Source organism: Plectropomus leopardus, chromosome 24 (genome assembly GCF_008729295.1).
Source record: "Plectropomus leopardus isolate mb chromosome 24, YSFRI_Pleo_2.0, whole genome shotgun sequence".
NCBI classification, from domain to species: domain Eukaryota; kingdom Metazoa; phylum Chordata; class Actinopteri; order Perciformes; family Serranidae; genus Plectropomus; species Plectropomus leopardus.
This window is the reverse complement of record NC_056486.1, coordinates 14,847,567-14,989,146: the sequence shown is the minus strand read 5'-3', so window position 1 is coordinate 14,989,146 and position 141,580 is coordinate 14,847,567. Positions and strand designations below refer to the sequence as shown.

Here is a 141,580-nt window from a genome sequence, read left to right as displayed (position 1 = left end):
TTTTCTGCCCTGAGGGGGTCAAGTTTTTCCCCAGAGAAAATGTGTCTGAAGGACTACTGTGCGTTTGAGTAACAAAATTAAAATACACAGTTAGATGTGGACTTCATACAACAATATTCACCGCGTAGGAGTTTTTTTTTTTAATGGAAAACCGTTTTAATGCCTGGGACACAGCTTCAAAGGTAAGGAGTTGGTGCTTTTTCCAGTCTTTGTATCATACTTTGTTGCTCATGGTTTCCCTGAATTAGGTTCAACAGTTGACTTATTGAGAATATAACCGAGCTAATGATGTGTAGCATGTCCTTATTTAGTTTTGGAGAACATTTAGGGTCCATGGATGTAGGCTCACACAGCAGTGACCATGGCCTTTACTGACCGTGCGCAGTCCCGGATGTGACGGTTCCACGTGTGAATTAGCATGCTCGATAACATTCATTGTTAGCTATCATGCTAATAAATGCCATGAAATATAATGTTATTGATAAATTGTAATTTTGTTATTTTCCATGCCTTTCTCTCGACTTACTGGCAGACAGGCAGCATCTCGAGTGAGTGAGTGAATGTGAGGTAATGTTGTATTTTTCAGGTCCAATATCACACAGTTGACCTTTTCACAGCAGATATTTTGACTTGAAAGTGTAGGAAAAGCTCAGCTGTAATTTAATAATAGTAATGATGGCTGCATTCCTGGTTTAGTGCAGGCTGGCTCACTGGAATTGCTTACAGGACACTAAAGAAAGTGTTCATGTGGATTTAAAATAATATAAAAATGTAAATATTTAATATATATATATATATATATATATATATATATATATATATATATATATATATATATATATATATATATTTTTTTTTTTTTTTTTTTTTTTTTTAAATGAGAACAGGGGGATCTGCATTTATTTTTATCACAATCCATGTAGCATCCAACATCACAGTATACTTTTTGGGTGCTTTGATCAAAAGAATTACTTTTTTTTTTCCCAATTTTAGTTTAGAAAAAAGAAAGAAAGAAAAAAAATCAGAATTATTTAAGTAAACAAATGTGTTTTTTAACAATGTTAATTAAATAATAATAATAATAATAATAATAATAATAATAATAATAGGAGCAATAATGGTAATAATAAACTTTATATATATATATTTATTTTGCTGATGCCAGAGAGCAAGGAATTACGGTAGTCTGACCTAGTAGTATGGATAGAAGTTTCTAGATTTTTGGTCGAAAAAAATGGTCACATCTTTAAAAATGTTTCTGACATGATGGAATTACGATAGAATTAATGATTTGACACGTTTTTTTTTAAGGTAAGATTTATGCCATGCTGGGTTATTGAATGGGCAATTAAACCAAGGATGTCTGACATTTGGGCGTTTGAACCCTCTTGACCTATGATCAATATCTCTTTTTTATTAGCAATTAGCTGCAGTGGTCACAAGGGCAATTAAGCAGGCTGACAGTGTTCTTGTAGTTGTTTTTAAGGCCACAGCTCAAAAGGATTATCAACAGCATAAAAATGGAAACTGATATTGCTCTTATGTACAAGGTGGACAAGACGAAGCATGAAAATGGAAAAGAGAATTGGACCCAGCACCGAGCCTTGGGACACCCTACAGTGGCCATCTGTTGCAGCTGACCCGGCATCCAGGATACCCACACAGGAACACTTGGCTTTAAGGTAGGACCTTAACCATGGCAAAGCAGTGCCACCATAACCCACTTTCATTAAGAAGAGTGATAAAGTTATGAAGTATCACCTAAGACCTAATATTGCGATACACAAGTGTATTGATATTTTCTTCAGGGTTCACATGGTCAAAGAAAACCTGGAAAAGTCATAGAATTTTCTAAACACATTCTCCAGGCCTTGAAAAATAATGGAATTAGTAAAAAATATTGAAATTAAAAAAAAAAATCATGGTTTTGTTATTGAAATTGTTACGATAATCTTCTGTGGATAACCTGTCACATCATGTAATGTGACATCAACTTATTTTCTGTAGCTGCTGACGTATGATATCATACGTCATCATACGTATGATGACGTATCATACGTATGTACCTGGTTCTACCTTTGTGCACAAGAACGAAAGTGGAAAAAAAAACTGACAGGAAGTAAACAGGGACCAAAGCTTTTCTGTTATCAACAGAATAGCAATGAAACGGTTAATGCTTGTCCATTGCTTTTTTATCTATTGATAGTTATATTTGTGTGATTGTCTGAGTTGTGTTTCTTTTCTGGTTAATGCTAGTGAGTCTATTGTGAGGAATGTGGTTGTATATTTTTATTGATTTTCAGTTGTGTGCACAGGTTGCAAAGTTTCCTTTTGTAGAAGTGGAACTTATTGTTGGACATAAGGCCTCTTGATGTGATGTTGCTCCACTAGTGTGTATGCTAATGCAACTTATTTTGTCATATATATATGTACACCCTTTTTTGTTCTAAAATAATCTGAATGAAATATGAAGTAGCTGTGAGGATGACATGAGAGCAGATTGTTTTGGCTGTGGGATGCTGTTCATGCTTTCAAGTCCTGATCAGACAGTATAACGCCATGAGTGAATTTTTGTACATAGAAGTACCTCTTTCTAAAGGCAAATAAATGTCCTGAATGACCAAATCATTGCAGTTGTATGAAAGGCAGTGCTTCTCTGCGTGTTTTCTCCCCCCCTCTCCCCCCTAGTCTCCTAGCAATGCCTGATCACGCTCTGTGCATGTGCACTAAATGTGCCCTCACTGAGCAGCGGTGAGGTAGAAGTGCAGATGAGAAGACAGCTGGACTTTACCTGCTATAATTGCTGTCCATGAACATTTCTTTTCATGTCTGCATCCATTAAACTGTGTGAGTTTGTGTTGTGTTGAATGTCAGTGTTTACCTTAGATTTACTGGTTTGGGAGGAGGGAGATCTATTTTATATGAAAAGCGACCTTAGATGACTTGGTGATGATTTGGTGCTGTATATAAAATAAAATTTATTGGACTTTCAAGGGGGCAGCGAGGTATCGTTCGGGGTGGGTGGCAGTATAATGGAAGAGGAAACAGTGAATGTGTTTAGATTACGCTGGTATTAAGAACTGATAGCTCTGTATTCAAACTATACAGTTGCTTGTTGATGTTTATCTGAGTTTCACGTCATGTTGGTAATGCTATTTTTTCATTGGTCTGTACTGTTGTGCTTTAATGTGACAAAACCAAACACGCATACCGTGATTGACCTTTCACATTTGACACTTTAGTTTTTTATTAGGTTAACTCCACACACACCATTATTTTGTACCAGATTTAATCTGCATCTGGATAAACAGTCTAAAATCTAGACCTTGACCCAGTCTCTATACTCTCGACCTGGACCAAACTCACACCTAGACCTGGACCTGCATCTCCTTTTTCCCACACTTTCACCCGATTACAAAAAAGTGCCCTGATCGAACTGACACCATGAAGCAAATGCTGCCACGCTTGTTAATAAACAATATACATACACTCTCTCACACAATGGGCCTTTCCCAAACCACCCACTTCACACTTCCACTCCGTTTCTGCGTTCATGTAGAGTGTCCGCCACATTAAGTGCCTTCCCAAACCCACTAGCAGGGAGTGGAAGTGAGTCATTAAAACCTTAAACAGTGATCCTGCATTGCTGCTGACTTATGCAACACCGTATAGTGTTCCTCATGAATATGCTCCATACATAAAGCTCTGTGAGGCTGCCCTTCGGAATATAAACTGCTCAAACTAATTAAAAACATTTAATATTGTCATATAGACATTAACATTTAAAATTTTACATTGTATTTATGATCAAATACACCCTTCTCAAGCCTCTATAAAATGGTAGTTGTGTTTATTTTATTGTTAAATGTTGTATACTATACGTATATTTACAGGAACTGTTGCGAAAAATAAGCAACTTATACACCTCTGAGTGAAAAAGGTGTTTGCAAAAGAAAAATAAAGGGAGGTCACCAATAAGTCTCAGATATAATTTTTATCCGCTTTTGTGCATAATTTATTTGTTTTTTTAATGGAAAAAGGATAATATAGGCTACCTCAATTCTAGTATACAGCAGCACTGATCAAATAAAAGTGATACAAATACACATGAAGAACATAAATAGGAAAATAAAGAAAATAAATATTTTTAGATCATATTTTTCTGTGGGTTATAAAATATTACAACAGTTCCTTTGTTCTACACCCTGATGGAGGGTGCCTCAACCCGCTGCAAAGGTGACTGTAACGGAGTGACACTCAGAGACGGAGTGGGAGTGTGTGGGGTCCAGTTTTGGAGTGGCTCAGTGTACTGGCTTATGTTGTGTACCCAAACTGGTAGTCAGGTTAAAATGCTCCTTGCAAAACAGCATGTCTTTAGGCACCTGTGGGCCCTGCTAAAGCTAGTATCTCTGATAGGAACACTGTTACACTTCCAAATGGAGACACAAACTAATCAAAACCTACCACAAGGTGGCACCATAGGACCAGTTTAGATCCAAGAGCAGGCACTTCAGCTGGCAACATGGATTTCCCTTTTAGAGCAAAATACACAGAAAAAAATCTAATACAAATAGTTTGATTGTAATATTTTAATATTAAATCCATAGGCAACTGTATAGCATTTAAGAGGATGAAATAAATAACAATAAGTGCATACATATACCACCATATACAGTATGCCTCTCTGTGCTCACATTAAAATAAGAGGGCAGAATGTGTGGACATGATGTATCTACAAGAAAAATAAGTACTCCATAGAGGTGGTACACGCAAATAAATTCCCTTAAAAAATATTGTAAGCAACCCTGGTTTCCTCATTCTCAGACTAGGATGTAAAATTTTGACGAGCATCTAGGGTCATGTAGACACAAAAACCTGTTTCTTTCCTGCTAGTTTACATACTTTCAATTTTTAAATAGTTCCAGTGGCGAGTCTGTCCTATAACGGGTTTAACTGCAATTTCCTTTCCGTGTTAGCAGTTTCCCACAGCAGAGCTTCCACATATCCCACTCGTTTCCTCCCTTTTTCTGCCCTCTGAACCACGTCAGCTGACCTGACATTTGCCAATCTCATAGGCTTTATTTTTTTACTGCTGTCAGCCATTTGAACAGGAGTTGGGAAAAGAGGAGACCTCTTGAACTCTGGAGAAATCAGGAAATTCCTGATTGTGTCTTCAGTGTGAAAGTGCACTCTTTTATGAAGCTTTCTGGGAAGTCCATGTTCACTGATACCATTTGGACATGCCAGAAGTCCACCCTAAAACACATTAATACTATTAAAAACACATGATTGGAATTGATTCATGAATTCTGTTTTTAGTGTTATTTTTAGAGCATGGTTTGCCGTTTTTCACTAATGTCCAGTAATCATACAAGAAAAAAATCCCACATAGAGATTTTTGGACATGCAGCGCATGTGTTAAAATCAAACAGCCCACCACCAATCAACACCGAAAAGCCCAGTCTGTGTTCTTGCTGTCGCACGCTCTAAGTGAATCGGAGATGCCAGCATCCCTCCCACATCTCGTCCTCTTGCTGCCCACTTTCCTCTCTAGTCGGAGTTTATTTATTGAACAAACTGGCATCTAACTCGCCTGAAACGCTTCAGTGATTTGACACCTCAGCTTCTATTGGCCAACACACCATCTATCCGCCGCCCGGGCTCATCTGCATCAAAGGCCGCGCTGCAGCAGCAAGTTGGAGGGGTGACAAAAAAATCCTGGCTGGGTGCATTTGTTGCTGCTGCTGCCTGAGGAAGAACAGCTGGGGTTAATACTGTACATGTGACTATGAGGAGTTCGACAGTTTGACATCTGAGTGAAGAAGATAAATGTGTTTACATGATCTCTTTTGTCTGAGGGTAGTGCAGAGGCAAGGTGCAACACAAACTTATACAACACTACTGAAGTTCAGTGACTCTGCAGTCTTACATCATGCCCTCTGGACACGCATGTCACGTCCCATCTGTCTTGTGCACACTGTCGAACAAGCTCCTGGAGCCATGGCAATTTCAATCTAGAACCAGAGAACAGTGTTAAATTTTAATGCTATAATATGGGTCTCTTCATGCGTGTTGTTGCATTAAAAGCATCGTTTTTTTGGTGTAGTTTCTTACAGGGGGAAATAGTATGGAAGCAAATAAAAGCCCAAATCATTTGTTATTAGCTCACTGAACTGTGGTATTTATCACTACTGACTACCTAATGTCAAAATTTAAATATTGCAGAGGTGGCCTCTAGCTCAGTGAGAAGAGCATGTGCTCCATGTGGGCTCAGTCCTTAGTAGTGGCCTGGGTTCAATTCCAGCTTGTGGCACTTTGATGTGTGTCATCCTCATTTTCTCTCACCCTTTCTTGTCACTCTCTGACTGCACTATAATACTGGCATGAAAAGAAAAAAAAACATAAACATTGCTGAGTTGACTAAAATATTTCACCTTGTTTCTGTAATTCCAGGTTTAAATCCTGGCTATCACACCTGCATCCTAGATTAATATGAAATAGATTAGTAGATTTAATTAATATGACTAAGTATGGTTTAGCGATATGACGTTATACACCAAGCAACAGTAGAAGTTTGTCCATTGGTAGAATTCCAGGGTTTGCCACCCATTTATTTATTTGTGGCATTTTAATTTCTCTTAAATGAATGAGTTTAGTTATAGAAAGATAATTACCAAGTGATCACATGTTGACACATTGTTTACATTGCTGAGCTACATGTGATGCATTAGCCTTGAGCTGCTGCTATCCTTGTTTTTTGTAATGCAGTTGTAAGTAGTCTTGCAGTAGGTAAAGGTCGTGTTGATGAGAAATACACTCATGGCAATGGGGTTTATTTTCAGTGTCGGTTCACAGGTGGCTCAGTTTTGTAGCTGAGCACAAGGGTTTGTAGGAAATATGGGCTGGGGTTAAGTGTTGATGTTGTACAGTATGACCTCCTGGATGTTTTTTTTTTATTTCACAGCATTTATAGAAAAAGACATGGATGTACTCACACTCTAAACTGACTTAAATTAAATCTGGCAAGCTGTAGATGTTCTCTTTTCAATTGTTGGCACAGGCTGCACTCTCTGAATCCCTTGCAGTAAACTGACACTATTTGAGGTGAGCAATGCAGGGACATAAAGTCATCTTTTTTTTCTGTATCCAAGAATCTGTAAAAAGTCACAATTGCCAGATGGCTTGTGAGACGCTCGCGGCTGCACCAGACATGTAACAGATATCAGTCTTTGCGAATCTCCCCCTCAAGCTTCTTTACACATTTTGCCTCTGTATTTTTTAAAAGCCTGTCACTGCATGAATCATTCAGAACAGTATGCCATATAACTGAGCTTTAAGTGAGTGATGGCACCAAAAATGTCACAGGAAAGTTTTCCTTCACAAGTAAGCCTTCTTATTTGCTATCAGTCTCTCCTATTTTCCTCCTCCTTCCTCTCAAAGGTCACCATAGGTTGCCTTAGAGACAACACGACACGCATTGTTCAGCACGGACACCAACACACATCTATGGCTGTTAATCAGTGTAATCCATAGTTCAGGGTGACATTCTGTACACCTAAAAATACTGCCATGGACAAAGAATCAAGCCTTTTGCCATTTTGTCTTATTAAAGCTGATTATCATCATCTTGCTCCGACTTGAGGAAAGCAAATCTCAGCATTAAGAAATAGAGCAGCATAATCACAATCAAGACACTCAGCGACAAACGCATTATAAAGGTCAGTCACAAGGAGTTAGATCGCCTGGCAGACAGAAATGACAGCGTGTACTTCATTTGTTCTGCTGATGAAATTGCAGTCTGACATTTAATTTAATTTTCAGCATGCAGGATATAGTGCTAGGTAGTTAAAAGCCCCACTAACGTGATGTTTGTTCAGAATCCCTGACGAATGTAATTTCCTTTCATTTTCAAGTGGCTGACAGCCATTTAAATGCTCTAAAATTTGTGTCTGTTCAATTGTTTTGTATGTACATGTTTAACTGGCTCAGAATAAAACCCAGCGTCAAGATGAGTGCAAAACATTTAATAGCGGGTTAAAACACAGTGAAGACAATAGTTATTAACAATCTTATTTAACACCTCAAATAGGAAATGTGAATTTGTAGTCATCAACAGTGAGTCAGTGACAGAGTGCTGCAGGGATGATGTTTTTTTGTTAGGCCTCCCTGGAAGTTAACATTGCCCTGGTTCCCTCAACAAAAACCCAGTAGAATTTTCCAGTTGGATATTATTTTGGATTATTGCAAAAAAATAAGCTCTGTGGCAAACAAAAGACTATGATACATGTTCAGCAAGATAATCTTCACACGATTGCCACTTTTATGATTTTTTTTAATGCTTAAATGCAACCACCAGAAGTAAAAAACTAATGTTAGGCTTTAAACGAACTACTCTACTACACTACTGCATGACTTCAGTGTTGCCACCACAGTGAGGCTGTAAAGCTGTGTTTGGTGTGATGACATTCTCTGCTCTGCAACCGCCTTTTTTAAAGAAATGTTAAGGCTTCAGATTTACTGACGCATTTTTGATTTGTAGAGCAAAATGTGAGAGTCTTTATAGGATGTTTTGGGGGGAGTTTTTCCTCAGGCGATGTGAGGTCTAAGGGCAGAGGGATGATGTATGCTGTAAAGCCTTCTGAGACAAATTGTGTTTGTGATGATGGACTTGATAAATTGAATTGAATTGAATTAAAGCTTGTGTTTACCACAACCCTTAATTCAGGCATCTGACAGAAAAACCCACTCAAAAGCCCATTGACTTTGAGACGAGGGAACCGGGAGTCAAACTCATTTCTGGGTGAAAGGACTCGTGACTGCACCACTCTATTTTTTAAGAATAAAGGATAGACTCTTCATATGGTCACAGCCTATGCATTTTTTGATGATGAATGATAGACAGACGATTAGACCAGCAGCTACCATAGTTACAGACCAGGCCCCCAGGAAGTCTTTTGGGTTGAATCCCCCCCGTACACTTACATGACAAAAGAGAGGTATTTTTCAAATCATCTCTACCCAAGTAAAATGACTCATTTCACTGTAAGAATTTGATCCATTCGGTCTTATAACATTCAAAAAGTGTAGAAAAGCCACTCAATTGTATAATTTTATCTCCATTTGAGTTAGCCAAGCACTTAACCGGGAGTATCCAGCTCAAACAGCCCCGCCTCCACCGCTGTATTGAGTTCTCTTTATACATCCTACCGAAACTTATCCTTTCAAACCTATCTGGCCAGTCCCCTACAAGGCTGACATGTTTAATTCTTTTCCTGTCGACTAGCAATGTTTTGTGCTTTTACTCAGTCCCAAAATGTCTTCGGGTCACAATAAAAAGCTATTATGTTTGGAGTTAGCTAAACAATAGCACTCCAGCAGCACTCTAGCTTGTGAACTAGGCATTCAGTACTTGTAAATACTCATTTTACACACTTAATATTCAAACCGAACTGACTAAATCATAATCGAAATATACAGAGATGAGAGGCCAAAAGAGGAAAAACATGAAAGAGATAATAAGTCAGGGCCTCAGCTGAACACACACACACACACACACACACACGGTGCCAGCTACCTTATAGCTGTTCTGTACTGGAGCAAAAATGATCTTATCTCTCTGTCTGATCTTTAAGTCATAAAGTCCCTCACTGGTGATGAAGAGCACAGTTGTCAGCTCAGCTGAGATACACAGTATGTTACTGCCTTGTCAAAAAGCATATGAACAGACAGCAACAGCCACAGAAACAATTTCGATGTGACGACTGGGATTGACACCTTCAGTGTGGAAAAATAAGGGACACCTTACCAGTAGCACAGCGCTCGGGGGAAACAAATCAAGTGGGGTGACTAGGGGTTCTCCCGTCAGAGATTTTGAGCTTCACTTGATCTCCCGCATCCTGATAAATAAAGTTCTCTGCTACTCTCAACATTAAAGTTAAGAGAATAAAGCATCAATAAAAGTAAGGCATGGTTGAATCAATAATTAAAATGTTTGGTCTGTCCAACTAAACTATTTAGTATATGTGGAAAAAGCAAGAACCCACTGATAATAAGAGAGAGGGAAAACAAATCAATACAACATAGTATTGCCATACTTTTGTGTGGCAATATTGCATCAATCAATCTTTAAAAAATAGATCTAATTTTTAAAATTAAGTCCAATTCCTCTGTTGAGTGTAATTTGCACCTCTCCTTTCTGTGTCCTCTGCCCCCTGTGCTGCTCAGACGTCCCCTGCTGAATGTTTCTTCTGGTGTGACAGTCCACCATGGGTGATATAAGAAAAGTTTATGCCTCTATACCCTTGTGCTCATTCTCAGTGACAGGACTGAGCTTCTGGTAGTCCATCTGCCATTCAGATCTGAGTCTTGGATAGGCCCTTTCTTTTGATTAGCAGACTTGAGGTGGAGGTATTCGCCTACATTTAAAAAACAACAACAAGCATCTGAGTCTTTGTAACAACGATGTTGAGTGACAGGCCTGTCATTTTAGGCGTCATTCTCTTGTGCAAATCCTTATTTAATATATCGCTGCTTTGGCTTGTGAAACTTTTGGTTTTATTGTTTTACATGTCATTCCAAGCATGTAAAAACATTGTGTTCACACTGGGAATTGTTATACATAAGATGTCAGAGTACATAAAACAGCAACAAACTTGTTGAGCTTGTTTACCACAAAAAAAAAGAAGAGGTGGATCCCCCGCATCCCCTGACAGAGATCCCGACTGAGCCCCTAATGGCATAAAATCCCAAAAAATGTCATGAAATCATAAAAATGTCTTAAAATTCTAGAAACCTCTTAAAATCCTATAAATGTTCGAAACTCCTTGAAATGTCTTAAAATTCTAGAAACCTCTTAAAATCCTATAAATGTCCTAAAATCCTATAAATGTCCTGTAATCCTAGAAACGTCACAACATCCCAGAGACGTCATAAAATCCTAGAAATTACATCCTGCTTGAAAAAGAGACATTTAAAATCGCAACTGATTTAGAGAAAGCTTGAGACATGAGGAAGGGAGCATTTTTTTCAGTTGGTGTATAATGTGTATTTTAGGTATTTTAATTTGTCTATTCATTTTTTGAATATATTTTTTTTTCAGCTTTGACCAGCAATACTGGAAGCTATTTTCATGTAATGAAATCTTTGTTGTAAAGGTTTCATATAATTTCCAGGGGGGCGAGCCACTGGGCGGATTGACACTAAAACAAAAGAATGAAGGAATTAATTAATTTCTTTCATTCATTAATTTCTATAAATGTCCCATAATCCTTGAAATCTCCTAAAATCCTCGAAACATTCTGAAAATCCCAGCAACATGCTAAAATCCTAGAAACATGTATGGAGCTGCTTTAACTGGCCCCTGGCCACCTGTCATTTTGCAATAGTGGCCCGCAAGCAAAGCAAGTTGAGTATCCCTTGGCGTAGCATGTGCATGCAGAGATTAGTGTGCACAAATTACGGGGCACATCCCCCGAGCTAACTTGTTAGCAAGGAATTTTAGAATTGGTAGGTAGATTTTGTTGCTATTTCACAGAACCACGTTAGTTTTTTCTCCCTGTTTTTCGTCTTTGTGCTATGTTAAGCCAACCAGCTGCTGGCTGTAGCCTTAAATTTAACAAACAGACACACATTCCGTCTTCTCATCTAACTCTCTGACATTTTTGGAAATGTGCTTCTTCACTTTCTGGCAAACTGTAGTTTTGCCAATATTTGGTGCTGTCTAGGGATACCATTATTGAGACTCCACAATGATCCGAGTCCTCATCAATATTCCTATTAATACTATTTGGTGAAAAGACGAGGCGACGATATGTTTTTAGCAGAACTTGTTTTGCTTGTTATTGCTTAACAAGTGACTTTCTTTTATATTGCTGGGAAAACAAAACGGTACTTTTTATTTTTCTTGATGTTAATTTTGAACGCATCATGTTGACGTTTTATTTACCTTCGCCTTATGGTCATTTTACTGAGCCGACCTTGAACAGATCACTATGAAACCTCATGCAGTCTTGTTTATTTAGCTAACTCTACTACTACTACTACTACTACTACTACTACTATTTTTAACTGACGGGACTTGCTACAAAGTTTGGGTGTGCTAATGACCGCTGCCTTGAGTGGATGATGTGGCTTAAGATTGCTGGCTGTTCGGCTGTGCTGCAGCAGCTGACAGAGCTGGAGTTTTTTTTTTAATCCGATGACTACTAGGTACGACATTTAGCTTTAATTGGATGTACAATTGATGTATGTGGAGCAGTGATTGGATTTTAATGGCAGGACTCGACTCGAGATGTAATGTTACATTATAGGACCTTTGGGTGTCGATAGCAGTATCGATGAGCTCAAACGTTATTGATTTTGGGATTTTGAAAAAAGCAGAACTGGGTTCTCAAAAGAACCGTGTTTCGATCACCATCCCTAGTGCTGTCACTGGCACAAAGAATACAGTAAATCAACAAAAATATCCCTCTGTCTCCATACACATAATCACAACATCTCACAAATTCAAGACCAGACCACCAGTCAGTCAGTTATACCCCAGTTTCAAGTCAGCTGTCTCTCTGAAAAGTTCAGCGTCTAAAGGCTGTCTATTTCTGTCAAATCTGTAACATCCACACTGACTTCCAGGTGAAGTTCAGTCAAATGATGTGAGAATGAAAAGGAAGCTGAGAGGAGCACCTGAAGTAGTTCCCATTAACTCGCATTGATTTCAAACATGAAATCTATCAAGTTGAAATTGGGTTATAATGAGTTGCTTCAAATGTTCACATTCAGGCTTCAGGGGAGTTGGCTTTTACTCAGGGGCAATTACAGCTATTATATTCATGCAGGTCCTCAGAGGGAGCTGGAGAAAAAGCTTCCACTAAGGGAAAATGTCTTCGAAGTGGCTCATGGATGTTTCTGTGATTATGCTGTACCCACTAACACAAAAACACACACGCTGGCTGTTTCAAATCAATGCACTCCTCCCACACAGCGAGAGCGTTGGCATGCAGGACAACGCGGAGTGCGATGCCCGGGGAGACCCGAGGCTGACGGCTACCTGATTACCTCGAGGGGACAGAGAAATAAGGAGGTGCAAACACTTAAAAACCCACATCACCCACACACATTGATTGGAATCAGGGAAGGGCTGAAGAGCGAAGGGCAGAGGGGATGTGTTTGTTGTGGAGAGACAAGCAGAACAAAGCCCCGGACTGCGTTTAAAAACAAAGCTCCTTTCTATTTCTGTGAGTCAAGTAGCTCTTGTGCCTCGCCACTGTTTCTACGGTCGAAAAGATACAGTACAGTATGAGTTTAACAATGAGAGCGTGTACTTAAATCACCCCCCTCTTTGCAACCATTACATCTTCTCCAGATAACTGCTGGTGGTAAATTAGCCATTAATCTTGAAATCATTTGAATTTCCTACCAGTGCAAAAATGAATTCCAATCCAAATCAATCACTGAGCTTTTTGGCCTTGGGGCAGATGGAGGAGATTTGTCTTAAACCGCAAAATAATCACTGCACCCTTTTGTGGTGCTGTCAAATGGGTCCTAGTTTCGCTTTAATAGCAGTAATACAGTAGAGAATACATTAGATATTTTATCACTAAATTTTTATCACTAATTCAGCCATTGCCTTGGGGTACAAAAAGAATCTGATAATAATGAGCTCTAAGTTTCTTTTACCTATAAATTTGGGAAATCCACTTTTTCACTTTTTTGCTGAGTTATATGACTTGATTGATACCACTAATGCAAAGATGTATTATGTTACGGCTATTGTGCTTGTTCCTACATGATTGTGGCATTTAACAGAGCTGTTTATTTATGTAGGCTTTTTATTAGACCTAAAGACCTTAAAGAGTTTGAGGGACAAAGTTAACTTTCTGTTCACACAGTACTACACAGTTCCAGGTCCTTTCACATGTTTTCAACAAGTATTTTCTGACATGTATCACATGTTGAGAAAGAAATCACTGATTTTGCTCTACCCGGACATTAACGAGGGCATTTTCAGCCAGACTGTATTTCCTGCCCAAATTATATTGTTAGTTTGAAGAAATTTAGAAGGTTTAAAATTAAGGATATGTCTTTTGTGTTTCAGAAAGAGAATTCTTTATTTTGTTTACTCTTGTTTAATGGTTCTTTATTTGTTTATAACTACAATACCGCATTTTTCAGTTCATTAAGGACTCGTTGTGACCCATTTAACTTCCTCCTTACAAGATCACGCTGAACTGCTGTACTCATGTCAGCGTGTTGGTTACGTGTTTGCAGCCTTGTACAAATTTAGAAGTATTGCTTTTTATAGGAAAACATATGCTCTGTTTGTGAGAACAGCCTCAGTAGTAAACTTCCTCGTTAGCCCTATGCTATATTGAGTGGAAATGCAAATAATTTCACAATGCAGTTCTATTAGATTTTCGAAATGATAACAAATTGAATGGATCAAATCCCAATAGTCAAACAAGTCATGTTGTGTGTGACAGGAGGAGACATCTCTTTGTGCAATACAAGTCTATGAAAAAACTCTCTTTGGGCCCCATGGCATCACTTGACGGACCTGGAACTTGTCGTGATGCGGTTTGGCCTCTGTAAGGCTTCAAAGACTTGCATAGCTCCGTCTGCCCACAAGCATCTCTAAAGATAACTAATTCACAAGTTCATGTGTTTAATTCATACACAGATAACATACAGGAAGTAAATATTACTCCTTGTCTATATGCTAAACTCAGCTGATTGTCTGCACTGGCTCTAGCTTTGAACCTTTAAACCTCGACATGAGAGCAGTATCAACCTTCTCAACTTACTTGCTGCAAGAAAGCAAAGAGTATGTCAAACAATTCTGACAAGAAAATAAGACTTGAAAGACGACGCTTTCAAGATAAGTAATGTTTAAGGATTAGCCTGCCTGCGCTAACGCGTTGTTTAAAACATCTCTGGTGAAAGTTTCAGTAAATGTTAGGAACAAAGTGGGAAAGTGGCTCACTCAAAGTTAAGAGCTCAGGATGTCCCCTTCACAGTCTGGTTGGTTGGAAGTACTCTTGCTTTTGCACAGCTTAAAAAGGTTGGAAGAAAGGCAGGTAACACAGGGTGAAACACATATTTGGCATCAGTATCATTACATGTACAACACTCTTACTTTACTTATATTAATTTATTTCACACGCACCTCAGACTGATTTCGTTTCCAGCACAGTGATCAGTGGGAAGCTATTGGCAGTGCTGCAGGCAGGCAGGCGCAGAAAGATTCTTTCCAAAGAAACCCTCATAAATAAATCAGCGTCTAAAGACAGATAGGAATGGGATTAAATCATCACTCAGCAGTCCCGCACTGGGAGTTACTGTTTTCTGAAGCTCTCTGTGAATGACAGAATGAAAATCCTTTGAGTATAAGGCACCTTTATGTCAAACATACAATGAATAATAAAGAATAAAAACAGATTTAATAGCATGGGAAGAGTCAGTTTACAGGATGAAAGAATTGTAATCAGTCTCCTTATATGAACTGAGCAATCAGACTGTGAACTTTGTCACTGAGACGTCTGAATTCTGCATTCTTGAAATAGGAAGATGAATAATGCAAGCCGCCTGGCAGACAGACAGTTAAACAGGCAAACAAAGCTGATAGAGTCATAAGGCTTAAGAAAGTTTGTGTTGAAAGTATTTTCTCCAAGCAGACTATAATTCATTCACGCTCGGCTCTCAGACCAGAATCTTTCACGGTTAGGTGGAGTGATGGAGGAAAAAACTCTACTTTGCCTCATTTCCATAAATGGGCTATTCTTTAGAGCCACGCAGAGTGAATACATTCCAGAAAAAGCACTCTTCGAATAGCCTGTACCTTTTTGAAGGATTGAACTTTTGTTGCGTCTGTGTTGTAGCAGCAGTGATTTCCAAAAAGCTCTGTTGAAGGCCAAAGATATTTCTCAGCAACACGCAGGAAAGTAAACAGCCATTATTGGCATCAAAGCCAAGAAGGCAAGAGATCTGACAGTGAGAGAATCAACTTGATTCATGACTTTGGAAAAGGCTCGAATCTCAAGGACAGACAATTCCACTAATAGAGATGAAATTGCAGGTGAAATGGTGCCTGACATAGCAGCTATTATTATGATGGTGATGCTGTTTGAAGGGAATTAGCACAGCGCAAAACTGGCAGCCCTTAATAGGTGTAAGCATTGAAGATATTTGCATCTGTCCTTTCCTGTTTGGGTATTTTTGCTTTATTCCAGGTGCTGTTGCAAGACAAGCTAACCAATAGGGTAATTCACTTGGTCAAGCGTGCAAAAAATAAAAACATCAAGTACAGACAATCCAAAAACAACAGGTCAGATTGTAATTTAAATCTCTTCCAATTAATATTTAACATTTGATCAACTTTTAAGGACTAATTTTTAGCTACATCATCACCACGTGTCTTTTCCTAAACCTAACCTACGCAACTTTACTTTCCTAAACCTAACCTGTGTAGCTTTACGTTAAGTCTTTAACTTTATGTTAAGCACATAATTTGACGATGCCCATTTTTGCATTTTAGTAAGATTATACGAAACGTTGTATGAGGATAAGTTGAATCAACTGGTGTTACTTGGGTGTAAAAATAGGAAAGTTAACCCACACACACTTATACATCCTTTGTACACACACAAGATAGAGTCGTAGTGTAGAACTGAAATTAAAGGAAAAATAAGAATATATGACAATAACACGTTTAACGTATGGGACAGCTACACATAATGCTAGTAGCCATAGTAACATGGAACCGATTTACTGTGATTAAAACTCATGTCCTCTTTGTGTGTCTTTGTCACGAAATTCATAACCCGATGGTTACAGATAGTTAGTTAGGTGTTAAAGTTGCGTGTTATAAAGTTATAAAAGGAAGTCCACGTAGGTTGATAAAAAAGAAACGAGCATACAGTCCTGTTTGTTTCTGATCTTCAGCAGTAATGGTGGAGTTAGTGTGATAATTGGCCAAAGGGTGTTTTGTGACGTTGGCAACCTATATCAAAAGGGTCTATCATATTTCAGGCCATGAAAATGTGACATTATTGCAGGGTTTATTTATATACATAGAAAGGTCAACATCATAAATCACTTGTGAGATTTTATGATATCCCATCTAGTGTTGGCTGAGCAAGGATAGGAAAACTGAGCTTGAGAGTATTATCAGATCAGCCTGAATATAAGACTGATCGTAAAGCCCAGCTGTTTTTTTGGAAATGACTTTTTTAAGATACAAACAACCTTTCGACTAGTGTTCCCGAGGTGTTAACCTTCAGAGAAGAGAGTCCTTATCTCTGAAGCCTTTTCTCTTGTAAAAAGAGAAAACATTTTTTGTGTATCAGTCACTCACTCTCCCCTACCAGCCTCTTTGAAGTTCTCAGATTTATTTTCTCTGGCTGTTAACATTTTTCAACAACCCGGTTGCCAGAATAAAATATTGGCATTGCACATTTCGGCAAACCATGTACATGTTACACTTGTACTTATCACACGTATCATGTAAATTGGAAATTATCCACCAGCCAAATGCTGGTCAGGTATCAAAGTGGCTGCTAGATTTGCTTTAGTCAGGCCATTTCAAGTTGTGTTTGTAGCAACAAAACGGAATATCTTTTAACAACACTTTAGGCCGTTTCCAGCTGTGTTTGTGGTGACAAATCCAGGTATTTTTAAGGATAGTTTTTATTTGTTCTCTACCTTTATTATGATAGGACAGCTTAGGACATAGCCTTTGTACACGGGGTGCCTGCTCTACCAGGTGAGCTCATGGGCACCCTAAAACTTGGTATTTTTAATGACACATCCGGGCCTTTCCTGCCTGCTGTATTTTCTAACAGCACTTGGCACTTTTCCAGCAGCGTTTGTGGCAACAAACAATGTATTTTTTATTGACGCTTTGGGACATTCCCAGTTGTGCTTGTGGCTGTTGTGTTTTTAGCTGTGTTTTCGACAAAAAACTTATTTTCCTAACCCAAACTAAGATTTTCTTGCTTAAACCTAGACTGTATGGTACTAACATAAAGTGGGCCTGTCTGTAAAGGGGAGATACATGGGTACCCATCGAACGTATTTTCATTCAAATATCTTGAGGTCAGAGGTCAAGGAATCCCTCTGAAATGACGATGCCATTTTTCCATTGCAAATAAATTAGCTGAAATTTGGAGCATTATTCAGCCCCATTCCTGACATAGTTGGTACAACTCGATTCCTCAGTTCCACTAGCTCCATCTTACCTTAAAACTCAGCCCAGGGGGCGCCTGGTGGCTCAGTGGATAGAGCGGGCACCCCATGTGTAGCATTATTTATGGACCCTAATTGCATTGCGATTAATGCGTTAACGCTGACAGCCCAAAAAGAAATGTTAAGTTTCAACATATCCGCAACACATGTAATTGTAATATTGCAAATTGCAATGTAATACATATTTAACATATCCGGGATGAGACCTTCAATGCCAACATTAAGTCTTGTGGTTGTTTGTAGACCTTTGAACTCGTCACAATGACAATGATGGCAACATTTCTCTGCTGTTTGTCAGATATTCTGTTTGTGGTCTGTTTCTACAGTAAAGACTATTTCAACTTGTCAGGAAAGTCACTCTAAAACTGAGTGAAACTGTACCAACTGACTGGGGTTTAGCTATACTGGAAAAGAACTGCCTGGTACGATGATGGCGAAGAGGTCATTACATAAATATTGGAATAATTCACACATTTTTACGCTCTTTTTTGGAAGACATTCATAGTGTTCGCTTGTTCACTTCAAACAAATAGAGGCATATTTTTTTTTATTCTTCCTGTCATATTTCTTCCCTTTTATTGTGTTCAACCACACTGATTACACAAACTAGACCTCATATAAAAGAATCCTGATATTTTCATTCATTTATTTCCAGAAAAAAAAACAGTGTTTTAAATTAGTCAACATGATCAAGTAGGCTATATCTAGAATCAGGAGTACTTATTGGTCTCTAGTTTTTACCCAGCATCCCCTTTACTGTGTTATGTCTGTGGTTGTGTCATTCTAAAAGTCCTGCACTAAAAGTAATGAAGCCTACAAGTGATGTCAGCTCTCAGGAATTAATTTCCTAAAGGGTAGAAAAAGAATCAGAAAAAAAGATGTGAATAATAAAAGATTTTTTTAAAAAAAAGGGTTTTTATTCAAATGAGACTTCTTAAAAAGAGTGTGGCTTAGCTTGGTAACTAATTGACAGTAAAACAAGGCTTCTCCCTTCACCAGTTTCTGCTTTGTTTAAGCTCACTGGGTGATTATAATCCCTTTCATCAAAGATGCACAGAAAACAAGCCAAGCTGACAGCGAAATGCTTTACAGTAGAAGAAAAATAAAAAGAAAGCAGCAGAATGCAGGAGCTTTAAATTATTTTATGACCACTTAATTCTAGAGACTGTTTGTGGATGCTCATTTATGAGGCTGAGAAAAGGCCCTTACAGCCTGTTTATCTGTCTGTCTTCGCTTTTTCCAGGAAAACTGAGTAAACATTTCAAACAGAGCCATTATCTTCCCTTTGAAATTTGCGAAAATTATCATATTTCTTTGAACGTTGAAAGGGATGAGTCATTTTTGGGCATTTTACTTCCATGGCTCTGAAATTAGGATGTTGTGAGTGTTCTGAGTTTGACCGAAGAGACGTCATATCTACAGTCGTTCCTGTACATATGGCGCTTCCATCTGGACTTTTGATCTTGTGAACCGCCGCTGATGCACATATAGAATACAGATCTGAACATAGTGTACGTGGCAACATGATGATGGATAACAAAGGCCACGCATGCATTTATCCTGAAGATGCCTGAAAAGATGCTGAAAAAAAAAAATCCAATTACAATGATTGTGTATTTTACATGTATCTTAATAGTCCTCATTATTATTTCTGTGACACTGCTGTTATTTAGAACAGCCTGCACACACTTGCTGTAATTGTCCATTATGTATTTTTAATACACTAATTTTTCTTCATCATATTCTATATTTCCTTGCCATATTCAATCCCTGAAAACCCAATTTCCCCACAGGGAACACTGAGTCTTTCTCTACAGTTTTTGGACAAAATGTAGTATGCATGAGAGGTGCAGATGAAGGTAGTTACACACACAAAAAAAAAGCATTACAGCCCTTATTCCATGCTTTGTTATCGCCTGACTGATCTCCCTCTGTAGGAGTACAGTCTGCCTCTAAGAAGCCATCAGACCACAATTCATCCAAATCCACTAAAGAGCTAATTATGAAGCATGAGCTCATTTTAAATCTGACCTTCACTTCACTAGAGACCTTTGGTTTAGCCCGAACGTTTTAAAGTAATGAAAGCAAACCATATTTTGCTCATCAGGTTTAAAGACGTACCGCCGCTTGTTTGGACTTTGCAAATTGGGCAGAAATGAAAAAGCGCAGATCAAGGGTCAATATTTGCATTAAGTGTCTTTATCTTCAAGTAGATTAGAATTAAAAGTGAGCAGGAACTAGAAGTAAGTCAGTAGTCAGGTCTCTTCTTTCTCCAACTTCTCCCACCAATGCAAAACTATTTTTGGCCTTTCAGTATGGACTGCATTGGTAACACCTGCTGGGTTAACAGCTGACGGATAAACAGCGTGACACATTGTAACCTGCCATGCTTGTTTTAGAAATAGCACTTTGAGAATAACACCCCACCAAAGATGAGCAAATCTTTTAAGCACACCAGGCTTATTGACTTAAGGCATTTAGTGACAGGACTTGCTGAATAATAAAGTAAGTCAAATGTTTGTATGTTCACCTCACCTTTTGCATGTTACTCCTTAAAGGTAAAGGGCACAAAAACATTTGCACAGTGAAATAAGAGCTCCAGGATGTGACTTGTCAGGTGGCAAGTGCTAACACTGTTGTTGATCAGGAGTTCTGAGAGATATACTCAATACCAGGCAACTTAAACCCCTTTTCCACCAAATTTAGTGCATGTATACAGGTTTTTTTTAAACAAAAAACCCTTGAAAAATAGGTAGGAACAATGTTTGAGCATGGATGGAGACAGAGAGTAATTAGTGGCGACATGTCATTGCATCTAACTGTTAAAGGGGCTAGAATTACCCCATTTACCCGGGTGTTGTATTTCCATTGCTGTCAGTCAGAGCCGGAGCTGATAAATACCAGTGACTACTGCAGAGTCATTTGACCTGGGTGTACATGCTGATTTTAAACTTTCTCATTACAGTGAAAAGCCAGATGTTAGCAGTTGTTATTGGGTTTTTGTGCATTGGGAAAGGGATTTAAGAGTAGTCTTTAAAGGAAGAGTTTGACATTTTGAAAAAAAATGGGAGGGGGGTGCAGTTTTCTTAAAAGTGTTGTGTGTGTTCTTTTTTTTTTATTAATTCTGTGTTTTCTGTGTGTGTGTTTGCGAGCCTGTGACCACAGCGCAGGTGGAGCTCTCCACATGTGTTCTTTGTTTTCATATCAGATCAATAGAGGAAAGCAGTTGCTATAGAGGAGTGAAAGCAAACTTTCAGTCCTAGTTCAATAAAGTCATTCTGCCCTGTCTCTGCCCAGAGGATGCTCTGTGCTCTGACAGTGTGGTGCTATAAATAACCAAATGGTATTTATATGTAATTTAGAGACACACAGTGCAGTAACAGATGTAAAGTGTACAGAGTACCCCAGTAATGAGTCCTAAAACCCTGAAATCCATTAGCATTTCAGCGCATTTTTTCGGTGCACCTCTGTTTTTTGAATTGGTTTTTGGTCAGAAGCTTCAAATTAGGTCTTTGGTTAACACAAGCGGAGGAGACTCTGACGTTCTGTTCTACAACATAAAATAGTAAAACTAAATACCCCACTGTGAACTTTGAAGCTTTCATGTGACTAAAAAAGAAAATTGATAACAAGTGACTATATAACAAGTGACTAAATGAAACTACATGATGTCAATTGCTGGGAAAATAAAGCTTAAAGGTTCATTCTTGACCTTGCAAACTGTAGTTTGGTAAAAAGTAAAAGTCTAATGATTCACTATTTTTTTTTGCCAAACTAGCCTTGGAATGTTTCATAAATTTGGTCTGGCATGTCTCAATGGGTGGAAGCTACTGTAAACTTTGCTGGCAAATGAAAGTCTGAGCTGTAAATTTCAGTTTTATACACACAAGTGCTGAGCATCTAAATCACACTCTGTTGGTTGATGATTGCATTTGGCCTCCAGGAGCTGAGCTTTGTTGATTGTCTGTAGAAGTTACAAAAACTGAGATTTAGCTGACCTGTACTGACTGACTCCAGCCTACAGTAAATAAACTCCACTGTCTTCTGTCACGCACTCTCTCAGTGTGGGTGGAGGACTTTGACCGATACCTTTAATGAAAAGAACAAATGGGACGAGAGGGATACTGTACATTAAGTTGTCGGATTATATAACTGCATGCTATTTCTTTTAAATAACTATAAAAAAGAAGATAGGTGAACGTCAGAGTGCTTTACCTTCAGCCTCTTGTTTATATGGATGTCTCAAGCGCCATGAACCCAGCATACACACTCTACCTTTTGCCCATGTGACTCCTTACTTCAGTCCCTTGGCGCCTTTGCCTGTCAGGATGATTGACAGCATCCCGCCAGGCAATTCACGTCAACACTTCTCTGCTGGATCAGTCACAGAATGATGTTTCTCTCAGGAGACTTAAATTACGTTTCATATTTCATGTGCCACTCTAAGGAAACTGACAAAATCTCAGTTAGACTTACTGCCATATTTGTGACATTTTACATCAGCAGTGAGCAATGGTGGGTAAAAATACTGAGTTATTGAAAAGACTCATCTTTCCCATCTCATCTTTCCCAAAGCTCAAGACACCATGGTCAATAAAAATGAATTGCAGTATGCAAAATGTGCAAGTCGAAATAATAAATAATAAATAATAAACTTTATTTGTACAGCACCTTTCATAAAATGAATGCAGCCCAATATGATTTACAGCAAATGAATTACATGCACCAAGTGCTTCACATGACAAGACACAGAGGACATTAAGACATAATAATATCTGCATGTAAAAATAAGAGAAGATCAGAATAGAATACAAAGAGTGCATCTTCACATGGAGAATACGTGATATTAATAGTACAAGTAAGACAAAAATAAGGATAAATATGGAATGAACAGAATGCATAACACTGGATGGAAAATAAACACACATAGAGATTATATTATTTAAAAAAAAACCTTAAAATTTGGCTGTATACAATGCATACAATTAAGGAAAATACAGCATTTTAAAGAGGTGTAGTGGTATAAACAAAGATGTGACAATTTCCAACAGTTGTTCTAATAAACTTATACAAAACTAAAAAGAGTTCAAGACTTTTACAAATGCAATGTCTTATTATTTGGTTGTTTAAATATGTCTTGTTTAGGACTTAAAACATTTGGGTTTGGTGGTCTCGACTTGGGACTTGACTCAGGACTTGTCAGTCTTGACTTGAGTGCAAAGACTGGAGACTTATTTGTGACTTGTGAGTTGCCACAAAGAAAAGAAACTGTATTGAATTTCATTTAAAATTCCTGTTTTTTTCCCCCACAAGAATGTATTGTTTCAATAACCTATTTTGTGTATTTAACGGTGCTTTACTCTGTCACAGTGAGTCATGGTGAAAGTCTCTTCCTCATCTCACCTCAGCTCCACAAAACATTGAAAATGGTCTCTAATACATTAAACTTGTTTACAGTGTCAGAGGTGGACAGTTCATTAGCTAAAGTGGTTACACTGGGTGACATATGTGCCTCTCCTGTTCACTCTCATTTGCATTTGTTGATTGAAATTTCTGGAAGTGAAGTCCAGAAATGAATGTTGTTATTGACTAGTGATCTAATGTAAACCTTCAGCCATGTACATTCGCTTAATTTAAGCTGCAACAGCTTGTTTCTGCTCAACCAAAATGAAAAAGATTACAGTGCTGACAAAAGTATAATGTCATATCTCAGATGAGTGACCACTGATGGTTTTGACATTTTCAGTAAGTTATTGCCTGGCTACTTTTATTGAATCCAAAACACAAAGCATGGCCTTAGTTTCCTAGTTTATGTTCCATCTCGACTTGAGAACCTTCCACGTGAGACTATGGCGCTTTCATAAACGTCATCTTCTGAGTTAAACTGCTAAGCAATAAAAACATTAAGTACTTTTGCTGCTGTTGTTTTCTTAGCTAATGTTAGCTTTCTTTAGGTAGATTTTGCCATATCATAGCAAGGTTGCCAACTCTCAAGCTTTTAAAATGAGACATTCACTGCCCCGACGCTCAAGCAAATCTCATGCCAAATAAGAGGAATCCTCTCCTGCAGTAAAAAATATGGTAATAGAGGTTAAATACTGTTCTGCACACAAGGCAAAGTCTGGCCTTAAGGCTTTTTTCCACATTACTCAAAAGACAAAGTTTGCCTGCCTTTGGTTAACAGAGGTGCACACACAAGAGCCTTTCTGAAACCCCCTTCATGCAAGTTTTGCCTTGTTCATTTTTCTCTACAACTTTACTTCTATTACAAATTAAGATATCCTGAAAATACAACTTTAATGCAATTAAGATAGTCTTCAACAGATTATATGCATGAAGTTAATCTGTAAAGGTGGAATAATTTTCTACCATTAGCCACCATAAGCGACTCAACATACAGGGACTGCCCATTGCTCCAAAGTCCAGTTTTTCTAAAAAAAATACACACATCCTGGTCCAGAAAAAAATGTTGAGCAGCGTCAGAGGGTTTATAACATCCTAGCATCCAATTTTTTTCAGGTACTTGCAAATCTGTGATTTTGTGCGGAAAAATCTGCCTTATTTTAGGATATATGATCCCATGATTCTCTTAAGAGTATCAACAATGTCAATCCATGCAGTAAAAAGGCAGTTTCCAACTTTTATCACACTATACAAAGTCATATTGATGTCAGCACAAATACATTAAAGCAGAAAAGTGAGTTAGGCGAAGAGATAGACAATGAGATCTGGAAGGAGAGTCTTGAGAGTGTGTATAAGTGTTCACTTAGCTCCAAGCATAATTTAATACAATACATTTATTACTCTAAAGACAGATTGCATGAAATCCTCCCTGATGTTTCCCCCTGTTGCAGCAGGTGTAAAGAGGCAGATGGGACAGTAACACATCCTCTTTGGACATGTCATAAATTGTTGACCTATTGGAAGTGTCTATTTGAATGTCTCTTTGATGAGAAGAACTGATAACCTTATCCACTGGTCCTAGGTGCCATGAGTGTGTTTCCTTTGGTAGACAAGTATGAAACTCAGGGTCTTTCAGGGAAACTTATTCTACTTATGTGGAAGTCAGACTGATATGTAGATAAGAGAGCTGATAAATGCATTGTACTTGGGAGTATCTCAAGAGTAGTAGATTGTGATGAACTGACACTGTAACTGTAAACCCTCTATTGCTGTGTACATATATTTTATTTTATTGTTAATGCCAGAATTCGAGGACTTTTTAAAAATCTATTTGTAAAGGATTTCTTGGCTGAGAGGTTTAAGTGACGTATTGAGCATGTTAAAATTCCTAACATAAAGGTTTAAAAGAAATGTTCACATTGTAGGGTACATTTTTGTCAACCACGGATATGTTGCATTTGTCAGCAACACTGTAGTAAATGTGTGGTTAGGTAAGGCACAATAACAACTTGGTTGTGGTTGGAAAAAAGATATATTTTTCTTTTCGAAAGCCCACATTCGGTGACACAAAATTGGCAGGGAAGGTGTTGGTGAAAAATACCTGGGTTTGGTGGCTCAAATGCTGCTGGAATATGCCACAAAAGGGTCAGTAAAAACCGTCAGGATTGGTGGCTTAAATGCTGCCGGGAAACTGAAACTAACTGCAGGGAGTCTGCATTTTCAGAGAACCAGGACTTTGGACAGTGGGCTGTCTGAGATATGGGCTTTTGGACATTTTTTGGACTAATGGGCCTTCAGAATTTTGGGCATCAGAACAATACCAGACTGCTAATACCAGACCAAGAAAGGCTGTAGCAGCAAATTCTGGATTATATTGAAGTGAACAGGGGTGATTTTTTTGCTAACAAAGGAAACTTTTTTTTCTTTAAAAGTTACAGTCTCACATCAAGAAAAAACTGTAATGTTAACTTATTTTTGAACAATATTGATTGCATGTAGTGCAAAATCCATTAACTTTGTCTCTCTATGTCTTCACTATTGAAGTCTGTGCTCAGTGTGAACCTTCCTTCTCTGTTTATGTGGAGCTTAATCAACACCTAATCCTGCTGCTTTGATGTCACACTGAAGGGCACATTCATCTCTGCGAACAAGGAATCATCCTCAACCCAAGGGGCTGCATTATCTGAGAAATCCTCTGGAAGCTGAGAGGCATGTGTGATATTTTCAGCATCTGTGCCTAAGAGCTCTTTGTATGTATTTGTAGGTAACAACCAAAACACATGTCATATCATTCTGATTTATAGCCCCAAAATATGCTCACCTCCTCTCAGTTTCCTCCTTTTTCCTCTCTGTCATCACAAACACATTCTCTCATATCACCGAAGCCAAAGCAGCATCCCCAGACTGCCCCTGTTGGCTCACAGACTCTCTCAGAGAACAGAGCCAGCAGCAGGCGGCCGCGTGCCACCGTGCCATGTGGTGTGGCCTCAGAGATCACCATTTTCATAATGAGGTGTCAAGGAGGATGACGGATGATGTCTCTCCTCTCCTCCTCAGTTTGGGTTCCAAGGTACAGAGACTTGGCAAACTGGGGCCAGAAGGAAATCAGAGAGCAGAGAAAATGTGGGAGATGTGGGCAGCGTGACTGAGTCGCATGTTTTTCCATCTCTCCCATTAACAGACACATCAGCTGTGACGCAGGCGCCGAGAAGTGCCACAGTCCCAGATATTACTGCCAGGATCAGTCTGATTTGCCGATTTCTTTGGTCTTAATAATCTGATTCACACCGAGTCATTGGCATTGATCAGCACCCTGAAATCTTATTATTTTGTGCTGCGGGAAAAAAAAACATTCATTTAACTGTACATTAGACCAGGCTGTGTTATTGCTACCCCCTCCTCTGGCTTTTTTTGTGTCACTACAGGGTCACTTACTGTCACCATGGTTTCATGTATGTTTTAGCTACAGGTGCATGTTGCATATACAGTGGTCTGTTTATGAAACAAAATCTGAAGTTCAGTTAATGTGGAGCTCCAGATTCACCAGTGGTTCACTATGAAGACAGGATGCCTTATGGAATATCTTATATCATACAGGCAATCATTTTTATCATCATTTCAATGATTTATGTTTGACCGCTGGGCTGTTTGTGTTTATTTGCCCTTAACAGACAATTTTCCGACTGGACAGATGCGAGCTTAACAATGGACACACCATCTGTGTGTGTGTTTATGTTCAGCTCAGCCTCTGACTGAACTCTGAACTCTCTCTGTTGTCTCCCTCCAATGTTTCTCCCTTTAAATCTGGTCTCTACACATTTATGAAGCAGATTCATTCTGTGTGAACACTCAGAGCCATGCTCGCTCTTTGAGGCTGTACTGAGGCTCCGAGGGGCTCCGAGCTAAATGCTAACATCAGCGAGTTAACTGCACACAATGATGATGCTAAAGTTTAGCAGGTGTAATGTTTGCCATGCTCACCATCATAGTGTATAATGACCAAATATATCACCTAGTGTTGCCATCTTAGCAATTTTCGACTGTTATTGTTTGCAAAACTGAAGATATGAGAGATCATTTTTGTTCAGTTTGTAGTGAATATTTGAAGGAAAGGTGTTACGTTTAGGCTGACATATATAACAATAACAGTGTTTTTTGTTGCAGCTGTAAATTCTACAAAATAATAAAATATTTTTCAGCATTTTTTTGTATAATCAGGAATATCATTATTGCAAAAATACCCTGAAATATGATGATAATGTTTCAGGGCCGCATCGTCCTCCTCTACCTTGGGCAAATTTTTCGGCACACCTTAAGGCCGTTTTCATATTAAATATGAATGATTTGTGCTTGAGTACAATTGCCCCCTCTACCCCGACCACAGCTCAGCTTTCAGATTAGTAGTGTTTTTTTGTACCAAAGTACGCTTGTGTCAACATCTACATGACACTTTTGTTGTGCTACAGTGCAGAAAAGTGCGTTGCAGACGGACAGCGCTGCCCTGGGGACTATCATCTGAAGGGCGCAGTGGAGCAGTGAGGCAAAGCTTTGCTCCAGGCCAGAGAAGAAGCCTCTGTTGTCAGCTAGGACCTCTTCGCCTCCTGTGGTTTCTCTGACTGCAGATGGAAGTCAGCAGCTAAGCCAGATCTGAGTCTGTCAGCAGTTAGCTGAGATGTTGTCTGATATAGAGGCATCAGTGTCGATTTGAGACTGTTTCATAACTAGTTAAAAACGCCTTCTAGTTGCATTCTGTAGCAGTTTAATTATGTGTTTTGGTTCAGTTAATTTTCACAGATAATGTGTACCTTAGTTGAGGACACATGAAGTGCACTCTAGATCAACATTTGGGGGTCTTGGCCTCAGATCAGTGTAATGTGCCAACACAGTGTTCACACTTATGAAACAAACTGATGTGAAAACCCCCTCAGATCTCTGTCCTGTGAAGACTTCCCAATATTTCTCAGAGAATGTGCTCTCATGTGGCTGTGGCTCTGTGGACTGACTGTGTTCAGTGGGTCAAGGAGAGCAGCAGCATGTTCAGCTGACCTATCATCAGCCCGAAATAATCGCGAATAAGCTGTGGATTTGCTCATTCTTCGCCACTTTTTTTTTTTTTTAATTAACAAGAGCACGATTTATTTCAGTGTTTGATCCTCTCTTTACATAACACTTTTGTTCAAAAGTTTATACAGTAGCCTTTATGAAAAAGCTTCTGAGATTGGAGGGAGATTTAAAGTAGAGAGCTATAAGTTTTCAACTTTTTAATTCTACCCTAACCAAGTGTCTCCCAGTGGTATTGTTGTTGATGCTACTGTTGCAAAGACGCTTTCTGTTTTCCTCAGAGCTTAGCTATTATCCACAGACAAGTGATCGATACTAAACAACATTATCAACACACACACAACACTAAAGATACAAGAAAAAACATGTTTACTGAAGAGGTTAAGTTACTAGTTACTGATCTGAAAAGAAGAATGCCAAAGCAACATTGGTTTTGAACCCCCTCACATCCTGGGGCTCCCTCCATCGTACAAACGCCCTTCCAAGATTCACCCTTGTTTACCCCGGTTTCGTTTGTTCTCTCTCTTTGCCTTTTTTGCAGCCTCTGTTGATGGGGCTCTTTTTTTTTTTTTGCAACGCAGAATTTCCTGTTACTTTACTTATTCTGCTTGCTGCCATTTCCTCAGTAATGACTAGTGCAAAATCAGTCATTCACTGCAAAGTTACCTCCCTGCTGCAGATAGCAAGCTTTGGACCTGGGAAAACAAGTAGCACACTTCTATTTCTGTTTTTGAAGAACAATGGTTGACACACTTCCTTTTGTGCCGTAATTTGATCATTTTTTTCCGGGAGATCATACTAGGAGGCAGGCAGAATTACACAGTGAAAGATGGGCTTGTAGCAAACCAATTTTACCTTTTTTTTTTTTTTCATCGCTCCAAGACATTACAATGTGCAATCAGCATGAAATTCAGAATTAATTGTTAAAACAAAAAAGTTATCTCTGGAGACTTTCAATGAATATTGATGAATAAGCATCAGTTAAATTTAGCTTGACTTCACTGTGGTAATTTTTGGATCACCAAAGTCACGGGAATTCATACTCTGCACATTATGAATGTTTCTGCAAAATGTAATGGCAAGCCATCCAATAGTTGTTGAGATATTTCAGCTTCAGGACCAAAGTGTGAACTGACTGACTGACATCACTGAAAAATATATAAGCTAAACAAATGCAACTAAAATCCAGAGCAGTGTTTATATGCTCTGAAAAATGTATTGATACTCAGCTATCAATAGTATTCTTTTGAGTTTTATACTGAGTAAATATTTGTTTTCGATGGTTTGTGGCCCTCTGTGGAAACACAACACCCTTGTGAATAATCAGATCTAGCTCCACCACCTCTACATGTGGGTCAACTCATAACATCATTAAAACAAAAAACTTAGATGGCAGTGTTTACCAGATAAATGGAGACTTTGAATTCAGCTATGCTCCCAACACTAATTATGACCTTACTTTCATTACGATAATCAAAATGAGGCAAGACTTAATCAAATTACCAACCAATTATCAGTGTGTATGTAAACCGGAGGTGTTCCCAGTGTGAACTGTGCAGGAACTGGTGTTGTTTGATGTGTGCTCACTCTCTGCAGCAGACTTGTAATAGAGTTGGGTGTGCAGCTGTGTTCAGTAATTATTTTATCCAGTCGGGTATTCCTAATTAGAAAATCATCCTGATGTCTGGATGGAGATAAAATTAAATTTAGTTTCATGAATAACGCTGGAAAGCTTTTGTGAGTCATATACATGTCACTCGTGTAACTTACACACGGAGTACTCGCATGAACAAATTAAACAGGAGATCATTTGACAAATGAGACCCCTTATGTTGTCACTGTAATGATTACTGGTTCTGTAATATTCACGTTAATGAAGGCCCAGATGATGACGCTCATTATCAGTTATTGAGAAAATAGTCCCGTAATGCGGTGGAGCTACTTTTAGATACCATGCGCTAACAGCCCATCATATTGATTTATTTGTCAGCGCTCGGGAATTTTTTCCTCAGGGTTGTTCACTCGTGGCGAGAGATTTCTGACTGTTTCTTCATCTGTTCTGACTGAGCTCAACTCTGTCTCCAGTGACAGTGGTTTACATTAAAAATAAATATCATCGAACAAACCAGACGCATTTTCATGACCCAGTATCTGCTAGGTTTGAGAAATTGTACATAAAGATCCCAAATTGAGCACACCAGACTGCAGTTGTTTGGATACTGAATATATTTTTACATAAATTCATGTTATAGGCATGGCCTGTGCATCTCTCTCTTCACTCCTTTGATATTTCCTATATAATAATAGTTATACTCTATCGTGAGAAGTTTTTGCATAATTTTTTGGTCATTTTTTTTTGTGTATCTGCATACATAAAAAATCTAAATGTGTCATCCCAGCCCACAGAAGTGCAACACAAAAGAAGAAAATATATATGTATATCTACAACTCTACTAAAACGAAATCTAAAAACGTAAGAACAAGAATTCTCTAAAGATCTATAGTGTGGCATTGGTAGCAGCTACTTTTTTCATTCCATTGTGGGAATTTTTTAGGACAAAAAATAGGCACTAAATGTAAAGCACTATATAGTGAGGAGGCAGTGACTGATTATGGACACAGCCTCGGTGATATAGGGACTACTCACAGGGCTGATACTGTAGAGTGCTGCATGAATGAATCCTACAACCCGAATAAGCTGAATAAGCTTTTTTGCATGTCATTTTCTTCATCTTGAATTCATTGTTGTTGTTTATTATTTGAAGCCTGAAACCAGGTCTGTGATTAACACAAGTTCAAGAGATTTTCACGTTTTGTTGTATGACAGAATTTGTCAGTAAATACCCCAGCGGGGAATTTTGAAGCTTGTACGTGTCTTGAAAAAACGTGGTTGCATATAAGTGGCCAAATGAAACTACAGCGCTTGTTAGGGACATTAAAGGTTATCATGCTGAACATGGTTCGGTTGCTGTGGTTACGCTGAAGTCATTAAACCGTGAAGAACTGCATTTATAGCCCAGTGTTGGCTTTTTATTTCTAGTGATTGCATTTAAAATGTACAAAAAGTGGTGTTTATTTAAGATTTGCTAGCTGGACAAAAGGTGTAGGTATCATGAAGGCTTCTAAAATAATCCAAAGTCCAGTGGGGAGATCCCATAGGCTTTTTGAAGAGGGAACAAAGGTGATGCCAACCCAGTCCCAGTCAGAGGTAACTTAAACTCTGAGTAAGTTACCATGGTAACTGACTCTTTGAAGTTAACCTGCTCACTGGCAGGTTTTCCTCTTTAAACCCTGAGTTTGTCTGTGTCTCCTCCCTCTGACAGAGACACTCATTTTTTGTTTCATTTCCTCATTGATTCAGTCCAGATCAAACCACAGTTTGAAGCACATTAATTAGCGGATTTTACCGTGTGTCAGATCAAAATCCTAGGTAGATATTAGTTTGTTATACACTTTTATGTGCTGACAGTCATTTCTTTGAACCACGGTTTTTGCCCTGATTCAGTTACACAGCATCAAATCACCTTCAGCTCAGAATAAAACCTCTACATGTCCTATCACTGCAGACAGCTGACAGTTCGTTAGAGCAGTTCCACTAAAATGCGTGTTGCACGAAATGTGTCATCCCAGTTTAATTTTCAAAATTCAGTATGAGGCAAAAGACACGTTGGATGATGAATAATATCCCCATCATTTATGTAATTCGCTGGTGGAACGTAATTCCTATAGCCTAATATTTGAGATAGCATTAATATTTCTGAGCGAGCAGGATGGCGGTGCAGCTGGAGAATGTGAACAGGATTTTTTTTTAACTGGTTTTCATAGTTTGAATGTTTTATGAAAACATTTTAGTAAAAATCGGATTTGTTGAAATAGCTGAAATAAACTTGAGTGTTCTATCTTGGAGTTCATCAGTTCAGAGTTCAGGGTCACACTCAGAGTTTGTTAAACCTGCTTTCTGGAATAGACCCCAGGCCATAAATGTGGTTGTTTTTTCATTTGCTGTTTGTTTACATGTGTGCTGTTCATGTTCTTATGCTTCTCTACTGCTGGTGACTTTTTAAATGCTGGAAATTGAATCTGCTTAATACAATCAGAGTAATATTCCACCAAGCAGCCTCATATTTGGATCTATTGTTGCCATATCGCCACAAGGAACTGCACAGCTGCTTCATTGCTCACAGATCATAAAAATGCCGAATCAGTCAAGAGGCTTTAAGCTTGATTATAAAGTGTTGTTTTAATTATGCAGCGGAATGATGATATTTTTAACAGCAAAGTCGGGCTGACTGCGGAGGATAATAGACTCCCTAAGAGCTCCTCACATTAAATTTTTTTAAAAATCTATTTCCCTTCTCCTGCCCCACAGTGCTGCACTCGAATCCATTTTCTCTCTGACTTCAAAGCTCTTTTTGAGGCTGCATAAAACAGCAAAATGATCATGTGCAGAAAAAAAATGCTTTAAAAAACATTGAAAGTAAATTTCATTCGTTCATTTCAAATTTGATTGGGTTCCCATATCTGTTGTTGGTTTCAAGACCCCAGCCTGAAACGTCAATCACAGAAATAGATTTTCTCCAGAGGACATCCCCCAGCTGCTACAGAGTCTCACGACGATGTGGTTCAAGTGTGATCTTGAAGACACAGTGTATGGTCGAACAGTCTTTTGCTGGCGAACCAGCTCAAACGCACAAAATCTATAACTGACACAGAAAGGGGACGAACTGTTCTGTGCCAGAGAGGAGAGCATAAACCTGTTATACTGACACTTCTTCACACTTCTCTCTGGTGCAGGAAATTAATGCGCATCACTTGCCAAGCACAGCAAGCTGCTGGTCCCGGCTTGAAGATGGCTCGGACCGGCATCACAAGCGCCAAATGAAGTAAGTAAAGTCCAAACCCATTACTATTAGCTCCCATAACAGAGGACGAGTGATTACTTTGTAAAATGAGACTCTCGGCCAATCCCATCAGCAAGCAGAAAATTGCTGGGAGAGGATGTTCCCACATATTGTCATATTGGGAGTCCATGTCTTGCACTGAGGCGCTGGCGACATGGGAAATCAGAGCAATATATTTATACATATATCCATATCCATACATGTCATGCAGGGTTTCATTCCCATGCACTCCAAGCCATATGCTTCAAATTTTAACTCCAAATGTATCCACCCCCTCTCAGCTCACCAGAGTTCTCATGCCAGCCAGCCCATGTGTTTTTATAAGGAATATGTCAGATTTTGTTCTGTTGAAACTGCTCTTTTCAGCTCAGTTACTTGGCAACTATATGACATATCTCGCAAATAAAAACCCCTCATCCTCAGTGGTGAGAAAAGTTTGAAAAACAAAAGGACATCAGGGATTGTTGCGGTAAATCCGTCTCCTCCAGGCCGACGTGTTCAAGGTGGGAGTGTCGACCTGAAGGTTTTCCTCCCACGACGGCTCGCTAGCACTTTTAGCACATTCTTCTTTGGTAATGGGAGTCATTAAAGTCATCAAAGCTGGAGGACGAGACTGACAACTGGGTTGTCATCGCTTAATTTTGGCATCTTGGAAAGCCGCTCATCAGGCTGCGTGTCATGTTACAGCCAGCCTCACTTGCTGTCGGTGCCAGTCAGGATTGTTCACTGAGTTAACTTAAGTGAGGGAAGTTTGTTTGACACAGATTTCTTTCGGTCTTTTTGTCTTTTGCAACAAACCCCTTTGGGCAATGTTTCCGATTACTCACTGTGAGAACCAAAACGCAACAGTTAGCTTTTTGTTTACTATTTGCTTTAACCCTGCTTTAACATCATTATAAATTTAACCTCAGGTTTTAAGCAACCAGGTGTATATAGGCTATTTAATGCAGAATAATCCACATACTAAAATCATATTGCTTGTAGGGTTGTACCGTTCTTTTTTTTTTTGTTTTTTTGTTTTACTTAGACAGATGACAGTTCATTATACAATTATGCCCACTTTTCTCTACCCACTCAAGCCCTACCCTCCACAAACACACTCTAACCTGCGGCACGAGTAATTAAAGAAAAAAAAAAAGGTGAATAATCACAGACAAAACAACCACATTTAAATAAGGCAAACAAAATGGAAATACAAAAACACAAAACACAAACACAATTTTCAAAGATTTACATGATTTGGTCGACATTTTTATAATAAGGTAGCTGTGCCCTATTACATCACAATTTCCACTGTGCATATTTTCATTTTTTCCCCTTTTTTGCATTTAAAGCTTCTATTGAGGTTTTCGAATTTAGCTACAAATAAGTGCTGTAATATTTAATTATCACCACCATAAAATAAATTAACTTTTTTTTTTTTTTTCAAACAAAAGCCTCAGTTTGAATAAAGTAATTCACTGGATTGTCCTTTGTTTTAAAGAAATTAAATCAACATTCTGTGAAAAATAGATGTCATTTATGGTGCTGCTGAATTGCTGTCATTTGCCCGTCAATATTGTTTTTAGATTAAGATGTTGTGAGTTTGGGAAATGATTACAACTATCTTTTTCCAATACATTTAGTCAGTCACGCCAATGTGCGAACTTACCTTTAGCATGAGATGAGTACACTATACAACGACTGTTGCCAGTGTTTCGTGGCAAATTAAATCACGGTGCGATGTTATCGATGGTCAGAACAATCACAGGCTACTAAAACTTAATGCGTGTGCTGAATGTTGTTGTTGTTGTTGTTGTCGTAAGCTTTAGTGGCTGGCCAAAAGATGACTGATTCATGTCAGGTGGTAACTGGGATTGACGATGCATTACCACCCCCCTCTATAGGTGGTTAAATTATATGGAGGATTTATTGAACATTTATTAAATGGTTATCGAGGTAAATTCCATTGAGGTAATTATTGTTATCTTTTTGTCATTTAATACTCATCACAAACTGCCTCTGCATGTGGTCTGTGCAATCGAATCTCAAGGTGCACTGAAGATCCATTGGGTGCTTTCAGACTTTTACTAAGCACTTTTCACTCGTGATCTACTCTCCCAAGACGCATCTCAATACCAGGTGTAAACAGAGCCTATGTGTTTTTCACTCATCAGTCCGTCTTCATCATTCTTTGCTTTGAAATGATCTGATCATCAGTATCCTCAGGAGCATCTTTATTCCTAGAGTCATCCAAACCCTCCAATATCACAAAAACATGCTGCTCGGCACTAATCCTGTCACCCAGGTGCTGCACCATCATGTTAATGTGACAGTAAGCCAATATAAACAAACTTTCATCATCGTGTCTGTATTTATTCATGGCAACACGCAGACTGTCACCTGCATCCAGCACACTGTGCATATAAGATTCAACTCTTACGAACCTCAGGTACGTAAGAGTTGTTTTCAAATTATTTTTGGCTTTGACTCCAGATCAGTGTTAAAGCCAAATAGTTTGAGGAATACCAAGGAGATGACTGCTTAAAGAAGTATTTCACTGCTGGACAGATGACTTTTTCATAAAACTGGGCAGCCTGTTCAGCAGAAAGACACAAATACTTTTGAATTTTGCGCACTAACATACTATGATACAAAGCAGGCTGAAACTCGATGACGTATCCCTTTTATTAAATGAAATAAAAAGTCCAGGGTCACTCAAGACCTGCGTACAATATGTATTTAAAGGTTGCAGTAATTTCTGACGCTTGTGTGCTGTTTTAGAGGTTGACAGTTTAGAGCAAATGGAAACAACAGCACTATAAGCATTTTTGCAGTCCATTTTGGTAAAGAGCTCCAGGACCAGGTTTTAAGATGCTTTATTCTTCACCTGTGTTATAGGTTTCATTCAACTCCTTTACCCTTTTCTTTCTCTCCCTCTCTGAAAGGTCGCCTTTCACAATGGACCATTCACCTTTGGGATCTCTGTCACTCTAAAGGTAAATTGAAAACCTCTTAATATATCAGAATTAGCTTCCCGGGTCACAGTGAGCTTTATAGCACCTTTCATCACTGTGCCGTGTTCTGCTCACACTGGAAGGTGTGTGAATTGTACAGCAAAAAATAGAATAATAATTCACAGCCTGAAGGCTTTTATGGCTTACACTGGCTTTCTTAACAAAAGCGCTCCATGCACTGGGCTGAAAATACCTATGTTCCAGCCTCTGGAAATGGGAATCAGCTATGCAGCAAACTTCCATAGCAACACATGGATTTATTGTACAATACAAAATGAAATGTAAAAGTCTTTTTATTTCCTTAGGCTGTTTGAACACAAGAGCCCTGCTGCTCTGTATAACTCTGTATTTTCTTTTGGGTCCCAAATGCAACAGCCCCTGCCTTCATTGATAAAAGCAACAGGGCAGAGCACAGCTTTAACCTGCTGGTCAGGCTTTTACAATTGAGAAAGCCAGTGTTCCTTATGATTTGTGTTGAGGGTTAACATGGGAAGAAGGAAGAGGAAGATGAGGGGATGAAGAGTTATTTGCTCAAGGCGGGGATAGGCCATTAAGAATACCTGGTAGAGGGTTGGAAAGAAGATAAATGAGCTGTTCGTGTTGCTCTGGTGCAGAGGTGAGGAGGTCGGGGTGCAGCAGAGAAGCTGTGTCCATTTCCTTGACACTCCACTGTTGACTTCCATTACTGAACCCTGGGGCAGAAGGCAGCCATGACAAATAGTGTAGGGAATCAGCAGGGAAATGGCATCCACAACACAGTATGGGCACATTCTGCATGCAAGGCCCAGAACACGCATTGGTGGCTAGAATACAGATGACTGAGGCAAAGTGTGGAGCTCTGCAGCCTTACAGGTGTTGAATAGTTGAGTAACATCGAAAAAATATTAGGATGCGTCACAAGTGTACTGTCGCTTGCGTGAAGTTGATGAGATTGTGAATTCAACTTTGTAGCCTGAAGGTGTTTTGCATAAAAAGCAGGTATTTCAAAGGATTACAAATCAGCAAATCGGTGCTTGTCTGTTCTGGGATACTGTGAGTTCCAGGATGGCGTAGCTGAAGGGGACAGAGGAACAAGGACTGCAGGGACTTTCGGGGGCATATGCTCCTGCTGTGATTTGTATTATTCAGTTGATTGTTCTAACAGCGCAAATTGCAGATATATTTTCAAGACTTTAAAGCTTCTCACACTCTCCTACATAGATGGCATGTATGGCTCTTGTTTTGATTAGTGGATATGTTAAACTAAGCTTTATTAAACTGTTTCATGTTGCAAAATGCTGCTTTTATTCTGCAACTTTGGTGAAACTGGCCCTTTGACCTTGTTTGCAAAAGTTAGTTTATTAGAGCTTTTATCTCTGGAAGAGACACTATGAGAGCCATGACAGTGAAATTAAACAGTAGGGTAAGGTATTGTTTGTTTTGGTTATTTCGATATGAGTGCCAAAGTGATGACGGCTTTTAAGACGATACCAGTGCCCTAATCGTGCATGAACCAGTGCTTTTTTCAAAATAAAGCACAAAAAGACGATTGACAAGGTGAAATAACAGCTTTTTTTTTTTTAAGTCAAATTTGTACTGGAATTAGATATGATACGTCTTAACAATTTAAATTACACTTAGAAATATAAATATGAATGAAAACACCATCATCAAATTCACATAACACATGAATATAGTCAATAAAACACAACAACTATAATTTAACACAAATTAAGAATTGCAGAATTAATAACGGCAAAATAAAAATACATTTTGAGTTGAGATCAGTTAGTGTCTCCCTAACTCAGGAGAGACTCAGCTTAGACTTAACAGTCCACCTTAAGAAGGGTCTGGTCAGTGTCAATGTGGGGCTGATTTAGCGTGCTAACTTCAGGACTAACCACTTGAATCAGCAGGTGGCAAGCAAACTATGTCAGCTTTGCTCGAGTCTTGGGGAACCGCCTCAACTGTACCCACGCTGCACTGCTAGGTTTCACATGATACTCTCTGTTCTGGTCGCTGCAGCCTCACTGTTGCTGTCATTGTCAGACACACGCTCCTTTTGCTTTCTCCCGGCTGCAAACTCGCTACACACATAATGTGTCACAATTTTTGGCTCATAACGTCAGCGTGCAGCGTTCTTTACTTTGTGAAGTGTCACAAATGCTGAACAAAAATGCTCATGTCTGTGTGGACGAGGCCTAAAATACGAAACCAAAATTGGGTCTTCATTTACATATCCATACTTGGCCAACAATCATAGCCTTCGCTCCGAGGCCATTAACACCTATAGTGTCCCCTCAGTACGTGTAGAGCTAGGCAAATAGGCGTTTTCCTACTCTGCCCCATCAACCTGGAAAACGCTACAGCAGGATCTGAAGCTGTCCAGCTTGATCCCACTAGGGGATTTGAAATTATTTTAAGGGCACTGGAAAAAGCAACCTTTTCCTGTTTTTTAGTTTTTTTTAATTGGCTTCCGTTTAGCACTTTCACTTAAATGTTGTATGTACTGTATTGGTTAATCTGTCTTCATGTTGTATGTTGTCTCTTTCGAGAATGAGACCCCCTGTCTCAGTGAGATTACCTGTATAGATAAGGGTTAAACAGTGTTACTGCTGGCTCACTGTCACGGCTGGGACACTTAAATTGAACTGAGCCATCATTAATGTCAGCACGGTTTTTTTTCTCCCATGAAAAGTCAAAATGTCAGCAGTAAGTGACATCATCAGCCAATCAATGCATCCGCTGGCAGAAATGTACTTCTAAAAATAGCAAGATAAAGTTTGACTTATACTCATTATGTGATTTAAAAAAAAAATAGAACCAGAAATATGAGTATTTGCAGTAAGGTTTGATTTTTAAATAATGTTTTGAAATTCCTCAAACTAAGAGTGGATAGCAGCCTTTAACAGATATCCATTACATCAGTAAACAGTATAGCTATCATTAATATTCAGGAAACATGGCATATTTCTCTGGATGCTCTGACCATGTAAAATATTTAAAAAGGCTCATGGGCTTCTGCGCAGCCTGAGAAAAAACAAATGTGCTTCTGTTTTTACACAAGTCGAGATCCGCGTCTGTGAAGTACAACTTGGAAAAAAAAGAAGCATTTTCTCAGTTTTTTGGTTCGAGACGAGAGATTAAAGTTGTGGCCAGGAGCGTTGCTATGGCGATAACTCCTGAGCATTCAGCCTCTTCCTCATCCTGCTCTGTGAAATGCGAGTTTTGAACTTCCTGAGGGTTTCTCATCCCCCGAGGACTTTGATTCATGTATTCGCTGGGGAAGCCGACTTGCCATTGTTTGCTATTTTTTTATTATTCATCTGCCTTTTTCATGTTTTACTGCTGAATACTTTTTCACAGTCCGGCTCTCTTCTGTTAAAGATGTGAGTGTTTCAAACTTCACTGGAGAGCGATGAGTCCAGAGGCATATACTGTTTATCATCGAGCAGATTTTATACCCGAAACCTATTGAAGAAATCAGGCATGCTCTCACACACATAACTTCCAGACTTAATCGTATTTTTCCCAATGCTTATTTATTTTTTTAAATAATGGACATTTGGCATGAAAAATACTGCACGTGTAGTCAGTAACCATGAACCAAACAAGACTGTTTCTTATTAACTATATCATACAGGAGATACAGAGAAAGCAAAACCTCACAAACAACAATAAACTCACATTTAAAACCTCTCACAGACGTGAGAGTGTGGTCCTGTTTCAACTAACAGACAATTACACATTTTTAGAATATTACAATGTAGCACAAGCAGGCACCAGATGTGGCAAAATGTAAAAAGAATCAGCAGACCTGGAGACTGCTTTGGTAAACATTTATCGCATGTAGACGCACAAACACAAACAGATTCACCATCAGGGAAGGATTTCCAATGCTAATAAGAGCTAAATATACGATTTCGTCACCTCCTCTCCGCGCCTGCTCCTCACCCCGGCATTTCTCAGTTTGTTTACTTGTATTTTTTTCCTAGAAGTTGAGACTTTAACTTACATGTTAACACTTAAGCTGCTCCCTCAGAAGGTGTTGAGAAGTGAGAGAACAGCTCTTCCTGTAACTCAACGTTTGAGAAGGAAGAAGAGAAAGCTACCACAGATACATTTTCTCTTTTTACAAGAACCCTGTAAGGCTGAGTAAAACATGAACATGACAGATGAGAACGGGTTCTTTGACAATTCACATCAACTGCTGTTCTCAGGTGCAGAACCTTTAGGCCAAAACAGAAATATGTCATTCTGTGCCCGAGGTGACACTACAAAAATCACTTTTTGCGATTATGAATTATTCTGCAGAAGAACAAAATAAGAAAAAAAATCTGGCTGTGGCACATTTTACTGGCAGCCGTCCCCCCCAGGAAGCCATTATAAATAATTGAGAAACAACTTCTAATTTACTTATGAGTGCTTTGTCAGTGTTTGCAACTGTCTGAAAATCTGCAATCTTCCAGCGCTCAACTTTTCAGGAATTAAGAAATGTAGCATTTTAAAGTAAGCATTTTATGAGGCAAAAGCATGAAAATCCTCCAAATTGAGGTTAACTAAGAGCCAAATCATAATGAGCAGCAAATGACATGTCCATGTATCATCATGAATAGGAGGAGGTTACTATTTCACTGTCAAAAAGTGATATTTATTAAATGCGACACTGCAGTTTTTATTTTGTGCTGTCACTTCTTTTGTGTCCCCAGATGGTCAAAAAATTGTTTTATATGTTGTGTGCGGAAGAAGCAAATGAGGTTTGCTGTTTTCCTCCTTGTGTGCCGCCTGCAGCACCTAATGGGATTCTTGTTGAGAGAGGTAGAGATAAGAGAGGAACCGACTGTGCGCTCGGTCCCATGCCTCGGTCTCATTTCAGTTTCAATTTGCATCAGGCATTGTTTTGGGGACAGGGTAAGAATTAGATTTCTCACCTCTGGAGGGGCATTTTTACCTTGTTTTTAGGAGTCTGTAAACTTACTGTGTTATGGTAAAAATCAATTATTTCGGTCACTGACTGTTTGTTTCGGGGGGCATTCACGCTCACCGAAGAGAGACTTGCAGAATTAGACGAGACTTCTGATACCACTAAACTGCTAAATGTGAAGCTGCAGCAAGCAACTCGTTAGCTTGAGTTCTAGCAGCGAGAAACAGCAAGGGAACTTAAGGGTAACTTCACCCTTTTGCGGAGATGCCGTTTTGGAGAACGCTGCAGTGCACAGTTGAACATGTCAGCCCATGCTCTGAGTGCTCCTTCATGCATACGTTGCTAATCATTTTATTTGATGCATGTCAAGTATGCATACAGAATATATTATTACACGTTACAATTTGTTTATTTGGTCTCACACAGATGTAACTGGAAACTGGCTTGGCATATGGACATTGATAGTAGAATACAGACACCCCGCCAAATCTGAGTAGTTTTTTATCCCTCCAAAGCCGGAGACATTATGTTTTCACATTGCTCGTAGATACATCTGTACGTACATTCACCTGGACTCAGTGATGAGCTGGTTAGATTTTATTGGTCACAGGTCAAAGGTGAAGGTCTCTGTGACCTCACCTGTTTCATTCTGTGAACACAATATCTCAAGAAAACCTTGAGGGAATTTTGTCAAATTTGGCACAAATGTTTGCTTGGACTCAAGGTTGAACTGATTAGATTTTGGTGGTCAAACGTCAAGTTGATTTTGCATTCCTCTCATTCTTGTAAAAGCGATATCTAAAGCCAACCTTGGGGCAGTTTCCTCAAATTGGCACAAATGTACGAGTGGACTCTAAAAAGGAATAATTACAATCTGGTGGTCAAGGGTCAAGGTCACAGTGACCTCATAAAACATGTTTTTGGCCATAACGCAAGAACCTTGGGTGCCCACCTTGAAACTTGGGAAGATGTGTGTGAAGCATCCATGTTTTCACAGACATGGATGTAAACTGTAAGTGCAACTTGACTGGTTTGCAGAGGCATACAACAGTGTGGCGGTATATCAAGATGTTGTTGGATATAATTTGATCCATCTGAATGACATTATATTTTAGCACTATTTAGTTGTACATATTTTCCAGTATAACGTAATGATTTTCAATGCAAGAATTTAGCAACAGTCAGGTAAAGGTCATTTGAAAATCTACAGGAAAGTCCTGTCCAGGTTTCAGCTATGCCAGCAAAAAACTGCAGTGTATCTTTATAAATCAATAATCACAACAACAACAAATCTCCGTTTGAAGTTACAGTTAGGTGTGAGGTCTCCTGTTGGTTTTATGTTTGGATTAAGGCAAAAATTAGGTTACTAAACATTTTAGGTTTTGCTTTCTTATCCTAAAAGTGCAGAGACCATGGATATTAAAAAAAGAACTGGATACAGCATAGGAGGCAGGGCTCCTGTCATTCTTATAAAAGTTGTCAAGTGGCGCATAAAGCAATAAAAGTTTGACTTCCCTGGCGTAAAACTACCTGGATGTTCTGTAAGATTGGACCCGCAGAGCACGTGCACGAGAGACTTTCAGCAACCAGTGCAGTCCTCTACTAACTTGGATAAGGATAAAAGGGATCAAGAGAAAAGGTGGCTCTCTGATTTTTTTCTGTTGTGCACAGTTGTCAGCAGAGACAGACAGTGAACATGATGTTTTGATAACTATATTTACTCCATACCAACTTTCACTGCAGTTTTAACATCTTTCTCTGCCACAAACATGAAAAAAATACAAATAATTCTGTTTTACTCAAATGTTCCTATTTCCGTTTCAAAATAAAAGCCCTCTGGCAACGTTTCTGTCCATAGAATCCCTGCAGGCAGCCCTGCAGAGGTGTTGCAGCAACAATGCTGCCAGTAAAAACACTGCAATTGTGCAAGATGCAACAGTTTGGCGAGGTTGCAGGCATGCGCTGCTCACGCATGCAGTGTGCTCCAGGCGTAATATTTCCTGTATTGGGGAAATGAATTATACACTTTGTACTTTAGGTGTGCTTGTAAAACTTGACTGTAAAAGTACAGATATAAGAAAGTAGCAGTTCTAAAACTGGCAGTTTTGCTGATTTTAATAATGGATACCTACACCTGCTGGCCTACTGAGCCGCACTGAAAAACAGATTCAGCAAAAAAAACATACCTTTTCAATGGAAAATCTCTGCTTCTCTGGGAGGCTTTTGTCGTAACTTTTTGTGAGCAAGGTTACCCAGAAGTTTTTTCACGGTTCATTCATAATGCACATGACCAGAGACCAGAGATTTATTTTGTAAAGGTGTACATCTACAGGCTTTGAAATACAAAACAACACCAACTCTGGATTAAGAGGCTTATCTTCATTATTCCTACTCAGCTATGGTAATTTAACATGCTTACTATACTATAGGCTCCAGTTCCATAATGTAACAGAACATGCACAGACAGTGAAATAAATCCAGACTAAATCCACAAGGTTCTCCATTGCACCAACTGCTGGCAAAGATATGGAAATCACTCATTGTCTCCTGCTTTAATTACAAAAGCACACACAGTGTGAAGGCCGCCAGACGAGGTGTTTACAAGTCGGGCTCTGCTGGGGATTTTTGTATGCCAATTGTCTGTCTGCAAGGCGAACTCGCTTCCACCTTTGCCACTGCCTATAAACTGCTCTCGGACAGCGCTTGTGCCTGCAAATCTCAGCTGTCACCCACACTCGATTGCCATTCATGTATTCGTACGCCTCCGCACTGAAAAGGATAAAAGGCAGGGTGGTGGGTGGGTGGGTGCGGGGCTGCAGGGACAGGCAGTGCTAGGCGATGGGAGGACATGAAAAAGAGGACCAAACTTGAAAGTGATAGGAAATGACAGAACTAAGCTGTCAATGTACACTGCATGTAGGACAAAAGTATTACATCACACTGTTTAACACGAATCCAGACATCTCTGTACTGCAGAAGCCAACTGATACAATCCAGTGTCTACTTTATATCTTAATGAAGTGCTAAATAAGTCACCGTAACACTATCATGTCCATATTTTTGGCAGAATTGACTGAATTTATGAATGAAGTCATGAATATTTTTCATGGGAATTTGGAATTTCTTTGAGGACATTATGTATCGGCTGCAGACTGTAGTCGTATTTAGTGTACAGTGTACAGACGTGTGTGGTATCCTCTCATTTCACTCTCAGCATGAATTTCAATAAATTATTCTTTGCAAGTTTTGCCTGCCATTTGCCACTTCTGCTTTTATCGTCACCTAATTTCTATAACTTCTGGTATTAAAATCCCGGTGAAAAAGAATCTCATGAGTATCTAGCTCCAGTATTGTGCGCATTTCTGAGTAAGACAAGATAGGCACATGTTGTTAGGAATGATATGATCTGATTGTTGAAAAATAGGTGTGTAAAAGGTGCTGACGGTGAAACACCAACAGGATAATAGTATCAATGAGGGAGGGAGAGAGAGTCCATTAGATGCTCCATGCAATATCAGTTGCAAAAGCAATCTATTGCAAAATGCCTTGTGCATGATCTGAGCTGTCGCAAATACCTCTTTTCTCAAAGGGAACAAATTCTAGCAAGAAGCCCGTAATCATGATATTTAGGGAAACAGTGGTACACTGACGGAGCATGCTCTTACTAACTAGCTAACTTAATATTAGCTCTTTGCGGCTAAAAGTTGCAGATTGATTGATGGGGTGGATGTCATGGTAGTATTTGTTGAGATTGGTTGATATTAGCTTAGGTAAGCACATGACACATTTTGTTTTACAAGAAGAAAACATATTTGGATTTTGAAATAAGAATACGAAATTGATTTTCTGAAAAATGTAAATAATATATAATTATAATAATAAAATTGTTAAATAGGCACACAATATGGCCAGGAAATTGATCTGAAAAGGTTAAAAAGGCATTTTTCATTTCATCTGGAATTTAACATTACTGACTTATTAACATTTTCTCCATATTGTAGTGCCCTTTGAGCTCCATTTTTCTGAATGAAAGATGCTGTTTAAATCAAATTTGTTCTAACCATTATTAATGAGTTGAAGGGCTCAGATGTGGTGCGTCAGCAGAGCCGTTTGTCTTTAGTCTTACAAAGGCAAAGCCATGAGATTTGCACTGCAGGAGAGGAGAGGGTCCCTGAGAAACACCTTGTTAGTCTGAGCCTGGAGAAGGGGTCTTTGTACTTAGGTAATGCTCAGAGTAATTGGCAGCACTGCAGCAGAAGGCAGAGAGAGTGCATAAAAGACACAACAGAGATAATTGAGCAGAAAAGGTGAGTTTGACTGAGGCAGTTTTTCTGTGCCTTTTGTAGCAGGGGCAAGCTGGAGCAGCTAGCAGGTGCGAGCCGCCTTTTATGGATGGACTGACTGCACTTTCTCTAATAATTCACATCCTGATGTTAATGCGTGCATCAGTATTCAACATGCATTTGTAGCAGTGGCAACAGGAGATCTAAGTTCCATGACTGAGCCTGTTTGATACCAGTTTGTTATGCTGCGAGTGGACCAACACAGGAAAATTGCCTCATTGAAAACACCAGGCTCTCTCATTTATGCCTGCCAAGAAATAAGAGTAAATTACAGTCTTCAGATGTTTATCGTCAAGACGTTTATGTAAAGGTGCACCTGCCTTATCAGCCTGAATCACAGAGCAATGCTTCAAAAGAGAAAGCATCCTGTTATTGATTGGAAGCCGACGAAATCGCCTGAATGGACGTGTTTTGGTGTTTGAATATTTGCAGAAAAATATGCTTTACCCACAAGAAGTGATGTAACACATCTCAATAAGAGCAAAACACTAAGTCGGAGCTAAGACGCTTTTTCAGAAAAAGCTGTACTAACTCTTCCCTTTGAAACCTTTTTCGTGTAAATAAAAATATTATTTTCTGTTTAAATATTTCAGAAATTAGGGACCCAATTGTTTGCAAAGTTGCCCTTCGGCAGAATAATTCAGATAACTGAGAGAGATGCCCTGAATCAATGAAGATGAAACCACATGAAACACAAAAGGAGCAGAAATCCATACTGATTCATTACTGAGGTAATGAGTCCTCATTGTTCAACAGTATGTCTCTGTCAAAAAATTACCTTTGGCACAGTTAGAACACAAAGACAGTATTTACAAGTACGCAGGATCCATATTTTTGACGTAGTTTATCACTAAAATGTCTCTCCACCAGTAAACAAACTACCATGACAAACAAAGCCACACAAAGAGCACAGGCACTTGATGTTCTCTTCAGATGCAACAAAGCGGATGCTGCCAATTAAACAGAAGAAAAAGAATGTCACCAAGCTGAAACGGCATTTTGCCCGCCCCACATTCTGCAACCATGCACACAGAATTTGAAGGAGACCTTTTAAAAAAGGCCTCATAAATGAGGGCAGGGATTACTCAGCTCATGACTCATAGCATATTAAGATGAAGGGTGAAAAACGAGATTGAAAAAAGCAGATGGTGCACGCAGCAACCGCTGCCCCGACAGCCACTGATGTGACCACCCAGCCCTCCTCCCGGCTCAGCAGGTGCCGGTGGTGCTGACGGTGGTGTAGCTGAACTTGGACATGGACGTGGCCATCGACGTGGCCATGGAGGTGGCAGTGATGCCGTCCTCTCCTCCCTCCTTCCTCTTGCACCACCAGCAACAGAACCGGTTGCGGCAGCAGCAGGCGAAGGTGGACAGCAGGGCCTTACGGAAGCGTGTGTTCATGAAGCAGTAAATGATGGGGTTGACGCACGCCGAGGTGTAGGACAACAGGTGGATGAAGGAGATGGGCGCTCCTGAGAGGGCTTTGGAGGCTGACTTCATGTCAAAGGCCCTCCAGGTGTTGGCTGAGTACAAGGGCATCCAGCAGATGAAGAAGAGCGCTACGATCACCATCAGCATGCGGATGACTCTCCTCTTGGCCTGCAGCTTGGCCTCTGAGGTGTTGCTGCGGGCGCGCTCAGTTTTGGCCTGGACAGCACCAGACGAGGCAGAGAGGGTGGGGAGCTCCACGGCAGAGGAGGGTTTTTTAGACACCTGGATGTAGCAACCATCGTCGTCATCATTGGACCCTGCGACAGTTCTTCCAACACCGTTCTTCTGGCCTGTGGAGTGTCGGAAAGTTTAAATTTGGAGAGATTTGGTGGTTCAAACAATGACCAATATGTATAAGAGGAACGGCTACAGTAGAAGAAATACAACACTATGTTTAGAAATTGATTAACAGTTTCTACAGAAAGGCTATTTCAGATTTGAGATCGTCACAACCTTGATGAATCACACACAAGACTCCATGGAAACTGGTTCTCCTGATGCACACAGCAACTAGCAGTTATATTCACCCGAAAGGGACCATACTTCGGGTGTGTCTGACAGAGCTATCCTTCTCTGTCAGAAAAAGCAGCCGCAAAGCCACGGAGATATTTGAAACGTGTGAAAACAACTAGGGTTGGTATGAGGACAACTGAGAAGTGTATTTTTAGGTGTAACAGGTGCAGAACCTGTAGGAAGCCACAAAATATGTCATACTCTGCTTTAGGCAAAACAAGCAAATCTTCACAGTTATGCTGTTTGCCTTGCATAACATTAAAATGCTAAAAAATACATTCAAACAGGTATATTGTAATTGGAATTTAATTGTGTTATTACTGGCAGTTGGCCTGTTTTACCAGCCTTTTGATAACACCTGCTGTAGCTGCTGTCTAATATAACTCCCATGCTGATCTAAAAAAAAAAAAAGTAGAATGAATGTTTTTAGCCACAGTATGATTTAAATCACTGTGAACAACAGCCTGTTGAAGTTTGGATTGAATTTCTGACAGATCTCACCGGTGGTCTCTCTGCTCTGGCCCAGCTCAAACTGAATGCCTCGGTAGAGCTCTCTGGAGATCAGACCGTAGGCTACAATCATCACCACTCCTGGGATGAAGAACAGAGTGAAGAGCAGGAGCACATACCTGAAAAATAGCCGTAGTGGAAAAACAAAAACAACACACAGAAAGGATAAGGAGTTGAATCATAACGTCAGTCATCCACAAAAACCATACAAACCATACACAATATCTCACTACTGGCTGAAAAACTGCATTTGTTGGAGGTGTGCTGGAGGCCCTGCAGATGGTTGACCCATCCAACAGCACTCTTAATACTTGTGGTGTCTGGCAAAAGGCACTGCAGCATCCCAGCTCTGCTGCTTCTCCCTGCAGGCTGCTCAGCTCCCTGTGGTTTAACCTTCCTCTGCACTTGCTGTACCTACTGTTTTTATTTACCATTCAGGGTATTTTTGCTGATGCATTTCTACAAACTTTATATTGAAATACTTTCTGCAAATGCCGTCATGGTGTTTTGACATTGTCAGACTCGTGATGGACAGTTTTATTTAAAGAATCCAAATAGGTGCAGCAGAGTCAGAGATATCATTGTTTTTTACTCAACACATGCCCTGTCAAGAGGCAATCTCAGGGGCTGAAACTTTAAGTGGATGCTTGTGCCAAGTTCGATGAAACTTCCTCAAGGTGTTCTTGAGATATCATCTTCTCAAGAATAAGACGAATGCAAGGTCACAGTGACCGTGCCCTTTGACGTTTGACTGCCTAAATCTAATAGTTTCATTGTTGAGTCCAAGTAACTGTTTGCCAAATTTGAAGAACTGCGCTCAAGGCATTCTTGAGATATGATTTTCACAAAGATGGGAAAACCTGATGGACAGACAATCTGAAAACATAATGCCTCCAGCAACGGCTAATGACAGAGTTTGTCTTTAAAGCTTGTTTTTTCATTCAGGATCACTGTACAATTTTTATATGACTTTTCATATAACTCACCTGTTAAATAATATTAAGGCTTAGAGTCACGCGTAATTAAAATCATGTCTGCTTTGAGTGACCGGTTGATGCTGTCCATTGACAAGACAGTACCAAAGCGACAACAGCGCTAAGGTAACTTAGCTACATTTTGGTGACCTAAAAAGCCATGCTCAGTGTTTGGTTGTACTAAAAGACCATTTGAGGAGTTGAATATTCAGGTTTTTCTTGTAAGCACAGGTTGTGTTTATGGTTATAGGCCTGTTTATGCGAGCAATAGTAAGCATTAGCATTATCACTGTTCACCATTGCTGTAAATTCACTTAGCTAACCAAGCTAGCAGCTAGTGTTAGGGTTAAGGTTGTCCAAATACGTTCACTTTTGGCTCCAAAAATCCAAAGTGGCAACTCAAACTCAAGGCTTCATCACAGGAGTCCACAAACCAATGGGTGACATCATGGTAGCCCGTTCATTATTTTGTACAGTCTATGGTCGAAACCTGAGGCATGGAGTTATAGAGCACAAAAAAGTGTTTATCCTGGAGAATTAAATTGATTAATTTAGCAAAATACACTGCACTCAAACATGGCATGCTCTCAAATTCATGTCTTCCCCACAGAAGAAAATTATTAGTTCTCAATAGTTTGCAGAGTGAGGCCAGTCAGACCAGTTGGACTAGATAGCTGCTGCACGTCTGACATTTCAAAACAGTACTTTCTTTAAATACTATAGCCATCCTGTTTACTTGAGGGGAGGCTTTCAACAAGACCTTCCCAAGCTGTCCTGTTGACATATTGATAGTTTACACAATAACTCAGTGCATATTGATATGTGTAGTAACAGCTGGGCCTCATAGGAATACAGCACAGCGTACTATGGACAGCACACATCAACACAAAGACTGTTTTTCCAGGAGGCATTTTGCAAATTACACTTTGCCAAATAAACATTATTAAATATGCTGTAATATGACAATTGTAAGACATTTTATGCTGCTCCAGGCTGTGTACGCGGCTGTTTTCTGATCAGAAATGTTTAGTTTTTCTGGCACAGAAAGAAAAACGATCAGGGCTCTCTCGAGTGCCTGGATTGATGGCATCTCAAAGAAAAGTAGTGACTGAGTAAAGTGCAAAGAAACTGATGAAAACATTGACTTAAGGGAATTTTTCAACAAAATTCAAAGGGCTGGAAGCATCTGTCAGTATCTAACTGCAGACAACATATTCTATAAAACACTTTGTAGCTTTAAATATAAATGCAGTAAAGTACAATGAATGTGTTACATAAAAAATCTCTGGAGATTATGAAGTATAGACTCTTTATCAGTGAATCAGATGAATAAAACCATAAAATGAAATGAAGTGAACCGAGGGGAGAAGCGCAATTATAGTAAAGAGAAAACTAGAACGGGTAAGTCATGAATAAATCAGATAAAGAAGGCGTACAGGTGTCACTTTGATCTTAATAAATCTTTACCATCTGCAGCCACATCTCCCTTTTGATTCGTCATAATCACAAAACGCTCCTCTCAACCGCCGATGTCTGCGGTGCACATCTGTCAGCACATGAAAGTGTCAGCAGATAGGAAAAGGCCACGTTTCATTCATTCTCTGATATTGTAATGTCTTCCTGGACAACCCTCTGAACTGCGCACAGCCCCTCTCTTTCACTTCTCACTTTAGAAAAAGGCTTCAGTCAAAGCCTCTCATCAGCGGGCTGTTTGATACTGCGGAAAATCTGCCGGACAAAAGCTGTCAGGAAGTGAACACGTAGGAGCCCGGGAACACCAAAAAAATAGAGTTGATATCTGCTCTTGTTTAGGCCTCAAGGGGGAAACCCAGATGGATGACATGATGAATTTTCATATGCAGCTCCCTCTGTTGACTGTCCACTGAAAAAAACGGAAAAAACACCTAAGAGCTTAGCAGCTATTGAATGGATGGCCATGACTTGACTCAAGTCCAAATTTAAGTTTGTCCAATACTTCGATTTATTACCCAATACCTGCAAAACTAATGAAACTCTCAGCAGACTCAGATGTACGTTGTGTTTAGTCATAATAAGTAAATGATAGCAACAGTCTAAACTAAGATGGTTAACAGTAAACCTACTTAACACCAGCATGTTAGCATTGTTATTCCGAGCATGTTGGCATGCTGGCATTGATATTTCGCATAAAGCAGCAGTCTTAGGTTTGAAATTCTGCAGAAGAGGGCAAATCCTCTGCTGTTTTTAGAGAATCTGGAGGAGCACCAAAAGAGAAGGAAGAAGACACTTTTTGTTATTACTTTCACAAAAAAAGCAAAACAATTTTATACCTGTGGGTAGATAGATGTGTCAGATAGACCACAGACCAACAATTGCAGAGCAAAGAACTCCCAAAAACTGTCCAAAAAACTTGCAGTTCTCAGAGATTTATTGGAAACGTTTTGGTAGAGAGTTATTTGAGAGAGTTGAGCTATTTTTCAAGACGATAGAAGAGGCTGGATTACCCATGTGGACCAATCAGAGTGTTGTCAAAAATATAGGTATATCAATACATATTGACTGTGAATATTTGAAATGGTTTTAATATGCATTTTCTGCAGAATGGATACACAGTTATGCCAGATGTACTTTCTCGCTCTCTATTATTATAATGTTTACTAAAGTCACTCTGTTTTCCCTGCAGCTTACAAAAAAAGAAGTCTTTTTTTTCCCCTTAATGTCATTTTTTTCCATGTAGTATCAAAAATGATATTGTATATTGATATTTCACATCACCCAGAAATCAAGCATCACATAGTCTAATGCCACCATTGCCCCCTTACTTAAATATGTAGACAATCATATATAAAATGCACATTATGCATAGCTTACAATGCACATAGTTAAAATGGAGAAAAGCTACCAATCTGAGATAAACATTGTCAGAACATTGACCAATATTTTCAGTATCTAATTAAAATATGATTGGAGCTTGAAAAACTGTGTCTTAGAATCTGTCCCTAGACATGAAAATAGAGAACTTGTGATTGGAGAAAAATTACAAAATATGAGCAATAAAATTACAGCAAAAAAAAAAATTTAAATAAAAGGGTTCTTTTAAGATAAGTCTAACATAGTATGTAAGAGAAACTACAAAAAATGTAGAGGATATTTTACTGTTTTGTTTTTTAAGTTCTAAATAGAGAATGGAAAAACAATTAATTGTATTGTTTCTTCACATTAAGAAGTATTTTCAGGGTCTGTAAAAGGGAAAGATCAAAAAAAGGTGACTTTTTCAATGCTGCAAAACATTAACAGGAGAAATGTCATGTTTTGCATACATTACTTGATCGGTCCACTTGGGTCATCCAACCTGTTTAAGATCCTCTCTCCGTCTTTGTGCTGAAACCTTGTTCCCAATTCATCTCTTACAGTCGCAAATGTTTAAGACAGTGTGCATGACTTTTTTGTTTATAATTATCTCCACCTAATCTACTTATAAGAAGAAATGAAAATAGTAACTGGTTTTCTCCGGTCTTGTTAAATATCTTTATTATCTTGTGAGATTTGCCTCTGCAACTAAGATTACTCATCCCTCTGGAGTACCTTTCCGGCAAAGATTTTTTTTCATATAAACTCCAGTCTGCGTAAAATTGTCAATGCACACCATGCATGACAGTAATTATAAAAATTGAAAATCATTTGTCTTTGACTTGACAAAATTGCTTCATTAACCACTTTATGGCTCTTTTATGTGTCTTGAAATCATTTGCCTATCATCTCAGACTAAACATGGATGCTTCAGTGACTCCATGCACTGCTTCATTAGGTGCAAAAAAAAAAAAAAGGTGCCATTTTCATGGAGCGCAAGCTAGATGGAAAAAGGTGTTATCTCCTTCAATCTTAGTTTTAACCCTTAACCCGGGGGTAATTTAAAAGGCGTTCATGATGGGTGAAGATGAAACTGTGAATTAAAACTCGAAAGGTCTGCATACCTAGCGACACATCTGGACTTTTGACATCTGAGCCTTGACTTTCTTACTCGTCCCTCTCCTCCTCACCGAGCAGACTAATTAACTGGTCTCCCACTGCCTCGTCTTTCCCCGAGAAGCTTTACAGTTTGATGGACAGTCAGAGAGTGTTCGACCACAAAAGGCTGTCAAGTAGGGAGATGTACAAGGTTATGCTATGTTCAGCCGCTTCTTCATTTTAATTGCACCATCCTGCAGGATCCTAGATTGTGTATGGACAGATCTCTGAAAATCCCTAAGTAGTATATCCCAAGATGTTTTCACATACAGTATATTGTCTATGGCTGCGTATCAGTCTACTTGGGGTGCTTTTTACCCGGCATGTATTGGTCCTCAGAGGGCATGTGGACAGATGTACGACTTTCCTGACGCGGAACAATCCAGAGTGTTGTAGCTATAATCACTGGAGAGAAGCAGTCATTTATAAAAGATGGCAAAATGGCAACATGCATCCTTACATCACCAATACTGAAGGCAGACACATAATGTTTATCCAATAATGTCTCTACTTTCTGCCCAAGCCTCTCTGTTCATTGGTACGACCCCTTCCAAGATACAAGACATTTTCATATCATGCTGTCACCAATTATGCCTGAAAAGGAGCTGCCTGGTCAACTTTTTCATCTCGAAAATCTGTCTCCCACTTAATGATTAGACTCATTTCTCAGACATCACCTCTGTAATCACCTCTACAGCTTCAGCCCAGAAAGTCAAGCTCAAAACGACAAGCTTTTACTATAAGAACCATCTCTTCATCGTCAGAAGTTATCCCTTACATATTTCTGCCCGGATAGATAGAGAGAAAATGCACCAGAGGTCCAGTCAAAACAAAATCTATTTATCGTAACAGGCTCACCATAATCACTGGATTTGCTTTTGAGGCCAAAATAAATCTGCAGGAATCTTTTGCATCGACGTTTAACGTTGGTTAACCTTGACACGCAAATTCTAGCTATTGTTGCTAATTTGGTGTGTTGCACCATCTGCTTTTATCTAACCTCCTCCGCCGGCAAAAAAAAAATGGCTTCATCTGTGTTTTCAGACTGTGTGACACTGGATTTCAAACAGGGGCACACCATCAGGAGAGGCAAATCGGGCAACAGTTTAGGATTCCCCCTCTTTGACACCAAATCCTCTGCCGTCGTCTTGTCGGTCAAGCCTTATTACTCTTGTTACGATAAATGAAATCTGACTCCTGCTTCTCTGTGCTGCAATTCTGCATCTGCTGAATAACATAGATAGTTTCACTTTATACAGGGTTCCTGCATGGTCTTAAAAGTCTTTAATTCATTAACTAAGTCTTGAATTTTGTGTACAAAGGACTTTATTGTTTATCTTGTCCTTTCACAATAATGTTGCTCGTTATGCGTCCTGCTGTGTTTTGGATGTTATTATCACACTGTCCCTGATGGTTGGTGTTTTTTCTCCGGTGCTCTGCACACACACCGTCATCCCCGGCTCTCTGCTCTGTAGGCTGAGGCGGCGTTGTTGGCAGCACAGCATTGAGTTCTCCTCCATACAAGACAATAACCTTCTATTTTTAGAGTCATAAAATGCACCCCCATTAATATATGTATGTGTAGGATATTGCTACAGGCATCGCTTTAATCTTGTGGCATCCTGTCTGCTTGACAGCAGGAGTTTTATTCACTTGTGTCTGTGACCCCGGTGTTTTACCGTCCAGGGAACACGCATTTTCTTCCCTTGATAATGCTTCATTTTAATGATATGATTGTGCCAATGATCAATGGTGCATTCATACATCTGGATGATGTCTTACTGTACAGCGTGTGTGTGTGTGTGTGTGTGTGTGTGTGTGTGTGTGTGTGTGTGTGTGTGTGTGTGTGTGTGTGTGTGTGTTTAAAAGAGACTGTAACTGGTAATCGCCATTTTCCGAACATAAATATCATATATATCACGCAAGACAACAAGATCTTGTTTTGTTCATAGTCTTAAGTATCAGATTCTGTTTAGGCCTTCTTGATACTAGAGGGCTTCGGTACTCTCCATGCTCAACTCCAGAGGTGACATTTGTGAAGACACGAACACTTCACAAGCTGCAGTTCCTGCTCCTGATCTACTTCTTCCTACCTCTGTTTCTTATTATTGAGTTAGCTTCAGTTGAGATAAGATGTTATGTGATGAAAAAGTGATATCTGATTTTTTATTGACTTGATTATCACTGATTAAGAAGGGTTAGGATTCCTAAATGTGATAAATGCACAGCTTTATCCTTTAATTTTATGAGAGCACAGTCACACACTTTGCAAAGCTATTGTGTATTAAATATTTTTGTTGTTTCTTTTAAAATAGCAGCTTTTGTTGTGACCAGAAGGCACTATGTGAGGCCATAGGGAACAGTTGGGACTCTCAATACAACAAGTGAATATCTTTTATATGTTATCAGAGTACAAACTCATGCCCCACAAAGCTATGGAAATCACATATGAATAAGAGTATTGATACATTTTCTCTTTAATTCAAGTATTTGGTAAATAATTATTTCTAGGGCTGAAAATTGACACAGATTATGCATTATATCGTTCACACTTTTGCCAATACGGCCTTGAAGTTGGACTTAAATTTCATCATAGGTGGTATTAAAAAGGTTTTTAAAAAGTCTTAAATGTAACTTTGAGAACCTTGGGGTACCTTGTTTATGGTTGTAGCATCTGTCATCTGATTAAGTATTGATTTTTCAAAAAGCAAAGAGATGGTGGGGTGGTGGGCAAGTGATGTAATCTTGCTAGCTGGTTGGCCTGTCAGGCAGTAATTTACAAGCTACAGTGGCTCCCGAATTACAGTTTCTCACCAAATAGCCCTGCGAATAGTCCCTGTGTCACAACTCTCCTTTAACTGCCTTAAAGTGAGTGTTGGCAGCTGTTGCTTGAGTTGAATTCCTGCAGTCCTGGAACATGAATAGATAACTGCATGGAAGCCAGAGAACCATCAGCGGTGTCAAAATTTGTTAAGATCCACATCTTTTGCAGAACTGAAAAGAGTTCAACGTAATTAATAACTAACACACACTACGATGCAAACATTGTTTCAATTTACTCTGACAACAGTCGAGGAACTGACAGTCGGTGCAGGAAATTTGAGCAATATCACCAAAATGACCAAGTTCACTTGCAGTTTATTTCCAAACTCTGAGCAATCAGTGGAAAGTGGTCTGATTACACAGCTCAAAAAATGAGGCGACATCCCGCTTCATAATGCTTATGCAAATTCCACAATGACACTGCATGTAAATCAGACAGTGTCCACACATTATGAACCAAAGCGAAGCAGACTGCATTCAACTCAATAAGTGTCTATTCATCTTCACTCACTCATTTCTGTTGAGTTTATGGAGGCACATCCTCTTAATTATTGGCATGTAATATTCAAAAGGTTTTCACAGCCTTTGTGCACTTACCAGGTCTGCTCAGCTTCTCCGCTGGGCCAGTCCAGACGACACATGTGGCCAACAGTACCGTTGGCCTTGGGGAAAGACTTGAGGACACTGAACACGGGGTAGGGCACCATGATTAGCAGTGACACCACCCAGGTGGCGGCAATGACACGATAGGCATGGGATCGTGTCTGCCACGCACGTGACTTCAGCGGGTTACAGATGGCACTGTATCTCTCAATGGCAATGGCCACAAGGCTGAAGGTGGAGATGCTGACAGAGATCCCTGCAGGAAAGAAAGGAAAGGCAAAGAGCTGGTCTGTTAGTCAATTCAGCACTTTTGTCCCAATATCTCAGCACTGGAAAATATGCTTATACACTTTCTTCCAGATTAGATGAGAAGATTAATACTTTCAAGTTCATCTGCAAAATGTTAAGCAAAAGCCACAAGACTTAAAGACTGAAAGCACAGGAAGCAGCTAGCTGTGCGCCATCCAAAAGTAATAAATTCTGTCAACCAGCACCTAAAAGGTCACTTATTAACCCTTTGGAGACTCCTTTCACAAACAATAAAACCTCTGAAACCTAAGGGTCAGATTTCTTTCCAAAAAAAAAAAAAGAGAGCAACTTGGCAAGAAATGTCCCACAAAAAATCGTAAAAGGTGTCAAGAAAATGATATGAAAATTATCTAGGGCCATTATTAGATATGTTTTTTTTTTTTTAAAGAAAAGGGAAAAAATTCTAGAAAACTTGATTTATTATTCTACTAAAATTATATAATTTATATCATGTTACAGTAAAAAGAAAAAAATAATAATTCTTGAGCATTTTCTTTAGGTTGTCTTTCCTGAAGCTCTTTCAAGGTTGTCCTTTTTTATTTATTTATTTTCAGCTCATTTTATTTTAAATTAATATTATTATCATTATTATTATAATTAGTAGTAGTAGTAGTAGTAGTACGTTATTTCTTTTTTTTTATATATATATATATATATACAGTGCCTTGCGAAAGTATTCGGCCCCCTTGAACCTTGCAACCTTTCGCCACATTTCAGGCTTCAAACATAAAGATATCAAATTTAAATTTTTTGTCAAGAAACAACAACAAGTGGGACACAATCGTGAAGTGGAATGAAATTTATTGAGTAATTTAAACTTTTTTAACAAATAAAAAACTGAAAAGTGGGGCGTGCAATATTATTTGGCCCCCTTGCGTTAATACTTTGTAGCGCCACCTTTTGCTCCAATTACAGCTGCAAGTCGCTTGGGGTATGTTTCTATCAGTTTTGCACATCGAGAGACTGAAATTCTTGCCCATTCTTCCTTGCAAAACAGCTCGAGCTCAGTGAGGTTGGATGGAGAGCGTTTGTGAACAGCAGTCTTCAGCTCTTTCCACAGATTCTCGATTGGATTCAGGTCTGGACTTTGACTTGGCCATTCTAACACCTGGATACGTTTATTTGTGAACCATTCCATTGTAGATTTGGCTTTATGTTTTGGATCATTGTCCTGTTGGAAGATAAATCTCCGTCCCAGTCTCAGGTCTTGTGCAGACTCCAACAGGTTTTCTTCCAGAATGGTCCTGTATTTGGCTCCATCCATCTTCCCGTCAATTTTAACCATCTTCCCTGTCCCTGCTGAAGAAAAGCAGGCCCAAACCATGATGCTGCCACCACCATGTTTGACAGTGGGGATGGTGTGTTCAGGGTGATGAGCTGTATTGCTTTTACGCCAAACATATCGTTTTGCATTGTGGCCAAAAAGTTCGATTTTGGTTTCATCTGACCAGAGCACCTTCTTCCACATGTTTGGTGTGTCTCCCAGGTGGCTTGTGGAAAACTTTAAACGAGACTTTTTATGGATATCTTTGAGAAATGGCTTTCTTCTTGCCACTCTTCCATAAAGGCCAGATTTGTGCAGTGTACGACTGATTGTTGTCCTATGGACAGACTCTCCTACCTCAGCTGTAGATCTCTGCAGTTCATCCAGAGTGATCATGGGCCTCTTGGCTGCATCTCTGATCAGTTTTCTCCTTGTTTGAGATGAAAGTTTGGAGGGACGGCCGGGTCTTGGTAGATTTGCAGTGGTCTGATACTCCTTCCATTTCAATATGATTGCTTGCACAGTGCTCCTTGAGATGTTTAAAGCTTGGGAAATCTTTTTGTATCCAAATCCGGCTTTAAACTCCTCCACAACAGTATCTCGGACCTGCCTGGTGTGTTCCTTGGTCTTCATGATGCTCTCTGCGCTTTAAACAGAACCCTGAGACTATCACAGAGCAGGTGCATTTATACGGAGACTTGATTACACACAGGTGGATTCTATTTATCATCATCAGTCATTTAGGACAACATTGGATCATTCAGAGATCCTCACTGAACTTCTGGAGTGAGTTTGCTGCATTGAAAGTAAAGGGGCCGAATAATATTGCACGCCCCACTTTTCAGTTTTTTATTTGTTAAAAAAGTTTAAATTATCCAATAAATTTCGTTCCACTTCACGATTGTGTCCCACTTGTTGTTGATTCTTGACAAAAAATTAAAATTTTATTTCTTTATGTTTGAAGCCTGAAATGTGGTGAAAGGTTGAAAGGTTCAAGGGGGCCGAATACTTTCGCAAGGCACTGTATATATATATTCTTTTCAAATTTTTGGGCCATGTCTTGTCAGGTTGCTAGTTGCGCTCACAGTTTTTTTTTTGTAAAGAAATCAGGCCAATTTGCTCAGGTTTCAAAGGGTGAAAGGAGCTCTTGTAGAGAGTCTTAGCAGGGATTGTCTGCACACGGCTCTCACCATGGAGGTGGTTGAGCCTGCAGCTAGCAGCTAATAGTGCTAACCATTAACTGTGTTAACAGTGCAAACCAGGCCCTCCGGAAGTACACTGTGCTTTGAAGCCAGTTTTTATAGTGGCCAAAAAGTGGTACTGCTATTTCCGGGCTCCGTCACACGATGCCATTGGGTGATGCAATCATCCTCACCAGTACCAAGCATGAAAACATGCACTAATAAGCTGCAGAAACATGAACACAGTAGCACCTTTTAAAATATACAGTTTAAACTGTGTCAGCTGACAGCACAAAATACAGCAGCTGCAATTACAAAGACAGTGAGAGGCTTCAACACACCCTTGCAACGCATGGACCTCCCTGTTCACTTTTGGTGCCATTAAATCCATTAGACAAATAAAGCCCAAACACCTCCATTATCACGGCTGTGTCGATCAGACTAAAAGGCTGCGACACATTTCCACTTAAGAGTCAAAGTAGTTTTTAGAACATAATCCATTCTCTCTCAGTGCACTTTCTCAGCAGTTTCTCAATTGGGTTCAACAAGGGTTAAATTCCTGCAGAGACAATCCAAGGCCGAGCTGTATTTGCATGTATGAATATGCATAATCGGCAGAGGGGGAGGAAGCCCAGTCACTGCATGGTTTGTGTTCTGAGGGTGAGAAGGGGTGAGACAAATAGCAATAATAAACCCATACCTGCGTTCCTCCAGCAGCCCCTCAGGGACATATTCACTACACTGATCCTCTGTTGCTACGAGAAGCAACAACATATTAATCCCCATCGGTTGTTCCTTCACAACAGGAGAACATATCCTGTCTAAACCATAGAGTTACATTATCATTCAAGGGAGGAAGTCATCATGCGCTCTCCTATAAGCACGCTAGAATTCAATCTACAGCAGCCATATTAAGTATTTGAGTAGTGGACTGTGTTATGGCTTGGTTGAAAGAAATTTATCTTCTCTGATCAGCCGTTGGCCACGGTTTCCCTTCTCCTGCAAACCACTGGCAAAATCTTTTTCAGCGTGATAAAGCTTTGTTATCAGAAGCTAAAAGATTAAAGATTCAGTGTTGTCAGCCACAAAATTTGTAACTTAGAGAAGAAAGAAGCGCAAGGATATTTGGTGTGGGATTTGATTTGGAGTCTGATAGAGGCAAGAGAATGGTTTTATCATAAAGGAAAAAAAAGGAGCTGAATTGTAGTGATTCTTCAGAACAAAGAGAAACATCATCATCACGAGAAGACGTCTGAATGCCTTTTATGCTTCGAGAGCAGTCAGAGAGGCTCTGTTGTGCATTATTAAAAGCATTTAATCTTTTCACAAGAAGGGTAATGTTTTTGATTGCTGCTACACGGACATGAAACCTGACAGGATACTACATCAAGCTAAAGCCACTGGGTTTATTGGCTTAGAGCAGGGGGTCAAATCTGTGAGGCACAACTCCCCGAGGGAGGCGTGAGGCAAAGATACAGCGTGAGATGAAAGAGACAGGTGCGTGTTATGTTCTAAAAACACACAGAGTTAGATGATGTAGTTTGGTCCCTGTTCATCAACACTTGTAGATATTGCTGTCTCTCTGTTTACAGTTTGTATGCATCTTCTGAATCAGACATATTACAGTGTATTTTTAGATTCGGTGTGACTAATACTTACTAAGGATATCATCTCCATGGCAAAGAAATCACCATAAACCCACTCATAGCACAAAAATCATAGAAGAAAAGTTGATTTTCTTTAGGACTTGGCTAAGAATGATAATGTTTTCTTCACTATCAGAGAAAGTTGACTGAACATCCATGGGTACACTGCAAACAGGAACTGCTAATAGCAAATTCTTCATTGTAAAAAATGTCATATGCTCAAGTCTTTCACAACCCAACTCATAGAATCCAAAGCAATTACATATTTTGTGTTTATATCCCCAACTTAGAGATAAAACTCCCGCACACGGTCTGACTTGCAAAAATCATTACTTTAACACAATGTTTCAGGATTTTCAGTTTTTCCCCCACATGCAGTCAGAGGGCATAAATACCAAACATCAATTTATGTAAGAATTATCAATATTATATTTCAGAAAGTCATAAGTAAAAAGGTTAAACACACTAGATAGTGACAATCATAAACATATCAAGTGTTTATATGAAACAGATCACTTCTTAAATGCATAAATAAATGCACTATTTTGTAAGGTTATATCCCCCTCCCCTATCATCACAGTTCTTCTAACAACAATGAACCTCTTGGGGAGACAGTGTTGCAGATGTTGCAGTGTTGCAAACACAGAGTACAGACAGAACGCCGTATACTTACCTAATAGAGCCCAATAAAGTTGGCTAACCAATATATCTGTATCGGCCAGTGTTTTGTTCAATATGCACAATATGAAAGGTTCATTTTTAACTGAACATACAGCTGAAAAAGTAATTTAAATTAAATTACTGTTTCTGTGCACTGGTCATTTTTGATTAGAAAGTTTATCGTAAAACTGTAAAATATTCTGCCTTCATTACATATCTTTGTCACATTTGTCACATTATCTAAGGGATGACTGCATTGCATAGTTGTAGGGCTGTGCTCCTTGAAAGTTGACTAAGTTTGCTTCAAGTTTTGGGTTTTCTTTTGTTTTTTTTGCAAGTCAGTGTGCTGTGCAGTGAACTTCTGTGGACATTTTGTTCCCCAGAGTTTGGCCAAATGCCTTTCACTTCTTCTGCTTTCTACTATTGCATACGGTTTTCTCTGTGGTCAACCGAAGCTCAAACATGATCAGTCAATACTACTCAAACAACAGACGGAAACCATAATGCTCGCGATACAAAAATCTTGTACTGTTGCCTACAGATTCTGCACACATGTGCAGATAACTCTTTATAGAGATAAGTGTCCCCAAAACTAGGCCACGGGTGTCTACCAAATGGAAGTTATGTAACTAAGATATATTTATGTGCTCAGAAATCAAGAAGCGCATGGTTCCACCTGTGATCATAGCACTAGTGTTACAGTTTCTGTTTTTGTCAAAGAGCCTTCACTGTCTTTTGGCTTATGATGAGAAGCCTCCCTGCATGTTTCATGACACATTCCTGATTAACTGTCGACCCCTGCACACTACCGGTCAGCTAAAATAGCCAACTCTAGCTCCGGCTAAGCAGAAGGAGGTGGGTGGCACAGTCAACACATGCAGATCTTAACAGTGGACCGGCACTGTAAGAGTCTCGCACAATAAGTCTCTCACACCCACACAACTCTTTCAAGTGCTAAGCACAGACACAGAGTACGACCAAATCACACACGAGGGGTTTTTCTTTTGTTGACGCTCGAAGGCGGTCATGCCCAGCCACGGCGGCAGCTTACACTGACTGTGAAAATGTGGAACACAGAGAGGTGGGAATTTTAGTCTTTTTCTCAAAAGGAACAATAAAAATAATGAGTAGAAGATGAAAAAGCAGGAGCATTGTTTCTTTAACGCTTTGGTAAAGTGCTTTACAAAGCAAAGAGACACATCGCAGGATTAGAACACAAAGGGAATACAAAGAGAGCAGTAAAAACAATTGTAGGTACAGTGCAGATAAAATTATAAAAGAAACTCCGTTCAAGAGCTTTGTGGAGGAAGAAGTTGTGAAAGGCTGCTTGATATTTTTGGGAAATATGCTTATTTGCTTTTTTTTTCAGAGGGTTGGACAAGAGGATCAATAGTAAATTCATGTGTCTCCAGTAAATATAAAGTTAAAGCCATGAGACTGTTATCTTAACGGGATGAAACGCTTAGCTCCGCTCTTTCCAAAGTACCAAAAACCTGCCTACCAGCAAATCTCCAGTTCAGACCAAAGATTTGCGACAAGAAGAAATTGTGACAAGACAAACCTGTGACAAACGGACGAAACCATTTTAGAACTGTTGAATACATAGGTTAAAGCTGGAAATAAGAACTCAGTTGTTGCTATGGAGACAATACACTGGGTTTGTTCGTAACACTAATCCGATGCTCTACGCTGACATTAGAGAGCTGTTGTTGGAGGGAACAGAGCATTCTGTTTTTACATATGCTTTGTCAGTGGGTTTTTTCATCCACCAGCCTCCTTTGGCGAGCAAGACTAATTTCGGACACTTTGGTTTAGCTCCACCCTCGCATCCAAAAATCCGAGATGACAACGTTCATCATGCCAAACTCGAGGCTTCATACAGGAGCCCATAATCCAGTTGAAGGTGTCACGGTGGCTATGTCCATTATTTTTATAATCTGTGTCATCAACATGATATATTTTTTATGACACTTTATCACCAACCAGCATTAAAACTGCATGAGGAGTCAGGCTATATTACCATCTTATACGGCCAAGCAATATAAAGTATCATTAGTTCATTTTGTCATGAGTATATATTCCTGTGCAGTTCTTCAGTGCATGGATACATGAGGATGAGCTGCTCAGCCTACAGAGCGCCATTACAGGGTGAAGCCTGTGTGAAATAGAGCCACCGGTCATTTAATGAGTGATGTTTTCAGACCCTACACTTATAAAGACTGATAGCTGGGAGGTTGTGCACATTCATACTAAAAGGAAGTGCACTTCCAGGTGATGTATAGCACTGATACTCCAGTGATTTGAATTGATGACACGGTTTGAAGTACACAGACAGCTCAAAGACTAGTGTGCTTCGTGACAAGAGGGATTAGATTCTCAACCCTTTCGACATTTCAGTGCAGATCCACTTGACACTGTGTTTTATTGATGCTTTTACCAATGGTTTGGTCTTTAAAGAAGAGTTATGGAATAAAACATATCTTTCTGTTACAAAACGCACTTTAAAATAGGGCTGCACTTTTTAATTTTTTTTTTCTCAGTTAATCTAACGATAATTTTTTTTTATAAGTCGATAAATCTGACAACTAATTTATTGATTATTCTAAAGATTACTTTTATTATTATCAGTACTCGATAATAAAACAATTAATTTACCTAATACAAATAACTATCAAATCTTTATTCAGTCATATTTTCTAAAAAAAAAAAACAAAACAAAACAATGATGACAGCAGTATATTAGTCTAATTTCCATGTCACTGCTGTGTTATGATATAATTATCATAATTATTATTATCAAAAACCTTATTTATCACATGCCTGATCAGAAAAACACTGGACTTTGAACTCAAAAGCATTGCTGTGACACATACAGTAATCACAGTATATAACTGCAGCTCTTTATTTGAACTGGAGAATCAGCTTTTCTCTAGTTCTTGACTTAAAACCTAAAGTTATATGCAGTTTAGATAATCACTGGCAAATATTTTTGTATCAGTGTGGGACAAGAAAAATAACCGAAACAATTCACACACTGTAACAGAGGTCTGCAACATCAGTTTAAGCAGGTGTTATATCGAAGTGTTTTCCCCTGTCAAGTAGTGTTTCCCCTGCTTTGTCGTCATGGTTAGGGGTAAGGCTTTGGGTCAGGTTTGGGTGAAGGGGAAACACATTTCGACAATGCTGGTGCACGGCCGTTGCAGTAAACGGAAAATATAAAATGGCTGAAGAATAACATTAAGTGACGCGTGGTGTAACGTTAGCAGCAGTGCAGAAGGTTAAAGTGACCACTAAAAGACAGATGTTTTATGTGTTGATAAAACTAATATATAATGCTTGAGTGGGGAAAAAAGTCAACAGGACGATGCTGCCTTACTGCCGTCTGAACAACCGCTTTCTCTTCAGGTGTCCATGCAGAGCAGCTGTGCTCCTGTAAGGAGCCACTTCAGCCGCAGATGTGGGCTGCAGCTCGCCCTCCGGTAGAATCCATTCCTCGACTAGGTGCAGCATCATATAAGGCGATGTGCAGACGCACGTTTTGCCAATTGACATATTTCCGTAATCAATGATGTTTAATTGCGTCAATGAATCACCCTAGCCCTACTTTAAAATAGACTGCAGAAACTGTATTTAACTCACGCTCTCCCATGCATAAATACTGTATGTTCATTAAGTAACAGTGCATTAAGAAGATAAGTGAAACCCATAATGCTCACTTTTATTTTACACCTTCAAATACCAAGAAATGGAATGCAGTCGGTTGATTAATATAACTGCTCCTGATGCGCTCCACTGAGTGGACACTCTTCCATTATCTGCATGTCTCACGTATCTCCGTTAATGCTGCAGAAAGTCCATTCCAGTTGAATTTCCAGACAGCTGATCAAAGCTTCACTCCCTGACACTTGGCATTATCGAGTGGCTAATGTTGGATTCTGCTGTGATTCTGGACAAGGTGCAGCCAAGTTAATTACCAGCCAACTAACCGACTAAACGCTCACATTTGTCCCTGCGCTGTATCTTCTTTTCTCGGGATGAAGAAGCTCTAATCCTTTTTCTTGTTCATTAAACACGAGTCGGGCGAACACTTGCGGTACGCTGCTTGATAACTGGCTTTTAAGCGAGACTGTGAAGTTTGGAGTCGAGGGGTCTATGAGCACACCTGGGGTAAAAGATTTACATTCCTCTGCTGAAACTACGCCTGTTAATTCTCAGCTCACACCCATTTCTCCCACTTGAAAGTTGGCCGAAAGAAAACTAAAGGCATAGAAACTTTACAAATGGAATTAATGTGATCTAGGTGCCAGATGCGCTTGCAGCAAGTTCTGTAAAAGTTTGCTGGAAGCCACGAGAACCCAAATTAGAAAACATTATGCAAACTGCACCTCAGGGGGGGGAGCTGACAAACTGAGCTGGTAAGTAGGTTTGTAATTGCATCATATGACCAGCTACAAAAACACAAACGTGGATACATGAATATGATTGAAGACCGCACATGTACACAAACGCACACACCCGGAATATTACAACATCGATCTCATAACTGCCACTGAAGCAGTACGGGGGCCATGATTCACATGGTTATCGAGTGAGGAGCGGATAGATGGATGCATGGAGGACCGGGCGAGTCGAAGGATGGATGGCGTATTATATGTCTAATGGGCGTGCGCTAACAGATGAGTTTGCAAAGGGCAGATGAGTTTGCCGAGCAGGTTTGTCTCACAATCAATGGGCGCGGACAGTCACAATGATCCTGTGTATTGATTGGTTTTGGCTGATAGAAGGCCTTGCACATCGGAGGCTCAGTTCAAGGGGGATAGTTAATTGATATGAGTTTTTACATGCTGATATTAGCACATGAGCATGATATTTGTCACTATTTTCATGTCAATAAGCTCAATGATTCTGTGTTGCCTTTATAGGCAGCTCTGGACATGCTGTCTTGCTGCAGCTCACTTACTTGATTACTGGCATTTAGACTATAAACACCTATCTTTTTTTTGGCTTTTTCCCCTTTATTTGACAGAAGACTGTGCAGAATTGGGGGAAACAGAAAGGGGTTACAAAAATCCTATAGCCTTGATTTCACCAGCAGTGTGTCGATGACATTATGTCTGCAACACTGAGCAGTTCAGAAGCGGAGCGTCCTGCTGGCTGATACAACTTGCTGACATTGTCCTTATTTTGTCATTTTATCTTGATATTATGGTCATTTTCCCTTGATTTTTTGTGATTCTACCGTGGCTGGGTGGCTTACATTCATAAATGCTTTCCTTTTCTGTCTGTTTAAATTATGTCTATTGATGTTTTTTTACTCATGTTATTGTGCTGTAGCCTAAAGTCCAGCCATGAATGAAGTAGATCAAAACATTTTGGAAGAAAAAAACCCCACAAAGATCAACATCAGCCCTGTGGAATCACCAGCGCTGTCTATAATGTCCACAGTAGGCTCTGGAGGCCGTGCCGAGGCTATAACGCAGTGTTGACGGACCTGGTGGAATTAAGCCATAAGACTGGAATTGTTTCGGTTAAAAAGGCGTGTGCTGAAATCACATGGCCAACAGGGCATTCTGGATGAAAAACGCTTCTGGTGATTCATAAGTAGTACACTCTAACAATCGCTGTTTTTTAAAGTCCACAAGCTAATTCACTTGTGTGTACGATAAAAAATAATAGCTTCTGGGACTTTAGGGGCTCCATAGCAGTGCTGCTTTATGACACTATACTGAATATCTTTGGGGTTTGGACAAAACAACAAATACAAATCTGAGGACGTCATCTTTTTTTTTTTTTTTTTTTTTTTTTTTACCTTTTTCTGACATTTTGTAGACCAAACAACTGATCAGTTATTTGAGAAATAATCAACAGATTAATTGACAAATAAAATAATCATTAGTTGCAGCTCTGGTGTAAATTGAAAAACAAAAAAACAGTTGTGATGGTTGCTTGTCATCCCCTGCGCTGGCTTGTCAATAGCGCAGTATTGCAACATTGGTGTGATTGCATCAGCCCTGCTGATCAGACTGGTAGATAGATTGTGCAGACAAAAGGCCGACAAATGCAGGAAAAGAAACAGTCAGCTTTAGAAAACTTGTAAAACATCAACTGAAAAAGTAACTCCAGCATAACAAAAACATGTAACACACAGAGGGACCTGTGTGTAGGAAATGCCTACAAAAGTTGCATCATTAGTGAGACTATTCCAGCCAAGAGTCCAAGTCATACCAGCTCTAAATGAAGCTCCTTTACTGGTGGCAAATTCCTTCCTCTGGCTGACAGCCGGCCAACATCGCAGCTCTCTTGATCTAACTGACAGTTAGCAAGCTCACTAGTTCTAAGAACTTTTTTCTCCCTTCAGTAACTCGAGCTTGAGTGAAGTGGTGTACAGTCCTGAAACCAAAACACCAGCGGGGAGGAAACGGCCCAATACACAGAAAACAACTTCTCAAGGAGCTAGACATTAATTCTTTTCCCCACCCAAGTGCGGCTTATAGTTCAAAACCTGATTTACATACATTTAAAAACATTTGTTTTAAGACATTAATGCTTTGAAACCTGGATTGGCAGGTTTGGATTCGCAGTTTTCTTTTGCTGCGTTCAAGTGCCTTTCACAGGCGGTTTGACTCTTTAAAACCCGAGCAAAACTATTTGATTTCTTTTGAAAAAAAAAAAAACTTGAGAAGAGACATACCAAAAAAATTCAATAAATTGGTAAAAGGTGACAAAAAACACTTAAAAACTAGTTTTGAAAAAGAGGATAGGGTTTGTTTTTTTTTATTTGAAAAAAATGGAAAATGTCCAGGAAACTATATTTACGATTTGGCTACGATTACGATTTGTTATATATGTATTTAAAATGTTCCCACATCTCATGTAAAATAAATACATAAATTAGAATACTTATTAATAATTTATTTGTTTGTTTTTGCAATTTTTAAGTTTCTAATTGCATTCTCCCTTTGCTTTTGAAAGAAATCAAACTAATTTGCTCAGTTTGGAAAGGGTTAATTCAGACCCAGACTTGTGAAACTCTCGCATATACTGTGCAGAGGAAATAAAATGCCATTGCAGTTGTTAGGCTGCAGATTCAGAAGTAACATCACATTTGCAGCAGAGAACATCCTAGTCATTAGTCACGGTATAATAAAATGCCAGTATTCATATGGTGGCGTTATTCGTCATTTACAATTATTTATCAGTTAAACGACTCTGCAGACTCTGCAGTGACTGCATTAGAGAAAAGGGCCAAATAAGAAGAGGTTTGTATTTAAAGTCAGAGGCAGCTGGCCGTCCTGCCCTTCTCCTCCTCCTTCTTATCACAGCTCAGAGATCCCAGTAATTGAAAAGGAGATTCAGCGAGCCTGTTCTCACAGATGGTGCATCGCATTTCTGAGACAATAATAGGATTGTGGACCTCACCATTCAATAGCTCTCCTCAACCATTCAAAGTTCAAAGCCAAGCGAAGACACAAAGTATTGCAGCGGATCTTGGGTTTCTTCGCCCGTCTCTTGTGCCTTCGCCGGGGTGACTCAGGCCTCACGTGGCACCTTGACTCTGGCCTGATGGGAGCCAGCTCATCGCTCAGTCACACTCCTGGAGACGTGTGACTGTTCGAGCACTTTGAGCATGATGGTTACCCTCTGACAGGCAAAATGAAGCCAAAGGAAAAGCCTCGCTGAAAGCTCTTGTTAGATACCGAGCAATTTTCCGGCAGGATTTGAAAGCTGGAGGATATTTTTGATCGCTTGCCAGCCACAGAACAAGAATAAGAACGCCTTTTAACCCAGTCACTGAATGACCTGCCCGCTCTTATATAAATCGTTCTCCATTTGATCTCTCCCTTGACATCTCTCTGTGCCGTGACTCCGGCTAGTTGTGAATGATTTTGGAAATAATGGTTCAATTTCATGCAACTTAAATAAGCATTTCATGCAAATATTAAATATAGAAGTGCTAGCTTGGCTCTTCTCAAAGGTGACAAAATCCACCTGCCAGCGCCTCTACTCACCAACACACATCTTGAATCTGCTCAAAACTCAGGCAGGAATGTTGACGCGCATTTCACACAATATCAAACCAAATGAAACAGCGCATTCTTACCCATGAAGTAGGAGACAATTTTGCACATGGCGCCTCCGAAGATGAAGTCCTCCAGGATGTTAGGGATGAGGGTGAAGGGCATGCAAAAGATGGCCATCATGAGGTCGCTGACGGCCAGTGACAGCAGGAAGGAGTTGGTGACGGTCCGCATGCGCTTGTTCAGTATCAGGACCACGATGATCAGCAGGTTGCCGAAGACGCTGAGCAAGAAGATGAGAGAGTAGAGCAGGATGCGGAACGAGTCCATCTCTGAGAGGAAAAGAGAGAGGACATCATTTATCCAGTTTTGCATGTAGCTGATCAATTAAAGGAAGGAAGCATATTTCGGCAAGTCAATTACCAGCTTTGAATTAACGGGACACACTAAATTAATGTTGTCTGTCTTCTAAAATAGAAAATATTAACATGTTTCATCAAAATCACAAGAGAAAGCATGAGAGAAAGCAAATAACTGGGAACTAAATAAACAAATAAGGAGAAGCGATGGAACAAATAAAAGAGACAGAATAAGAAGATTAGTGGCTGGTTGAAAACAGTACTTCCACTAAAAAAAACAAACTTGTTAATATTTTTATCATTAAAACAACCTAATTTTACATGAGAAATTAAATAATAAAATAAGTAGCAGTTGCATTAAAAAGTGAGAAAATAAGATCAATACATGAAGAAAATAGGCTGTTATCAGGTTGTTCACTTGGGAAATAAGACTCTGGGCACATAAACAACACCAAGGTCTATTACGAGACAGAATAACTTCGCATAATCAACCTCTTAAATTTTGCGAGGGACAATGTTTTCCTGCTTGCCCTGTGAGCCATATAATAATTAAACAGATATTACTGGCAGAAAAAAGATGAAGACAAACAACATCACGAGTGCTGAACACTGTCAGGTGGTGGCCTGGGAATATAGATCAAACTGGAAAAACAAGATCAAAATTAAACAATATTTGCAACATCTTTGCCTTGATAAGTGTGATTTAATTAACCCATTAAGTGATTGAAGTATGAATTTCTGTGCAGGGTTGTAGCCTGATTAAAAAAACAAAGACTGAAACAGTCTACTAAAATATTTGCATTTCATTAGGTTTCCTTCTCCATGCCATACAGTTGAGCATCAGTGAGAGCAGGGCGGCCCAGCCATAGGGTTTTTGGGATGCTCCCTTCACTCACACCGGCCTGTCACAGCGAGTCTGTGTGACAATGAGAGTATCCAACAGGACAAGGTCGGGGCGGGCCATGTGCTTCGCTGACTGAGTCCTCTGATTAAAGACAGCGACATGGGAGAAGTCTAAAGGTCTGCAGCAGAGCCTGCAGACAGAGCGCTACACATCACCTTGAAGGCACACACTCCTCGTGAGAAGCAGAAATAGGACACAAACAGTACTGTATGTTCAGATCACAAAATAAATCAAAAGAAACAGCCATACACAATATTTTTTTTAATTTGAATTGTATTTTTATTATAATTTTATCATCTTGACATTAGAAATACTAATACTAATACTAACTACTAATACTAAGTGCTCACAAGAAAATGGTCTATTAAGATAAAAAACATACATGTACTTACCATTGTAAATGTTTAACAGAAACTGACTGCGCAGAACCAAATATAATGTTTTAAATTAATGCGCTTTAGAGGTGCTGGTTACTTTTGGAGAGAGTCAGGCAAGCTGCTTCCCTGTTTCCAGTCTAAGGGGTTGAAAATCACATGCATATGCGCGTTAGGGCACGTAAAATATGAGCTGAGCATGTCATTCTCAGCTCTGCGTGTACCTGTGCTGCCAACACGTGATGAGGAGGTCAAAGACTTTGGGATCATCAGTGTATTACTGTTAAAATAACAGAAATCCAATTGAATCTCAAAACTGAATTTTTGACAATATTTTTTCATTCTATTCTCATTTAAACTGATGCAGTCAATGGAAAGTATCTTTAAACATCTTTGTCACTTATGGTGCAATCAATGTTTGTGATTGCACCATAAGATAAATCCTCCTTAAAAATGTGCATTTGCATGCAAACCTGGTGATTGTTAAAATAGTGTGAACCAATAGAACCAGTTTATGGTTTCTTTCTTGGTAGGTAGTTCAGCATGATCATGCCTTAACCTTGATGTTTAAGGGTGTGAGTTTAGCCTCAGGTGATGCACAACAAACATGCTAATGCTGACTCAGCCATTGTGTCAGGCAAGTTTTAACTTATGGTAAGTTAGTCAAAGTCTGGAAAGTTCTGTATTTCTCATCTGTCCTCCTCCTCGAAATGCTCGGCCACATCTTACAGATGCACTGCAGCTGTAATATTGCTTTACAGTGCTAATATACAAAATTGTGGAAGTTACCATATTATTGCATCAGTGTTTTGCTTCTTGCCTTTGCTTTGCATGATTTGTTGAGAGTGCAAATGTAGTCACCAACGTAATTTCATCCTCTTACAACTTCTGTTTGTATTTTTTTAACCTCCATTGGTGTTAGGGCATCTTCCAAAAGGACTGCAGTTTAAAATAAGCAAACATTGGCCCATGAACAGAATTGGTCATTCATGGGCATTGCCCTTACAAATATATTACATTCTGTCTTAAACACCTTTGAGGGTTTCTTCTCTGTGGCAATATTCCCATTTTACGCGTAACATTTTGTACTGTTTTACCTTTATAGAAAAAAGATAGTTTGAAATAAACAAAAATAAAATGTTTAGGAAATTAAAAAAAAAGCAGAACCCAATTGATCTTGATGAGAGTTTAAGTTTCACTGTTGCTCCGCCTGTGCCCAAAGTACACTCTGCGCACCCAGAGGGTGGTGCAGTGAATAGCTGAATGGTATATATGTTCAGCACTCCCAATAATTGGCCCAGCTCTAAAAATCAATTAATAGCAAAAGATGTTACTGGAAAATTGAATGTGTGTGGTAAACCTTGCGAGGCTCAACTCTTTTTGTTGAAAGTTTTCTTTCTCATGTATTTGCTGGTTTATTGAGTTGAAAAACAAGAGAAGCCAAGATGGTGTTGTGAAAATCTGCTCCGAGGTAATTGGAGCCCAGCAGAGAGACTCCCTTTGGGAGAAACAGGTGGCCCAAAAAGCAAAAGGAATTATCAGCCAATCTGACCGTGTTGTGTCCAGTAAATTCACCGTAATGCCCTCAGGCTGACATTATAACGTGTCCCTTAGGAGACCAAACCGCTACTCTTAAGTCCATCATTCCTTCCACTATCACAGACAGAGGTCGTTTTAAGTGAATGAACTGAACTCTTTATGGCCATCTCATATATATGTGTTGACAGTCATTTTAAATTAATGAATAATCTTGGTTATTTATGAGCGGTAATAAATTGGTCTATTTTATGTACTGCTGCTCATCCCCTTGTACTGACCCATGTGTGGTGATCAGTTGCCCCTGACGATGAGTTTTGTGTGTATGGACTAGATAAAGCTGCAGATGAATTGATCTCAGGATCAATAAAGTTGTCTAAATCCGAATTTCTCAGGCTATCTGCAGAGGAACTAGGCAGCAGAGATAAAAGCAGCTGAGGGATTTGAACCCAGGACACAGCAGGATGCATGTTAATCATGTCTGTCATATGAGAGAACCATCGCCCTCAACTGCAAATATGAATTATTCTTTTGATAAGGAAATCCTCTGATGGCTTTGAGAGCGTTTTCACCAGCTGAAGTTTGACACCACGGTCAAGTTCACGTAAGCAACATCCACCTTGTTTCAGTCACTAATATCTGCATCGCTGGTGACATGGTTGACACGAGGTTTACACATCTGCATTATGTATTACGGTATGCATAATCAGCGCTCACTGGTGAGACGTCCGACACAAACACAGAGCAGGGAGCCTCCACTGGCTCAGCGGCTCCTATTGTGTTAGATTGTGAGTGATCCAGCCGAGTGAAAATGGAATTATCTATTCATTGAGCACCAGCGGTATGTTGGCTCCCCTGAGCCTAACGACTGCAGGACAATTCACTTTGGTTCCTTTGACTCCCTCAAGCGTGACAGCTGTGTTCATATCCAAAAGCATCTATAAATACATCACAGATAAAAAGATGAGCTGCTCGTATGCGGCAGGAGTCGTGGAACATTTTAGCCGTGACACAGGGCTGAGAGATCAACCCTGCCGCTAGTGTTTATTTAACCTCCGTTTGCTCTAACTGCACTTTGTATCCTATCGGCTGCTACAGTGCGAACTGTAATTATGTTTCCCCGCGAGGATCATTAAAGTTTCATCACTTCACTTTGTCTTATCTTTAGGAGAGGATTAGCAGGACATCACGGAGACAGCAAGTCATTTAAAAGTCATTTATTGAGGGATCCGGAGTCAGAAGAATATTTTTCTGAATTGACAGGAGCTGGATTTCATCTTGACTTATTCATAAAAAGATCAGTAATAATGAGCAGGAATAATTGTCAAGGTGATATAGCTGGGACGCCACAATTCGGAACTATTCTTTTAATCAGAACCCCATCATCAGGCTGTATTTCATAGCAAGCCCCTGTGAGATGATGAAATGTTAGAGATGACTGTCCGCTCCATCCAGATCTGATGCTGCTCCTAATTACAAGTGAGAAGAAAGCCCTTTGGAAATGAACCTGTGAAGCAGTAGACATGAGTCAGGAAATGAGTCCTGAACTTGTGGGAGTCAGCAGCTAATTCCCTTTTCTCAAATATTTTTTTTTTTCTATACTTGTATTCCAGGGTGTTGATTGTGCTTTCAGTGAATGTTTGCCATTTTTGCCTGCTGAATGACTTCCAGTATTATTTTGCTTAAGCAATATCACACAAGGGGGTATCATTTACCGTCATTACTGGCACAAGAGCCTCGGTCATGGCTGCATCACTGAAGTGTCAATAATGACAGTAAAGCTCACCCACGAGTGTTATATTGTGATTTTACAACAGTTCCCAACAAAATAAAAGATAAAATGAAAATGTTTTCATATTGTCAGGCAATACGCTCTCAGAATCAAACACTTTTTGCTAATGTTTTCTCAGTTTCCATATACATGGAGTCTGACTAATAGCATTCAGTAACGTCAGAGGACTCCAATATAATTACAACTTGTTTACTATCAGAAAATAGAGACAATTTCTCGTCCCTGTTGAGTCAGCCAGCCAACTTGAGCTTATGCTTTGTAGGGATTGTGGGATTTGCCAAACTGAATAAATACCTCACACATAAACGCAACAAGCAGACACAGTTTTTATGCCTCCATGCTGGCGATAGCAGAGGCCAGAGGCAATATGCTTTTGAGTTGTCCGTCTGTACTTCTGTACGGTACATTCTTGTGAATGCGATACGTAAAGAACGCCTGCAGGGAATGTCTTCAAATTTGGCGCAATCATTCAAGTGGATTTTAGGACGAACTCTATAAATTTTGGTGGTCAAAGGTCAAGGTCACTGTGACCTTGCATATGTCTCATTTTTTGTGAACGCAATATCTGAAGATGGCCTCAATAATAGTTAACTCCAAGTTTTTTGTTTGTTTGGGTTTTTTTTTAAAGACATGTTTTTATCTAACAAAATAATCTGCTTCAGTCAATATTCGTTGGCATTTAGCCATTCAGAAACAGCTACACTGCAGTCGAGAGACTGTTTGCTCTCTGGCTTGCTACACACACAGGAGATACGCACATGCATTAATGGGGCAGTCTAGCAGCGGTATATCAGCACCATATAATACAAAAAAAAATTGATTTATTTCAAAATTCACAGCAAAGCATATGTTTAGAATCAATATTGTAGCTGCTGATTTTTGATGCAGCTCTAAAAGTAATATTTTTAGTGACGAAGCTTGGAGTGCTGTCATGCTGATTTGATTATGTTATAAATGTCTGGTTGACCAATCAGATTGCCTAGTCCAGTCTACTTGTTGCATAATCTTGATTTATTAATGGACTGTTTGTTTCGGCACTCGTTTCAACACAAATATCCAGTACTTGTACATACTGCATGGAAGCTGTACTTCCCATTTCCCTCCCAATAATTTTTACTTAAAAGTACCCTGCAAAGTTTTCTTTACGAGTGTTGCTATGGAGCAATGAGGGTCCCTATTTTGTTTGTCTTGTGCTAATGCATGACGCCGCACATGCAAACATGCAGCACAAGGGTTGGTTGCAGTAATGTGCAAACTAAGTGGCAGGCAGTTAAGAAAACCAGGAAAAGACAACACTCACAATATTATATATCTAAAATTAAAGACAATATCTAGTTTCAAATCAAGTTATCAATATAATATTGATATATAGCCAAGCCCTGTGACACCACAGGGCACCTTTAACCTATAAATGTGAATGTAACTCCAATATAATGCTGAAATGTGTGACCACATCATCAGCAAATTCTGCCTGACAGCTGTAATATTACAGAAATAAGTCTAACGTGATTACATTTCCCAAAGTACTCTTCTGCTGAGACATTTTCAATTTTTCCTTGAAGGGATAAACATCCTAGAATTACATTTTCATTCTTATTACAAAGACTCTCTTTTGGAGAGTGAGAGACATGAGACAAAATCATCTTTTTGGGGAGGAAAAAAAGCACCAAGGAACAAACAAATTCATCACTGACTGACTTTTCTGCAGCCTCATAAAACATTTCCCCATATCAAGGACAATATAATCTCTCAGTGACAGCAGAGAAATAATAGAATCCTACAGTTTTGCATTTTGATATTTGGCAGGGATGTGACTAAAAACAAATAAACCATGTAACTTTGGCTAAGAATAACTTCTCTGTGCTATCCGTTTGCTTTAATTTACCTTCAATGGTGTTGATCTGCTATGCAGCACATGAAAAAACTGGGTGAAATCAAATCCAACTGTGTTTTGAAACTGAATCATTTTTTTCTGATAGGCTTTCCGAGCACAGGGACCCGCCGGTTATTCCATATAAACATCTGTTTCCTCATAACCATTAATGATTGTGTTTGGAAGTAAATTCTCTCTTAACTAGTAAACACTCCAAATTTGAATACAAACATGCTCAGTGTGCATGTTTCCTCAGAGTGGAGTGTTGCTCCCAATGCCAGATTTGTGTCCACACTGCCAATAAATAACTATCTTACATCACAGAGCACTTAATAGCTCTGGCTTTAATCCCTATCGTTCTTTCGCTGGTTGTCACAGCTAATCAGACGCTGCCGCTTTCCAAAATCGCAGGAGTAGTTCAGAGAGGTGACGGCACGTCTTGTATTGTAACAGATCCAATCAAAAGCAAGAGAGAGTGCTTTGACCTTTTCTTCATGTTCAGTTTAATCAGAGAGGAAAAGCACAATCACTGAACACTGAGACTGATTTCACCTCGTGTCCGGTATGCTCATCCATGGCTTTTATAAATAAATCCCTGCAATGTAAAATGTTAGTTGATTTTACTTTTAAAAATCCAGGCTTACTGTGCTATATATCTGTATTCTGGTGGTTGCACACAAGTCAGTCATATTTGTTTATTGTTAACTTGCAGATCTTCTAACTTCATCATTGGCAAAATCCTCTTGGGAACTTGGTTTACTGAAGTTGCTAACACTTAGAAAGAATAATGTAATTTCATCATCATTTTCGAGTTGCAACAACTTCACAAAATTAAGTAAATATCGCAAAATGTTAAGTAAACTTAACACTTATATATTAAGTAATCTGAAATTAAGATGAATAGTTTTATTTACTTTACTTTATCAAGGTTTCCAAGGCTATTTAAATATTTTACAGAGTGTTTGCTTTTTGATATATCTGGATATATGACTCTGACTCATTGCAGAGTTGACCTCTTGGCCTTCTTGTAGCTGTACATTTCATGCATGCATTACCAGCACTTTAAAAAGTTTTAGCAAATGAATCCTTTGACAGCAGTTTAGCATAGTGCTCTGTCTCCGTATCGCATTTTATCCCTGTAATGAGGCGAGTTACTGTTACCGTCAGCACAATTACACTCAATTAGTTTCCACCATGCCTTCCCATGAGAGGATAATATTGATCCTTCATTATCTTGAAATTTTTGGAAGTTGAAGCGAGCGTGTTTACAGTGTGCGGACAAGCTCAGCACATATTCAATTACCCACGAGGCCTCATCAGGCATGCAAGTTTGCTTTTGATGACTTTTGCATTATTTCTTCAAATTTCTGCCTTCATTTGTGAGATACAAAAATGAATATTTTAGCTAGAAATCATTGCATCATCATCAGAGTTACCGCACTGCAGCCTCTCATGAGGTCAACGAACTGTAAATCCCTGTCCACTCTGCTGTCTCTGCAAACACTGACAAGAAGCCACATGACTGCCAGCGTTCGACAGACAGGCTGTCTGCAACTGTAATTCATAGAGTCCATCCACTAATTTTCATCTGCTTATCCAAAGAATTGGGTATTGACAACTAATTTCACTGGTATAGTAATCAATACCAATGGCAGTGAAAACCATGAATGTCAATACCCAAATCAATACCACAATAAGACACAAAACTGTAAATCGTACATATTTAAACACTCCTTTATCAAAAACATTTAGTTGATTTTTTTTTTTTTTTTTTTTTACGAATAGTCCTTGGTGATCCGCCTTAAATGAAAAGTACTAGACTATGTAGGTTTTTGAGATTAATAACACATTCAGTATATTATCATACTTCTCCTGCATTGTTGTTCAGCGCTTGTACATGCGAGATGTGACGGTTGGTCTTTGTCGTTGGTTATTTGTCCCGCCCCCACCCCACTGTGATTGGATGGCTGGGTAAAAGGTGACAGTGAGACTGTATAAATAATATATTGGCTAGTGGACTGCTGTTTTGAAGTCTTGAATATAAAGTTGTTGGGTCAGGTGATGCCCACCGGCCCAGAAAGATGGGTATTTTATACCTGGAAAAAGAGCTCTTTTTTTTTTTTTTTTGCTTTATGCACCAACGAGCAGCTCTCAAAGGAATGAGCGAGGCCCCGCCTCCATGCTGTATCCAGACTTTCTTTAATACGTCCATGACATGGATGCAAGTATGAACTGATAAGAATCTGGTGGTGAAAGGTCACAGTGACACCATACAACATGTTTTTAACCATAATTCAAGAACCTTGGGTGTCCATCTTGAAACTGTGCTTACTGTAAATATCTTCAGTGCTGCTGGGGAGAAGATGTGTGTGAAGCATCCTTTCTTTTCACAGACATGGATGTAAACTGTAAGCACAACTTGACTGGTATGCAGAGGCATACAAACACAGACCAGTATATTTAGTTGTAGCTGTTTTATGATTTACCTTTCCCTCCTAATTACTATGGTTTGGCGTATGTAGATGCCTCAGTCTCCAACAGTGATGGCTGCGTGACATGTTTATGTTGCATTGAAAATAACGTGAGTTTTACTGGGGAAAACCAACTTGCTGAGTGTAATAGATAATTGTGACAGGTATATCCTCAAACATACCCCTTCTAGCCTTCATGATGTAATTGTTTTTTATTGCTGTAATTACACTGAGATACCCATTAAAAAAAAATTAACCATTATGATCTCAACTTGTAAAGATTAATTAAAGGGGAGATTCCTCATTCGCCCCAGTATAGACTCATTGGAACAAGCACCTTGTAGCTATTAAAGGAGCTGCATCTTAAGGGATGTCCATATAAAATTTAACATTCAGCTGAGGTGTTTGCCATTTGATTCCCATAAATCACTATGTTAACAAAGCCAGCGGTGAGGCATCAGGGACTCCACACAATGCAATTACTAATTGGACTTTCTCGGGACTAGAATGACCTTAAACTTAGCGAGATTCAGGGGAAAATCAATGAAAAATCACAGCCCGTACATTTCAGAATCATTAAATTCACTCGTCATGGGGATGGAGGGAGAGAGCCCTGTATAGTAGGTTTGTTTTTGCTTTGTCACTTAGTAAGTCACATGACTACGAATTAACTGACAGTGAAATTAGTCCTCCATCATTGCATTGAGTCTGACTGATACTAGATAACCTCATAAAACTCCACTGCTGCCTCCCTCCAATCCTCCACTATTGCGAGTTAATAAAGCCGCTGTGCAGACAGAGGGCATTACAGCTCAATACAACTATTGCATGGTTGAGGGGGTGCTGGACTTGATTGAGAGTATCTTTATTTGTGCTGTCGACACTACAGGCGACACAATACGCCCTCATAATCTGTGATTTATGCACTGTTTCCTCAGAGGAAACTGATGGGATAAATGCATATGAGAGCTATAATCACTTATTGATTTTTTTATCAAATGTATTATACACAGCAGGATTTTGTTAGGAGGAGGTGTGCACAAGAGGCAGCAGCTCATAATCAGGAATGAGGAATTATTTTGAACACGTAGCGTCTGCATGTTGTTTGTTCTGCCTCACCAGGTCACTTCAGATTCTTCCAATCATTTGATCTGATTACCGTGATCATGTTATGGCAGTCTACATCACCGTGGCACAGACCCAAAAGGGAACAAGATGCTAATTTCTTCTACGAGACATGTCGTCGTAGAAATTGGTTAGATATTAGAAACTCCTGAGCTCTTCCCACCACTGTTACTGTGCATGCAGAGCACAGTTTCTCTGCATTAACAATCCTCCCAGTCTTTTTTTTTTTTTGCCTTTCTTTTTATACCCAGAGCCTGGGGCAACTGGTTGTTTGGTTTCTCTCCAAAATATGAAACAGTGTTCATTTAATGCTTATGAGATCCACTTCACGATAACTTATCTCACATGCACTCAAAAGGACGGGCCGAGCTCAGCAAAGTGCCACTTTGAATCAGCCGGGAACGCAGAGTGTCCGGGCTGAGCCAAGGTGCAGCTACAGATGTTGTTCCACATGAGCAGGGCCCTGTCTGAACTCAACTGCTCTCCAGAGTCCCGAATGATTACTATAATGCGATGCATGTCAGATGTTGTTTCATTTTTCTGCTGTGGGAGTTACAGCTGCTGCTTCAGTGGTAGCAGCAAACGCTGCAGACAATCTGGGACTCCAGATTGAACATTGAAATGCAGATCACATATTTTGCTTCAACTTTTGCACATTTTGTTTGCATCATGGCAATTTGAAACTATTTAACATTCGCAGAATTAATTATTAAGCCCTATTTACGCTGTATCTATCGGTGTACGGATAACTACCAATAAGGTGCTCTGATACTTAAGACAATTTTAAAACATGACGACTCTCTGGAGTTATATAGGCGCATATTTTTGCTAAGATTTCTAAGTGAGTGTATGGCCATTTATATATGATGGACATCCGAGATAATGATAGATAATGTTGTCCTCAGAAAATGCAAGCCATATCGAATCTAGAAATATGTCTATTATGTCCGTGTGTTTATATTTGACTGAGTTGACTAAGTTGAATCAGGTTGTCTTCATGTCCTAAAAAAGGTTTAAAATGCCTTGAATTCAGTTTTATAAATATCAGGCCATTAAATAGTCTTCAGTTTATATTGTGAGCTCTTAATTCCCACAAAAAATGTTATATAATCATATAATCAATAGTCATATAATCAATTGTTATTATATTTTTATTGTGTAAATAAATGAATTATATGGCCAGTGATATAAGTCAGTAAATCAATTGTTGTACTTGGGCCCATTTGATGGCCTTCTTCCCCTTATATTTACCTGCATTGTTTGAATAAGAAAAAGATGACACGTCTAAAAATGTGTCTTATATTTGGTTAGAAATGATCTTCAGAAGGTCTTGAAAATCATTACATTTAAGTGTTTGCTACCTTCACACACCCAGTAATTTTAACATGGATGTATAAAGAAAACTGAATATAGCATTGGAAGCGAGGCCTCATTCATTTCTATGAAAGTTTCTCAGTGAAGCATGAAGCCAGAAAACTCAACAAAATTACCCAGATCTTCCATATCACTGGGCCCATAGATGAAGCACATTTGAGACTTTGGTAATTTCCAGTTTATCCCTTCGTTGGCTTGCAGGGGGAATAAATTGTTATTCTCTTCTGGACTTTCAACATGTTGTTGGACCAAACAGATCAAATCCTGATAGTAAAGGATTCGTTTAAATGTCATTTAAATGTGTCCATTGATTTACAGATGTCTCTCTGTCATTGTAAGCCAGTGGTGAAAATTGATTTTATGCCCAATGGCATCTTGTGACAGACCCAGAAGTTGTAGTGCACAGTTTGACTGCTGTGTCAGATGGGCCTGAATTAACCCAAATCAGTGGGCCAAACTACAATCACTAACTTCCTCTCCCCTTTTTTTAAGAACCTGCATGCAACTGTAGCAGTAACTTTACACAGTATCTTTGCTCTCTGCCACAACTCTCCCACGTCTCCCTAAAGAGGCACGCCTAAAATCCTCCATCTATAGAAACTAAAGGTGAAGGGAACGCGAAACAATTCAGGCAGGGCAGCAGCCTCTAATGCACAGCAATGTCTGAAATATGATCAGCTCTCTAAGGTCAGCCAGAGATATGGGTTGTATAAGTAGATGATATATGAAAGCCTAAACTTCCATTATCTCCACCCATTAGTCATGAAGTATTTGAAAAAAAGGGTTCAAATTTTGAGAACAACTCATTAACAGATCCTCTGATTGTGTGTTTAATCTTCTCCATTTTAAGGATTTTGTCACCCAGGAGCTTTGAAGCAGAGGACAAGCACAGAATGTAGAGTTAAGTTCACATAGGAGAGAGTGCATCCGTCTCATTTGTCCTCTGTCCTCAGCTAGATATTTAGTAACCTGACTTGATTAAGATGCACTCTATGACTTCAAGTTTCTACGCTAAAAAGGAAACAAAAACTCTGGCTTCTGCCTTTCAAATATGAACATTTTCTGGGTTTGTCATGCGATAAACCTAGCACCTTTTATGTTTCGGACTGTTGCCCGAGCAAAACAGGCAATTTAAAGATGTCACCTCGCATTATGGGAAACTGTGATGGGCATTTTCCATTATTTTATGACATTTAATAGACCAACTGAAAAACGGACTTCAGGCCCACACATGGAATAATGGAAAATGACTTAAAATGTGAAATTTCTAAGCATCATTTATCAATTCAACTCTCATCACTCTTTATGATCCGTGCTCTGCTCCGACAAACACGATGTAGAATGCTATTATTCTGAAACTGCTGTTTTTGCTTCTATAACAATGTTTTACTTTTTTTGCATAGTTTATGATTAACTATCAAAACTGGTGTCCATTTTAATGTAAATGTAGTTTAGTAAGATTATCATTCAATACAAATCATCTATGCTTTTTCCTCCAACACACAGCCAACATCTTATATATAGGCATATATTTTAACCCTTTGAAATATAAGCAAATTGGCTTGGTGTCTTTAAAAAACATGGAAAGAAGGTAATGAGCAGCTTAACAAGAATTAACTTAAAACTTTGTAAGAATTTAGTAAAAAGTTACAAGAAAAATACCTCAAATTAGCAAAAAAAAAAACAACAACCCAAAAAACAGGAAATTACCTAAAAAAAAAAAAAAGTGCTAAAAATAGTGGGAAAAAAGTCAGTGATATATTTCTATAACCTAATTTTTAATGTGTAATTCTAAGAAATTTCTTAATATTTTCCCTACTTGCGTTATAATTCTCTAATGAGCCTCTCTCTCTCTGTCTTTTTTAAAGATCATTTTCAGGTAATTTTCTTGTCACCTTTTACTAATTCTTTTGCAATATGTGGGACATCTAATACCAAGTTGCTGACTGCCTTTTTGTCAACTATTTGACAGAAATTGCGGTTTAAATGCTTGCGAGAGGAGTCTTGATCAAGGTTTCAAGGGTTAAAGTGACGCATCAGAAGCTCAGTTCTTAAGCATGGAATATAAATCGTAAAGTAAAATATGTCACTTTAATTTTTCATTTAAAATGCCTCGGTGTTTTCAACTCAGTGCTCACATTCAACACATGAATATGGCTTCTCAACCTTTTGAGATGCTGTTCTTGTTAATGTTGATAGTTTTTTATATCATCTCCCGCTATATGAGAAGCTCAGTCCTTTTCCAAGTGAAGGACAAATCTCCAATTCAATAAATCAGACAGCAGTAATTCCACAAGTGGATAGTGGGGGTGGGGCTTTAATTTCCTGTCCCAGCACAGGAGTATCACATCTGAGAGCAGAAATGCAGCTGCGTAATCAAGCTCCATTGCTCTCTCTTGGCCTAAAGGGAGACAGCAGAAAAGGAATAGGTCCACTAAGGATTATGGTAAATAAAGGAAGACCGTTTGTGCGCGCGCTTCACACAGGGAATGAGATGGAGGCAGCAATCTGTCAGCAGGACATCTCTCTCGGTCAAACGCCGAACACACCCCACAGTTTTTGATTGCTCTCCGGGTACTTGAGCCTACACTGCTGCTGATGTTCCAGCCTGCCTCCTGTGTAAGGTCAATAAAAGTAATGCAGCACAGGAGGAGGAACGACGGTGAATTATTTAGTGGGGGAAGATTTGAAATTTTCTCGATACTGCAGCAGCGGCAGAGGGGAGGAAAAAAAGTTAAAACAGAGCACTCGCCCACGTTCAGACCTCATTACCTAATCAGCCCTTATTTTCGGCTGGAGACAAAGCTCAGGGGCCCTATCTCCGCTGGTGTGGGGGTTTAATCTCCTCAACGGGTAGTCAGCATTTTGAGAAAATTTAACATTCAGAATTAGAAACCGGCTTCTCACACTGCACCCATGACTCTTCTGATTGTGGCATTATTGATGCGGAGAGGAGTAGCAGTAAATTGGGCTGCTTGGTGATTGATTGCATACAAAGAGGCTGAGGAACTTGATTTAAACAAAAGTCCTGATTGCAAATCATTTCATGGTAAAACTGCACATTTCCTCAAATTTAAAATGTGTTACAAAACAAAAACCATTTCATAAAACACAGACATTTAAAAAAAAACACAGAACCATCTCACAAAACAATTTCAGCATTTGTGAAATGTTGTAGTATTTTGTGAAATGTGTTTTACAAAGTGTTGTGTTTTGACCCTCGGGGCGACTGTTTAAAGGAGTGATCAGGCAGGCAGAAAATCAGTGATGGTTATGAGGTGAAAGTTCTTTTTGTTTGTGTTAAAAATTCAATATGTGACCACATTACATCAGGTCTGCTGATTACATTTTGAAACAGGTAATTAGTCATAGGTGGCAGTTGGTAATTGGAAGCAAACAACATGATGAGGCTGAAATAAAAGCACCAAGAGGTTGGTGCTTTTTTTTTGTAGCAAATATCCACTGATACATATGAGGTTGTTTTTATGATAAAAAGAAGAAAAAAAGTCAATTATTTTTGCAACAGTAGACACCGATTCCTGTTGATAATCAGTTTAACAAAATACAATAAGGTATTAACACCTTGTGTGTTTGGGGCCAGATGTTGTCTTGCGCCTGATGGAAGCACTTCCATCTGAACATAAATACAGTTTAACACCTCAGCCTGGATGATTCACGAGAGACAGTTGACAGAGGAAAAGAGGAGAAGAAGAAAATCTTACCTTTGACTGATCTGGACGGTCTGGGGAGGACGGAGACGTTGGTGCAGCTGATATTATAGTCGGTAACTTCCATGCTGAGGTTCCCCTGCTCCCCACAGCCCGCTGACACCTCCAGCACACTCGCATTACTCGCCTGCAGAGCCATCCTCACCGGCGACAAGCACGATTACCAGGATTAGGAGTCCTACACCTGCGCGGGCTGCTGAAACTGGAATCAACTTGCCACCGTCGCGTTTTTCTTCATACCAGCCGGAGAGGGGGCGTTGTGAAACTTGGAGAAAGCCCAAACTGGAGTCAACTATTTTAAAAACCTAATAACAGGAGAATAGCCGGGCCCTGAGAGGTTAATTATGGTGCGGTCGTGAGGGAAGCCCCGTGAAGCGCACCGCGGCGCAAAGCTCCGAGCACCGGACTGACGCGCGACTGTGAAGGAATGAAGCTGCGCTGCTAAGGCAACTGAGAGGCTCTCTCTCTCTCTCTCTCTCTCTCTCTCTCTCTCTCTCTCTCTGTGCGTCTCTCCCTCTCTCCATTCAGCTCACGACAGTGTAAAACTTAGCCAAAGCAGTACATGAATAGGCTTTTTATCCGTTGCTGCAAGGTGACTTTCTCTAAATGGAGTTTAAATGGCACATTTCACAAGTGTTGACGGAGGTCAAATTCTTGGCCTGTATCTGTTGCAGTTTCTTCAATTCACTTACAGCAGTGGTAGTAAGAAACCCATCGCTTTTATCATTTGAGCACCTTTTGGCTCATTCCTTTGGTTTGACACCACACCTGCTCAGCACCTGCTCTGCACACAGACACAATAAAAGATTAGCAGGTGAACATAAGGAAGCACAAAGCCGCTTAAGAGTCAGATTTTTTTCTCAGGACTTGATGAAGACCCACAACAGTGCTAAAAGTAGAATTGATATTGGACATTAAAACTGGGCAGATATGTTGAAATGGTAAATGGTAAATGGACTATACTTGTATAGCGCTTTTCTGGTCTTATTGACCACTCAAAGTGCTTTAACACTACATGTCACATTCACCCATTCACACACACATTCACAAACTGGTGGCGGAGGCTATCGTACAAGGGGCCACCTGCTACTCAGTAATCATTCACACACACTCACACTCTGATGACGCAGCATCGGGAGCAATTTGGGGTTCAGTATCTTGCCCAAGGATACTTCAACATGTTGCCCAGAGGAGCTAGGGATCAAACCGAAAGGCAGAACAATTTGTAAAGTCACCCTCCTCCTGCAGCTTTCCCCTTTCTGTCCTAAGCCCCTCCCACTCCCAGATGACCACATGCATGGGCAGGTGCTTCATACAGTCAGCCACTGTTTCCCTTACATTGATTTATTAAATCTTAGGTCAGTGTAGAGCTGCATGCAGCGCATTTGCCCTTCTTGCCCCAGTCTTTCTTTCTCAGACCACAAATGAGACAAAAATTAGCCAGCTAGCTTCCCCACACTCTCTCCACCTTACTCCCCACCTCCAACCTGTAGCGGCTTGAAATCAGAACAGTGCAACCCCCCAGTGTCGGGTGTCACAACAGGGTGGTCAGCAGCAGCGACGGTTCTAACCTTTGAAACAGAAGAAACTGAAAGTTTGCTGATCTGGTGTCGAGTCAGGGCGAGACGGTTCCCCTGGAGTTTGGGTTTGCACTGACAGTATTCAGGTTGTTGTGGTTGCTGGCTGGGGGTCTTTATTTGGAGATGCTGCCAGTTCTGCTCCCAGACACAGTGTGATTTTGAGACTTTACCTACATAAACATGAACTTGAATTAGTTGTAGACGTGGGCTGAGCTCCAGTTAGCATGGGGCTAAACTATCAGCAACATTTTCTCTTTTTCTAACTGACACGTATTTTAGTTTGTTTATTGTCACACTCTCTTTTAGATCCATCCATCTATTTTTGGCTTTGCCTGAAGTGTAGGAAGTTGTTGCCAATGCTGGAGTAGTAACTTTTCTCTGCAGGATTCTCCAACATTAAATCAGGCTTTTATTATCTGAGGGAACGTGCACTTGAATCTGCATTTGTCAAACAGCCAGAAACCTTCTCTCTGAAATGGTCTGCAACTGGCCAAATTCTTCTGTCAGGAGCAAAATGTTCTAAAGCCTGAAAAAAGATCCAAGAGGAGGTTCAGAAGTCGATTTTTCTAGCAAAACACTTAAATTGATGTGAGCAGCCAGTGGTGTTGGTCCAGTGGTTCCCAGACGCTGGGTCAGGCCCCACACAAAAAATCTTAGGGGTGGTTGCCGGGTGGGAAAAAAGAAAAAAACAAAGGTCTGCTGCACACATTTGTAGTATTATTATTGTTATTATGTTTGTTTGTTTTTTTTTTTTTACTTTTCTCTGATCTTTTCTCTTTTTGTGAAATATTGCAGTTTTTCCTATTGTGCGTCTTAGTCGGTTTGTCTCAAAAAGGTTGCAAACCGCCTGTTTAATCTTTAATGATGCATTGTTTTGTTTGAAAAATTACCAATAAATCTATCTTACCTTACCTTACCTTAAAATCATATGTTGTTAATGTAAAATCTTATGCTGAAAAAGTTCCTGTAGCTGTCAAATTCACGAAGTTTCATAAAAAGTACAACTCCTCCTGAAAGTATTACATTAACATAAAATGAAAACACTCTGTGAAGTTTAACTTCCTTAAAGTTGCACTTGAACAGCACTTGAGTAAATATCGTGTTTCCTCCACTGTACCACAGCTATTTTATATATGAAATAACCATCGGCGTCTAATTCCCAGAGTCCCAAAACTGCCTGCAAAGGTTTTCTCTTTGTCTGCCTTTTTCCATAGATTAATTGATGTGCCTCTGAGGTTGTATCCATCAAGTGTGAGAGTCTGCCTGTGTGGAAATGAATTTGGTGTGGGTGGGTGTTGGGGTTAAGAGAGATAGGGATGTAATTGCAAATTCTAAACCACTTAAGACTCTCAAGAGCTGCACTGAGAAAAAAAACAACAAAAACATCTGTATTTTGGCAAAGCATTTATTACCCTTGATGAGTGTTTCAGTGTGTGAAGACAGAAGCAAAAACAATTTAGCACAAGAGAGAGGCTGAGACTGGATCAGAGAGACTGAGGGTGCTAATACGTGATTGTTACACCTAAAAAACAATCTCTTTGAGTGGTAAAGATATGGAAAATAGAGGCTAAAATCTCACTCAGGGCCCATAAAAGCTTGGACCTGTCCTCTTTGCCCTTAAGCTCTCTCTCCTTACCTTAATTAAAGCATCAGTGTCAATGGTTTTGTTAGAACTCCTCTTTCAATAAATTGTTTTAATTCCATGTACCATTTTGGTGGATCAATAAGAGAACTATCTCTTTCTCTCAAGTAATAGATGCTGTTGATTGCTCTGCTCTGGTGAACAACCTTCAGGTCTTGCAGGGTGTCAAGGGGGATCATCAGTTGGACAAAGAGCTGCTATTCTGCAAGGGCACCGGATACCTTTTCCTAAATTGTCTGGTGATTTAAAGCGGAGGATGGTGCCATGGTTACAAATAGTTTTTTAGCACAGGAATAGATGTTGCACATCCTGTTTTTTATTTGTGTTTTACACGCCTTACGTGCACTGTCTTGTTTACGTTTCGACTGTTTAAAATGATTTGTTTTAAACTTGAGAGTGTCTTGGAGATTTTATGTAGCCTGTCGAACAACTGTTAGATTTTCCTTTTGGCTATTTGGCCAACCCGCAGGAGTAAGGTGAGAAGTTTTGGGACTCCTGATGTGCAGCGTGATGGCTTTGTTTACGGGGAATGGTCTCGGAGTGCCTCAGGGTTTAGCTCGTGTGTTACTGCTTGAGAAATAATTTTGACACTTTGAAAAATGTCTGGAGGCTGCGGGGGAGGAGAGGGAGTGAGTTTGCACTGTGGGGGAGGAGGGCTTCACTATTTCTGTTTGTGATTTGTTTGATGGTTGCTGTCAGTCCTGCTGATGGCTTTACAAGTGCTGCTGCCCGTTGTTGTTACTGCTTTTATACAGCGTTTGTGTGGGAGTTGTGTTTGTGTGTGTATGTGTGTGTGTTGCTCCAGCTTGGCTAACATGTGCTGCTGTTTCTTCCACAGTTTTTTTTAAGATAACAGCTTATTAAAAGAATGCCAAAAAGTCGTTCCATTCTGCTTCCTCTCAAAACTCTGATGTTTTTCGGCAGGTTTGGCAGCAGCTCCACATTGATTTTCACTGTGTCTTCACACAGGTCACGACCAGCATGTCTGATGAGATGAGAAATTGTTCACCTCCTAATACTCCAGGGTGTCAGATCATCCTGCTTCATTAGAAGCATTTCGTCTGCATTTTACGTAAGTAGAACTGAAATACTTGTGGAAAAATTCACTGAAACAAAGTTAGCTGAGAGGAAGCACTAAAGCTACCGATTTGTGTAAAAGGCAATGTCAGTGCATTCAGTTTAAGAATTCACGAGTGCCCCAAGTCAGCTCAGTCAATACTAATGAACATACACTAATCTTTTCAAAAGCTAGAAGTAGGAGAACTGAATATCGACTTTTCAGATCTATTGCTTGCTGCATTGACAGTGAACTTAGGGAAACAATTGAAACATACATGACCCGGGGCGGGTCCACATATAGCATGAGTCCGTTGTTGCAGCCGTTTATAACCTGCAGCTCTTTGTTGTGAGCCATCCTCTCCCACCTATCTTGTCAAACTACTTTTCCTGTCAATAAACGTAAAAATGCAACCGCGCCCCCACCAAAAAAAAAAGAAACAGCCTAAATAACATGAAATATGCATGACTTTTTAAAAATGAGTGGAATTATCTTTAGCGGAGGCACATTGCTTGATAATGGCACCTAAAAGACACAACGTGGGCCAAATGACTGGTTTCACACTCAATACGAGTCGTCGCATAGAATTAGAGTTTATAGACTGTCAAAAGGAATTTGACACAGTAGATAAAATCATTTTATTTCATAAAGTTGATGCCACTGGCTGGAATAACCCTGCGTTTAACTGTTTAAAATCACAAGTACAGTCCTTTGCAAAACTCTTAAGCCCCGTTCAAATTCGTTCTTTTGACAAGGTCAAACAAGGGATCAATCTTTGGTACCTTACTCAAAAAGATATCAAATATGCAAACCAGTTCTCATTTCCACGTCGTCATGTACAAATGTTTTGCCGCACCCCTCTGTGCCTCATAGTGACGCACAGGGCGCTATTAGCATATCAGCGTGACACACACCTAAAAAAAACTCATAACGTGTGGTTAATCTTGTGAAATGGTTGCAGTCGGGTATTGGCAACAAAACAACTTTGCTTTGCTTAAAAAAAAACATAATGTTTCAGTTAAAATGAGCATGTTTGTTGTCATATAACTTATTGTCTGATAAATACATAATTTGCCGCGTATGCATGATCACTGTGCGTAAATTGTAAACATGCTAAAACAGCAAATATGGTTTCACCTTAACTGTGACATTAAGTTGCTAAAGTCATATTGAATATTGTTCTACTCTTTACTGTGGAATTCAAAATAAGACAAGCACATCACCTTAGTGGATGCTGCCTCTTATGCTGAATCCAGATCTCTTTACACATCCATGTACTTTAAAGGTCCATTATATGGGATTTAGTTGCATCCAAAAGTGAGGTTGCAGAACTGAAACTTCCTCTGTATACAAAGAGTGTCGAGCCAGTGTTTGGTTTGTCCGTTTGTAAGCTTGTGTCTGAGTGTAACAGAGCGACCTGCCTCTCTCATCCAAAAGCATTAGTGCTTTCATCAATCATTATGAAGAAACAGCCTGTGATAAGTGAGAGCCAGTGTTTGGTTTGTCCGGTCTGGGCTGCTGTAGAACGACATGGCAAAATCTGGGGAAGAGGACCCACTCTGTATGTAGATGTAAGTGACTTATTCTAAGGTAAAAGAAAAGATTCTTATGCTGCGTTCAAATGACGTCATGTTTAACGTGAGCATAAGAAGAGTCCATATTAACTATTAAGAGTCCATGTTAAGAGTCCTTATTTCTGCCACAATATGCTCCTAAATCCTACACACTGGACCTTTTATGGACAGACACAGTTAATTGTTATCTTACTGAACTTGGCTTGTGCTTTTTGTTTATAAAAAAGTAAATTCAACTCAGAAATGTCACATACTTTGGTAGTCTTGTACCCCAGTCACACTTCTCTGAAAACAAATACAAGACATACTTCCAGACTAATGAAGCTGCCAGGCCCAAAGACATCCTCACTCACATGTAAGTGCAGCCCCCCCAACATTTAAAACTGACGACCGACCCAGACGAACCTGAAGGCCCCTCAGGAATGTTTGCACCAGAAAGTTACTGGTAACTTTTAGCTTTTGCAGTCAGATGTTTATGCAGCTTCTCCTCACCACCAGTTAACTGCACCTCATAAAACAACGCTGAAATAAACTGCTGCAGTGGTCATAAAATGTTAGATTAAAACTGTCAGGAAACACAATGTTTGGTTGAATGTGTCCCAAATTAAAAAAAGAAGAGAACAAGCACATAAAGTGGCAACAAATATCTAAATTCAACTCTGAATTCTTATGTCAATGGTACATTCCCTCTAAATAAAACTTTAAGCTGGGGTGAAGGTAATTTAAAGCTTGCACACACACACACCCACACACACACACAGACACACACACACTCACGCATACACTGACATGTCGTAAGCTTGTGTCTGAGTGCAACAGAGCGTCCTGCCTCTCTCATCCAAAAGCATTAGTGCTTTCACCCATCATTATGAAGAAACCGCCCGTGATGTGTGCTTTGATTCTGTCTGCAACACACACACACACACACACACACACACACACACACACACACACACACACACGTCCCAGGTTTGTGCACACAGCGCCAAAACTGAGACAGGTCTTGTCTCTATATCTTATGAGCAGCGTATGAATAGACATGATGCACATGTCAGCAAAGGAGTGGGAACAAAGACTTGAGTTGCTGAGGCGTATTTAACATGCAAGCGTTTCACTGTCAGGCTATAACCACGGAGCAGCCCGACTGAGACAGAAGGAGCTCTGAATAAAGAAAACACTGCACTCCTACACTAATTAATCTCAAAGGGCTAAAACTTGGATTAAAAAGCACTGTGGGGATGTTGGCAAGGACTTGCCAAGAACAGCAGGTAAATTATTAGTTGACAATACACACTTTATTAGGAGATATCCCACTTTCAAACTTAGGGTGCTGATTTACTCCCACAAGTAGAGTGTATTTTAGATTAAAAGTATCATTGTTTGCTTATTTAATGGGTGTACAGGTGTTTGCCAGCACCCTGAATCTGCCCAAATTATCTCTGATGAGTTGATGCTACAGATTCGATCTAAACTCAGCACTGTACTGACATCTGCTGGCCGTTTTTTTCATAGATGATTTCTGCAGTCAAACACATCCGTCTTTAAAAGCAGCCTTTGCTATTGTGCCAGCATATTTAATTTTACAGTATGAGAAAGTGGGCCCCTGGGTACAGTTACGCAAAAGGCCCCATACCACCTCTGCTACATTTGGAGCGAGATTCACAGACTCTGTGATGGTTTTGCATCTCTTTGTAGTCGTTATGCATCCTTTTGTGATTTTGCGTCTCTTTGAAGTTATTGTTGGAATCTTTGAGGTATTTTTTTGATATTTTGTGGTCATTCTTTGTCTCTCTGTCGTTATTTTGCGTCTGCGGTTGTTTTGTGTACCTTGGGGGTAATTTTGTTTTTCTTTGAGGTTCTTTTTTGCTTGTTTTGTGTCTATTTAGGCTAATTTCATGCGCATTTGTGGTTATTTTGTTCGTTCAGGGTTTTTTTTTTGGTCGTTTTTTGTTGTTTTTGTCTTTCTGTAATCATTTTGGTCTGTTTGTGGTTGTTTTGTGTTTTTTTTTCTCTGTATTTTTGTAGTTGTTTTGTATCTATTCCTTTTTTTGTCTTTTCGTATTGGTTTTGGTTGTGATTGTTGATGTTTGTGTTTTTTAATGTACGTTTTTGGGTTGTTTTGTATCTTTTTGAGGTTATTTTGTGTCTTTCTTTAGTCATTTTGTCTCTTTGTAGTCCAGGCACAGGTCCAGGTGCTCAAAGTGTAAAAGTGTAACCCCCCCCCATACATTTTCAACTGTAAATATTAACAGTAAAATTATAAAAGTAGGTCTTACTCTACATCATTTCAAATAAAGCCTTCTGCATAAATTGCACAGTTTTTCTCATTACAATTATTATAATTTTAAACAAATTACCCCAGCTGACTAAGTTTAATGATAATTTGTCACTGTTTGACACCCTTGTTTCATAATGACCATTTTATTCTAAAATATAACAATCATTTAAATTCAGAGATGAACATATACATAATGTTGTAATACTCTAAAACTTTGTGTGATGTATTACTGTGCCTAGTTTGATACATACTGTTTGTTTCCATTTTGTGTGATATTTTGAGGCCACAATTAGGACATTTTGTGTCCAGAGTTTTACCAAACCGTGTTTCTAAGACTGAGGCAGCAATAGTGAAACATCCAAAGGAGAAATAGCAACTCTTGCATCACTGACCTCTTTTGCACAAAAGTGATTTTATTTGTCTTGCTGACAGGTGTCACATTTACTGAATCGAACAGTTGTTTCCTGGGTGAAATCCCTCCTGGCACATAGGAAGTATCGTGTTTTAAGACTTTAACAGCAGCCACTAATGCTTGTCTACAACCACCAGCTGGGTCGTCTACCTGAGCAACAATAGCACCCACAGCTGGAAAAACCATTAAAAGAGCATCAAAACAAAATCCAAACACTGCGTCACAGGTGATCTTTAGGAGCTGCTGTGACATTACAGAGACATTACAGCAATTTAGCACCAAATAAACTAAAAGCGGGATCTGAAGAGCACGATGAGGACTCGTCAGCAGGGCACTGCTGGGATAACATTATAGCTTGTTATTCTAAAAATGAAAAAATAGATTAGATTGGGCCTATAATGTCATGCAGTCCACCTGAGCACGGATGATGTTGACCTGCTACATTTCAGCCTCACTGATGAATAATACATTGTTTTTGCCTCTGGTATAAAATGGAGACTAAATTCTGATGTGTTTTAAATGCCAGAGAACCTATTGTTGTATTACAGTCACTGATATGTGAAGCAAGTCCTGCTGACTGATTGAGAGGGTACAATGGTGAGATTGCACAAGACGTCATCTCCAGATAATGATCTTTTATATAACAGTGCTCTATAATACGTTTAGTAGTGATATAGTGGAACAGGCACCAACAGAGCGTTCACGTCATTAATAATTACTTCTCGATGTACGTTATTTGACTATAAACAGGTTTCCCCCGGGGTTAAACCATTAATTTTAAAATAAAATCATGTTTAGCATACAGTAAAGATGATGAATAGGTGTTATGAGACTGTACTATCAACATAGTCTTACAGAAATACATAAAATGGACACGACATTACTTGGTTAGGTATAGAGAACAAAAAGAAACGCGTGTTTAAGTTTAGGGAAAAAATGTGGTTAAAATATCTACATATGGGCCGTAAGTGACATAAACTTAGGTTCTTTTTTTAGTTACATTAAGTACTTACGTAAAGAACTTAGCGTAAGTTCGCAAAGTCACGTAACTACAGACTTTCTCTTTCTCTACTATACTCTACTACTACTATACTACTTTTGGCTGGTGAGTAAAATAGCAGTCACATGCATATTTTACCAGCATTGGGCTAAGGGCTATTATTTATTTACTTTTGCTTTTATTTGATAGGACAGTTGCAGTGTGAAAGGGGCTGAGGTTGGAAACGAACATGAGGCCACTGCGGCAAGGATGTTGCCTTTGTAAAACTGAGGCACGCGCTCCACCAGGTGAGCAACAGGGCGACCAATTTTTTTGCTAATTATCACCGAACAAAAACTGCAGCTCTTTGGTTATAAAACATAAATTGCCAGGTGGAGCAGTGGTTCCTCCCCCAGTCCAAAGATATGCAACTTGTAGTTGCATATTAGTGACTTTAAGTTAAGTTAATTAGTGACTTTAAATTGCAATTATACATCACCATGTACCCCTCCTCTCACCCAGTGTCTGAGGATAGGCTCTTTGGTAATAAAACTTGAGTTTCACCTTCATACTGAAAAAAAAAAACAAATTCCACCATAAATTTAAAACTCCTGTTATTGTTATTGACAGGGTGTTCGCCGATACTCGTTTGTCTTTTGTAAACAGAAAGACTGAGGCACCAACATTAATGACTGTGTAGACCTTTGCTCTTTTTCATTAGACAAGCATCGTTATTTTTTTCCTTTCATGTCTTTGACCTAATGCACCTTATCTTATCTTTTCCCTCTTACGTTAATATTATAAAAACATTCCACTACCACTGTCAGGCAAGGATGTAGGTTACTTTTCAAATTTTAGAATTGAAGAAAAAGATGGGACCAAAGAGTCATCAGTTTATTTCCTGTTTCTGATGAGTCAGTTCCTGATGAGGAAGCGGTTTAAACAGTTTTAACGGTTTTAACATGCAGAACTGAATATCTCTCACATTCCGTTATTTGCTGACCTGACTTCACAGCCGATCACTGCTCCACTAATAGGTATGTTATTGCACCTAGGAGAACAGAGGAGCTGAAGGATGTGATGAAAAGTTAGCAACTGAGAAATACAAAAGGTCAGACTGGGATGGAATTGAAAAAGGCGGACAGCAGCAGCCAAAAAGAGGCTTACGCAGCTATTTAGTGTTTGTCACCGTCTATTTGGCGTGGCTCCAGTCTATTTTTAACATAACTATCAAGTTGTAAACCATCTGATGACTTTATGACAACAACCAATGGTGATTAATGACACAAAAAATTCGTCACAAAGCTGTTATAAAGGATGAAAAGGCTCTCAGCTCAGATGAATCATTAACCAACAAATTGATAGCGTTTGTCTTGCGGTAGTCTGTTGTGGAGGCAAAGGTGTATCTTTATCTGATGGATGTCTTCTATAAAGGCTGGTATCATCCTGAGGTCAGTGTCGTCTACACTTGCAAACAAGGAGTTTATTTTCACAATGCTTAACTCTGTGGGACTGAGCCTTGTGGTGCTGCTTTCAGCAGTGGGAGCAGCTACCGTAGAGAGGTGAGTTTTATTCATAAAATTACAATTTGGTGCCAATAATTGACAGAAAGCAAGCGCAGCACAGCTGGGGGCGTTACTGTATAGAAGACTAATAGGACTCAGAATCTGATGTTTTTGTACAACATAGTATTATTAGAAAACTGCTCCTTCTCATCTATCTCGTGTATTTTTGTGTGCGCGACAGAGCCGAGTACGACTACTTCAAATATCATCCCATGCCAGAGGTAAGACAGCCTGATCACTGCCCTCACACATTTTGCTTTGTGGGTTCAAACACAGACTCTGGTGTATAATGTGTTAATTCCACTCTACAGATCACTAACTGGATGAATCAGGTTGCGACGGATTACCCTGATGTTGTGAGCGTTGTGGAATATGGACAGACCTATGAGAAGAGGGTTATTCGCTTGCTCAAGGTAAATCAGATTTCTTGATTTCAGATCACAGACTCCAGAAGGACTCTGGAGTGTATGGATGGTTGAGTTTGTGTTTTTTATCAGCCTTATAAGAAGCGTTGAATTTGTCTTCCAGATTGGCGTGAATACAGGAGAGAAAAAAAAAGCTATCTGGATGGACTGTGGTATACACTCAAGGGAATGGATCGCCCCGGCCTTCTGTCAGTACTTTGTCAGAGAGGTAAGAGGCATGCAGTCATTTAAAAAACATGATTTATCTTTTAATTAAAAAGAAAATATTATTTAGTTGACTTTACAAGCCTTTTTTATTTAGCTGTGGTGTGGTGTGTTGGCATCACCCTTGTTCACTCAACAAAAAGCCTATAGGATTTTTACATTGGATTTTGGATCACAGCAGAAAATAAGCTCTGTGGTAAACAAACATTTATGATACTTACACGTTTTGTTCAGCAAGATAATCTTCACAAATGAACACCTGGACCAACATTGCGATTAACCAGTCACAGCCCTCTGACATCATCAGTGTGCTGCTTCCGTGCTTCTTTCAAAATTTCTTTGTGCTTCTTCAGAGCAAAGCTAAGGTTTCCAAACTGAAGTTAGTACAATTGGACAAAATCCTCAGAAACACTGAACAAAAATCCTTACGAGCTCCTGCAGGTATGGCAAGTTAGCTTGCTAACTAGGTGAGCTTGCCAATAGGTTAGAATATTATTTCAAAAAGAATGAAAAAAGATTTTAAATCATAGAAAATAGTGAAAAAAAATACCCAAAAAACTCAAAATTATTTTCAAAAATCACAAAAAACCTTAAACATTTATCAAAACAATTAATTTTCTGTCAGTCGACTGATTCATCAACTAATCATTGCAGGTGTACTTGTATCAAGTTTTCGGTATGTTATGTTGTTTGTAGAAACAAACTTTTTAAGCTCTTGGTATGTTTATATTCAATTTTTTTTATTTGTAAAGTAACTAAAGTATCCAGTTAGATGTAGTGAAGTAAAAAGTACCATATTTATTTAAGCATAGAGTGGCATGAAAAGAAAACATTCAAGTAAAAAAAAAGTACCTCAAATTTGTGCTTAGGTACAGTACTTGATTAGATGTACTGAGCTTCATTCCACCACTGTATATCAATCTGGCCTATACGTTTTTCTCAAATTAGATCCTGCAGGCGTACAAATCAGACCCAAAAATGCAACAGATGATGCAGAACATGGACTTCTACATCACCCCTGTGCTCAACATGGACGGCTACATCTACTCCTGGAAGAACAACACAGTATGTGCTTGTGTTTGATGGATTTTTTTCTGAATCAGATTGCTTTTCTAGGGTTTCTGAGTTTTGCCTGAAGCTCTCGAGCCACAGATGAGCAGGATATGAGAGAACGATAGCTTATTAAAGAAACAGCAGTTAAGTTACAATGAGCCACAATTTAATCAGCGAATAAATTGATTTGGGGTGCTCAACATGACCCAAGTAGATAATCATCTCATTTTCAAAATAAGATGAATGGAAAAATTATGTCATCTGCAATCCATGGCAGCAGTGAAGGGTGTATATTTTAGTTCTGACTAAAATTGATAGAACAACCAGAACCAGCTGATTTACCTGCCTCAACATCTTGACCCACAGACTCGACTATGGAGGAAAAACAGGTCGCCAGGACCTGCAGGGTGCACCTGTCATGGCACTGATCTCAACCGCAACTTTGAAGCCAACTGGGGCAGTGAGTCTCCATCTCTTTATTTATACAACTTGCTGTATTGATAATCATGGGTAAGTAGGTATCATACAAAGAAATCTACCTCTTACTCCCCAAGATGTTCCTGAAGCTGTCTCATCATCGCACATTTTGTTTTAAAGGGTTACTAAAAAAAAACGTGGTTTGAGGCGCCAAAAACAAGCTCACAACAGTACGGTGATAAAAGCGGCTGGACTCAATGTCCAATGATGCTCTTTCGCAAACCAAAGTGGCCAAAAATCTGTTAATACAGCTTCAAACATTTATACTGAGACTCTCTTGTTGAATTTGTAAGGTTTGAATATGTGAAGCTTTAGATTCTTCCATTTCTTTGGTTGCTTTCACAGCAATCGGGATATCATTCAACTGCTGCTCAAACATCTACTGCGGGAGCCAAGCTGCATCCGAGCCCGAGGCCCAGGCCGTAACTTATTTTGTAGGAAGCCGGAAGGAAGACTTCCTGTGTTTCCTCACCATCCACTCCTACGGCCAGCTGCTCCTGGTTCCCTATGGACACCCCAACTTCACCGCCTCCAACTACGATGAGCTGGTATTTACATCCGCAGACACAGTGATGCATGTTTCACACATTTCTGAGAATGAACATGCATGCACAATGTTTGGCATAATAATAACACACCACAAATCAGGATGAAAGTGTATGTGCATCTTTATAGCCTGATTATCACTGCATGCTTCTACATTAATAACGAGCATACTCACATATTGCCATAGAAACCGAGCTCATGCAGGTCACATAAACCCACAGAAAATGAAACGATCTGTGAAAAAAACACTTTGAATGAAAATTGTGACTCTAAAACTATAGCGAGAGCCACTATAACATGTTAGACAGACTGAAAAGTGTATCTAATACAGAAAATTAATTAAGCAGCTCTAAATGTACCTTCTGCTATGTCCTTGCTGCAGCAGTTGCTGGTTCAGTTCCACCCTGCAGCCCTTTGCTGCAGGTGTAAAGGATATCATGACAATTTCAGAAAATATGACAAAAAGGTATTTTTTTTTCTAAAGTCACAGACTGAACCTTTAAACAGTTCAATCATGTTTGTATTTCTCAGAATAATCTGTAAACAACAGTGGGTTGAAGCACTCCACAAATCTTCATCTAACATATTTCACTGTTGTGCCTTGGTGCCAAAATGTTTCACACTCCCCCACCACAGTGTCTGTGCTCCATATCAAAGACGGCATCATGTGTGTGTGACAGCTGAGCCTCATTTTCTGCTCATTATGCCAGACGTTTATGTCCGCCACAGCACCCAGTCATGTGGAAGGAGCGTCAATTCACGTCATTAATACTGATGAAGCTCCAGAAAATGTGCATGTCTCGCCTCGTAAAACTGCTGCCAGGTGCCTCCCAGTCATATAGTCATCGAGCTGGTGTTGATGTTATCAGTCAATGTTTGACAAAAGCTTATGTCCGGTGATGCAGATGAAGGTGGGTTTGGGTGCAGCAGACGCCATTAGGAGCGTCCACGGGATGAACTACACTGTAGGAACCTCTCCTGATGTGTTGTGTAAGTCGGCACATCACTGCTGGTCACAGATTCATCACTTTTAGCCATGTTAGCAGTAGGGCTCCAGGATTAAAACAGTACAATGTGTAATCTTCTCCTACAGACGCCAACTCTGGTTCATCCAGGGACTGGGCTCGGATGCAGGGGATCCCCTTCTCCTTCACCTTTGAGCTGAGAGACAAAGGGGAATTCGGCTTCAAGCTTCCTGAGGATCAGATCCAGCCGACCTGTGAGGAGGCCTACAGCGGAGCCCTGCATATCATCACTTACGCCCACGACAAGACCTTTAGTGGTGCCGTGGCAACCGCTGCTGCGACCCTGTGGACCCTGCTGTTAGCAGCGGGTGTCACCAGCGCCAACCTGATGTGAGGTGGAAAAAAGTGCACGTGGGAAACTGATCAAAGCTGCCTTCAGCTCCAGTCATCCTCTGTGTACGGCGCAAGTACAGTGTGAAGTTCAGGCTGTAAGTCAGTGTCACAAAACCAACAAAATGTTTTCTTATCCTCGTTTTAGGCAGAATGTTTTGTTGATAAGTTATGAGCAAATGTAAAACATCCTTGGTTAAAACTGTTGTAAAGTGTATTTTATCCAAAATGTTCACTTCTGTTCATAAACTTCAACAAATGTCATTCGCCAGAAAATAGTTGGTCCATAAAAATTCATTTTACTATCATTTTAAAGTCATGACCAAAGCAACATTATCTGGCACGAAGAACTACTTTAAAAAAAAAAAGAATAAAATCTTATAAATATGTCTAATTTTTCTTGAGTTGGTATGTGTTTAAAGGTCCCATATTATTCTCATTTTCAGGTTCATACTTATATTTTGTGTTTCTATTAGATCATGTTTACATAATTTTCTGTTAAAAAAAAGCACTATTTTTCTCATACTGTCTGCCTGAATATACCTGTATTCACGCTCCGTTTTAGCACCTGTCTCTTTAAGAGCCCCTCTCAAAAGAGCTCAGACTGCTCTGATTACTCAGCGATTCCTGGAGCACGTTCAATCACAAAATGTTTTCCACAGTTTTGATACAGTTTCCGTATTGAACCAACATGCTTTGAGGTATGTTTTCCCGTTTGGTGGATGTGTTAGATGTGTTACCTAATCAGTAGTGATGTGTGTATAAATACATATGTGTAGATCTTTATTCATTGTACTTACATGTTTTGTTTGCATTTTGCACATGCTCTGGTGAGTACATGTTCCCCTGGCTAATAAAACCCTTACAGATTAATTTATTAACCCCGTCGTAATAAAAGGCAGTTTGCCTGCGTACCACAACAGGGTGTTCAATGCACCATTGCTTCTGTTTAAATTAACGTTTTGCTACATTTTGTCGGGGCTGAACGCAGCCCTGGTCTCCCACATATGCCCACAAGTGTTTCGGCATTCATATAGTACAGTGGTGACATCACAAATTCAAGTTCGTCTTGTTTAAAGGCATAGTTTCTGAATACGGCTTGTATGCATTTTTTGATTGAGCTTTTTGATAGTTTCACAGTGTTATAAGTGGTATAACAAAAAATACATGGGAATTTGTCTTATTACAATATGGGACCTTTAAAACATTTGTGATGTAAATTGCACTTTATTTGTTGTATTATTTGCTTGAAAGATTTGACAATCCGTATGTCATGAATTCCTTGTACTACTTGTGTAATGACAGTTGATAATTTTGGCAAAAAAAAAGTATGTTGCACAACAGAAAAACACATTTGAGGAAAAAAGTACATGTAAACCAACCACTGATGTGTTTTAAAGAGGTACAGTATGTCTGTTTTATGCTTTTAGTAGCTTGTAACAGTGTCAAAGTTAACTTTCAGTGCTTGTTAATGTGTTCCTGAACGGCTGGAAGCCTTGTTGTCTCAGACAGGCGAGCGGCAAGAAGAGCTGCTCCTCTGGAGGAAACTGGTCCCACTGCGTCCACGTCCAACCTGGGAGGAAGAGAATCCTGTATTATCAGCTGCTCTGGTGGGTATGAATCTATTCCATTTTAAACTGGTGAAAAACAGTCGGCTCATTTCACATACCCTCGTTCTTCTCTGGCTCCAGGTTCTCCGGCTCTCCTGACTGCTTCCTGTCCAGTTCTCCTTGCATGATTATGGTGACATAGTGGTACTGCTCCTCCAGTCTGATGGAGTTCACCACTGACGCAAAGCAGACGTTCACCAGACGCACCCCAGCTTCCTCCAGCACCTCTCTGTGAGCACACTCCTCCCACGTCTCTCTGTCAGGGACATAAAAATAAGTGTTACATCCACTTCAAGTCATCATATGCATGTTGAATGAACAGCACATTGAGGATCATAATACAGTCCCTCCAATCCTCAACTAGCTGAACCATTATACTTTAAAATAACTGACTGTTTTTAATGAAGGTTGAAAGTTGAAAATCCAATAATAATTTCTATTTTTACAGTTCCTAGGTGTGAGAAAATTGTGTCATTTTTGGCATTTTTAAAGAAAAATTTAAGAAAAACAAACAAAAAAATCGCCCCATATTTTTAAGTTTCCTGTAAAAAAAAAAAAAAAAAACATACCTTCCAAGCCAAGTTTTTCATAAAAAAGAAAAAAAAACCGGCAAAAAAGTTTTTCATAAAAAAAAAATTTTTTTACCGTCAAAATAATATAAAAAAAATATTTTTTTTTTATTTGGATTTTATTATATATATATATATATATATATATATATATATATATATATATATATATATATATATATATATATATATATATATAGTATTATGTATTATATAATGTAATTAATTAACATATTTTCACCTTTTTATTCCACAACTTTCAATGATCTTTTCACTAGTTCCATGACTTTTCCAGGTTTTACATGACTGTGGGAATCCTGACTACCTTAAACAAAATCCCATTTTAAATATATCAGATTAGTATTTGTGCACATTTATTTGGCAGGCACGTGGAACAGTTGTATTGAGGAGCATGTCTTCTTATTTGATGATCACTTTGGAATATTTCGGCATAATTATAATTGGCTCAGAGATTTTTATTTCATTGTAATTTCGCTCCTAATGACAGAGATGACGGTGAATGGAGTACAGTTTGTGTTTTGTTACAGGAATAGACGTTACCGTCTTGTATGAATGAAGGCCAGTGTTGCACATTCATAAACGGCCGTGCTTGCGTCACATATAACGTTATGCGCGGCGAAGCAGCGTCAGATTTGTGAATGGGGTTTTGCTACGTTAGATGCAGAGGTTTCCTACCCAAACTCCAGGTGGCCGCCGGGCAGCTGGTACGTCCCTCTGCCCATCGCGCTCCTCCGTTTCCCAAGGAGAACACAGCCTGGGTGGGTTGAGTCTGTTACCAGCACCCCGACCCCAACTCCTGGACGTTTTACGGTTTTATCTGACATGTGATCAACCTTAAAAACGACTTATAAATGATTCAAAGTCAGCTAAACAGACCTAACGTAACTCCGATAGCCATCGGCTGAGGAGTAGCGGGAGGTACAAGAGGTTTCACCGTCATGTACTTCCGTCTTTGCTTTTAAAACCGTTGAGGAGACCATACCCTCTCTTATTGTTTTGCTTTTGGTTCATTAACTTATTTCATTTTAGGTGGCAACAATATTATCATATAGATGTAATAAGTAGCAGGTTTACCATATTATATTATCACAGTTGTTTTGTTCAGCTGCTTATTTTTGCATTGGCTGTGGAAAAGCAACTCTCTTGACAATTTAACACTCTTTGGCTAAACAGTAGCATCATTAGCATGAATTTCTCCAAACCAGGGATACTCAGTTTTGCTGTGCAAAAGGGGCATTTTTGCAAAATAACAGAAAGCCAGGGTCCAGTTAGTAAACAAAACCAGTATATTGCTAACCCTTGTAACAAGTAATCTGTAACTTATTGTACTTCAAAAGTAACCTTCCCAACACTGAGCCTGCACCGGTCAGTATGTAGGTGTGTTTTTTTTTTTTATATAAACAAGCTCTATTTTGATGCTTTTTAAAATGCATTCTGGCACCTTATTTAAATTCAAAGAACACAAAAAATGTGAGTCAGTTTATGTTCATTGTTAATTAGAAAGGGATGTAAGTTAAGGATCACTGCTCTAAGCCTTTTTTAAATTTACAGAGGGCAATAAATTCACTGAAAAATCAGCTGTGGCTAGAAAACAGAGGTGTTACACTGCCACCCAGTGACAGTTTGTACTGAGAGTATATTCTAGATCAAGAGGAAATATGACTTAAATGCAGAAGCTCGGTCAGTTTCTGCTTTTTACTCATTTGGATTTGAGAGTACGGTCTTTGTTAGAAATTAGAAAGTAGGGGTAGTATGGACACCAAATAAGCATATTCATTTTCTAACTGTCTTTCACATAACATACTCAGTACGTCCTCTGGACCTCTTTATGCTCTCGGTTTCAAACGCTCAGACAGAAATTGGGAAAAGGGCTTTTGGTTATTCTGCACCCTCAACCTGGAATTTGTTGCAAAATGACTGAAAACTCAAGGAGATGGTGTCATTAGTGCAAAATCTGCAGCAATCAAAGTGCACACACGCGCACGCACACACACACACACACACACACACACACACACACACACACACACACACACACACACACACACACACACACACACACACACAGAGCAGTCAAGGCCCAAAGAGATAAGATTAACAAAGATTTATTCCAAATAAATTCAAAATTTATGCTGGGCAACCATTTCTTTTCTTCAAGCTTATTAATCATCTCACAACTCCTCCGATTTATCTTGTGACTCTGCGGGGGGCCTGACCCTTTTGTTACAAACCACTGGGCTGAGCTACCTAACTTTATGTACAGTTAAACCTGCTCCACATTGTAATATAGGCGACATCAGCAGAAGAATTATGCATTCAGACAAGCTGAACATAAGGTCAAAAAGTGATCCAAAAATCTGATGTCAATGGTCGTTCTGTAGCATCTGTCATGTATTCATTAGTGAGTGATCATCACAGCCAGAACATAATGTGTGGAGAGCAGTAGAGTAAGAGAAAATAAAAAGATAAAATCCATTCAGGGTACTGAAAAAAGAATTTTCACATATGCACATACTGTTTAATGTTCACAATTTATTATTATGTCATTAGATAAGTTTTTTATTTGTGTTGATTTGTCATTAGCTTAACTTTTTTTGCAACAAATCAGATAAATGCAAATGCAAATTGTCATCATAATAAAGATAATAATACAAATAATTTGAATTTAAAAACCACTAAATGGGTGGCAGGCGGCATCAGGGAAATCTTGGCTAGGGTCGCAAATTTGCTGTGTCCTTTAAGACAATTGGTTGCCTAGATTTTTTAAAAAGTAAGATCAACCTGTCAGATTTTACAGTGTGCTTGTAACTGAACATTCTTAAATGTGGTAAAAGATCTGAATACTGAATACACCACTGGTTTGGTTAAATGATTAAAAGATCTGTCCATTCACACCTTTACTCTCTTGGCGTTTAGCCGTTTTCCACCGACACCCGTTTTCCCCGCTCGACCTGCCTGGTGGCTCTGGCCCCGCCCAGCTCACCTATCCCTGCTCTCACATGAGAGGCAGCTTTTTCCTCCTGTCAGTCCAGGAAAAACCTACCTCTGTTCATCTCTGGATCTCTCTGTTTCACTGTTCTGCTCTGGATTTTGGACATCTCCGAGTGTCTGACCCTCTCTCTGTTCTGTGTTGTCTCAGGTGTGAGCATGAGTGCTTCACTGTGGACTGAGGAGCAGTTTAACTGCCCCGTGTGTCTGGATCTCCCAAATGATCCGGTCACCATCCCCTGTGGCCACAGCTACTGCATGGCCTGCATCAAGGACTACTGGAGCAAGGACGACCCTAAGGGGGTTTACAGCTGCCCCCAATGCCGCCAGACCTTCTGCCCAAAACCCTCCCTGTCCAGGAACACCATGCTGGCCGAGGCTGTGGAGCAGCTCCGCAAAGGGGCCCTCAAGGCTGACGTGCGTGAATCTATGCGAAGCGCCCGAGGGGTCGCCTCCTCATCCAAATCCAAAAAGAAGCTCTCCTCCTCAGCTGTGCCGTGTGACATGTGCAAAGACGAGCAGCGAGCAGCAGTGAAAAGCTGCCTGGTGTGTATGAGCTCATTCTGTCAGGCCCACCTGAAGCCCCACACGACCAAGAAGTCTCTGAAGCAGCACGAGCTCATCGCACCCACAAGCAATCTGGCAGAGAAGATCTGCACCCAGCACAAGTACCTGCAGGAGTTCTACTGTCGTCAGTGTAAGATGTTCGTCTGCTGGCTATGCACCAGTAACCTGCACAAAGGTCACGAGTGTGTGTCCACCAAGGCTGAGCGCCTGGAGAAACAGGTGAGAATGGATGCTGCACAACAGGCCTCAATTTGTGTAAAATATTTTAAAAGATCTTTAAGATCATTAAGACATTCAAAGGTTTTTGAAGTTTTGTCCATGAAAATGTGTGGGAGCCCTGAATTAAAAAATAAAGAACACCTGTTTACTGTGAATGTACAGATCTCCCCTCCTGCTATCTGTCCATTGTTCAGTGTGATGAGTTTCTATGTGTGTGAGGGTGTCGTCTCTCCTTTTGTGTCTCGCTGTGGCTCCAGCCAGGCTGAAGACATTCCTAACTACATTCCTGTCCATTCATGACGCTTCACCTTCTCTGTGTCTGTGTCACATGCACACAGCTGTTTCCTCGCGCTTGTGTGAGCAAGATGTGTTGATGTCTTTATGTGCCCCGTTACAGAAAGTGATGTCCGAGCTGCAGACTGAGAACCAGCAGAGACTGAAAGACAGAGAGCAGGAGCTGAAAGACATGAAGAAGATGATGGAGTTGATGAAGGTTGGTTAGTTGCACTGCAAGTGCACTATTTTCCCGCAATCTGTACATTGATTTTTTTTTTTTTCAAACAGAACAGATAAAAAAAAAGTGATATTTGGTTAATCCAGTAGAGGTGAAACATTAACATTAGTAAGTAAAATAGAAATAGTACAACACCAAGAAAGGACATGACAAATACTACAAATCCAGACCCAGACCAAGACAAAAATAAAAAAGTAGTAATAAACTAACAACAGAGAAATATGTGAATAATAATAAAAGTAACATAAAATATTAAAATATGATATGTGTCAGTTGAATAACTGGCTGTCAGATCACAATTTAATGTCCCTAAAATACATGTCAAGTGCACTTTTTCTCAAAATAAAAACCATGTTTCCACTGTCCTGGAAAACCTGGACCTCATTTTTCAGACCTGGAAAAGTCATTGAATTAGTAAAAAAATGTTTTGCAAATAGTCAAAGAATTTTGTTGTGTGTAAAGATGTTATGTAAACTCTCCTGTAGATAACCTTCCACATAATGTCAAAAACAACCAGCTATTAGAGATCACTGATGTAATGTAACAAAGTAATTATACCTCCTTACAGTACTGTCAACTCTTACTTTTACTCTTCTATATTTCCTGAATTAAATGTATACTTTTACTTCTCTATATTTCCCCAAAGCATTTTAGTTACTTCCTGCAAAACAGGAAAGGAAGGGAGGAAGGGACAGATGATTGAAGGAAGGGAGGGAAGATTGATTTTCCTTGTACTTTTACTTTCAATTTATTAGTGAATTTAATATCATAAAATTACTTTTATACTAAAGTACAGAAAATACCACTTTTACTTAAGTAATATTTTAATAGGTGACTTTAACTTCTACCAAACTCATTTTCTGGTAAGATATCTGTACTTTTACTCATGTATGGCTTTCCAGTACTTCATCCACTGTCAGAGACCGGAAAAGGTTACTGTTTAGTTTTCATACAATAATTGACATCTGGAGTAAAGTATACCGTACAGTTCTGTTCATGTTGTACATTGAGAATGGTAATTAAATGTTATTAAGGGTTCTTGAAAAGTCATGTTTGAAATGTTGTCCATGAAAATGTGTGGCCCTGTAACCATCTGCAGTAATTTCACAGTTACCAACTGTATTTGTATTTTGGCACACTGAGACGTGATCACCATTTTGTGCCTCTGCCAGCGTTCTTCAGACATGGTGCATGATGACATGGAGGAGGCGCTATCAGAGCTGCAGCGCTCCGTGGGGCGTCTGCAGGAGCTGCTGGAGGAGGTGCTGGATCAGGCCAACCTGGAGAAGATGGGCCAGGCTCAGGAGGTCACCGACAGCCTGGAGGCCGAGATCAAGGAGCTGAAGAAGAGGGAGACGGAGATGAAAGATCTGGCGCGCTGTGAGGACCACATCCATTATCTGGAGGTAAGCTGTGTTTAGGGTTCCCACGGTCATGGAAACTTTGAAAAGTTCAATTTCACGATCACATTTTCTAGTCCTGGAAAAGCCATAGAACTAGTAAAAATCATTGAAAGTTTTGGAAAAATTATGGAAATGTGATGTGTTTATTAAATTAAATTATATTAATGTAACATAACTGATATGTAAACAATTGCAGGCCTGCAAGTTTGGAAAGCATGTTTTCTTTTAAAAAATGTTCTTCTTTTTGTTGAAAAAAGAAAAAGAAATCTGAAAATTTGGGGGTAATTTGTTTTTCTCACATTTTTGAAGGTACATCTTCTTTAAAAATCACCAGAAATGACACCATTTGTCACAGCAAGAAAGTGTAAAAACAGAAATTATCGTTGGTTGATTTTCAAATTTCTGACTGTCTTTAAACGCATTATGTGGGCTGCTGAAATTTTGTTTGAACGGAGCTTGAAATCTGATGTGTCTGAAAAATGCCGAGCTTTAAAAAAACATTTTTTCTTCTTCCTTTTTTAAAACATTTTTGGTGATTGGCAAACTGTTTTATTCCTTAAATTTTTGGGGAGTTTGATTTGTTGCAATTTTTTATCAAAAATGTAACAAAAATTAACTTATTTTTTGATATTTCTGTAGAAAACATTGAACAGTCATTTTAAATTTGTCCATGAAAATATGTGGGGACACTGTGTGTGTGTGTGTGTGTGTGTGTGTGTGTGTGTGTGTGTGTGTTTGGTATGTAAATCTCTGCTATGCCACCATGTTTTCCTTCAGATGTACGAGTCCATGTGCAGCCCTCTGGAGTGTGGCGAGCTGCCCACTGTGGTGGTCAATTCAGAAGCTTCCTTCGAGCCTGCACGAGACGCCATCCTGGACCTCAGGGACCGAGTGGAGGACCTGTGCAACCAGGAGCTGGGCAAGATCACCAAACAAGGTTCGTACCAAGAGTGTTATCTTGTTTTGTCCTACCTTTTATCTCTTTAAATGTTTGATCTTTATCGTATCGTCTGTTCTCTTTCAGTCAACGACACAACTCTGTTCACTTTGGGAGACTGTAAGTGCCAAACATTCTTCTTTTCAGCATGTGCATAACAAAATTAAAGTTGTGTCATCATGTTTGACATGATTTCCTCTTTTCTTTATGCAGCCAGTCGAAACTCAGGACAGAAAGGAGGGATTTTTAAATGTGAGTTTGGATTTTCAATCTAAATAATACATATCGGAGGACTCCTGAAAGTCGTGATTTAAAATTCTGATTTCCTCTTTTGTGCAGTGTTTTCTGGTCTGGGTTCTCGCAACACAAACAGCCGTCCGGCAGGTGAGTCTTGTCTACTTTACTTTTATTATGTTTAAAATAAAAATGAATAAATAAAATAGATTTTCAATCCTTTTCTGTGCCTGGTGCCATGTTTAGCAGGTCAATATATTCCATCAAAGAGTTCCATATTTTCTGAAATATTTTGATCATGCCCATGAGAGAAAATCTCAGCTCCTCAAGTTTTATATTCTTTTACTTCCTTAATGCAATGATCAATGTGATTTAATTTAAGTTGAACTGGACATCTGGCCAGTAGTTTTATCATTTTCTTGATAAATTGATGTAATGGATACATTATTTCTGTCATACCGCACAGCCTCCACACCCAGCATCTCAGTCGGGTCACGGAGTACAGACAGACGAGGACACGGTAATGTACACTGACGTGTTACAATATCAAAAATGATTCAATATGCAGTCCTCGTTAAATGTCACATTTTATTATTCAGGTATAGGCTTTAAAAGTCAAGATGTGAGGAGCAGAGACACACCACGAGGTGAGGAAATTAATCTCCAACCTGCAGTGTGGGACTAGACGGAGCGGTAAAAATGTGTGTGTGCATGTTTTAAAATATGCTGCTTCTTCCTTGTGGCAGACAGAGGACACACGAGCTCACCCAGACCCCGGGACAGACAGAGGAGAGAGGAAAGAGACACAGGTAGGTGCAGTTTGCTTTGTCTCTGATTTTAAAACCAAAACTTCCTGTTTATCATGTGGCTGTGACTTCCTACTGCAAGAAATAGTTCTGTATATACCATAAAACTTCAGTTAATAGCCTTCAGTCAACAGGCTTATGTTTGGACAGGTTTTTAATTCCTTTCACACAAACGTGTTGCTCAGCAAAGATGGAAAACTGGGCTAGTTTTACGTTGTAAATGTCGATACCTCACGTTGCAGAGCTGAAGAGGACATTTTGTTCATTAGCTCAGCTGCTTAGCAGTTTTTTTGGGATAAGTAACTAATAAATTTGTTAAGCGTCAACTTTGATGTAACATCTTATATGTGTTCCTACAGTGAGGGAAAGCAACCGGAGACCAAGCCCCAGATCCAGCCCCACTCCCAGCCGCAGAGAGTCTCAGTCTCTCTGGAGCCGGTCCAGTCAGATCCAGGCTGCCCCTGAACCGGCCCCGACCCCTACCCCTATGCGAACCCCAAATCCAGTCCCAGTCAACCCGAATCCAGCTCCAACTCCTGCTCCAACTCCAGCTCCTGCTCCTGCATCAAGTGGAGGTACAATACCAACCTCCGTCCAAATAAAAATAACATGTAGAGTTTCATCTCTGACATAAATGCTCATGTGAGAGAGTAACTCATTTTGTTTCCCATCGCTCTCCTTCTCCTCCTGGTTCAGGGTCGGGTTTTAGTCGGATGGCGTCGATCAGCAGCCTCTTCCGCTCCCATCGCCGTGGCACCAGCCAGGCCACCCCAGTTAATAACACACCAGCACCAGCAGGGAACCAATGTAAGATCAAACTCCAGCTCCCATACTCTTTAATTAAATAGATAATTAAATAGATTTAAAGGGAAAGTTCACCCCAAAATCAAAAAATACACATTTTTCCTCTTTCCTGTGGTGATATTTACCAGTCTAGATTGTTTTGGTGTGAGTTGCAGAGTGTTGGAGACATCGGCCCAAGAGATGCCTGTCTTCTCTTCAATATAATAATTATATTTCGAAGTGTCTAAGTGTGTGACTTGTGTTCACTCAACAGGGGGGATGGCTTCTCTGCCTGAAACAGCAACAGAAAGTAAGACTTCAACCTTTAAACTTTACATGTCAAATTGATATTCTTGTCTTGGCTCATTCAGAACTATCCTTTGAACATGGCAAAGTGTATGTTAATATGTGAGATTATTTTCTCACTCGACAGTTAACCCCGGTCTCTTCTTGGACTTGCCCACCCCAACCACCGTGAACCACGCTCCTGCTTTCCCTGCATGTGAGTTTATTTTATCCTTTTGGTATCACCATTTTGAGGCAAACATGACTGAAAATGTTGCATGAAGCAAAAACCAATCAGACATGTATGTAAGATTTATATGTGCATTTACAAATTGTGCCTTTTTGTGCATAACCTGACATATTGTTTGGTTTTCCAGTGAGAGAAATCAATATTGACAGCATCCAGGCCCCGGAGCCGAGGAGCAGAGATGAGTTTCTACAGTGTGAGTCTCAATGTTTCACTACATTTTTACTTCCTGTGAAACTTCCTGTATAGAAAGGTATTTTTCTTAAAAATATCTATCATACAGTAGGTGTTTCAAACAGTAGTATTCTTTGACATAAACAGTCCCAACCCGGGGTATAATTTGCATCTTTTTTCTGCACTTTTAACCGTAACACATGTTCCTTATCAGCTGAGGAGTTTGCCCAGTTGTAATGGAGATGGATCTGTGGGCATGCAGCATCACTAGCTCTTTTGGTTTTATTCACAGCACTTTTAAGACTTTTTTTTGTCTTTGTTGGTATAAGAGTTTATTCTTGACTTGGATATTGTAGTTTTAAAAAACAATTCCAACTCAACAACCACTTACAAGCATTTTTTCTTCTGGAGCTTTCAGCTGTATCACATCATCTGCATTGGCTATAGGCTATATTTAACATGTTACACATATTTTAAATATAATATATACTCTTATTGTTATTCTTGCTTGTGTTCATTGTTGTAGCTTTGCACACATATTTATATTTTTATATTTTTAACTTACATACTAGTTTTGTACATTGCATTTTTAAATAGTATTTACATTTAGTTGTTTACTATTACTGTGTATTTCTATTTTTATTTTTGTATTTTTATATACTTGTGCTTGTACTTATTTCTACCTGCGATAATCCTCCATGCTGGCATCAGAGCGACTGTCACGAAACTCATTTTCCCAGGGGGGAATCAAGAAAGTATTTCTGATTTCTGATTCTGATTGATGAAGACCATGTGAAAAAAAACTTTGCAAAAGCTTGTAAATGGACTTCGGGTTGGGATTGTTTTTGACAAGTTGAAGTTTAAACTTAATTTTCCAGAATATGTAAATAACTGTCCATTAAACTCTCTAGACTCTGTGACCTTGACTCTTGACCCCAACACGGCCCACCGACGGCTGACTCTCTCTGAGGGCAACACTAAAGCCACCCTGCAGGGGGCGGCGCAGCCGTACCCCGACACTCCCCAACGCTTTGACGGCTGGACCCAGGTAATGTGCACGAGCCCGCTGTACGCCCAGCGCTGTTACTGGGAGGTGGAGTGGAGAGGACGAGGCTCCTCTATGGGCGTAGCCTACGGGTCGTTGACCAGGAAGGGCTCTGACGCCCGATCAGGGCTCGGTTATAACGTCCAGTCCTGGACCCTGGAGCTGTCGGACACCTGCTGCTCGGCCATGCACGACAACGAGAAGAAGGACATACCGGTCACCTACTCCCCTCGCCTGGGCATCTACCTGGACCTGTCCATGGGGACGCTGGCGTTCTACAGTGTGGCAGAAAGTATGACGCACCTTCACACCTTCCGCGCAAACTTCACACAGCCGCTTTATGCTGTATTTGGGGTGGGCAGTGGAGTCGGGGTGGGTCTGGACTTCGCCCTCGGCCAGTTCAGCTCCAGCTCTGACAGCATCAAGATCTGTCCAATGTAAGGATATAGGCAAGATTACGCCAAATTAAAGAGTAACTACGGAATTTGTCAGCCCTGACACTGTATCCCATTTACCACTCTTGTGTGCGAACTGTCAATTTACGTCCACTAAAAGTGCTTGTTTTTGCTACTGACAGGCTTATTATTTTTAGTGCAGGACAACATTAAATAAAGGGAATCCCTACAGGGATTGTTTTTTTAGTTAATGATTATTTTTGTTAAACCTGAAACAGAATTGAACCAAAATTGCTATTGACAAACCCACCAGACTCCATTTAAGTAAACACCAAAAAGCTCTGATCAGTTGAAATAAACATTTAATTCATCCAGTTTGATGCTGGCTCTAATCATGCTAAAATTACTGTAATTATTGTCTGGTTTGACAATAGTAAATTTTGGGGCTGTTTCTGGTTAAAAAGGATTTTACTCTCTCGCAGAAAGGTCCATCTCTGTCGGGATTCTCCCCATAAAGTTGTCAGACATTTAGAGTAACAATCTGAGCCAGCAGGACTTATGCAGTGGACATTTGTTGACTGTGCTCTTCCTCAATACAGGACCAATTTCGAAAATTAAAAATTATCAACTTACACACAGAGACACACACGCAAAAAAATACTGATCAAACTCTCAGGACACAATAACTGAAAGGTTTTTCTAAAGTTTGGTTGCATGTGATTTTTTTTTTCATATTTTAAATGCACTTACTAAAAGAAGTTTGTATTCCACACAAAAAGCAAAAATTATTGTTTACAGCCATATTCACGTCTCGGTTCCATGGTGTGTTTTTCGGTATTTGGGTTCGTACTGAATTATCTCAAAAACTAACAGATGGATTCCTAATTTGTAATAAGTAAGGAAAAAAACAGTCGCTGACTTTGTTTTCATTGCTTTATTTAAAAAAAAAGAGGCAACTGAGTAATAGCCATGAGTAGTTTACAGAGGATCATGAGGGGAGAATGGAAGAAGTCACTGGACATTTTATATTTCAGCCAAAGTAAGCCACAAACCTGAACCTCGTGTTTTCTTGGAAAATATTACAACAAATCTAAAGATATGAACAGTCTGCATGTGTCTTCTTCTCTCCACTCCAAACATTAAACAGAAACTTCATTTGTTAAATATGTTAGAGCTAATTAATACAAAATGCATCATACAGTACACACGTGTGTATTCCTTTACTTTAAAAATAAAAGTTTTGGCTTAATTTGGATTCCCTTCTGTGGGCTTCTACAAACAAAAAACACTGCTACATATATTAAAAGCTTATTTCTGAATTTTAATTTTAATATGTTAGAATTTGTATACGTCACATAATGGTGTCACTAAATCAAAGGTTAGATAAAGTAAAAGTGCAGTTTGTGAGTGGGAGGGTCTGCTTGGGTTGACAGATGTATGGGACAACCGCACTGAAGCCCAAAACTCTCTGCTTCCTTGAAATATAATATCATAGCATATAAGCAGTAATAAATAGTATGAGCTTTCCTAAAGGAATACTCCCACCTGCTGGCCAGTGTGTGAACCACATATGTCAACCCCGAGACATTTTAAACACAGAAAACAACCCCAAAAAAAACCCGGATGTGATATTTTTCCCTCTGAACCCGTACATCCCACAGACCTAAAACTGAAATGATCAAATGCTCTTTTAAGGGCCCGCCAAAGCTGTGGGGAAATGTTTTCAACCGTGCAGTGATCCTCAAATTAACCCACCTCCAAAATCCAAATGAGTGCAAATAATATATACAAACATGGCTTAACAGGAACATAAGTCATAACAGTGCTGGCTTCTACTTAAGGCCTCATAAAAACACACAAAACACCAGGACCTGAAGGAAAAAAAGGCAGACCCATTTTTCTTGCCTGCCGGCTTCAGCCTTGGCCCCACCTGTCTGAAGACAGGTGCATGCTGGGACCTGTAGGCAAGGTTGACAAAGTCATGCAGATGCTTTGCAAAGAGGCTGGAAACAGGGGCACGGCACATGGACGGTCACCAGACACACGTGCAAAAATGGACGACTGTAAAATCATTAATGCAAAAATGGACGACTATTAAATCATTATTATGTTAATACTGGCATGTTAATGGCACGGTCTGAATACAAGATTAGTCCGGCAGTGTGCTATTAAGCCAGCTAGCACTTAAAGTCCTCAAGTAATAAAAGCATGAATCCCTTCTCTTGTGAATGTTTGTATTTGGGGATAAAACCACTGGCTGCATAATGGGCGTGGCTAACATGACTATGTTATTACAGACTAAAGCTTTTCAAACCCACTACAGAACAAGCCCTTTGAATAGCTACACTGGATGCTCAGCCGTTCTCTCACTTTCTTTCTCTTTCTTTATAAAAACCACACCTTCCCTTTTCTTTTTTTATTTTATTTCGAATCTACATCCACAAACCTTCATCCACTTGCTTGTTACCTTTCCCTCCGCCCCTGCCTGAGCATCCAGTGCCTCGCAGGAAACCTACAGAACCTAATTAATGACCGAGAAGATACTAAGAGCAGTCGGAGGCGAGCTAAGGCCTCAGTAACTAGCGTCATGGCAAACATCTACATACATAGACACCGCGGTATAGCTAAAAACAGTCAGTTTACTTCAATTGTGCTTTAAAATTAAGTCATAAAAAGGAGGGATTGTTCTGCCCTGACTCCTCGCTCCAAAGGCAGAGAGGAGGAGAGAGGGAGAGGAGGATGGTAACGGAGGGGTTCATGTTCTGGAGTGTGCACCCTCCCGCTCCATCCACCTCTTTCCTCTCAGCGTTTGGTTGAACTTGACGGGACGTGGGAGACGGAGCCAAGATGCCGGCGCCGTTCTCTGGGGTTTCCCCAAGGGGGTGGCGGCAGGGCAAGAGAGGTGGGGTGAGGAGGAGGGTTAGCGGCTGATTTTCCAGCTCGGGCACCAATCATGGCAGGGAGGCTCTGGTTGCGCCTCAGGCCGTCCAAAAGGCTTCCTCCGCTGGCTGATACAAACGTAGAATCCTGGCGTGGCGCTGGAGCCTCAGACTCTGCACCCTGCAGCACCTTGGTGAATCCCAGCCGCCGCAGTCTTTCCACTAGGCCTACGCTGACTGGGTCAGGCCTAACTCGGCTCGACTTAGGAGGTGGGACAAAGGTTGGGGTTTCCTGTGAGGGGCTTGGTAAGTCGGGATGTGGGGCGCGACCCAGATTCAACCCGTAAACGTCCTGAAGAAAAAGCTCTGCTGGCCGCGAGGCTAGGAAATTGTCAGCCTGGTGCTGGCGTGACTCTGGGGGCACCGGGGAGGGAGCAGGTGAGTGGGAGGGGGAGTTAGGGGGCGTGCTTGGGAGGAGGCGGAAGAGGGGCTGCCGGGATGTGGGTTTTGGGGATGGAGGGGGGGTGTCAGTGGAGACTTGTGCAGAGATGCCTCTCTCCAGGACCAGCTTGGCCAGGCCGCTGGTGGGCACGGGAGGGCGTCGAGGGGGGAAGGAGTCACCCAGACTCAGTCTGCAGGGAGTCACAGGGGTGCTGGGACCGGTCCTCATGGAGCTGGGTGTGTTGGCCATGACGGACGACTGAGAACTGAAAAACATGAAGACACGAGGTGAGAAGAGAGACATGCCCTTTGTGGGACTTTTTATTCTTTCCCCTTCATTCATCATAATGATAAAAAAAAAAAGAAGTGAGATGAAATGTTCTCTTTTGTCCTTTGCAGTGGCGTTACCTTTGGGTGACCTGTGTGATGTCACTGGGGTGCAGGATGCGGCAGGTGGTGAAGGTGTAGGTGGAGAAGGTAGAGCTCTGACACTTTCCTGGATTTTGAACTGAACACACAAAAACATTAGAAAAGCTTCTTTGTAGGGATGTTCTGATCAAGTTGATTTTAACCTCCAACGGTGATCCAAGTCATTTGAAATTAAGTGTCTGTCGATATCGATTCCTGATTCATTACCTGGATAATACAGCTGCACAATGCACACCTCAAGTACTTTAAAGTTATCAAAAGCAATCCAGTGTATGTGCTTGACAGTTGAACAGCCCTGCCACTTTAAGCAGTGTAGCAGCTGAAACTGAACATGAAAAAAATCAATTTCTAATTCTTTGAGTAGCAGCATTACAATAAAACCTGAAGATCTACCACAAACCATTCTCTCCGTTTACAACACCTGCATGACGGCGGACAAAAAAAACAGATCAAATGGGTAGATCCTCAAAATAACCGATCCCGATCAGTTAAAAAATTCAATTGATTGAGCCCAATATGCCTCTGATCAGATCGGGACATCCCAACTTATTCATCATGGCAATAGTGAGCTCATTTAAACACAGTTTATTTCTACTGTCTGCAAAGTATTTACCAGTAGAAGATGTTGTTGTTGATGTCGAGATGCAAATGTGACTCTGTGATTGGACCGCTGCTGTACAGGCTCCTGGAATGAACTGAGATGACTGGCTGGATTTCTCAGTGGCGTGTGCTGGGGTCAGACAGAGGTCTGATCTGACCGCGGAGGAAGTGGCGGTTGCCCCGGGTGATGTGGGCAGAGCGGGGGAGGGAGGCGGGACAGGCAGAGGTGTGACCGAATGCTTTCTGTCTTTCCTCTCCTCCGGCGTAGACGAACAGTGCACCTTGAAGGTGATCCCACCTTCCTCTTCTTCCTCGTCCTCCTCTTCTTTACCCCGCTCTGCTGCCCCCTTCTCCAGGATACCTCTGTGCTCTTCATCCTCCTCGTCCTCCTCCATGTCAGACAGGCGGTAAACGGCATCCTGAGCCAGAGGGCAGAAACCTTTGGTCACTACTCCAGGGTGGGGGTCCAGGATGGTGGCCAGGTGTGGTTTGGCCAGCTGCTGCCAGTGATGGAGCGTCAGAGAGCCTAATAAAAAAAGAAAAGTTATGTTAACTTAAGAAAGTATAAACACGTACTTATACTAGATTGTACAGTGTGAATATCTGTTGATTTCCTTCAAACTGAACACTTTACCCTCCATAGGTTTGACGATCTGAAGCTTCTCCGGCAGGAAGGTCTTGAAAACGCTGGAGCTGAAGGAGAGCTCCGACAGGTTGGAGAACGAAGAGAGAACGCTGCCCATCGGTGAGCTGCAGCCGCTGCCCTCCCCGTCTCCCTCCGCCGCCAGAGCCTGCAGCTTCTTCTCCCGCTCAGCCTGGAAGAACTGACGCTCACACAGGAAGTTCTGCCGTCGCAGCGACAGCCGATGGAGAGCTCTGGTCAAGTCGTTTCCACCTGGACTGCCTGGCTGGCCCATTCGCACCTCCTCTCTGCAACCACGCATGTTTATTGAGCCAAAAGGGTAGTAAAAAAAACATCATGCTCAAGAAATATTGGTAACATACCCCTGAGTGGATGTGAAGGGCTGAGCAGTCATCACTAAAGAGCTCTGTCCTGAGCCGGGGATAGGAGGGGTGGCCGAGGGCGGCCGCGATGCTGAGGCGTTGATGGAGCGCACTGTTTGGAAGACTCGCTTCTGGGACACTCTGCAGAAAGAAGAGGTCAGAGGTCAAAAACTGAAACGATACTGAACCAGACGTTATCACAGTTCCCACACATTTGCACACAGGGTGCTTTTCTACAAATGCAGGAGAGTGTCATTTCCCATAATAAATGCCGCCACATTATGTCACATATATATCATAACTTCTCTTAAAAGGAGACGGCTTGGCTGGCATTAGTTATGGAAAATGAGAACCATGCGAGTTCCCCGTTTTTATTAAGCAGCAAATAAGATGTTTGTGTTAATTTGCCAAATTTGATATCACACCTCTTTATATGCGACTATTGCACATTGCAGTGTTGATGCTGAAAGAACACATAGTGCAGCCCTAAGTCGACTCTTATTAGATATTATGTAAACAGTTCCCATATAGAAAATAAATTCACTGTTATGTTACGTGTAACTTTATCCCGTGGGAATCATGAGTTATTGAAAGCAGCTGTGAAGGCCATGAGCTTCATTATAAACTATCCAAAAAGACTAGCGATGGAAATAAATGCTGATTATTGGACCTAGAGCTTGAAATATCCTAAAAAACAGTTTGGATTTAGGTGATTGGGTATAAGGAGGAGTCAGTATATCACAGGCACACTCACTAAATTCACCCAGTAAGCCTCTGCTGGGCTTTAATTGTTTTTAAGAAGCAGAAAATTGACCCCATCTCAGTCTTTTTCATTACATTTAAAGTTTTGGTAGTGAAGTTTGATTTTCTGACCTTTGGTCCTGGAAGGCGGTCTCCTCCTCTACACTCAGCTCTCTCCTCATGGTCCCCTCGATCTCCGCAGCCAGTGAGTCCTGGACACAAACACACACACACACACAGACTTTTAAAGGTGCCCTCTGGAGTTTTATTATGACTAAGCAAGTTGTTTCTTTATTTGGTGACTTTGCTCTGAACTTTTTTTTCCATTTGATTTGTTTTCTTTTTTTTTTACTTCTGCTTTTGGTGCATTTTGTACCTTTACGTAACTAGTGTGTTGTGCTTTTGTGTCTCAGCTTTCCTTTTAGGTGAAGCTACATAAAACTTCCGAATGTTTCTCTCACCATGGGGTAGAGGCCGTAAGAAAGGTGCCTTCGCATCCCGGAAGAAGGAGTGTTTTTATTGCGAAGCTCTTTGATCTCCTCCTGGGATTCATGAAGCATCTCGACACACTCTGCGTTCCTGTCTGCCAACTCGTCCAGCTGTAATGCAGACACACAGACACACACACACACACACACACACACAAGAAGTGGTTATTTAAATGACTTTGTTTCTGTATTCAGCAATTAATCAAGCAAAGGAAAGTCTTTAATGGATTTCCAAATTAGGCATGTATTCAGACTGAAAATGTATTTTTTAATTTGTCAATCGCCTGGATTTACTAAATTAACATAATTACTAATTAAACGATTATATTATTTTATTTTATTTTAACAACCATATTATTGGGGAGCTTAAACTATAAAAACGTAATTAAATTGCTCATTTAGTTTTATTTTTTGTTCTAATTTCTATATAATGGAAGACTCACTGAATTGAATAATCTGGTTTTGTATACAAACGCAGAGTCATGGTTCTTTACAGATGCTGTATGTTAAAGCTACAGGCCTAAACATCTAGAATTAAGGGTTTTTTTTATTTTAGGTCAAATAAAAGTGATCCAGTTCAGGAGTCTATTCAGACATAAAAAGAGAGCACGGTCACAGTCTGTGTGTGAGATTGTACCTCTGCTGTGAGCTGTCTCTGAGCATCTTTAGACGCCTGCAGGTGGATTCTCAGCTCCTCTTTCTCCAGAGCCAGCTGTGCACAAACAACACACAACATAAGCATTTAAACACACAAACACTCTCTGTGCCTGGAAGAAGAGATTACCACCACTGTTCAGTGGAAACTCATTTTTTGCCAAGTTAGATTTTGTCTCCTCACCTCCTTCACTCTGTGTTGCAGCTCGACTATCTGGGAAAGCAGCTGAGCGATCTCCTCCTGGTGTCTGAGCAGCTCCTCGTTCTTCTGAGACAGCTCGTCTGTCAGAGACACCATCTGGCTGTTGGACTCACCTGGAACCAGCACACACACACAAACACACACACACACCAAAGTTAAAAATCAGCATTTCCAACACGAGACTGCGTCTTTTCAGCGTAAATGTGTGTGAATGTCACTCACGGAGCTCCTTGACACAGTCGCTCACTAGCTGCTGCTCCTTCTCCTCATAGGTGATGGTGTCGCTCTTTAATTGACACGCCTGGAGTGGACATTTTGAGAGTAACCAGTGAGTATTATATGATATATATATATTATATAATGAGTCACACACTATTTCCATTATTAACAACAGTGATTATACTAACTTCTCAAAATGTGGTTAACATTTAAAGCTTCCACTCACACTTCCTAATATTTTCTGTCCTGTGCTGTACTTCATACCTCAGACCTCAGCAGCAGATTCTCCTCCTCCAGCTCCTGCAGCTTGCTCTGCAGCGACTCCAGCTGGCTGAGTGCAGTGGCGGCGCTGGTTCCTCCTGGTGGCTGAGGCTGTCGCAGCGGCGTGGACACGCTGGAGTCAGTCTCGCTCTCCTCCGACGCGCTGGCAACCATCCGCAACAACTCGTCCTTCTTACTGAGCTCATGCTGCAGCTGGTGAACCTGGCCAGTGGGGATGGTGTGGGTGAGTTTTTACTTTCTGAGATTTTTAACACTGAAATCTGCAGACTCCTGATGTGCGTAGAGGTCCAGACAGACACAAGGAGACATTTTTATTGACGTTTTCATTGGTTGTTTTGTTGTTTTCAAATGGATTGACTTTAAATATCCTTCATAATGAAAACAGATTTTAGTTCCATTTAGATCCATATACCGCTGTGTTTTGTGTGCCTATCATTTTTATAGAATTAGGGAGAAATAAATATCCACTAATTACAATTTCGAAACTAGCTTGCGTACGCTACCTGGTCCAGAGCCTGCGCTAGCTGCTCCTCTAAGGCCTCGTTGCGTTCCTGCAGCAGGTGGTTCCTCTGCAGAAGTGACTGTCCGATCCGAGCTGCCAACTCCAAGTCTCTGTCCCGCTGTCCGATAAGAACACATCAGGGTGGTTACATTACAGCCCGTTTCACAGCTGCAGAGCTCTCTTGCAATACTCATACTACTAATTTCAAAATTTAAAAAACATAAAAATGTGAGGAAAATATAGTCCAGGTTGAAAAATACCAAAGTTACTCTTCAAAACACATAAATAAATGTTACAAGTTAGGCAAAACCTACCTCAGCCAAAAGGTGTGAAACCACTTCGATATCATTATAAGTTTTGGCCATCTGCTCCACACGATCGGCACTGAGGACTGACCAAAAATGCAAAATTACTTTGAGGAGACACAGAAGCAATTACATGCAATCTATTATGGCATGCACACAAAAAAAACTTTCAAAGCAAAAACAAAACCACAATATCACTTCACACTAATGGACACACCTGTGTGCCATGCCGTGTTTACTTACTACCAAATAAAATGACCACAAGCAACATCAGCAGCCACTTCCGCAAAATCTTCACTACAGCCACATTGGAGCAGCCAAATCGTGAACTAGTGTGATTAAAAGAAATGTCACTTACAAAACAACATGCCATTTGATGATATCGCTCCACAACATGGCAATGTGGTTGCTAGTGGTCTGAAAGTAATGACGCCACAATAGCACTTCACAGGCACAAAGAGACTGCAGAATAGGGATGGGACGATATCTGATTTTACCCCAGATCACTGAAAAACACTCACAATAGGCTGATCGTGATTAATCAGGGGGATTTCTCAGGAAGGTATGACACATTACATACCGCCCAAGCGTAATCATGTTTTAAGCATATTATCATTATCATCAAGATAATATTGTTAACTGCAATTATTATCATCAGAATCATTGTGGCATGAAATTTTCATATCATCCCATGCCTATCGCACTACATAGTGTTACAGAACTAAAAGCCATCTACAGTGGCAGACAGCAGACCTAAACTATGCAAATCTCTTGTCTGCTCTCATCAATCTACATGCAAACAGCAGAGAGGGGCTCCAGGTCTGTGGCTCTGGAGCAGCTACAGATCCCAGTTAAAGTGCCGGAGCCGCGCTTTGGACCGAAGCCCCTCTCTCACACCGGAGCTAAATGAAGAAGTCGCAGAGCAGAACAGGCAGACAGAGAGAGAAAGATACCTTTGGAGAGGCTCTGAGAGCCGGGGTGGGAATAAGAAGAGGGCTCCAAAGCAAGATACGCTAGTGAGAGACAGGAGAGACAGAGAGGAAGGGGAAGTTCAAAAGGTGCACAAGCAACCAGCTTGTTTTGAGATGAAAGGGACAAAAAGACAGAAAGACAGGAGGAAAGGAGGTAAAAAGCAGAGGGTGAAAGCTGAAGCTTCAATAAATCGACTTCATGTAGAACATTAGTTTGTCGAGAATCTACACATCAATTAGTTTGCTCCACTGTTAGCACCTGAGTGGGTGTCACCAGCGCTGCACCGCTCCCCCTTCCACCTGTTTGAAGAAAAGTGGCAACTCTAAACATTGAGACATTGCCTTTGACTACATATTGTTTAACAGACCACACACTCTGCACCTAAATGTAGCTTAAATGACAAAAACCTCTTTTTTAAAAAACTTTCTTTGTAGCATCAGTCATCGCACAACGTTGCACATCTTCGTAGCTCAAGATCTCTGTCCTCTTTATTCCGCTGTAAAGTGAAACGATCACCATTTTCGCAGGAATTAAGTGCAATAAGCAGTGCTAGAAAGCATCACGTGAAGCAGCTGCTCAAATGGATGAGAGCTGTCGTCCAGTAATCTGAGGCCCTCGGTGACCTCTGGATCTGGACAAAGCACTTTGCTCCAACAACCGACGGTTAAAAATAACCTCTGCCTTACAGAGCCGTCTTTGTTTCACACAGGGAGACAGATACTATTCACACAGTGCATTTAATCCGCCATAATACCGTGTGTTTGACGCCAAGCGTCACAGACACGTTCATCCCTGAAACTTTATCTTTGTGAGGACGCTCGTTGTCATTTTGCATTCCTTAGCCCCTTACCCTAACTATCACATTTAAATAAGTAACCCCAATCTTTTCCCCTAACCTAAACCTAATTTAAACTGGAACTTTAAATACATATCTTTAACAAACAAGCCCTTAAAGAAGTAAAGATTAAAAAAAATGTCCTCACTTTCCAAAAGTGTCCTCACTCTATCGGTTAAAAACTTGTTGCAGCCCTCATCATGTAGCATGCACACACACACATATTCCTTTACCTGATGAGTGGAGTATGGTGTCACTGTAAAAATGATGTCCGTGCTCCTGTTAAATCATGATCTACTAAAAACTACTTTAAAAAATTAAAGATAAAACTCCAAATGCAGTCACACACTGCACACACGTAGTGATAGAGTATTGCAGGTTGTTTTTTACTTGTAGAGACAAAGACTGAACTCTGTCCAAAATAAGTCCAACAAGTAATAAAGTTTTTCACTTTTATTTTGATATTGATTCTTGGACTGCAGACATACTCCCACACAGTGCAATGATCACTGGGAGACTGATTAAGAAACAATGTGGACCTTTGGCACTGATAACATTTGTTTAGCTGATATATTGTAACACAGAATTTAAAAGCCCAATGTAAGAAATAATTGTTGCAAACACAAAAAACTATCAACTCAGTTGTGTAAAAATGCTCATTTAAATAACCAGGCTCAGTTAAGCTCCAGCGAATGTAAAAGTTATAGGGCAAAGGTCAAGTCTGAGGATCCGTATGTTGCAACTGTCTTGCGGTTAATGTTTTGTGAGGTTAAATCAGGCAGGATGCACACGTGAGGTCTACAAATGTTCCTAAAATCTAATTTCTCTGACATTTAAACAGAAGTTTAAACTAGTCAACTTGTCTAAAAGTAAGAAAACACTCTGAAAACGGTCAAATCGAGCACATTTTTAGCTATTTTGCGTATAAAAAGAGCCATTTGTAATCCTTAATCATTTTTCAATAACCAAATGATATTTTAAAATGCTGCAGAAACAGGTGGTGTTTGGTCCTTCAAAACATGACAACAACTCACTCAATAAAAGTTAATAAATAGCATTTATTGAAAACAATATTCTTGAGGAAAAAAATCTTTAGAAAATATGCCATAATGAAATCTTTTTCATTGGGTGAAAGCAGTCACATAAAATAATAATTTTGATAATAACTTAACCGTCTAGTATTTCTACTGTTTATTAGCAAAGGCAGCAACATTTAATGGTCATGCCAAGTGACGATCCAAGACTCGAAAGCTTTACAGGCTGATCCTCTATTTGAATTCAGTCCATGTGTCTCCGCTCTGACTCATCACTGACAAACTTTGCATTAAAATAGAGTTGTAATTGTGTAAAGTTTCTGCCGGTTGAACAGTATTTTTGCGAGTCTGCATCAGACAGCTCACTCTTCCAATTTCACAACATGAAACAAAAATAGGACACTTGATACTTGAGATGTTTGTATTGAAATATTTGGGCTGCTGTCAGCATTGTCTAAATACATAAAAACACACACATATAAGTTGGTTTTACAGTCAGGGGGAATATTAGCATACCAGGCCTCTGCAAGTGCATCAGGAACTATTAATAAGCTGCGTTTGATTTTACATTGCAGAAGTAGGGCAAATGTTTGACTGAGCAGGAACATGAAACCGAGACTCCCTTACTGTACCACTTAGTTCGCACGTGCAGCTAACAAACGCATATACACACAACCTGAAGACATATAAAATACTGTAAACAAACACATTCTGCATTTACTGTCTTATACTTGAAAGAGCAACAACCAAAACAGAGAGGAAGTTCAGTATGCACTGCAAACTGTGCATGCATGAAAAAAAACACACAGGAAGTTGCTTCTATCCAACTGTACACACTGCTCCCTGCATACACAACTTTTTTGAACGTAAACAAGCATTCATTCAGACTTGCCCACTTCCTGTCTTTCAAGGAACGCTGCAGCACACACACATTGTCTTCACACTTTCCCCTCGCTCTGTCACGTTCTGTCTGACCTTGTCGACATGACTGGAGCTGCTTCTGCACTCACACCAGCTCACATGTCTCTCTCTGTGTCACACACATACTGCGCTCACCTTCCATAGCGAAGTTATCATAAACTTCCTCATTATGGATGTTTAAAATCGGCATCTTCCAACTGCTCGCTCTACTGTCCTGTCTTCATCCTCCGTCAATCCCCCCTCCTCATCACTGTCTGTCCCGTGACTCTGGCCCTGGCTTTGAACTACACTTAACTCTGGCTGGAGCACTGGATTCCTCTTGCTCACTCTCTCTCTCCCTCAAACACACATACACACACACACACATACACTGTCAGAGCTATCTGGTAGACTAAGCAAAGACAAACAGGCACAATGACAACCCTGTGCCAAACAATATCCACGCTAAATCCCTGTGATTTTAATCAAAGAGGATCTGTATAAAATGAATCCCTCACGTGTCTAATGCACTCAGACACACACACACACACACACACACCATCTGCTCGCTGATGTCGCCACAGGCTTGACCAATCAAAAGAAAGTAGACAGAGAAACACAGAAACAACTTTTACTTGGTGTCCTGCACAAAGTGAAATCTAAATTTGCACACTTACTCATGTAACGGAAGGTCTCCTCGGCCAGCAGGGGGGAGATGGCACTGTGCTGCCCGGGGGCTTCATCCGGAGAGCAGCTCGGGGACACCACCCAGTCCTGGCTGTCCGACAGGTAGACAGAGCCGGAGTCAGCCGAACCAGAGCCAAGCGAACCATAATGCTTCCCGCTGCTGCCCAGCCCGTCATCTGTAGGTTAGAAGACAATTAAAATAACATCTCAATCTAGCATCTAATGATTACTTTCATAATAAGTAATATATGATAATAATAATAATAGTAATAATTCAAATAAGGTTTGGGGAATCGATAATATGTCCATGTCGTAATATGTCATCTTAGAGTTTTTAATAATCTAATATTGCATAAATGTCGTTTTCCTGGTTTTAAAGGCCGCGTTACGGTAAAATTATGTCATTTTCTTTTGTGACAGCACCATTAATAAAACTCTACAATATTGTTGCAATATCAATATCAAGGTATTTGATAGTCAAAAATATCGTGATATTTGATTTTCTCCATATTGCCCAGCCCACTGAAAAATCAAGCATTTTATTTAAATTAAACAAATAACCTTCTAAAGTGTAGTAGTAAGCTACCAAAACTTTAAAAATATTTTGTTCTATGTCAAGCTACTCCTTTAATGTTGAATAAAAACAACCAACAACTAACATTATATAAACAGTTGTAGGAGATGGAGAGTTGCCATTTTTATACTCTTTAATTATTCAGTTGATGGAGTGATGCAGTGAGCTATAATACTGTAATACTGGTGATTTTTTGACACCGAAACAAATCAGGCTCTTATCACACAGGACAGTGACAATATAAAAGAATGGGATGCTTTTATTTTGTAAAAACGGAGCAGCCCTGGTGAGATGAAGTCAGACTGCAGTGAATGTGTTTGGAGAGCGAGCATGGGCTGATGAGGCATTTTAGTGACTGAGAGTGTGGGTGTGTGTGTGTGTGTGTGTGTGTGTGTGTGTGTTTTCTTGGCTCAGGCAACTGTACAAGCCAATGTCCTTCCACTTGAGCAAATATGTGGTTTACTGGGACAGATGGGGCTAACTATAGCACGGAGCCCAAAGACACAGCACCACTGTACTGGAGGGCAGCAGCATGATATTGGCAGAGTAATATTTGCAGATTTACTGCAGCCTTGGACATACAGATATTTCACTGATAACAGTATTAACATTAATTTGATACATGACGCACACCCTAACAGCCCACCTGTCTCAGTGCTCGACTCCTTCTTCTCCACCGCTCGGGGTTTCACTTCAAACATGTCCTGTCCTTGGAGCGGGAGGGGGGGTGGGGGGGTCCCTGCTCACAAACACAAAGCTGGACAGAAAACGGGGGACACTATCGCTGTGACATCACATCCTGTTCCGGCACTGGCGGGTGGTGCCCGCGCCGCATCTTTACCTGAGGAGAGAATGTCAAAGAAGCAAATTAAGATGTGAAAATGCCACTAATTTTATATTTTTCATTGACTTTGCTTATGTTTACAGAACAATTTAGGGGCAGCACAGTGTAGTGAAGGCTGACTAAAATCAGCATTTGTTTGCTGGGAGTCAATGAGCAGTGAAACATATCTGACAAACATCCCTCCCACCACGTCGATGTCTGGCATTTCCTTTAGCGTTTGTCACTACAATCATTTAAAGTACATCAGTAAAACCTTAAAATCTCAGTCACACTTTTACCCTCTTCTGTCTGACTTTATGAGATTGATAAAAAAAGTCACTCAAGAGTCCACAGACGAGCACAAAGCAGGCCAGCTGCTATACGTTTCCATTTTCTTCGATGTGCCACATACAGTTTTAAGGAAGGCCCGAGGGGTGAGAGAAAGCCCTCCCACATCCTGTTGCCTTTCTCTGTAGGGACTGCTCTGAGGCTTAAAGGGATGACTGGAGGAATGAGACAGGATGCACCCTCTTAAAGGGATGAGCCATCAGTGGAGAATTGGGAAAGACCAGCTGTGAATGCGTGCGTCTGTACAGTATGATGCTGTAACTTGTTGGATTTTTGTTTTTGCTCTGTTTCTCAGTCCGTTTTTATATTGAATCACAATTTTTCTGCTCCAAATAACCCACTACTGATGGAAACATTAATTAAAGGGCAGCTCCACCAATTTAGTATTGTGCTCTCATAAGGCTGGGAGGCTTGTGAGGGACAGATTTTTAAAAAGTGGGTCAAATTGGCTTTGAACTCTTAGTATGCCCCAATATTCTGAATCCTACACTTCCCATAATACAATTTAATAGCATCTTTCATTAGGTTTTCTCTGCCAAATAAACACTCACGTCGCAGGGATCAACTTTAATGTTTTTTTCACTTGCTTAGTCAGATTAGTGAGTCAGAAATCTACTTGCACAAAGTCAGTTTTACTTGACCCGATACAAATTGTTTACTGGTTATCAAATAAAAACAAACACTAAATTCCACCTCCATTATCAGCTGTGGACAAACAAGGTTTTTTTTTTTTTTTTTTTACCTTTTACCAGATCAGACAAGTGAGTTGCTAGAACTGGTAGCCTGATGTTGCATCGTATTTACCCTGAGAATATGGGCAATTATTATTTTTGAGCCCTGCATCGTTCAAACTACACACCTATAGTTTGTCATGTATGCTTTCAGTTAAAACCAGAGTTGCAATTTTTCCGGGTAAAATTAAAAATGGATCAGTTGCTATATAAAAAACAAACATAAAAACGTAGCTTATTTTCTAACAATACTAAATGCAGTTTTTCCTCATTTAAAGCTCACGGCAGAATTTTGCATGTACTTTGACAGCATTGCATAGCTTAAATTTCACTTGTTCGAATAAATTCAGTATGTATTATTATTATAGCATTATTAAGCTATCTGCAGAGCCTCATTAGACACTGTATAATTTCTCACAGGCCTCATGACTAGTAAACTGATCTTAGCATGTAAAATGTTTGCAGTGCTCCTTTAAGTGGACAGAAGCATGTGTTGTTGTGCTGTTGTGTTATATGAACGTCTTTACTAAGAGGACACTGTGCAGCATCACAGCCTCAGTCCCATCTGCATGAATGACCTCAGTGCTTGGCCTGTGCGGGCAGACGTATCTGTGGGTGGGTGTGTATCAGTGGGCATGCCTGTGGAGAGACAGAGTCCTTGGGCAACATTCATCCTCTGCTTACATAACACCGAAGCTGAAACGGCTTGCTCCGTAAAGCAGATTAATGTGATGCACATAATGCTACAGCCTAAATGTGCTGTTTGGCAGCAGAGGTCTGGCAGATATACTGAGCTGGCCCATTAATGGCACCGGTATTGGCATTATTATAGTGTCATTTACATAAAGGCTGAGTGCACTTGTATGCACAACATTTTGCATAAATGAATCATCTTTAAAAAGCTACTGACATCAGTATGAGAAATTCTGCACCACTTATGTTCATACTGATCATAGCAGCTTCTTTCAGATGCGAGCTCCATTTTTCCCGAATTTAAAACGCCATGACTGATGTTGACCGAACGCCTGTGAGTCACCTCATGAGTAACACCGTCACAGCCAGACAGCTCCGTGTTTGTGATACAGCCTGCCTGGGCCTGTCTAACCTCTTGGCAAGGTTAAACCAAAAAAATATTTTATTCTAGTATACCTCGCTAACAAAAATTAAATGGAGATTTGCTGTATTGCCCGCACTAATAATCCAGACCACAATCTGAAACCACCACTTAAATGCTGGTGGCAGATTATTGCACACTATCAAATGAGTAAATATAAGCACAGCCGCAAGATGGCAGCCCTAAAAGTAACTCTGTGGAAAAACAGACAACGCAGCAGCTTTATACACAACACAAGTCTGTCACAGCGGCCCCAGAGGGTCCGTCTGCTTGGCTACAGAAGCTTTCATCTCCCTTCACGTCTAATCTTCTCATTCAGCTGACGCTTTTATCCAAAGTGACCTACAACAACTGCAGCTGTAGAAATGTCAGTGCCTGAATACCATACTCAGGTATAATATATATATATGATGCCAAAACCTAATGGGAGTAGTTTTTTCCTCCACACCTGAAACTCAGATCTGAATGTGTTCAGCGTGGAAAGATGTGCTTCTTTGCCTTCATTAATTTGCAAGTTATTTGCCTTGCTTCACCATTTCCATTTATGCTGTATCACAGCCTCTGCACTCAGCCCATCTTAGATGTGACAAACTGGACACGGCCTGAGGGCTTGCTCCAGATCAGATGAAGCAGCATGTGACTCTGACTGGACCAGAGCTCTGACTGGAACATCAGCAGACATTCCTGGCCAAAAGATGAAAACGGTACAGTTGAGTGTAACCAGAAACATTATGAAATACTCCTCTGATCAGATTGGTTGCTATATCCATGACAACCAACCTCCATTTGTGCCATATTCTTCTTTGAAGACATGGATTAAACCAAACGCTGTATGAAAAACCTACATTTTGAAGAGGTTTTACTTATAACTAAACGTACAGGCAAGTAAAACACAACATAAAAAAAATATATGGAGCTACTGAGCTAAAATTAGTATAAGAAAAAAGAGAAAGACCTGAAAATTAGCTGAGAGGAATCATAAGATATTATCAAAAAATAGGGAAAATGTCTAGGAAAATATATTTATGAGTCTTATAATTATGTATATAAAATGATGTTGCGAGGTGAGTAAAAAAATATATATATATATATAATTAAAGTCATTTTCTTGTTTGTTTTGTTTTTTCACTTTTTTTTTCTTATTTCCAGATCATTTTCTTGTATCTTCTTATTACTAATAGTATTATTACTATTATTATTACTATTGTTATTATATTAATTATTTCTAATTTTGGGGGCATTTCTTGTACAGTTTCCCATTGCCTTCTCGACATACATATTTAAAAGGAAAAGAAATCTCCAATTTGCTGGTGTTTCAAAGGTTTAAACCAAACTCCGTTTCAAAACTCTACATTTCAATAAATGTTTTGCTTGTAATTACATGTACAAACGCATAAAACACAACTTAAATGATTTTAATCAATCTTCAGGAGGCACTCTACATTTCGGCACAATTTTAATACAGAAAACACAATTATTTGGATAGAATTTTTCAATGACATAAATTGCTTATTGTAATTCTCATTGTCATCTTCTACCCTTGAAAGCTGGAGAAAAACGAGAATCCGTGGCTATACTGTTATCAAGTGCTGCTTTGTGGGTGGTTAACGTGCCGATTTTTACAAAAAAATGTAGATATGGAGATTATCGTGTGAAAAACAGGGGTCGCTGATGGTTTAATGTTGTTATGTTAGCTAACCAATAAACAATAATGTATAGCAGGCCAGCTAACGTTACCATTATATGACCTAAACTGACAGATCAGCGGATAATCTGATGTTTTATATATAGATCTCACTGAATTTAACCCATGATTGTATTTATTATGTATTTCGCACGATCTGATGTAACGTTTCACATGTTTTCCTCTGCTGGGCGAGGATGACAGCTGCACTGTTGCTTGGCGTTGCGCTGCCATCGCGAGCTCAAACTGGCAACATCCCTCACGCGGGGAGTTTTTCAGCGTTTAAAAAATGTAAAAAAATATGTTTGATTATTGTAAACTCACCCAATGTCAATGTTATTCCGCGGCATTTGGTAATCCCAGTGTTACATGCGGCTGTCTGTCGATCCCTTCACCAAAACCTCAAACAATGGAGCGGAAGGGAGGGAGATGCATGGACCTATAATAAACCTGGGTACAGCCGTGGGGGCGGGGCCTCATTCATTTCTATGAGAGCTGCTCAGTGGCGCATGAACATGGATTTATTATAAATCACTTCCGGTTCCCTCGTCTTTTTGAATGGGTTTTCAGTAATATGCCTTTAACTAAGGTCTGTGGTTTGCATAGGCTTGAGATATTGATACGTTTTCGTGTTCGTACAAACACACTTTTTAAACTTTCAGGGTTTTTCGTATCTTAAAAAAGGCGGTTGCTAACAAGTGGCTAAATCGTACTACAGATTTCACCATAATACATCCATGGACTACAATGTTTGTCGGGGACGTCAGACGTCATTACACCGGACACAGAAACATATTAAACTCACTCGCCCGCCTTTACAGCTTTACAGCAACAGCCACGCTCCAGTTTTCAGATTTATATGTTTATAATGTGTTTATAATATTATAATACTTTTTAATTGTGTTTAACGTGTTTTTACGGTGAAGTTGAACGATTTGGGGTGATGACGTTTACGTTGTGCGACCAAGATGTAGTTCGTTTATATCCTTAAAATAGCTTTTCACTCGTGAGTTCATTTACGCTTCAAAACACAGTTTAATGTTAATCTGTGAAGTTTATCATGCTGGACAAAATATGTAAGTATCATAAACGATAATCGATAATCACATTCAAAAATTATGGTTGCTAACTTCCTGGTTAGCCTACAAAAATACGTCATCGCAGGGGGCTGGCACGCGCGCGCTCACGAGGACACCTTTTGCGGTTTGTTTTGAATTGATGCCATCTGCTGGACAATCTGTAAAATTACAGCCACACGGTGAAATAAAACCTACATTGTGGAATTAAGTGTTTTCATCTGTAGTTGAAACTTTTGTATTTTTCATACTACCACGACTAATACTACTACGACTAGTACTACTAATTATTATTACTATTTTACAAATCAAAACTTAAGGTGAAGCCGTTATTTATGCATTATTATTATAATATATTGTTCTAAAATAAAATAATTGAATTTGCAGATCAAAAAAGGGAAATTTATAGACTACTTGTTAAAAACCATTGGTTTTGCTTTAGAGGTGTCAGGAGGCTGGCATGCACACGCTCACGAGGACACTTTCTGCGGTTTGTTTTGAATTGATGCCATCTGCTGGACAATCTGTAAAATTACAGCCACACGGTCAAATAAAACCTACATTGTGGAATTAAGTGTTTTAATCTGTAGCTAAAAATATTGTCGTCTAAGGAAAACAGAAGGGTGTACTAAATAATAATTTTTCATACTACTACTACTACTACTACTACTACTAATAATAATAATAATAATAATAATCATAATAATTATTATGATTATTATTATTTTACAAATCAAAACTGAAGGTAGAGTCATTATTATTTATTATTGTTATTATAATAATTATTATCTTATATTTCTAAATAAAATCATTGAATTTGCAGATCAAAAAAGTGAAATTTATAGACTACTTGTTAAAAACTATTGGTTTTGCTTTAGAGGAGGCTGGCATGCACACGCTCACGAGGACACCTTCTGCGGTTTGTTTTGAATTGATGCCATCTGCTGGACAATCTGTAAAATTACAGCCACACGGTGAAATAAAACCTACATTGTGGAATTAAGTGTTTCAATCTGTAGCTAAAAATATTGAAATATTGTCGTCTAAGGAAAACGGAAGGGTGTACTAAAATAATAATAACAACAATAATAATTTTTCATACTACTACTACTACTACTACTGCTGCTACTACTACTACTACTACTAGTAGTAATAATAATAATAATAATAATTATTATTATTATTATTATTTTACAAATCAAAACTGAAGGTAAAGTCGTTGTTATTTATTATTGTTATTACAATTATTCTTATTATAATATATTTCTAAATAAAACATTAAATTTGCAGATCAAAAAAGTGAAATTTATAGACTACTTGTTAAAAACTGTTGGTTTTTTGCTTGAGGTGTCAGGAGGCTGGCATGCACACACTCACGAGGACACCTTCTGCGGTTTGTTTTGAATTGATGCCATCTGCTGGACAATCTGTAAGATTACAGCCACACGGTGAAACAAAACCTACATTGTGGAATTAAGTGTTTTAATCTGTAGCTAAAAATATTGTCGTCTAAGGAAAACAGAAGGGTGTACTAAAATAATAATAGTAATAATAATTTTTCATACTACTACTACTACTCCTACTGCTACCACTACTACTACTACTACTACTAATTATTATTATTATTATTTATGATTATTATTTTACAAATCAAAACTGAAGGTAGAGTCGTTATTATTTATCATTGTTATTATAATAAATAATTATTATATATTTCTAAATAAAATTATTGAATTTGCAGATCAAAAAAGTGAAATTTATAGACTTGTTAAAAACCATTGGTTTTGCTTTAGAGGTGTCAGGAGGCTGGCATGCACACGCTCACGAGGACACCTTCTGCGGTTTGTTTTGAATTGATGCCATCTGCTGGACAATCTGTAAAATTACAGCCACACGGTGAAATAAAGCCTACATTGTGGAATTAAGTGTTTTAATCTGTAGCTAAAAATATTGTCGTCTAAGGAAAACAGAAGGGTGTACTAAATAATAATTTTTCATACTACTACTACTACTACTACTACTAATAATAAATAATAATCATAATAATTATTATGATTATTATTATTTTACAAATCAAAACTGAAGGTAGAGTCATTATTATTTATTATTGTTATTATAATAATTATTATCTTATATTTCTAAATAAAACATTAAATTTGCAGATCAAAAAAGTGAAATTTATAGACTACTTGTTAAAAACTGTTGGTTTTGCTTGAGGTGTCAGGGCTGGCATGCACACACTCACGAGGACACTTTCTGCGGTTTGTTTTGAATTGATGCCATCTGCTGGACAATCTGTAAGATTACAGCCACACGGTGAAATAAAACCTACATTGTGGAGTTAAGTGTTTCAATCTGTAGCTAAAAATATTGTCGTCTAAGGAAAACAGAAGGGTGTACTAAAATAATAATAATAGTAATAATAATTTTTCATACTACTACTACTACTCCTACTGCTACCACTACTACTACTACTACTACTACTATTATTATTATTATTATTATTATGATTATTATTTTACATATCAAAACTGAAGGTAGAGTCGTTATTATTTATCATTGTTATTATAATAATAATTATTATATATTTCTAAATAAAATTATTGAATTTGCAGATCAAAAAAGTGAAATTTATAGACTTGTTAAAAACCATTGGTTTTGCTTTAGAGGAGGCTGGCATGCACACGCTCACGAGGACACCTTCTGCGGTTTGTTTTGAATTGATGCCATCTGCTGGACAATCTGTAAAATTACAGCCACACGGTGAAATAAAACCTACATTGTGGAATTAAGTGTTTCAATCTGTAGCTAAAATATTGAAATATTGTCGTCTAAGGAAAACGGAAGGGTGTACTAAAATAATAATAACAACAATAATAATTTTTCATACTACTACTACTACTCATACTGCTGCTGCTACTACTACTACTACTAGTAATAATAATAATAATAATAATAATAATATTATTATTATTAGTATTATTATTTTACAAATCAAAACTGAAGGTAAAGTCGTTATTATTTATTATTGTTATTATAATTATTCTTATTATAATATATTTCTAAATAAAACATTAAATTTGCAGATCAAAAAAGTGAAATTTATAGACTACTTGTTAAAAACTATTGGTTTTGCTTTAGAGGTGTCAGGAGGCTGGCATGCACACACTCACGAGGACTCCTTCTGCGGTTTGTTTTGAATTGATGCCATCTGCTGGACAATCTGTAAGATTACAGCCACACGGTGAAATAAAACCTACATTGTGGAGTTAAGTGTTTCAATCTTTAGCTAAAAATATTGTCGTCTAAGGAAAACAGAAGGGTGTACTAAATAATAATTTTTCATACTACTACTACTACTACTTCTACTACTACTAATAATAATAATCATAATAATTATTATGATTATTATTATTTTACAAATCAAAACTGAAGGTAGAGTCATTATTATTTATTATTGTTATTATAATAATTATTATCTTATATTTCTAAATAAAATCATTGAATTTGCAGATCAAAAAAGTGAAATTTATAGACTACTTGTTAAAAACTATTGGTTTTGCTTTAGAGGAGGCTGGCATGCACACGCTCACGAGGACACCTTCTGCCGTTTGTTTTGAATTGATGCCATCTGCTGGACAATCTGTAAGATTACAGCCACACGGTGAAATAAAACCTACATTGTGGAATTAAGTGTTTCAATCTGTAGCTAAAAATATTGTCGTCTAAGGAAAACAGAAGGGTGTACTAAAATAATAATAATAGTAATAATAATTTTTCATACTACTACTACTACTCCTACTGCTACCACTACTACTACTACTACTACTACTACTAATTATTATTATTATTATTATGATTATTATTTTACAAATCAAAACTGAAGGTAGAGTCGTTATTATTTATCATTGTTATTATAATAATAATTATTATATATTTCTAAATAAAATTATTGAATTTGCAGATCAAAAAAGTGAAATTTATAGACTTGTTAAAAAAAACCATTGGTTTTGCTTTAGAGGTGTCAGGAGGCTGGCATGCACACGCTCACGAGGACACCTTCTGCGGTTTGTTTTGAATTGATGCCATCTGCTGGACAATCTGTAAAATTACAGCCACACGGTGAAATAAAACCTACATTGTGGAATTAAGTGTTTCAATCTGTAGCTAAAAATATATTGAAATATTGTCGTCTAAGGAAAACGGAAGGGTGTACTAAAAATAATAATAACAACAATAATAATTTTTCATACTACTACTACTACTCCTACTGCTGCTGCTACTACTACTACTACTACTAGTAATAATAATAATAATAATTATTATTATTATTATTATTAGTATTATTATTTTACAAATCAAAACTGAAGGTAAAGTCGTTATTATTTATTATTGTTATTATAATTATTCTTATTATAATATATTTCTAAATAAAACATTAAATTTGCAGATCAAAAAAGTGAAATTTATAGACTACTTGTGAAAAACTATTGGTTTTGCTTTAGAGGTGTCAGGAGGCTGGCATGCACACGCTCACGAGGACACCTTCTGCGGTTTGTTTTGAATTGATGCCATCTGCTGGACAATCTGTAAGATTACAGCCACACGGTGAAATAAAACCTACATTGTGGAGTTAAGTGTTTCAATCTTTAGCTAAAAATATTGTCGTCTAAGGAAAACAGAAGGGTGTACTAAATAATAATTTTTCATACTACTACTACTACTACTTCTACTACTACTAATAACTAATAATAATAATAATAATCATAATAATTATTATGATTATTATTATTTTACAAATCAAAACTGAAGGTAGAGTCATTATTATTTATTATTGTTATTATAATAATTATTATCTTATATTTCTAAATAAAATCATTGAATTTGCAGATCAAAAAAGTGAAATTTATAGACTACTTGTTAAAAACTATTGGTTTTGCTTTAGAGGAGGCTGGCATGCACACGCTCACGAGGACACCTTCTGCGGTTTGTTTTGAATTGATGCCATCTGCTGGACAATCTGTAAGATTACAGCCACACGGTGAAATAAAACTTACATTGTGGAATTAAGTGTTTCAATCTGTAGCTAAAAATATTGTCGTCTCAGGAAAACAGAAGGGTGTACTAAAATAATAATAATAGTAATAATAATTTTTCATACTACTACTACTACTCCTACTGCTACCACTACTACTACTACTACTACTACTAATTATTATTATTATTATTATGATTATTATTTTACAAATCAAAACTGAAGGTAGAGTCGTTATTATTTATTATCATTGTTATTATAATAATAATTATTATATTTCTAAATAAAATTATTGAATTTGCAGATCAAAAAAGGGAAATTTATAGACTTGTTAAAAACTATTGGTTTTGCTTTAGAGGTGTCAGGAGGCTGGCATGCACACGCTCACGAGGACACCTTCTGCGGTTTGTTTTGAATTGATGCCATCTGCTGGACAATCTGTAAAATTACAGCCACACGGTGAAATAAAACCTACATTGTGGAATTAAGTGTTTCAATCTGTAGCTAAAAATATTGAAATATTGTCGTCTAAGGAAAACGGAAGGGTGTACTAAAATAATAATAACAACAATAATAATTTTTCATACTACTACTACTACTGCTCCTACTGCTGCTACTACTACTACTACTACTACTAGTAGTAATAAATAATAATAATAATAATAATTATTATTATTATTATTTTACAAATCAAAACTGAAGGTAAAGTCGTTGTTATTTATTATTGTTATTACAATTATTCTTATTATAATATATTTCTAAATAAGACATTAAATTTGCAGATCAAAAAAGTGAAATTTATAGACTACTTGTTAAAAACTGTTGGTTTTGCTTGAGGTGTCAGGAGGCTGGCATGCACACACTCACGAGGACACTTTCTGCGGTTTGTTTTGAATTGATGCCATCTGCTGGACAACCTGTAAGATTACAGCCACACGGTGAAATAAAACCTACATTGTGGAGTTAAGTGTTTCAATCTGTAGCTAAAAATATTGTCGTCTAAGGAAAACAGAAGGGTGTACTAAATAATAATTTTTCATACTACTACTACTACTACTACTACTACTACTAACTACTAATAATAATAATAATAATAATCATAATAATTATTATGATTATTATTATTTTACAAATCAAAACTGAAGGTAGAGTCATTATTATTTATTATTGTTATTATAATAATTATTATCTTATATTTCTAAATAAAATCATTGAATTTGCAGATCAAAAAAGTGAAATTTATAGACTACTTGTTTAAAAACTATTGGTTTTGCTTGAGAGGAGGCTGGCATGCACACGCTCACGAGGACACCTTCTGCGGTTTGTTTTGAATTGATGCCATCTGCTGGACAATCTGTAAAATTACAGCCACACGGTGAAATAAAACCTACATTGTGGAATTAAGTGTTTCAATCTGTAGCTAAAAATATTGTCGTCTCAGGAAAACAGAAGGGTGTACTAAAAATAATAATAATAGTAATAATAATTTTTCATACTACTACTACTACTCCTACTGCTACCACTACTACTACTACTACTACTAATAATTATTATTATTATTATTATGATTATTATTTTACAAATCAAAACTGAAGGTAGAGTCGTTATTATTTATCATTGTTATTATAATAATAATTATTATATATTTCTAAATAAAATTATTGAATTTGCAGATCAAAAAAGGGAAATTTATAGACTTGTTAAAAACTATTGGTTTTGCTTTAGAGGTGTCAGGAGGCTGGCATGCACACACTCACGAGGACACCTTCTGCGGTTTGTTTTGAATTGATGCCATCTGCTGGACAATCTGTAAAATTACAGCCACACGGTGAAATAAAACCTACATTGTGGAATTAAGTGTTTCAATCTGTAGCTAAAAATATTGAAATATTGTCGTCTAAGGAAAACGGAAGGGTGTACTAAAATAATAATAACAACAATAATAATTTTTCATACTACTACTACTACTACTCATACTGCTGCTGCTACTACTACTACTACTACTAGTAGTAGTAATAATAATAATAATAATAATAATTATTTATTATTATTTATTTTACAAATCAAAACTGAAGGTAAAGTCGTTGTTATTTATTATTGTTATTACAATTATTCTTATTATAATATATTTCTAAATAAAACATTAAATTTGCAGATCAAAAAAGTGAAATTTATAGACTACTTGTTAAAAACTGTTGGTTTTGCTTGAGAGGAGGCTGGCATGCACACACTCACGAGGACACCTTCTGCGGTTTGTTTTGAATTGATGCCATCTGCTGGACAATCTGTAAATTACAGCCACACGGTGAAATAAAACCTACATTGTGGAATTAAGTGTTTTAATCTGTAGCTAAAAATATTGTCGTCTAAGGAAAACAGAAGGGTGTACTAAATAATAATTTTTCATACTACTACTACTACTACTACTACTACTACTAATAATAAATAATAATCATAATAATTATTATGATTATTATTATTTTACAAATCAAAACTGAAGGTAGAGTCATTATTATTTATTATTGTTATTATAATAATTATTATCTTATATTTCTAAATAAAATCATTGAATTTGCAGATCAAAAAAGTGAAATTTATAGACTACTTGTAAAAAAACTATTGGTTTTGCTTTAGAGGAGGCTGGCATGCACACGCTCACGAGGACACCTTCTGCGGTTTGTTTTGAATTGATGCCATCTGCTGGACAATCTGTAAGATTACAGCCACACGGTGAAATAAAACCTACATTGTGGAATTAAGTGTTTCAATCTGTAGCTAAAAATATTGTCGTCTAAGGAAAACAGAAGGGTGTACTAAAATAATAATAATAGTAATAATAATTTTTCATACTACTACTGCTACCACTACTACTACTACTACTACTACTACTACTAATTATTATTTATTATTATTATGATTATTATTTTACATATCAAAACTGAAGGTAGAGTCGTTATTATTTATTATTGTTATTATAATAATAATTATTATATATTTCTAAATAAAATTATTGAATTTGCAGATCAAAAAAGTGAAATTTATAGACTTGTTAAAAACCATTGGTTTTGCTTTAGAGGTGTCAGGAGGCTGGCATGCACACGCTCACGAGGACACCTTCTGCGGTTTGTTTTGAATTGATGCCATCTGCTGGACAATCTGTAAAATTACAGCCACACGGTGAAATAAAACCTACATTGTGGAATTAAGTGTTTCAATCTGTAGCTAAAATATTGAAATATTGTCGTCTAAGGAAAACGGAAGGGTGTACTAAAATAATAATAACAACAATAATAATTTTTCATACTACTACTACTACTACTCATACTGCTGCTGCTACTACTACTACTACTAGTAATAATAATAATAAATTATTATTATTATTATTATTAGTATTATTATTTTACAAATCAAAACTGAAGGTAAAGTCGTTATTATTTATTATTGTTATTATAATTATTCTTATTATAATATATTTCTAAATAAAACATTAAATTTGCAGATCAAAAAAGTGAAATTTATAGACTACTTGTTAAAAACTATTGGTTTTGCTTTAGAGGTGTCAGGAGGCTGGCATGCACACACTCACGAGGACTCCTTCTGCGGTTTGTTTTGAATTGATGCCATCTGCTGGACAATCTGTAAGATTACAGCCACACGGTGAAATAAAACCTACATTGTGGAGTTAAGTGTTTCAATCTTTAGCTAAAAATATTGTCGTCT

The 141,580-nt window shown here is 39.2% G+C and overlaps 5 protein-coding genes across 8 annotated transcripts; 2 read left to right on the top strand and 3 right to left on the bottom strand.

Annotated features, from left to right (window-relative positions):
* Window positions 1–42,473: 42,473 nt before the first annotated feature.
* cckbra (cholecystokinin B receptor a) lies at window positions 42,474–85,763 on the bottom strand. Its single transcript, XM_042512915.1, has 5 exons — window positions 85,351–85,763; window positions 69,904–70,152; window positions 56,737–56,998; window positions 48,347–48,474; window positions 42,474–47,622 (listed from the first exon to the last, which is right to left on the bottom strand). The coding sequence occupies exons 1-5, from the start codon at window positions 85,493–85,495 to the stop codon at window positions 47,051–47,053; spliced, it is 1,356 nt and encodes a 451-aa protein (XP_042368849.1). The 5' UTR covers window positions 85,496–85,763; the 3' UTR covers window positions 42,474–47,050.
* A 10,089-nt stretch (window positions 85,764–95,852) lies between these two features.
* On the top strand, window positions 95,853–100,892 carry cpo (carboxypeptidase O). 2 transcript variants are annotated; one of them, XM_042512916.1, is made up of 10 exons: window positions 95,853–95,915; window positions 96,313–96,440; window positions 96,625–96,664; window positions 96,755–96,856; window positions 96,972–97,076; window positions 98,021–98,137; window positions 98,492–98,585; window positions 98,948–99,150; window positions 100,054–100,138; window positions 100,242–100,892. In XM_042512916.1, the coding sequence occupies exons 2-10, from the start codon at window positions 96,373–96,375 to the stop codon at window positions 100,505–100,507; spliced, it is 1,080 nt and encodes a 359-aa protein (XP_042368850.1). In that variant the 5' UTR covers window positions 95,853–95,915; window positions 96,313–96,372; the 3' UTR covers window positions 100,508–100,892. The 2 variants fall into 2 exon arrangements, with proteins under 2 accessions (XP_042368850.1, XP_042368851.1); XM_042512917.1 differs by lacking the exon at window positions 96,313–96,440 and having other exon boundaries at window positions 95,859–95,915.
* Window positions 100,893–101,954: 1,062 nt separating this feature from the next.
* nudt15 (nudix (nucleoside diphosphate linked moiety X)-type motif 15) lies at window positions 101,955–103,601 on the bottom strand. Its single transcript, XM_042512835.1, has 3 exons — window positions 103,379–103,601; window positions 102,173–102,369; window positions 101,955–102,076 (listed from the first exon to the last, which is right to left on the bottom strand). Exons 1-3 carry the CDS (start codon window positions 103,525–103,527, stop codon window positions 101,955–101,957), a joined length of 468 nt encoding a protein of 155 aa, XP_042368769.1. The 5' UTR covers window positions 103,528–103,601.
* A 2,140-nt stretch (window positions 103,602–105,741) lies between these two features.
* trim25l (tripartite motif containing 25, like) lies at window positions 105,742–115,657 on the top strand. The gene is made up of 16 exons (XM_042513412.1): window positions 105,742–106,477; window positions 106,875–106,970; window positions 108,164–108,397; window positions 109,172–109,331; window positions 109,419–109,451; window positions 109,545–109,583; window positions 109,671–109,715; window positions 110,032–110,085; window positions 110,165–110,212; window positions 110,312–110,374; window positions 110,731–110,946; window positions 111,068–111,178; window positions 111,429–111,464; window positions 111,588–111,656; window positions 111,817–111,882; window positions 112,772–115,657. Exons 1-16 carry the CDS (start codon window positions 105,851–105,853, stop codon window positions 113,344–113,346), a joined length of 2,472 nt encoding a protein of 823 aa, XP_042369346.1. The 5' UTR covers window positions 105,742–105,850; the 3' UTR covers window positions 113,347–115,657.
* Window positions 114,220–132,179, bottom strand: trak2 (trafficking protein, kinesin binding 2). Of its 3 annotated transcripts, XM_042513408.1 has the most exons (17): window positions 132,074–132,179; window positions 127,696–127,890; window positions 126,466–126,651; window positions 123,001–123,060; window positions 122,057–122,133; window positions 121,744–121,860; window positions 121,223–121,441; window positions 120,962–121,040; window positions 120,722–120,852; window positions 120,521–120,595; window positions 119,857–119,994; window positions 119,528–119,607; window positions 118,655–118,795; window positions 118,284–118,579; window positions 117,663–118,175; window positions 117,029–117,128; window positions 114,220–116,886 (listed from the first exon to the last, which is right to left on the bottom strand). In XM_042513408.1, exons 2-17 carry the CDS (start codon window positions 127,748–127,750, stop codon window positions 116,103–116,105), a joined length of 3,051 nt encoding a protein of 1,016 aa, XP_042369342.1. In that variant the 5' UTR covers window positions 127,751–127,890; window positions 132,074–132,179; the 3' UTR covers window positions 114,220–116,102. The 3 variants fall into 3 exon arrangements, with proteins under 3 accessions (XP_042369342.1, XP_042369344.1, XP_042369345.1); XM_042513410.1 differs by lacking the exons at window positions 126,466–126,651; window positions 127,696–127,890; window positions 132,074–132,179 and adding an exon at window positions 125,945–126,232; XM_042513411.1 differs by lacking the exons at window positions 123,001–123,060; window positions 126,466–126,651; window positions 127,696–127,890; window positions 132,074–132,179 and adding an exon at window positions 125,945–126,230.
* Between the last annotated feature and the right edge of the window lie 9,401 nt (window positions 132,180–141,580).

What these genes read in the sequence shown, in the direction of transcription:
- cpo (XM_042512916.1), top strand. Translation starts at nt 96,373, where the DNA reads ATGCTTAACTCTGTGGGACTGAGCCTTGTGGTGCTGCTTTCAGCAGTG. An exon ending in ACTCCTGGAAGAACAACACA is followed by an intron (nt 98,138 to 98,491) that starts GTATGTGCTTGT and finishes CTTGACCCACAG; the next exon opens with ACTCGACTATGGAGGAAAAA. An exon ending in CTTTGAAGCCAACTGGGGCA is followed by an intron (nt 98,586 to 98,947) that starts GTGAGTCTCCAT and finishes TTGCTTTCACAG; the next exon opens with CAATCGGGATATCATTCAAC.
- cckbra (XM_042512915.1), bottom strand. Translation starts at nt 85,495, where the DNA reads ATGGCTCTGCAGGCGAGTAATGCGAGTGTGCTGGAGGTGTCAGCGGGC. An exon ending in ACCGTCCAGATCAGTCAAAG is followed by an intron (nt 70,153 to 85,350) that starts GTAAGATTTTCT and finishes TTTTCCTCTCAG; the next exon opens with AGATGGACTCGTTCCGCATC. An exon ending in AATTGTCTCCTACTTCATGG is followed by an intron (nt 56,999 to 69,903) that starts GTAAGAATGCGC and finishes TCTTTCCTGCAG; the next exon opens with GGATCTCTGTCAGCATCTCC.
- nudt15 (XM_042512835.1), bottom strand. Translation starts at nt 103,527, where the DNA reads ATGTCAGATAAAACCGTAAAACGTCCAGGAGTTGGGGTCGGGGTGCTG. An exon ending in GGCGGCCACCTGGAGTTTGG is followed by an intron (nt 102,370 to 103,378) that starts GTAGGAAACCTC and finishes TGTCCCTGACAG; the next exon opens with AGAGACGTGGGAGGAGTGTG. An exon ending in GGAGCCAGAGAAGAACGAGG is followed by an intron (nt 102,077 to 102,172) that starts GTATGTGAAATG and finishes TCTTCCTCCCAG; the next exon opens with GTTGGACGTGGACGCAGTGG.
- trak2 (XM_042513408.1), bottom strand. Translation starts at nt 127,750, where the DNA reads ATGTTTGAAGTGAAACCCCGAGCGGTGGAGAAGAAGGAGTCGAGCACT. An exon ending in ATCTGCTGCTGAGGTCTGAG is followed by an intron (nt 121,041 to 121,222) that starts GTATGAAGTACA and finishes TGTCCACTCCAG; the next exon opens with GCGTGTCAATTAAAGAGCGA. An exon ending in ACCGCCTTCCAGGACCAAAG is followed by an intron (nt 118,796 to 119,527) that starts GTCAGAAAATCA and finishes TTCTTTCTGCAG; the next exon opens with AGTGTCCCAGAAGCGAGTCT.
- trim25l (XM_042513412.1), top strand. Translation starts at nt 105,851, where the DNA reads ATGAGTGCTTCACTGTGGACTGAGGAGCAGTTTAACTGCCCCGTGTGT. An exon ending in CACAAACAGCCGTCCGGCAG is followed by an intron (nt 109,716 to 110,031) that starts GTGAGTCTTGTC and finishes CATACCGCACAG; the next exon opens with CCTCCACACCCAGCATCTCA. An exon ending in GAGAGAGGAAAGAGACACAG is followed by an intron (nt 110,375 to 110,730) that starts GTAGGTGCAGTT and finishes GTGTTCCTACAG; the next exon opens with TGAGGGAAAGCAACCGGAGA.